At 44.4% G+C, this 123934-nt stretch overlaps 5 protein-coding genes and 1 non-coding gene across 8 annotated transcripts in view; 4 read left to right on the top strand and 2 right to left on the bottom strand.

Moving 5' to 3' along the window:
- The first annotated feature begins 8366 nt into the window (after positions 1-8366).
- Positions 8367-65722, top strand: MYOM3 (myomesin 3). 2 transcript variants are annotated; one of them, XM_054999779.1, is made up of 37 exons: positions 8367-8493; positions 18193-18324; positions 20627-20701; positions 21838-21997; positions 23910-24067; positions 25633-25728; positions 27925-28013; positions 31183-31227; positions 33510-33650; positions 34641-34802; positions 35496-35637; positions 35719-35918; positions 36807-36863; positions 37698-37825; positions 38645-38828; positions 39471-39648; positions 40428-40549; positions 40723-40910; positions 41720-41846; positions 44996-45174; positions 46752-46866; positions 47805-47961; positions 49024-49133; positions 51746-51790; positions 52825-52961; positions 54633-54777; positions 56225-56284; positions 57623-57690; positions 57949-58059; positions 59005-59092; positions 59620-59658; positions 59812-59917; positions 60109-60272; positions 61724-61760; positions 62665-62687; positions 63424-63479; positions 65314-65722. In XM_054999779.1, exons 1-37 carry the CDS (start codon positions 8438-8440, stop codon positions 65587-65589), a joined length of 4356 nt encoding a protein of 1451 aa, XP_054855754.1. In that variant the 5' UTR covers positions 8367-8437; the 3' UTR covers positions 65590-65722. The 2 variants fall into 2 exon arrangements, with proteins under 2 accessions (XP_054855754.1, XP_054855755.1); XM_054999780.1 differs by having other exon boundaries at positions 8410-8497.
- TRNAT-AGU (transfer RNA threonine (anticodon AGU)) lies at positions 62270-62346 on the bottom strand. Its single transcript has one exon. It is a non-coding gene; the product is annotated as a tRNA-Thr (tRNA).
- Positions 65723-71831: 6109 nt separating the features above from the next.
- Positions 71832-77560, top strand: LOC129342868 (fatty acid-binding protein, liver-like). The gene is made up of 5 exons (XM_054998817.1): positions 71832-71935; positions 72045-72169; positions 73816-73988; positions 75090-75179; positions 77441-77560. The coding sequence occupies exons 1-5, from the start codon at positions 71847-71849 to the stop codon at positions 77489-77491; spliced, it is 528 nt and encodes a 175-aa protein (XP_054854792.1). The 5' UTR covers positions 71832-71846; the 3' UTR covers positions 77492-77560.
- A 3768-nt stretch (positions 77561-81328) lies between these two features.
- Positions 81329-91226, top strand: SRSF10 (serine and arginine rich splicing factor 10). Its single transcript, XM_054999284.1, has 6 exons — positions 81329-81496; positions 85971-86077; positions 87629-87730; positions 88748-88910; positions 89182-89235; positions 89365-91226. The coding sequence occupies exons 1-6, from the start codon at positions 81432-81434 to the stop codon at positions 89660-89662; spliced, it is 789 nt and encodes a 262-aa protein (XP_054855259.1). The 5' UTR covers positions 81329-81431; the 3' UTR covers positions 89663-91226.
- Positions 91227-93048: 1822 nt separating this feature from the next.
- On the bottom strand, positions 93049-98777 carry PNRC2 (proline rich nuclear receptor coactivator 2). The gene is made up of 3 exons (XM_054999503.1): positions 98682-98777; positions 96310-96518; positions 93049-95485 (listed from the first exon to the last, which is right to left on the bottom strand). Exon 3 carries the CDS (start codon positions 95465-95467, stop codon positions 95054-95056), a length of 414 nt encoding a protein of 137 aa, XP_054855478.1. The 5' UTR covers positions 95468-95485; positions 96310-96518; positions 98682-98777; the 3' UTR covers positions 93049-95053.
- A 20480-nt stretch (positions 98778-119257) lies between these two features.
- CNR2 (cannabinoid receptor 2) overlaps positions 119258-123934 on the top strand; it is a 15000-nt gene continuing 10323 nt past the window's right edge. For both annotated transcript variants that reach the window (XM_054999108.1, XM_054999107.1), the window contains exon 1: positions 119258-119565. The gene's annotated coding sequence lies outside the window, so the exon portion shown is untranslated. The remainder of the gene's footprint in view (positions 119566-123934) is intronic.

The raw sequence follows: 123934 nt of genomic DNA, 5'->3' as shown, positions 1-123934 counted from the left end.
TGGCCAGAAAGAAGTCCTTGGATAGAACTGCCAGGTCTCCTGAGGCTCAGATCTGTAGGAAAAACGACTGGGAGCTGTGCCTACCTGATGGATCAGGGGAGGCCACCTGGTGGGGTGGGGCAGGAGATGGCGCCTGGTACACACAACAGACATAGGGGGAGGGGGAGCCAATAGCAATGATGATCATCTCAATGAAAGGTGTAAATTGTCATTGTGGACTTCTTTATCTACAGCCAAAGAAAAAATCCTGGAGGATGGAGACTCTCCTGGAGTTGTAGAAAAGAGTAAGAGTCCAGTAGCACCTATAAGACTAACAAAATTTGTGGTAGGTTATGAGCTCATACCCTACCACAAATTTTGTTAGTTTTATAGGTGCTACTGGGCTGTTGTTCTTTTCTACTGCTACAGACAGACTAACACGGCTACCCATCTTGATCTATCTCCTGGAGATGTTCACTTGTCCTTTCCTCTGTAAAAGTGATCCCCAGCATGCTGCCCATGGTTCTCATTGTGCCCCCCATGTTCCTTGCTGTCCCTTTCTTCACAAAATGTGTCACTCTCAAAGTTCAGAGCCAATCCTGACTTTCCTTCACCTCAGGAGGAGCAGGAGGTGGTTCAAAAGAGCCCAGGAGGTTTCACCTCTGACTCTGCAGGAGGAGCACCCATTCAGAAACAGCTGCCTTCATCACAGGAGGGTGCCTGGCAGTGATTCACAACATTTTGTGATTTGCCTCAGCCCTCATGGGAGCCACACACCCTGACATCACCTATCCTGGCTGTTTTGGATTCAATCCTGGCCGTTCAGGGCTGAAATTGGGCCCAAAATGGCAAAAGGGGGCTGAAAATGGTCAAAAAGGGGCCCAAAACAGTCAGGATCAGGCTGCTGCTGATTAGGAGAGTGATCCACCACCTGTCAAAGGCGCGATCTGGGCTGTGTTGGCCCCAATCCAGGCCAAAACGGGCCCAAAATGGCCAAGAGTCAGGTGGGTGGGGCCACCTGTCGTGACCTCTTTGGGGAACTGCCAGAACTGCGTTCCTGTGTGTTCCCCCTCAAAATGAGCCCTGCCCCACTAAGGTCTCTCCCTTACCCAAACCCCACACTCCCCATGGTCCACCCCCAAATATCCAGGAATTTCCCAACCTGGAGCTGGCAACTATGCCTGCTACTCATTTTCAAAATTTCCAAAGTATCTTCGTGTTCATCAGTAATTAGGGGATAGAGCTCTACAATTTGGGATTTTTCAGGGAAACAGAGCCAAAGAAAGTACACATTAAAAGCACAAATTCATTGCATGCATCTCCTCTCACGCATCTCAATATATGATGGTAAAGTTGAAGTGATGAAATTTACATTTGAGAGACTTTCCCTTATCTTTATCAGCATTCGGGAGATGTTGATTTGACAATTTTCCCTATGATCACATGACAAAGCTTAGAGGCTGCTGTAAAAAATCTTTTAGTTCTTCATTTAAACTTGTTTTTAAGCCACTCCTTATTCTGGTATCCTTTATATGGCGGTGGTGGAAGAGAGATCCCTCAAGTCAGAGCTGACTTATATGACAACCCCTGGTAAGGTTTTTATGGCAAGACTAACAGAGGTGGTTTGCCATTGCCTGGCTCAGGAACCCTGGTCTTTGTTGGAGGTCTCCCATCCAATTACTAACCAAGGTCAACCCTGTTTAGCTTCTGAGATTTGATAAGATCAGGCTCACCTGGGCTATCAAGGTTAGGAAATTCTTTTTATGAGGACCCAGAAATATCACATGGTGTCAGAAGTGAATGATGTGTAGTAGAGTACATTTAACTGAGGGCTATTTCCTTACTATACATTTAGATGCAGGAGCTGAAAAAACCACATCCAAAGAAAGCAAGTAAGCAGGAACCTCAAATATGAATATATTATAAGCATTGTCAAGCCTGAAGCTGTCAGGCAATATCTGCTGTGTGGAGGGGGAGCTTCAAAGAATGTTTGAACTCTGCATAGCAGCTATAGGAGCAGAGGGGGGAGAGTGATAAAATCAAATCTTCCATAGATGTTGCCGGAGAGCAGGTTCTGAGAATTTATGACAATTGGGGTTTTTGAAGAATGTAACAATCTATATATTTAAAGACTGACTCATCAATGCCCAGCCCAAACCCCTGGACCTAGAAACGTGAAATTTGGGGAGAACGTTCCTTTTATGATGTAGGGGCTCACTAAGAAGGGATTTTAAGACATTTGCCCCCTAAGGGGGTGAAAAGGGGTCAAATGTGTTTTCCCATAGGGATACAGCTTCCCTGTGTGGCTGGGAGGCTGCTCATCCCCCCCCAACTGCCAACTCAGCCACTCTGCCCTGAGGTCATTTGCATATATGGCCTTGATTGGCCATCAGCCCAACATTCTAAACTGCAGGCAGGACACATGCAGTACTCTCAGGACACATTCAATGACGTCCCAGTCATTGAACGTGTCCTGAGGTAAAAAATACACCTCCCCTCTAGGGTTGCCAATCTCCCTGTGGGGCTGGGCTTTCCTGTGTGGCTGGCAGGCTGATGGGTCAGCTGTGGAACTGTGTTCTGAGGTAAAAATTACATCAAGGAAACTGCAGACAGTTGAAGAAAGACAGTACAAGACTCCTGAAAAGGGATTTTATATAAAAATGTTCATGGGGAGATGGTGCATGCTCTTTCTAGGGGCCATTTCAATGTGAACCTCTCACATGAACCTGCCGAAGGGCCCACCACACCATCCCTCCCTCAGTCCAACTTCACCTCACACCTCTTGCAGCCATCATCTCTTACTGCCCCCAAGAAGCCTCCTGGCCGACATTGTGCAAGGAGGAAGCAACTTAAGAGATGCAGCAAAGAAATATGCGCATCGTACTCCTGCGGTGCACTGAGCAGCAGTGGCCAAGTACTAGCAAGTCTCGAGTCCAAGGGAAGGTGACCATCCCTGCAGGCCTGGGCACAGCAGTGCCGACCCTAGCAGACCTAACAGCCATGATATACCCTGATATCGCCACTATTAGGGAGTAGTCCATGGACGGGATGTGCAAGTGTGCCATTCTGACCCCCCAAAACGACAAGGCTGCCATCATTAATGAAACACAACTCCCTCGAAGGGGCTGAAATGGAGTACCGATCTGTGGACTCAGTGGTGCAATGGATGATGCAGCCCACTACCCTATGGAGTTCCTCAACATGCTCAACCCTCCTGGCTTCGAAGCCCACCAGCTTCTCTGCAAAGTGGGGGCTCCAAAGTGGGGCATCAAGCTAGTATGAAACTAAAAATTAAAAAGGACAAGTCTGAAGAATAAAAACTGTGTGCCTAAGAGGAATGAAACTTTTGAAAGAAATATGTTTTTATATGTATGTGAAAAGTAGGGCCGATTCCAGATGGCTAACGTTCACGCGGAACGTCACACCTCGTTGCGGGAAAAATGCGAAATATTGCGTTTCCTTGCGCAACTTTTGCGCGACGTCGTGCAAAACTCGCGTGAGGAAACGCGATATTTTGCATTTTCCCCGCAACAAGGCGCGATGTTCTGCGTGAACTTTAGCCATCTGGAATCAGCCCAGATCAGAATGTTACAGAATTAAGAAAGTTTAAGAAAAAGTGTGGCTTTGGTGACTGGAAACAGTCTCTGATAAGTAGGCTTATTAAAGATTAGGCCTGGAGTTATCCTGAATCAGTTCCCCTTTAGGAAATGGCAACTTTGAAGGGCAGGTTTTATTGCATCACATCTGTGCTGAGTTTCCTCCCCTTCCTCTGTCCTTTCCAGGTACCACCCCCATTTCTCTAGGAATTTTCCAAGCTGGAGTTGGCAACACCTGGGCCGTTTCCCCAGTTGTGTGAGAAGACGCTGTTATTGTGTGAAATCGCGCAAGATGCAATAACAGCATCTTCTTTTGAGATTTCGCTGTTTTCCGGAACAAGGTAAGCCATGTGGAAACGGCCCTGTTGATGTGGAATAGCGTGGTCTGTGATATCAGAGATAAGATCCTCAGAGAACAATTGCTACCTGAGGGAGATTTATCCCTAGTGAAAGTTCTTCAGATCTTCAGGGCTTCAAAGATTATGAAGGCACAGGCCAACAATCTGAATTCAGCTGAAGATGTTGTCCATGGCCTTAATTTAAAGGAGCTAAATGCAAAAAAGTCATCTTCAAAATAGAATTACCTACCTTACATATCATTCAGTATTACTCTGCCCCAAGGGTCCACAGTTCATTGGTTGCTGCTATGGGTGGTGGGCAGGCAAAAACGAAGCACTATCTACTGTAATTAAAAGTTATCAATATTTTCAGGAAGGAGACGTGGCTTGAGGATATTGTGCAGCAGGTACATTAAAGTGATGTAACTTATAAAATAATTTTAATAATGGATAGCCCAGAAAAGCCTGATCTCATCAGGGCCAAATCCACACGCACTCACTATCTGCTTATCTTGCGCAGTCATGGCAGTTGGGTTCATTCCGCTACCATGCTGTGCATCATCACATTCACCCTCCCAGTGCGTCTTCGTGGCGCAATCAGTTCTCCGCACGCCACTGAGTAAAGTGTTATAGTGGGCGGTTCCCTCCTCTGTCGTCAGCGTTGACGCCGCATGTCATTTCCCTTTTTTTTAAAAAAAAAGTTAATTTTGCGCTATACCGATATTCCAACTTTTAAGAAATGGCAAGGTCCCCTCCCCCTTAACTTTGATTGGCCCATTTTTTGCTCATCACAGACCACGTTCTAACAATTGGCTGGTGACATACGCATGCTCCAGGAGCCGTTTCTCTTCCCGCGTAAACTGCTGCTCACTAAAGTAAGTTTTGTGGTATACCGACCTTTCTTTATTGTGCAAATGCGCTATGAAAACCCTTTTTTTTAAAAAAAAAAAAAGGGCCCAGCAAAAACAGATTTCTGCCATTATCACGTGGTATGGAAAGGAGGAGCAATTGTGGCACAGTGATGGCGGGGAACACACAAAATGGGAGTGTGTGAGTATCTGCTTGAACTGCGCCGCAGTTGCGAAAAAGGCGCGGAAACAAAAAGAAAGTGTGGATTCGGCCCAGATCTTGGAAAATAAGCAGGGTCAACCTTGATTAGTAACTGGGGAAAAAATAAGACCAGGGCTGCTATACAGAGGCAGGCAATAGCAAACCACCTCTGTTGGGGTGGAAATATATATTACTAAGTACCTAGGGATGCTCAAGTGAACTTCGTTTCACGTGTCCCCCCTCCAACTTCTCATGCACTCGCTTGCACAGTCACATTTCAATTTGCTCCATGTAAATACACTCATGTGTTCAATATCAGTTCCTCCTCAACTGCTAAAAGTATCCCAGGCTGTTTGTAATTGCAAAACTTCCAGTTTTCCCCCACCCTACATTCATTTATTGAAATGCAAATTTTGACACTTTCTCACCCCTTAAAGAAATGCAGAGGAGCCTAAAGTACTTGCTCTAGTGTCCATCCCTGAGAGTTCTCGCAGCAAAAACAGAGCTAAACTGGAGCTCTGCCCTCCCCTCAGCATTCACAGTCCCTTGCAAATGCAATCACACAAAGGAAGCTCCAGTGAAAGCGGCACACACATGTGCCTAGCAAGAGACATCTTGTACGTGAATTGAGGATCACACAAAATCCTGCACTGGAGCATCTCCAGGTAATTCACAATGTATTTCCATTCTTAGTCTCTTGCCTTGAAAACCCCTGCAGAGGTCACCTTAAGTTGGCTACAACTTGACTGCACTCTCCAGCACCACCATAAAAGTTGCTAAAAGCCTGAGTTCTTGCCAATCCATGGCATTTATCAGCCAAGATACTGGAAGACAGGAGCAGGAATGAAGCTTGTGGATCAGCTTGATGAGATACTGCTTGCAGTTCTCCTATAAAAAATGTTTTTGTTTTGTTTAAATAGAAGCTAAAAATTCTGCAGACGTTTGAGTTCTAGGGCTGCCAACCTCTGCCTCGGACCTGTGGGAGTTATCCCAGAATTACAACTGATTTCCAGACTACGAAGTTCAGTTCCCCAGAAGAAAATGGCTGCTTCGAAGGCTGGACTTCTGCACTTCAGAAACTTCTGCGTCATGCTGGGAATGCCATCATTCCTAGTGCAATGCAGAATGCAGAAAGGTTCTGGAGCGTGTGCATGTGGCGTGCATGAGAGAGTCATAAGTATTCCCACCCCTCCATGCCCTCTCCATCCCCCAGGTTGAGCCTCAGGGACCTGGCAACCCTAGCTGCACTCTGGAGCATCACATCCTCTCTGAACTCCTTTCCATCCCCAAATTCCACCACCCCAAAAACTGCTCTCAATTCTCCAGGAACTTCCCAAAGCAGAGCTGGCAATCCTATGAAGTCTCTCCTGGAGCACTGGTTCTCCAAAGCTCATCCACAGCTTGCCTTGATTATGACCCCTGGATGAAAGAAAAAGAACTTTTCAATCGTTGGCGGATGTGGTCTGCGAGATCCAAGTTATAAAAAATCTCCTATGGGCCATAAAATATGCCCACTTAATACTTAATTTTGTGCTGGGAAGTTACAATATGGTTTCCTCTGATAAAGTTGCTAAAAGATTTCATACAATGACTTCTATAATCCATTGAGCCGCACCCTAAGAAAGGAATGTTTACATCACTGAAATTCCTTTCACAAGGGCAATCAAAGTAAAACCACGTGGCCTTTGCTCCAGTTTTCTCCCTTCCATGTTGTGATAAACATCCTCATGCCTTCTCTTTTATCATATCCAGCAAGTCGGTGTCCCAGTTTAAAGGTCATTTCTTGCTTTTTGCTCAGGTTCCACCAATGGTTTCTGTAGTTTTTCATCCTCGGTGGCCTGAAAATGGAATAAAACAGTGAGACGCCTTAAATAAATAACTGGGAGGGACTGGTCAGAAAGAGCCCAGCCTGTCCTAGTCTTACTAAGGCAAAGTTTTGACAATCCTATGTTGAGAGAGGAACTAAAGTGGCTTACCTCGCTCTCCCTGAGGGTGTGTTTGCTGTCCAAAATGCAGACAACACTCAATGGTATCTGCAGAAACTTTCATCAGTCAAGTGAGCACATCCAACCATCTGTTGATCTGCTCCTTCCAAGGAACGCCAGGACTTTGGACGGGGCACACTGCTCTGCCAGGGGCTACGTTCCAAGCTCTTGATGTGGAATGCTTTTCTGAGCAATTGCCTGGAGATCCCATATCAGCAACATGCCAGATGATGCCACTTGCCCAGTTATTGAAGCCTGGATTGTTAAAAGGAAACCCAAGATCCTGACTCATTGGTCCATGCAAAAAAAAGGAGGAGATTCTCTGTGGATGCTGATAGAAGATGCAGAAAATTCATTACTTCTGCTAGTCCTGTTCTATATCTCCATGTATTGTTAGAGGACGCAGGTTCCGAGTCCTTATAATACATAATAATGGCTTTTTAACCACACATACACCCATTTCTGCTAAACCAAACAGGGGAATGTGATACAAAACCCTCCCTGCACAATCAGATAGCTTCTGTTTAACTACTTGCTCTTCTTCCCACGCATACTCTTCAGCAGTAAAGCTTGAAATGGGGAAGTGGAAATTAACTTGCGAACACACTGTTAGGTAGTGTGATGTACTATTTAGTGTCAGATTAGGATCTCAGAGAAGTGGATTCAAATCTTCACTCTGCTGTGGAAGGTTGCTGGTTGGGGAATTCCTGGAGATTAGAGGTGAAGCCTGCGAGGGTTTGAAGAGGGGAAGTATCTCAGTGGGGTATAATGCCATAGATTCTACGCTCCAAAACAGCCATTTTCTCCAGGGGAACAAATCTTTGTAGCTTGGAGATCAGCTGGAATTCTGGGAGATCACTGGACCCCGACTGAAGGTTGGGAACCCTATGCACTGGCATAAATCTGTGGTTTGCACTTGGATTCCTCTATCATTTCCCTTTCTGTAAAGCATCTCTAAGGTCTTTAGTCGCATAAAAATCTTTGTCTGCTGCTGCCTTCGCATACTGGTTATTCTAGGATCCCACTTACCTACCCCTCCAATAGACCTTCACTTAAACATTTCATTTTCTTTTTTAAAGAGCTATATTTATTTCCATTCTAAGCCACATTTAGCTCTGGAGCCTGAGGTTGCAGAACTGATTGACAGGCATTTGAACCCACGAAGAGGAAAAATTAGATTTTGGGAATCCCAAACGGGGCAGCCACTATTGCCAGTTTGACAATGGCATTCATCCTCTTGACCCAGAGAAGTTTACCCAGGCAGAGCGCTGTTTAAGGACCATAAATCCTTCATGGTTGCTCCATTGTCATTGAAATGACATGAGATAATGCTATATTTAAGGCTGCTGGGTGGGCAGATTACCCCTGGAAACATTCCTGTTGGGACAGTCATTCGTGATGCCATCAAGCAAGGGGAAAGGCATCTCTCCTTTGTCCTTTATCTGTCTTTAGGACTGGCATCTTCACCAATGTGATCTGATTTTTCTGTATGCGGGGTAGACATTTACAAGTCAACACAAGTGTTCAGAAGATCAGTAAAAGAAGGTAGGTGAGTAGATTCCCCCCCCCCCCAAAGCTGTCTCTTGCTTTAAAGATTACTTATGCATTTTTTTCAGTGTATCTTGCATGAAAGAGTGGGAATATATTTTTCTCATCCTTACACGTTGAAAATGTCTGCTGTATTTTAAATTTGATTTTTCATTTATTATGGAAGATAAATACAGTTCATCCCTGTCCTTGAACTGAAAAGAATGCCTCATTCATTTATTTGTTTTTAAAAGTAGGAGCAGGATATTGTTTTTTGTTTTTGTTTAAGCTTAAAAGTCTTAGTGTCAGACTATAGGTCATTCCACTATTTACATTTAGGTAGGGTTCATCAAACCAGGACCTGAAGTTAATTCAAGTATAGTTTCCTATGAAATCTGAATGCCGGTTGGGGTAATCCTGGCTTCTTCTCTGGTCATGCCCTACCAAACAGAGAGAAAGAAATGAAAACAGTATTTGTCAAGGCAAATCAGGGTCAGTCAGTGAGACAAATCCTTCCTTTCACAGGCTAACCAAAATTAAAATAAACATTGTTCTGTGTTACGTTGGAACTAGGAAAGCCAGGCCTTCAACTGTTATCCCCAGGAGCGTTTGGGGAGGGTTGATACAAGGAAATGATGTCTGGTGACATGTGACATCTGCCCGGAAATCTGGATGTGACATCAGCACATCAGGTGATGCATTGCCGAAAACTCCATGGCACTTATGGAGTTTTCAGGGACACCCAAAATATCACCCAACGTGACATCACAAGTGAATCACACGTAGCCAGGCATAATTTCTGGCCCCAAGACTTTCTCCTGCTACTCCAAGGAGCAAGGGCGGGAAGGAAAGGAAAGCTGACTGGCAGGAGGCTTCCTGCTGCAACCATTCCTAGTGAGAACCGAGGAAGGGGGAGACCATAAATGTTACACTGAATTTGGTGGGACGTAAACACTGTATGGAATAGAACCAGGAGAGTGCTACAACATTCAAGAGGTTTTGAACCAGAGATTCTGGGTGAAGCGCTCCAGCTTGTTTACTTTGTGTGGCATTGTGGCAAGGGAACACAAGTAGAAGGAACTGCTGGTTTGATCTGATCTGTGCTGTCCTAGGAAACTTGGCCCTGGAGCAAGCCAAGCTGAATGGCCTATGCTGTACTATAGGGCAGTGCCACAGAGCCACCCACCAGTGCCAACTATGGGTGCTGCACAGGAGGAGGAATATTAGGGAGCTGACACATCTAGGGTGGTGTGGGTCTGTCAGGAAAGGGTGCAAACATACTTACAATGTATATGGTTTAACACTCCGGTTTAAGTTGTAAGTCAGTGCAGGCCTGATTTCGGCCTGCTCTGGGAAAGAATGTCTGGTTCTGCTTAATTACCTGCACCTGCAGTTTCTCTTCTCCAGGCAACTGACCTTGGGACACGGCTGAGAGTGGTCACTCATTACCCATCCTCCCTAATATTCTCAGGCTAGTAATGTTAATTAGTAAAGTGTGCCCTGATTGGCTGAGAGGTCTTGAAAAACATGGCTGCTTTCAGCCCGAAAAGATCTCCGTTCACCATTTTCCATCTGTGTGCAAGAGGAGAGACCTTTGTTTCCATGCCCGAGGCTTCCAGCATTATGGGAACAGTGTGGCATGAACTGGGCTTTCTGGACTTACGGTGAGAACCTCTGCCAATGAGAGAAGCAAAAGAGTTAGTATATGTTAGTTGGTCAGTCAGAACAGGTTAGTTATTTGTTTATGCTTGCCTATGCTTGTTTGGAGTGTTACCTGCCTTGCATTCACTCCCTGAATCTGTCTTTGGTCTTCACAGGGCCATGAGTAAATTGCTCTGTATGTTAAATGATGCCACTGATAGCTTGACAGCTATAGCTGATGTTAATGGCAGCCCAGAATAGATCAGGTGACACCAAAGAGCCAATAGGATCCCTTCTGTCCATATAAAGCTACTGACTTTAGCCAGATTCCTCAGTGTAAGACTGGGCCCTCAGCTTGTGTCTCAAGGGCAGGTTTAGCTGTGCATAGACTACTGTCTGCCCCCAGCCCTGACAGCTGAATCAACATAGCCTGCTGTAAGCTTTTATAGCTCTCTCCACTTGAACAAACAAAAATTAGTAGATGTTTCCCTTGAAACTTCACTTATTTCTTTGAATTCCTCTGTTTAAAAATTGTTTAATTCTGAATTTAAGAAAAAACTTGCATTCTTTATTGAGGCTTCTGAGCTTTTCATATGCCACAGGGATGAAATGTTGCCCTTCCCTGAGGTTTGCTGATGTGAGAATGATAGGAGCATATGTGTTGTTAAGTCTTGAGTATTTTTTGTATGCTGCAACTGTTTTGCCCATGGGCTATTTTAAAATGTGTCACTCGCATTTCAAGCATCCACTGCTTATTAAAAGTATTAGCCTCAGCCAGTCTAATTAAAATAGAAAATATGTCTTCTGAACTTTCCGCTCTTTTATGATTCAAGCATGCCATAAAACTAGAAACCAAATAAAAATATCCTTTAGGTCATGGAGTCGATGGGGTTTCACGGAGTTTGGAAGATGAATTGACTAAAAAGCATTTGAGAGGCCTGATTGTTTCTGAGAGATTCATCCAGATTGGGTGACCAAGGATTGGTATTTAACCAAAAGGTTTGAGCTGCTTTTTCAGGGACTCCATGGCTGATTCCTCACGGCTTACCTGAAGCCGGGACATTACGAAACATGCCGGGAAAAATGCGGAAGATCGCGTTGTCACACAAAACTCACACGAGAAAACGCGATCTTCCGTGTTTTTTCCAGCATGTTCTGCAACGTCCCAGCTTCAGGTAAGCCGTGCGGAATTAGGAGAAAGAGTTAAATCTTAGTATGGGAAATGAGAAAAGAAGCCTTCTTCCCCATTCGGAAGTTTAAACTTTACCCTTTACCCACTGTGTTCTTCCAGTTTCAGTGTTTTCAGAGTCGGAAAGAGTGCCTGAGAGTTAGATACAAGTACAAGTAAAATAAAATGGGACAGAGACTAGCAGACCCGCATGAGAGGAGATCACAGAGCAGAAATAAGAGTTTTGGAAAATGTGTGTGTCACCTCTCCAAAGACCTGCTTGAGGTGGCTCAGAGACTAAAAACAATACAATAAAACCATTAAACACAATTTAGCAAGCAAGAGACATAAAAACAGCATCAATGAATACTCAGTACCCTAAAATGGTATCCATAAAAAAGTTCTCTGACTAGAAGTGGACCATAAACACTGTTTTAAAAGATGGAAACTCCTCAGGTAAAAGCCTGGATAAAAAGAATTGTTTTGGCCTGGAGCTGAAGGATAGTAAGGCTGTTTCCAGATGTCATTAAAGGGACAGCCTACTCACCAAACGCTGCCCACCTTTCCCCTTCATTCCACACATCTCCAATTTTAAAACGGTAGCAGGCTGTTTGGCTTCCATTTTGTCCGCACCTTTTTGGGGACCACAGGAAAGTGTGTTCTCAGAAAACGTGCCAAAAAAACGGAAGCCAAACAGCCTGCTATTGTTTTGAAATCGGATACATATGGAGGTTGAAGGGGGAAAGTTGGCGGCGTTTGATGAGTTGGCTGTCTCTTTAAGGACGTGTGGAAATGGCCAAGGGTAGGTATCAGGCAGGTCTTGAGGGGAGGGCATTGCAAACATGAGACACTTCCACTGAAACATAAGAGACAAGCATAGAGATGTTTCTATCAGTACCTAGAATTTTCTTCAACATTGTTTCAGGACAGAGCCAACTTGGTATAGTGGTTAAAGTGTCAGGCTAGGATCTGGAATGTGCACTTTGCCATGTGTTGTATCCTTAATGATAGCTTTAGGAATAAGGAGGCAGCATTATTTCCAACAGAGGCACACTTTTAATCAGTCCCATTCCTTCTCTCTCTCTAGCTGCAGTTACAACAGCTTTCTTCCTCCTTGCATTGATATCCTTCCTCCCGTCTGTGCTCTTATCTCTGCCCACACCAAATCCTGGTGCAGTCTCAAAAACTGGCCGAGGTTAAAGGAACACAGTTGTCAAAACACCACATCATGGAAGTTCACCTTGTGCTAGTCACACGTGAGCTTTCTCTCAGCCTAATCTACCTACAGGGCCAGCGCGCCCATTGAGGCCAGGTAGGTGGTTGCCTCAGGGCGTGGGGCACCAGAGGAGGAGCTGGGGGCGGGAACGCACGCCACGGAGCTGCAGCCTCCCAGGCCTCCCATTCCGCGCTGCCACTGCCGCCAGCACACGCCCCCAGCTGGGCACAGCAGCCGCAGGCAGGCGTCTGGGGCGGTGCAGGGCAACCGAGCGGGAGAGCTGGAAGGCCACCCATGTGCCATCCCAGCCGCCCGCCGCAGCAATCAGGCCGGCTCGTGTGCACACCTGTGATGACGTCACATGTGATGTCATCATGCAGGCTGGTGTGTGTGTGTGTGTGCGTGCGTGAGCCCAGTCGGCCGGCCACAGGCACTGGAAACCCTAGCACCACTCCTGCCTACCTAACAGGTAGAGTTGCCAACTCCAGGTTGAGAAATTCCTGGAAATTTGGGGGTGGGGTTTGGAAGAGGCAAGGTTTGGGGAGGGAACAGAGCTCACCAGAGTATAATGCCATACCATCCACCCTTCAAAACAACCATTTTCTCCATGGGAATTAATCTCAATTGTCTGGAGATTGGTTGTAATTCTAGGAGATTTTCAGGCTCCACCCAGAGGTTGGCAACGCTCCTCAGGGTTCTTGTGAGGGGAAAAATGGAGGAAATGAGATGGATATACAACACCCTGGACTCCTTAGAGAAAGGGCTGGATAAAAAAAGGCCTAAAATAATGAAAGGCCGTTTTCACATGCACCCATAAGATCACATGAAACTCGTGGAACGAAGCATCTTCCTAGTGCGATTTCCCGGCACGATCCCCTTTAATGGCGTGCTGATGTCAGAAATCTCACCATTAAACGGGGTCGTGCTGGGAAATCGCGCTAGGAAGACACTTCATTCTGTGAGCTTCACACAATCTTCCAGAGACTTTGGCCGTGTGGAAACGGCCAAAGCCATTTTTTCAAGGAATATATAACAACAAATGAGAGCCAGTTTGGTTAGTGGTTAAGAGCGTGGGACTCTAATCTGGAGAACCAGGTTTGATTCCCCACTCCTCCACTTGAAGCCAGCTGGGTGACCTTGGGCTAGTCACAGCTCTCTCTGAGCTCTCTCAGCCCCACCCACCTCACAGGGTGTTTTGTTGTGGGGATAATAATGTCATACTTGTAAACCACTCTGAGTGGGCATTAAGTTGTCCTGAAGAGTGGTATATAAATCGAACATTGTTGTTTGTTGTTGTTATTATTATTAAATAACTATAGAAGGATCTGTAAAAGAGGAAGAGGGGCTGCTGTTGTGAAGCAGGTTCCGCAAATTCTTGAAGGAGGGTGGGAGAGGAATACCCTTTGGGAATGGCCTCCTATTTCACCACTCGGCCTTCCCCAGCCAAAGGAAACTTTCTCCAATTTAAGAGATTCTTCTGCCAGAGGAACAGTCTCTGCTGTCAGAGGAAGGCTCCCGAGGCTGGCAGAAAGCTTCAGCTTTTACACACTGGAGTGTTAGGATCAGGGCTTTTTTTCTGGGAAAAGGGGTGGTGGAACTCAGTGGGTTGCCCTCAGAGAAAATGGTCACATGGCTGGTGGCCCCGCCCCCTGATCTCCAGACAGAGGGGAGTTTAGATTGCCCTCCATGCCGCTGAGCGGCACGGAGGGCAATCTAAACTCCCTTCTGTCTGGAGATCAGAGGGCGGGGCCACCAGCCATGTGACCATTTTCAAGAGGTTCCGGAACTCCGTTCCCCCGCGTTCCCCTGAAAAAAAGCCCTGGTTATGATACAAGTAGGGCTGACCATTCAGGACTGGAAAATTCTTGGAGATTTGGAGGTTGACAGTAGAGAGGGAAGACAATTCAGCAGAGTTGTGATACCATAATGTCCATGCTCCAAAGCTGACATTTTCTCCAGGGCAACTGATCTCTGTCCTCTGGACATCAGCTGAATTCCAGGAGAGTGCCAGACGTCATGTAGAGACTGGCAACCTACAGGCCAATCTCTAAGCTGGAAGTGTCTAAAAAGAGCCTGTCGCTGTTCCCTAAAGAAGAGTGAATAGTAGTGTTTGGCAGCCAATGACTCAAAATGGATGCTAGCCAACAGTTGCTGCCTTCTTTTGCCTTGCCTCCCTTTCTCCACATTTCTGACAATGACTGGCTTCACTCGGCTTGCACAGGTATTTTGGCTGCATGCAGTCAAATTGGGAGAGTGCCACAAAAGGCTATCTTTGATCAAATAAGGACGATTGTTGTTATTAACTTCTCATTACTGGATTATTTTAAAAATACACAGACATAGTATTTGTGTGCCCATAATGGTTTAGGAGATGCCGCTGCACTTCTTGGTCTGCCCAACCTTTCAACTTCAGGGCAAGTTGCCTGTTGAAAAACTAGCATCATGCATAAAATCAGACAAAGATTCTTATAAAAGTCCACCCAACTTTCCCACCAATTAAAAGCTTAACCCTGCTCTGGAAAAAGGAGCTTTAAAAAAAACCCTCAAAGATACTTGGGCAGCAGATGGACACAGATAAAAACAAGGGCAGGCGAGAGAGGGCAAAACTGGTTCAAGGCATTTTGTAGCTCCAGGCAAGCTAGGGTTGCCAGCCTCTAGGTATGACCTGGAGATCTTGTGGAATTACAACTGATTTCTGGAGATCGGTTCCTCTGGAGAAAATGGCTGCTTTCAAGGGTGGACTGTATGGCATTATACCCTTTTTGTGACCTAGAGACTCTCACTCCTGTTCCTAAAGGCTGTACCAAGCCTCTCAAGACCCCTACGAGCCTCTAAGAGCTCTGATCCCGGATTTATGAAGCTCCCCGGTTTCCTGGGTTCATTTGAGTGTGTTTACCTCTTAGGCAAATAATACAGGACACAGGCAGGTAAAATATATTATTGGAATCTATTCAAGAAAGAACACAGGAGTGTATGCAAAGCAGGAATCGCTCTTAAAAGGAATTTAGGCAAGGCATAAAAACAAATAAAGTCTCGCTGTTCTAAATAACTTCTGACTGACTAACATACTGCAGGCTAACTGTCTAAGGCATTCTCTGACTCAGTTCCAAGGCTGGTTAAACTTACCTAAGGCTTACCCAAGAGTCCACACGTGGTAGAGTTCCCAGCCTCCAAGTGGCAGCTGGAGATCTCCTGGAATTACAAATGATCTCCAGGCATCAGAAACACGTTCCCCTGGATAAAATGGCTGCTCTGAAGGGTGATCTCTATGGCATTATACCCCACTGAAACCCCTCCCCTCTCCAAACCCCACCCTCTCCAGGCTCCACCCCCCACATCTCCAGGAATTTCCCAACCTGGACCTGGCAACCCTCACCCATGCCAACTAACTCTAGGCATCCTGGTAGAGTGGCATGGAACTGAGAAGCTCTCTCACATAGCAGATGGTCAGCAATGGCTGAAAAGTAAAGGTTGAAGAGTCTGCCTAAAGACAGCAAGGTTTCTTGAGATCTAGGGGACCCTTGGCCCACCAGCTCGAACCAATCAGGGCTCAATTGGCAGTACGGCTTGTGAAAATCTAGGGACTGCAGCTAGGGCTGAGCAGTTCAACACCAGGCTCCAGCCTGCTTAAGGCTACTTTCTCACAGGAACAAACCAAACCCCAGGTGCATCAATTAACAGAGCTGGGGATTTTCCAGTAAACAGGCCTAGTGAAAAGTTTGCAGGCACAGAAGCCTTAACCAAAGTTTCAAATCCTAGCATTCGGTATGAGCTGGTAGAAGGCCTGGTCCTTACAACCCTCCCCAGGCTCCACTCTCGAATCTCCAGGAATTTCCCAACCCAGAACTGGCAAACCTAAGACATACCCATCACATCTTAGAATCATACTGATGCTGGTTGGGTCCAAACCAAGTTCCTGTGTCATTGCCACAGAGGCTTGTCTTGAATTTGGTTGATGGCCGCACAGGCCCAGCAGAAGATGCCAGCCTGTGTCCACTGATGGCTGGGAGAGAGCTGAGCCCCCATGGCTCCCTAAGCAGTAACTTTTGTGCTGTGGCCAGAGAATCAGCCCAATGCGAGGGGAAAGGACCACTTTTGAGCAAGCTGTTCTTCCCCCCACTTTTGCTCTTGTATGGATTCATGTACCTGTAGGATTGCCAGCTCTGGCCTGGGAAATTCCTTGAGATTTGGGGATGATAGGGTTGCCAACTCTGGGTTGGGAAATTCCTGGAGCCTGGGGAGGGCATGATTTGAGGAGGGGAGGGACCTCAGCAGGGTATAATGCCATAGAGTCCACCCTCCAAAGCAGCCATTTTCTCTAAGGGATCTGATCTCTGTAGTCTGGAGACTGAGAGGTTCCCCCTCCCCAAATACTTATCGGATCCAAAGGTTGTTTCCTCTATTTCTTACTCTTTGAAATCTGCTCCAGATAGCTGGAGGGAGGGCGGGGAGATGACTTTAGGACTGACATGAGCCACCTCTTAATCAAGATGGCGTGTAGGCAGGAGTGAAGTGGGTAGTGAAAATGGCACCGGAACAAGCCAAGCTAAGTGCCCCCTCAGCTCAGCAGTGGAAAAAATGGGTATTCACTTGCCCATTGCTTCCTTCTGAAACCTGGCAGCAGAGCAGGAAAAGACAGTTGGTGAGCTGACAACTATTACCATTGCTGATGAAGGGTCTGAGCCACGTGCCCCCGCAAGGCTCTGGCAGGATTGCTAGAGCTTGGTGTGTTTCTTCCTTGCCTCCAGCAGCCCTCTAGGGCAGTGGCACTCAGGAAAATTTCCCTATAAGTCAAATGGCCAGTCCACCCCTGCACATAGCCCTGCTCTGAGGTGATGGGTTTTGCTCTATGATTGACAAAAGGATTAGCTGGTCAGTGCTGTGCAAATTTTGCTAAAGCAGGAATCTTTATGTGCTTCTGTAGTATGTGCTTCTGTAGTAAGTTCAGTGGTGAAATTACGGTCATCTAGATGTTCAGGCTATCCTGTGGAACAGCCTGCCCGAGGAGGTCAGGAGAGCCCCCACTCTCCTGGCTTTCTGCAATCGATGCAAAACTGAATTATTCAAAAAGCCTTTTGTATTGTAGGGAGGGGTCTCAGATCCTCCGCTAATGAGTTAGGGACCATAGACTTCAGCACTATGTCGCCTTACATCCTATCAGTTGCTTTAAATATGCGCGCCTATGTCAGCCCTAGAATTGCTTATGTTCTGTTTCAGCATTTCTTCAACTCTGTATTGGAGTCTTCCTAATGTTATGTCTTTGTAAACTTGGCCGTTTCCACACTTCTTACCAGCCATGGACAACAGTGTTTTCCTGGCACGATTTTGCACGAGAACTGGAGTTATGATGGGAAATCGCGCCAGGAAGATGCTGTCATTATGGGAGCTTTGCACAATGTTCCGCAGCTGGTAAGAAGTGTGAAAATGGCCCTTGTGTTTATTTACCCTATGGTATTGTTTATAAAATTGTCTTTGATACTGACTGTACTAATCTCATACTGCGTAATCCGCCTTGAGTCTCGGTGAGAAAGGCGGACCATAAATGACAAAAATAAATAAAGAGGAGGGGGATGCTCAGGTAGTCTATCTGAATATGATTGTGTATGTGCCATTGTAACTGGGTAAACCTCTTATCTTGTGCTGTCTGTCTTGGTTGGATTTATTGAATGCATCATGCTGCTATTCCCTGCAGGGAAAATTCCCCTGAATCTCCCGTCATGGAAACACGAACCTTGTTCCACCATAGGGAGGAGGAGCAAAAGGAAGAGAGGCATCGAACTTTGCAAATGACATCTGCCACAAGGAAGACCAAATTCAGGAGCAGGTGAGCCAAGTGCGGAGGAGGACAGAACAACACACCCAAGAGTCAGAACAAAAACAGAGTGAGGAGTCTTAAGACATCTTAAAAACTCATTGTTTTATTGAAGCAAAAACATGTACTAGTGTTGTCAACCTCCAGGTGGTGGCTGTGGAGATCTCCCAGGATTACAACTGATTTACAGGCTAGAAAGATCAGTCCCCCTGGAAAAAATGACTACTTTGGTGGGTAGAATTTATGGCATTAAACCATGCTGAGGTTTCCCTCCTCCCCAAGCCCCACCCTCCCCAGGCTCCACCCCCCAAATCTCCAGGAATCTCCAGTGCATTAAACCCTCATGGCTTTCTTCAGCTGACAGGAGGCTCCTCGCCAGTCAGCTGAAGCAAGTGTGGGGGTTTAAAAATTAAAGTGCCCCTTTCCCTGCAGCTTGCAAGCCACATGGAAAGGGCCGCTTTAACTTTTAAACTTGCACATACCCTTCCAAATCCGCCTTCCAAAATGGCCATTTCCTTCTGGAGAACTGATCTCTGCAAGATGCATTGGGTGAAGCCGGCAGTGGGGCGTTTGAAACTGAAAGCGCTTCTTCTTCTGCCACTCATGAGTGGCAGTAGAAGGAGGGCTTTCAAATGACCCCGCACACCAGCTTCACCCAATGCATTGGATGTGTTTCTCCCTCATTTCCCTCTTGAGAGTTCCACCACCTCTTTTCCCAGAAAAAGAGCCCTGGTTGCAGTACTCCACTGACACATCTACACTGCCAAGTATCAGACAGTAGAAAAAAGCTCATACCCTATCACAAATTCTGTTAGTCTTCTAGGTGGCAGATACTCGCCCTGGGTGAGCTATTTTCTACAATTTCAGCACTGCTATTCATCATCAGTCTTATTTGATTTGGGCAGATTTGCCTACCCATCAGCTGAAAATATTATAATGGAGAAAAAAAAGATTCCTCCAATGTACTTTATTGTAATGGGTTCCATAACGTGTTTTCCTTGCAAGGAAAAAAGTGGGGTATTAATATTTTGAACAAATGAAACAGGAGGGTTTTCTGTCATGCTTTGGTGCTAATGGAGGCCTTCTTGCTCTAGGGGAAACTGCACTGTTAGCAGATCTGCAGGATCCAGCCCAATGCCATGCTGAGGGTTTTCTTCAGCTGTTAGTGAAAAATGTAAACAAACTAGAGTTGCCACCTCTGGGTTGGGAAATTCCTGGAGATTTGGTGGTGGAGCCTGGACATAGCAGGTTTTGGGGAGGAACCTCAGTGGGGTATAATGCTGTAGAGTCCACCCTCCAAAGCAGCCATTTTCTCCAAGGGGCTCTCTATCACCTGGAGATCAGTTGTAATTCCAGGAGATCTCCAGCCACCAGCTGGAGGCTGGCAATCCTAAAACAAACAAACAAAATCTATCATGAGAAAAACTCTCTGAAAGATTTAATACAACTCCTCTCAGTTCTTCAAGTACATCCATTTCTTAATGACATCTGGAAAAGAGTATTTCTTCTGAGGGGAAAAAATGTTTAATCTTTCTGGGATAGGCCTGAAATTTCTGGAAGGGCAAAGACCTAATTTCTCCTGTCCTCATGGCCTTGATCTTTATCATTTAATGAGCGCTGGTGTGCTGTTTTGGAGAGCACCTCCTTATTTCAGCCAATTAGTCACAAACCTGGAGAAAGCTATCCCACCATAAGACAAATGGGTTCCTTTCATCTAATGCTTCATGGGAATTCACTGATGTTATGGTATATGGTCAGGGATATGCATCCCCTAGACGTGCATTTGTGTGAATTCAGACAAAATCTCTCCAGTATAGCCTGAACATAAGGGAGAAGAGCTTCCTTCTGCCACTACTCATGCCTAGATGCTGCTTACTTAGGTTTGTACACTTCATTATGTGCCCAATCTGGGCAATGAACAGCATAGGCAGATACAAGGGGAGCTGTTTGACAAAGGGACAAGACTCCTGGTGCAAGTTTGGAGGTACTAAAGGCCTTGAAGATTTATGAGAGTTTATTTTAGGGGAAATAATTAGGGCACTCACACATAAGTTAACTCATTTATTTCTTTTATTTTACCTCATTTATACCTTTCTCCACAGTGGAGACCCAAATTGTTCTCCTTATCTCCATTTTAGCCTCACAACAATGAGGCAGGTTAGGCTGGGAGTGTGTGGCCGTGCCAGTATCACCCCAGTGAGCTTCCACGTCAGAGTGGGAGGATTCAAACCTGGGGCTCCTAGATCCTAGTCTAATGCTCTAACCACTCCCAATTTTGCAACATATTTATTTGGTTATGTTTGCTTGTTTGCAGCGAGGAAGAAGAGGGCTTCACACTTTCCGATCTCTCCATTGCATCTGCTCTTGCCTTGACGTCAGAAGTATCATGGTATGTCCTAGCTTGCTAAATACAAGTTTTCCAAAAATCCAAAGCAAAATTTAACAATCCTAAGTGTGTTTACTCCAAAACATTGTTTCACAGAGTTTAATTAATGATACATATTCTCAGTCAAGCAGGCATAGGGCTGCAACCTGCATTAAACTATTTGACTTAATTACTCAACCATCTTTGTCAGTTTGTACACAACTGCCAAGTCTGTGTGTGCATCAGTGTATGTGAAAAGTGACTCATGGCCACAAATTTGCATACTTTTTTGCCATAATTAGTTATCTATGTGAATTTTCTGGTGGTAAATCCGGAAGCATGACCCAACAAGAATCATAGATTCATCCCATAAAATGTAAGCACATAATGTTAACATCTGCATATATAGTCTTCAATGAGATTGCTTGTACAGAAAACCAATGAATACAAATCCAAAGAAGAGACCCCTCCCCCGTACCCGACACCCACAAATTTCTATGAGACTGGGTGAAGAACTGGACTATGGCCATGCATGACTCTAGTTAATATTCTTTTATTGGGACTTCCAATTGATGTAAAGCCACATGGCTATGAGTGGCGCAAAGAGTGTAGATATGCACCCATGCAAATGCATTTGTAACTGAGGTCTTGCCTTCGGCAGGCTTTATCTAAGGAAACACCTCAAAGGTAAAAAGGAACAAACTTATAGTTGATGGCCAAGCATGAGCCCAAGAGCCTGACGGGTAATGCCAGAGAACTGGTGCAGACAGACCCAGCTTGCGTCCTCTGTGTTGACATGCAAAAGCAGCCGAAGGCCTAGGAGGTTATCTAGGGTGCCAGAATTGAGTGGTACTAAAAGAGTTAGAGGGCCACAGAAACCCCCAGGAGTCCTGAGTGCAGAGCAAAGAGGGGGAGACACCATTATTCCTTCTATATAGGTCTACCCTGCCTACTCACTATGTTCAATGGGATTTACTTACAGGCAAGCACACTTGGGATTGCATCTCTTGGAATGAGCCAGTTGGCATTTCACTATGTTTGTGTATATCCGTTGAATGGGTTGGGGGCAAAGTTATAGTTTGCCGAGGGTGCATAAAAACCTTGGGACAACCCTACTGATGTGTAAGCAGGGAACTGTGTTTGATGCTTATTGTCTACAGGGAATCCAAGATAAGGCAGGAGGCTGCCATTCTGGAGATAGAAAAGAGGGGCCAGAAGAGGGTCCGGTTTGGGAATGAGATGGAGAAGTTGGAGAAAGACGTCATTCGAAACTGCCGGTTCTTGCGGGTGAGGGCAGACAAGAAGGCCCTTCGGAGGAAGGTGAGAGGAGGAGTTCCTGGGCGTTAAAATGGATTGTTTGGATTACTGATCGAACAACAGGAGCCATGACTCAGGGACAGAGCACTGGCTTCGCATGCAGAAGGTCCCAGGTTCTGACATCCTGGAGAGCTGCTTCTGGTCAGAGTAGGCAATGCTGACCTTGTTAGACCCACGGCCTGACTCAACAGGAAGCAGCAGCATCTGTTCAGTGTTGGCTTTTCAATTCATGCAGCAATGAAAACGAGGTAAAATCCTGCGGACAGAGTGGCTGGAGTTGGAAAGCTACTGTCAGCAAACCATTATAGAATTCCAGCTGCAGTTCTTCGCCTTATTTTCCAATTAGTTTTGAGCCAGTCTAGATGCTTCCATAAATTGCTCCACAAGGGGCCCCAGGGCCACAACTGCATGGAGGAAGTAATTCTGACTTAATGCACGCGTGGGTATAACGGCTGCTTCCTGCTTGTGATTCTTGTCTGTGCAGGAGCAGGGGAAAGACGCATGTTCCTCCATGTAGCTGCATCCCCAGGGCTGCTGAGGCTGATTTGCTTAAAGTGATTGACAGATGCCTGAACTGCCCCTTTGATTACTGGCAAAGGATTATGGGAGTTTTGGCAAAACATGAATGTGTTTTTCTTATCTGCTGATCAGCAACACTTACCTAAGTCCACACAGGCAAGAGTCAGTGGTATATACCTGTTAGGAAGTGGCCCCTTTTGGCTGCTTTAAGCCTCAGAAATGAACAAAGAACAGGCACCAGTCTTTTTCCTTATCTGAGCTTTTCAGACAAGGATATAGGGAAGTGTTAAACCCCTCCTTTCTCCAGCACTGAAGTCCTGATTTTTGCATCTAAAAATTCATACCTGGGGATCCTGTCAAGGATCCTTAGCATGTCATGAAGTTTGGCTCTAAAATTTGTCAAGGGGTCACAAGTGAGCTGGAAAAAAGATTGCAAGACACAAAATTTTGTGTTGGATCCAAAAGAGAATTTCCACAGACAGAAAGGGGGGATTTTCACTGATTCCCTCTTCCTGCAACAGACCTCCAACAAAGTTTCTGGGCAAGTTCCGGGACAAGAAACACGCACCCCATGAATGGATTTCCCTTCTGTCTGCAGAAATCCTCTGTGGAATCCAAGTTGATTTCATAAAACATGGAAATGTTTCTTCATTTGCAAACAATGTGAACACTTCAAGTTGCCTTACACTGGGCCAGTCCTTTTGTTCTATCAAGGGCAGTATTGTCTCCTGTGGCTGGCAGAAATTCCTCAGGGTCTTAGGCAGAGGTCTCTCTCATCACTTCTAACCTGATTCTTTTAAGCAAGTAGATTTTCTCCCTCTGCGCTACAGTCCCTCTTTTGTGTATCAATGAAGGTAGCCAGGCCTTAAGAAAAACTGATATTCTCTTTGACTCATCAATGAATACGGGCTGCCAGTTTAAAAACAATTAGCAAATACCCATCAACTCCTGGGCCAATTCCAGGTGACTAACCTTAAGGCGCTTCATGCCGCCCTCTTCCGGATCGCGACGGGGAAAATGCGAAATAGCGCGTTTCCTCGCGCAAGTTTTGCAGAGTGATGCAGAAAGACGGTAATATGTATGTACAACACAATAAATGAAAACAGCTACACAGCAAAGAAATGTTACATCCCCCTCTGTAATCCCTAAAATAGGATCCATAGTCCATGCAGACCGAAAATCAGAAAAAAATGTCCTCATGCAAGCAGCAAGGGCCATTGGTTACTTTAAGCACCCGAGGCTGCTCCATGAGCTACCTTCAAAGGCCACAGAGAACAAAATATGTAGCCAGCTTATTTTGCAGAAGGGTGTTAGACCTGCCTGTTCTGTTCCAGCAGATGTATTTATAGAACAGAAAGATAAAAGGTTTTAAAACTGACTGTGGTCCTTGTCCTAGGCGGAAGCAAAGGCCCAGCGTGAAAAGGAGGTCATGGAACTGCTATCTTGCCGAGCGCCCATGTTCTGGATCCCGCTCCGAGCTCATGCCGTCTGGGAACACATGAGCGTCAAACTGGAGTGTACAGTTCTGGCCTCTCCACTTCCAGAAGTGACCTGGTAAGTGGGCAGTGTTGCCAATTCTGGAATCTCTGCATAGTTGACCTCAGGAGGCCAGATTAACAGAATCAAGTAATAATTTTTTCCCCTAGGACAGTAACGTTTCAGGCTGCAAGTGAGAAGGTGGGATGTTTGAATTAGTCTGGCTGATAACTATTCCAAGAGCGCAGAAAAAGCACAGGCTTCGCGGCAGCATCCTACCTGTGTGTAGGTTTGCTCATTTTAGGGGTGTGGGCATTGAACCATAGAACACCCACCACCGAAGTCAGTGGCCATTTCCACACTACTCACCTTCAATCGGAATGCCGTGGAACGTTGCGAAAAAAACATGGAAGATAGCGTTTTCTTGTGTGAGTTTTGCGTGACATCGTGCAAAACTCACGCGAGAAAACGCTATCTTCTGCGGGGTTTTTGCAACATTCCGTGGCGTTCCGATTGAAGGTGAGTAGTGTGGAAACAGCCAGTATGTGACACTGAAAGTTAGCTGTTTCTTTCTGCTGGAACACTTAAACAAACCGAAAATTGTATGTTCTAAGTGTTTACCTATAAAGGTAACAGGGCTATAGTATAACAGAATAATCAAGGAAGACGCTTTATAATGGGAAATACCACTGTGTATTGGACGTATTATCAGTTTGCTGCTCAATACTCTGTTACGTTTTGGTTTCTACTCATGAAATACCATTTTCTTTCATTATATCCACACTCTGTTATCATGCATTAATATGCCATGTTTGTTCAGATTTTGGTAATCCTAGGCCTAGTACTTTGCTCATTAAATATGTCTCCTCGTATTGATTGTACCCACCCACACTGTGCATATTAGATGCCTCTTCATATGGAATGTTAACCAACTTACCCTGTGTAATCTACTTGGAGTCTCAGTGAAAAAGGCAGACTATAAATATAGTAAGTTAATAAAGAAATAAAAGATTTTTGTTGTTTCCTGTTAACACAAAGATAAGTTTAAGATAAGATAACAATAACCTAGGTAGGCAAAACTGAACCTTTAAAATAATTACATCAACTGGAACTGCCCTGAATTCCACCTCTGTACCCCCACCCCCCACCCCAACAAGCAATGCAAGACATTTTGCCACCCCAGATGTCTGAGGTAAACTATTTGAGCACAGACACTTCCGTGACTTTCAACTGGGTCTTTCATGGGGTGCCGTTCTCAGACCAAGCATTGGCAATCTTGAAAATATCACAGATATCACCATTATGGTTGCTCATACATTCAAGCTGGCCCAACAGCACCTTCCATACTGCAGAATTTGCCTCTTGGGTGAAATTCATGGTATAAGATCCAATAGGGCAGAATGGTTAAATTTTGAATAATGCGATCTAGGTTTAAATCCCTGTTCAGTCACAACTCTCATTGACTGAATTTAAGTCATTCACTAGCCTAATCTACTTTACATGATGATAATGAGAAAAAATGGAGAGAGGAGAACCATTTATTCCTCCCATCACTTTTTGAAGGAATGACAGAATAGAATGAAATAAGCATTGTGCTAATATTTACGCTCTGTTCATTTCTCTCTTCCTATACTGCTTCCAAGGTATAAAAATGGAGTTCGTATTGACCCCCGTCTAGCTCCTGCAGGGAAATACAGAGCGAAGAATGAGTTTGGAATGCTCACACTGGACATTAGCAGGTAATGTATTTGCTAAACAGCTGGGGAAGTCTAACATTGTAACCTGTCCTTCAAATGCAATTGGAGACATTCAAACTTTTTGGATTTGGTGCACTAAGAAAGTACCTTAGCTATCATCTCTCTGCTTACATGAGGAAGATTTTCAAAAGGACTTCATGAGCAGACTCTGTACTGGGTCAGCCCATTAATCTACCAATGACAGTCTTTTCTGCCTGGTGGCAGGTTTTAAGGTCTGGGGTAGAGCTTTTTCCTGGTCCTTTTTAACTAGAGATGCTGGGGATTGAACCTTCTGCATACAAAACTAATGCTTCACCACTCAGCCACAGCCCCTCTCATTCCTACCTGTCCCACATGGTTGTGGGACAGGTAAAGGTGGCGCATCAATCAGGCAATATAGAATGAACAATGCAGACAGGAAGGGCCTTTATTCGTAGTCTCCCCCTGCATCATGGACCACTGTTGCTTCCTTTTGGCTGTTACTATTTGTTGGCAGAGTACCTATGAGGCAGTCAGGATGCTGAACAACAAAACAACAAGATTAAGAACAACAAAAGCTTTATTTATGGAACTAACAAACTGGACAGGGAAGAGAAGAAATAAGCCTTGCTAGGTGAAAGAGTTGGTAGAGAGTTCTGAGAAGAAAAGCTCCAAGACTGATGTTCTGCAGGACAGGAAAAAACCCTTTATTAGAAAGAAGACACAGTCCTGTCCCAGTAGGGTTTGCAGCCCCATGTAGGATCTTCTCCTGAGTCGTTGCCTTGATGAATGTTTGCAGAATTCCTTACCTGACCTATGAATATCTGCAGCCAGAATCCATTTGAATACAATTAAGGAACAAGACTGAATGCAACACACCCTCTTTTTGTTTTTATTTGTAACTATAACTGCAGCTCCTCTTTGTCCTAAGATGTCCCTCTGGGTATATTTATGGTTAGGGAATGATGGGCCCCAAAGTCTGGATGGCAGTTTGTAGCCCAGTGATCTCGAGGGTGCCCATGGACACTTCCACCAGCGTGGCTATGGGTCCCCCCCTTGTTCTTCCCTATGGCAGAAAGCCAGTCATGGCTTTCCTTATATTGGAGCAGGAGGCACTTCAGAAGAGCCCAGGAGACAATGCCTGTGCATCTGCAGGGAGCACCCATTTGGGAAACTGCTGTCTCCATCATTAGGAAGACGCTTGGCTTGGAACCCCCCAACATTTTGTGGAACATTCCAAGGTTGTGTGATTGGCCCTACCTAGAGTTGCCAGCTCTAGGTTGGGAAATGTCTGAGGATTTAGGGGCAGTGACTGGATAGGGCAGAGTTTGGGGTGGGGAGGGACCTTGATCGTGTATAGTGCAAGAGTCCTCCCTCCAAAGTGGCCATTTTCTCCAGGGGAACTGAGCTCTGTTTTCTGGTTATAATTCTGGGAGACCTCCAGGCCTCACCTGAACATTGGCAACCTTAGCCCAATTGCATCTTCCTGGTTGCCATCCTCCAGGTGGGGTCTGGGGATTGTCCAGAATTACACTTGATCTCCGAATGACACAGATCAGTTCCCCTGGAGAAAATGTTTGCTTTGGGCAGCGGACTCTAGGGCATTGTACCCCACAGAGGTCCCTCCCCTCCCTAAACCTTGGTCTCCCCAGGCTCCACCCCAAAATCTCCAGGAATTTCCCACTCAGATTTGACAACCTTGCTCCGGGGGTGTAAGAGACAGAATTGGCAGGAGAGGTGTACATAGTCAGGAGGGCAAGAAAGCAGGGCTTTTTTTCAGCTGGAATGTGGTGGAACAGAGTTCCGGCACCTCTTGAAAATGGTCACATGGCTGGTGGCACCACCCCCTGATCTCCAGACAGAGGGGAGTTTAGATTGCCCTCTGCGCTGTGGTGTGGAGGGCAATCTAAACTCCCCTCTGTCTGGAGATCAGGGGGCGGGGCCATCAGCCATGTGACCTTTTTCACCGAGGGCTATTTAAACTTTTAAAAACTCCCTCCTTGTTCCAGCTGACCCAAAATGACATCATTGTGCAGTCCTGAGTTCCACCACTGAGTTCCACCACCACTTTTCCCAGAAAAAAAGCCCTGCAAGAAAGGATGTACTTTGTGCATTGACTTGAAATACCTGTTTAATTTTTAGCAATAAGGAAGGTCTTAATTCAGTCTACAGATGCAGAAGGAGTCTCTTGAGGCCACCTTAATGTCCTTCTTTCCCCAGATGCTCCTTGGACGATTCTGCTGAATACAGTGTGGTTGTGAAAAATCCATATGGCGAGGCCTACTCCTTCGCAACAGTTCTTGTCAGGAGTAAGTCTGGGGATTCTCTTTTCTTCCTAAAACGCTTTCCTGGGACATTTTGTTACAGATTCTTTATTGCAAAATTTTCATATGGAAACATAAAGAAATTCCCCCTAATAAAAATGAAATTGGAAATGGGTTTCCCCAAGGGCCAAATCACATCAGCCTGTCGTTATAGTAACGCCTCATGGTGACAAAGGAAATCTGTAATATGAACCAACAGCAAGGTGATTATCACCTTGTTTACCAGGCCCATGTTCGTTCTGCCCCCTTCATTCTTCTGCGGATCCTGATAATCCCCTGAGGTTTCCCCTTGAATTTTGTTTTTTTTTTTATTTTTTTTATTTTTCATAACTACAAAACACTACACCAGACTATCACAAGGAAAGGGAAGAGGGAAGGGACAAAGGGGAGTGGAAAAAGAAAAAGGGGGGGGAATGAACTACAAACACTAAACACTACACTTCAATGTTTCCCTTCATACTGTCATAATACAAAAATAGCTCCATAGAATAATGATGGAGTGGTTAATCATACAGAGAATAAACATTTCAAATTCTGATTAAACTTTCCTCCCCCTTCTGGGTCCCGGACGCAATTCTCTCTGTGCAACTGCTGTTGCAATGCTCTCCTCTTCCCCCCCCCCCTCCGGCTCCTCCTTTTCTTCGTTCTTGGTGCAGCAGAATTCTGGGTTTTTATTCTCAAAATCCTTTAGTTGATCTTCTGATAATATCTTATAGGCCTGATCTTTATATCTGAACCATATTCCTTCCGGGAATAACCATTTGTACTTTATTCCATGGTCCCTCAGAAGAGCTGCAAACTTTTTATATTTAAAACGCCGTTTCCGGACTAGAAATGGAACGTCCTTCAAAATCTTGACTTTCAAACCCATAAAGTCCAAATCCGCATTGTATGAGTTATATAGGATGGTGTCCCGAATCTTTTTAGTTGAAAAGTCAATAATGATCTCACGAGGCAACTGTCGCTTTGTTGCATATTTTGAAGAAGCCCGACGGACCTCCAAAATGGCGCTTTTAACCTCTTCTTTAGTCGTCCTCGCGGGTGTCGCCAGTAGTTCCGAGACCAAATCCCACAGATCCTCATTTTCCTCCTCTTTCACGTTTTGGAGACGCAAAATTGACTGCGTTCGTTCCACTTGTAGCCCGATCAGTTGGTTCTCCACCAACTTCAACTCCTTTTTTGTAGCCTTCACAAGTGACGCACTTTCCAGAGCAGACTTTTCTGCCCCCCCCGCTGCTGCCTTAATGGTTTTCACCTCGCTTTCAATTAAGCCCACCCTTTGATCAGTTTCGTTCAGCTTGTCAACAAAGGGTTTTATAGCTTCCACCACCGCCCTGCGCACCAATTCTTCGAGCGACTCCCCTTTCTGCAAGGTGGCCGAGATTGACTTACCGAGAGCGGGACTTTGCTTCTTTGCTGCCATTTGGGGGGGGGCGCCAACAAAATTCTGGAACTCCACGAAGGGGAAGAGCGAGTCTTCTTCAGATCAACCTCTCCTTCACAAACGCTTGTAGAACAGAAGGGATTCGCTTGTTTACAGGCTTCCGCCTGTTTCTTTTACTTGCCGTTTCTCGTTGCCCGGCGGCACTCGAGGCGCCGCGCACATCTGCCGGCCTCCATAGGGACAAACGGGCAATTCCCTCCCCGCATTGATTTCGGGGAGTTCTTCCCGCTGCGTCCCGGACCCTGGCTCCCTCCCTGGGAGTCCTGGGGGCTAATCCTTGCAGATCAGCCGCCCGGTCAGGGTGCCCGGTCGTTTCCTCCCGGACCAGCCGAGAGGAGCGTCCGGCATGGCTGAGAAAACGAAACCGACTTCCCCCCTTGAATTTTGTTATTGAATAAAAAACAGGACCTGACAGAGCCTGAAGCATGTTAGAAATCTGACCACATGACACACTTGGGCCGATTCCAGACGGCCCTCTGCAATCCAAAACGTTGCGCGTTGTCGCGCGTCATCACGCGGGAAAACGCGAAATATCGCGTTTTCTCACGCGAGTTTTGCGTGAGGTCGCACAAAACTCGCGTGAGAAAACGCGATATTTCGCGTTTTCCGCGCGATGACGCGCGACAACGCGCAACGTTTCGGATTGCAGAGGGCCATCTGGAATCGGCCCTGAACTCATGCCACATAATTCCTCTCTGCTTGCTCAGCTACTCTCTCTTGAACCATTTGTTTCCTTATCCGCTTAAGGATTGAGAGAGACTCCATTTTGTGTAACAGGGAAGGACAACAGAGAACAGTGTCATCAGAGAACCATTTTTTGTATTTTGCTGAACATGGTTAACTTCCTAGTAGAGCTGATTTCCACATTATGGAGTACACAGATTGGGTCTGGGTTCCCCACCCTTTGTTCTGTGTAACAATCACAATTTAAGATAGGTACCCGTGTTAGCCTGTCTGTAGCAGCGGAAAACAGCAAGAGTCCAGTAGCACTTATAAAACTAACAAAACTTGTATTAAGGTATGAGGTGAGTCTCAGCTGTATCTGAAGAAGCAAGCTGTGACTCATGAAAGCTCATACCCTACCACAAATTTTGTTAAGTCTTATTCAGTCACAATTTAGTCCCTCAATTTGCACATGCTGTTCCCTTTAGTCCTCCACAAGGAAAAGCACTAGAGACTTACTTTTTAAAATGAAAGCTAGGAATTCAGAGAACCTGATAGATACATTGTTATCACAATGTACCTACCTTTATAATAATGTGTCAATTCCTTATTTTTTAAAAACCCTGAAAAGCCCCCTGGTGGGGGAGAGTAGTCACTACATGAGACTGGGGCAGGGAAAATGCAGGACGATCTGTCAGGTGGAAGCCTCGTTGCTGCTGCGCTAAATCTGCAGCTGCAGCAGCAATGAAGAAACCAGACAAGCCCATCCCCATGTGGGAAACACCCCTGTGGTGAGCAGATCTGTGATTCATCCTTATGAGTGTTTCCATGGTAAATGTGGAGCGTATCTTCAGACATTGTTGATATCACTGGTGTCATCGTGTCCTTTTTTGCTTGGTCAAAGGCATGCCAATATTGTTTCCATTTCATCATATTCTTGGATTCACCAGCCAGCTATATTTTGTTATACGTCTCCTGAGATTACTATAAAAATGCAAAAAAACCCCCTGAGATACAATTGAGTATATATCTGATTCTGTTTTGTAGAATATTATGGGAAGGTATCAGGATTTGACTCGGAGATATATAAAAGTAAGTACTCGCTTGTGTGGTTTTCTGTTTATTTCATTGCACTTTGCATTTGAATTTATATAATGCTGCTGTGGCCTATCAGCTTGCATATTTTGAGAGTATGTCCCAAGCATGAGCAAGAAGCAGGTCTGTTCTGCAACTGAAAGAAAGGGAGAGAGACTCTTGCAAAGAAACTCAAAGCAGTATGCTTCTGATTACCAAAAGCTGGAGACTAGCCACAGAGGATGGCAGCCTCCAACATACCCTTCCTAGGAACATCTTGAGAACATTCTGGTCTACATATGAACCCTTGCACCAGTTCAACTGCTTTCAGCAGACAGTAGGGCCTTGTTCCAAGGCTGTCCTTCCCAGAAAAGTTCCTGGTGTGCCTCTGCCCTGGGGGGTCTCTACTGGGCCAGGAACAAGATGAATCAAATGGCTTCTACAATGCCCAGACCGGAACTATGGTGACAATTGCAAATGGGTGTAAGCTTGCCCACTGGCAGTGAGGCAAATTGAACCCATTGACCTCTGCAGTGCTGGCAGCACCAGAAGAGTCATTCAGCTTGGATCTGGAGTATGTCAACAGTGTCCACTGGGCATGCCTATAGCCATTGTCGGAGGAGGATAGGTCTGTCCCATCTTCTGCCCGCACTGCAGAAGTCACTTGACTCATCTTCTTCCAGGGCTGTTTTAACATTCCAGTTCGCCCCTGCCTCTCTCTGCCAACAAACAGGCCACAGAGGCTGAGGCCTTCCCCTGATGCTGCCTCTTGGCACTAGTATTCAAAGGTCTGGATGCCTCTGAAAGTGGTGGTTCCCTTGAGTCACCATGGCTAATTGCCACTGACAGACCTCTCCTCTGTGCATCTGTCTAGGAGGAATGAATGCTTTGAACCCCCATTAGATCTGCTCGCCACCCGTTTTAATTAGCTAAGCAAAGACTGCTGCTATCTGGAAATTATTTATTATATTTTATATTATAATGGACTGAGATTTTATAATGTTTTTAAAGGCACTCCCTCCTCTGGATGGATGGATTCTCCATTCTAATCACCCACTGAGTAAAGGATTTCCGTTTGTCTGTCCAGGCTCTACTGCCCATCAATTTCATTGGATGGCCAAGTTCTACTATTTGGGGAATAGGAGAAAAGTTTTCTCTGTCCACTTTGTCTACCCCAAGCATAATTTTATAAACCTCCATCATGTCTCCCCCTTAAGTCATTTCTTTTCTAAACTGAAAAATCCCAGGGTCTTCTCCTTTTTTTCCTAACAAAGGTGTTCCAACCCCAATCATTTTGGTTGCCCTCTTCTGTACTTTTTTGAGATACGGTGACCAGAGCTGCACACATAATTCCAAACAAGGCCACATCATAGATCTATATAAGGGCATTATTATACTGACCATTTTCTTTTCAATCCCTTTCCTAATAATCTCCAGCACACTGTTTGCCTTTTTCACTGCTTCTGCACTGGGTCGGCACTTTCATTGAGCTAGCCGCTATGACCCCCAAGGCCTCTCTGCAAATTCAAATCCCATTAGCATATATTTGAAGTTGGGATGTTTTGTTCCAATGTGCATCACCTTACACTTGCCTACATTGAACTGCCGCATTGTTGCCCAGTCATCTAATTTGTGGAGAGCCTCCTGGAGCTCTTCGCAGTCAGCCTTGATTTCCACCATCCTGAATAATTCTGTATCATCTGCATATCTGGCCACTACACTGCTCACTACCAGTTCCAGATCATTCATGAACAAATTAAATAGCACCAGCCCCAATATTGATCCTTGTGGGACTCCCCAGCTTGCTTCCCTTCATTGCATGAACTGTCCATTTATTCCTACTCTTTTCTTCATTTTTAATGTTTACTCTGTAAGCAGACCTTCCCTCTTCTCCTATGACTGCTAAGCTTATTCAGGAGTCTTTGCTAAGATACCTCTTCAAAAGCCTTTTGAAAGTCCAAGTATAGTCTCTACTGGTTCACTGTAGTTTTCATGCTCATTCGCTTTCTCAAAGAATTCCAAAGGATTGGTGAGACAGGACTTCCCTTTGCGGAAGCCATGCTGATTTTCCCTTCGTGGGCTTTGTTTCTCTGTGCGCCTAATAAAGGAACAAAGCCTGCTGCTCTCACATAAATGTTCACTGATCTAATTCTGCCTATCTATGGAACTCTAGTTACTAATGTTATTATTCTTTTGTTTATTGTTAACTAGCTGTTTTATTCATGTTCATGAGTTACTGCTGTCATTATTATTACTCCAGTTATAATTGTGTCCTTACCCAACTTCGTCCTGCTTCTCAGGAACACTGATGCGCCAGGATGCAGACTTTGCCAGCACCTTGAAGCCTGTCTTCACCCGAGAGAAGGAACCCTTCACGCTTTTCTGTTCATTCACTTCTGACTTGCAGGAACATCAACGAGACATCCGTTGGTTCAGAGATGGTTTGTATCTGTACCAAAAAAAAAATTGAACAGTACCACCCCTTAGCATTTATTAAGTGCAGGCTTTGCACAGAGGGTGCCCTTCCAGAGATATGATTGCTCTTTGGTCTTCTTCTACTTGTCCAGGATACACACATGGTTATTATTTCTGTTGCATAATTGCTGCTACCAATTCAGTGTTCTAGGTTTTCAGAACCTAGAACCCCAAGGGCGATGTAAATTTTTTAAAACTCCCCCCTTGTTCCAGCTGACCCAAAGTGACATCATTGGTCCTGGGAGCATGCGCACACTTTGCACGTGTGCATGTGGTACCAGGGCCACCACCTCCCACCAAGAGTTGCCCCCTGTGCTGGCAATCCACTAAGTTCCACCACCTCTTTCCCCAGAAAAAAAGCCCTGCTTCCCCCTGATGCGCCCATTTGCAGAGCTGGTTATTTTTCATGGAGGTGAATTCAGCATACTTCTTCCTCATATACAAACATGCACATGCACGCATACCCGGTTAAAATCCAATCCGAGGAAAGCTGACTTCTCTGTTTTGATTATTGGTTACACTCCCAGAGTCTTAACAAATACAACTAGCGCCCATGAACTGAAGTTTGTACTGATGGTATCAGGGCACTGATTGAATAGCACCTGTGTCATCCCTGGTAAAGAACAACATACTTACTACCTACCATGTGTATTTTAAAAACTATTTAATATTTTGGTAAAAGGTAAAGACTTCTCCTTTTGAGCAGATAAATGTTCATGTAGTCAGTTAAGAAGGACAAAAAAATTCAAAGCTATCAGTTCACATAGCAATACACTATCCTTTTAAGATCTTGCTTGTTCTTTTAGAAGTACCCCTCAAAGGTGAATGGGGAAACCAAAGACTGAAAATGGTCCAACATTCAAAATTTCAAATCCGTAACTTGTGCCCAAATTAGAGCTCAAGAGAGAAGCTGCCATCTGGACAAGCCACATAAAACCTTTCCTTTTATGCTTCAGGCGAGTTGCTGAAAGATTCAGATCGCCAACAAATAAAATGTGGGGATCGGGATGCTTCTCTAACGGTATCTGGCGCTTACAAAGAGGACGAGGGATTTTATAGCATCTGTATCCCAACACAATACGGAGACAGCGAGCAAAGAGCTTATGTGTTTGTCAGGGGTAAGAAATGACTTGTTTGCTTGCTTGCTTTGACTTGATATTTGCTCTGTCCTAAAGGAGCAATACTCTACAATCATAAAACTCTATTACCCTACTTAAAACACCCTCAGCCTGTTCTGTCCATGGACAGCAAACATAAAAGCATTGAGCAGCAGTGTAATACTTCAGGCGTCTTTCAACATTATGTACATATGTGCCTTCAAGTTGCAAATGACTTATGCGCCTTCAAGTTGCAACCAACTTATAGTGACCCCAGCAAAAGGCTTTCAAAGCTAGAAAGAAGCAGAGGTAGTTTGCCATTGCCTTCCTCTGCAGAGACTTTCTTGGTGGTCCCTTAGCCAATACCAACCCTACTTAGCTCAGCTGACATATGACTGTAGGGAGTATGTTAAAGCCCCCGCATGCCTATGGAGAAAGGAATCGTGTTTTGCCCTTCTGAAACAGAGGCTGGCAATGTCAAGCTAGTCAAACCTTAGAAATGATAGCTAATATATCCAGTTGCTTCACAGTGCTGTGTAGCAACAAGAACATCACCCGCTCAGAGCACATGGGCATGGATACAAAATCTGAAATCTTTTTTCTGTGCCTTGTTTAAATATTTCATAGGGCTTCCAGTAAAATTGTTTTGAGGGCTGAAGTTGCCCTTTGTCTAGATAAAACATAATAAAAACGGCTTTTGTGTTATCGGTTTAGATGCTGCAGCTGTGACAGCCGGAGCTCCTGGGTCACCCCTCAACGTCCAGTGCCACGATGTCAATAAAAACAGCCTCGTTCTTTCCTGGGTAACCCCCAGTGATAATGGCGGAAGTCCTGTCCTTGGCTATTATATTGAGAGGTTTGTAGTTGGAAATCACAGAGCCATTACGACTTGTCTTTCCAGGTCATGCGGCATCAAAGCTGCTTTTTCTTTTCCCAGATGTGAGGTGGGCACAGACGAGTGGGTGCTGTGCAATGACAAGCCCGTGAAAATCTGTAGGTCCCCTGTTGTGGGCCTCACTGAAGGAAAGACTTACCAGTTTCGAGTGAAGGCTGTCAACCGTGCAGGCATCAGTAACCCCTCAAAGGCCAGCGACCCAGTGACTATGGTAGACCCCAATGAGAGCAAAAGAGTGATGAGTATGTCATTTCTTTGAAATTACTTCGCCTTTGTAAAACTTCCAAGTTGCCGCAGAGACTGTAAAAATTCATTGGTGAAACCAAATAATTACATTATTGTAAACATTCAGTTAGGTGTAGTCCTAGCCAACGGGCACCAGGGGCAGCTCCCTCGGGCCTTGTGCTGGAAGGGTCCTCGGCTGCCTCCACATCCCAACCCAGGGGTGGTGGAGAGCAGGTTCCTAACTTCCTACCATTGCTACTTTCACCTGACCTGTCCGGGGCTTGGGCAACCCACTTATGGCAGCAGTCACTCATGCCTGGGCCCTTTTCACACTGCTTACCTGCTCCCTGAACGTTGTGAAATATTGTGCAAAAAACGATGTCGTGCAAAACTCTCACAAGAAGATGCTGTCTTCCGCGGGTTTTGCGCAATATTTTGCAACGTTCCGGGAGCAGGTAAGCAGTGTGAAAAGGGCCCTGTTCTGTCCAGGACATGAGCAGTTGGATGAGCAGTGACGGCTTTTACCTACTCTTTCCAGGGCTTGGGCAATCAGCTTCTGACGATGGCTCCTGCCTGCCTTGCACGGGGCAATACTGCCCCTTGCTTGGCCCCAGAATGGAAGGCGGGGACAGTGATTCTGGGACCCCATCCTGGACTTTAGCCCAGGACCCCACAATCACTCTTGCTCTCAGAAACTCCCTCCTTTCAATATATCAGATCAGCACTGAGTATGCTTAGGAATGTGTGGAATCTTGCCTAGAAATCCTTTGGGCCAAAGGACTTCCAGCGTCTCTTCTTGATATACGAGCAGCATCCTGGGCATCCTCACCTGTTCCTTCAACTGATGAATTTTATTTTTTGCAGATTCCCACCTTTTCAATCTCATTTCTCTCTCTTCTACCCAGATATCCCTTATGATGATGGGATGAGAACAATTACAGTTACCAAAGACGAGCTGGAACGTAAGTTCAGCCACGGCAATTCTTCCTCTGCTCTGCCCGAGTCCCTTCATTTTAGATATAGGAGAACACTTTTTCATGTGCCAAATGGAAATTCTAAAGGGGCATTTCTACTTTAAAAAGGGTTGGATGAGCATATGTGGGTCTTGATTTCTCTGTACTTTACAGCTCTGCACCTAATAAATCCTTGCTGCATGTGTAAACTTTCTCCTTGGAAAAGCAGAGCACGGTCTATTGCATTTTTATTGTAACTTTCTTGAAAGGAGCTCAGGATAATATACATGGTTTCCTTTCCCCCATTTTATCCTCACAACAGCCCTGTGAAGTAGGCTGAGAAGAAAGAGTGGCAGGCCCAAGATCACCCACCAAGCTTCCATAGCAGAGTGGGGATCTCATGCTAGGTCACCCCGATTCTAATTGGACAGGCCAGCCATGACACCAGTCGAGCTCTTGACTTGATGATTTGTCTACATACAAAGCACCCCCTGCTTCTGCAGTAACTCGCCAAAGCAGACGTGCAGGTGTGACTCAGCATGAATCTCAAGGCTGTTTCTCATGGTGGGAGCCATGTTAGTTTGTTATAGCAAAATGAACCAAAAGTCCAGTGGCACCTTAAAGACTCAACATTTATTTCAATATGAGCTTTCATGAGTCACAGCTCATATCGTATCTGAAATGAGCAACTGACTCTCAAAAGCTCATATTGAAAGAGATGTTGTGAGTCTCTAAGGTGCCATTGGATTTTTGCTTTATTTTGCTTTTCAGTTATTCCTTGTAGTCAATCCTTCTTGATTCCAAATTGGTCTCCCGTTACTCAAATGATTTTTTCCCCTACAGCTGAAGTCAAAATCCCTTTACCACCCACCAATGTCCATGCCAGCGAGGTCAGGGAAGATTATATTGTCCTCTCTTGGGATGAGCCAGATCCCAGAGGCAAGGAACCCCTGAGTTACTATGTAGAAAAGGTAAGGCAATGATTGAATTGGCTCTGTTAATCCAAACGGTGTACATTGGCTTTGAACTAAAGATGAGCCCGAGTGAGCTCATCTATGCTATGGCAAGATCAAGAATGCACCCTGGTATAGCCATGGTCCCTGGACATTTGCAAGAGTAGAAATGTGCCATTAATGTACACTGCTTGCCTCCTGTTGTTGCAATTGTTGTTGCAATTTTGTCTCAAGATCCAGCTGGATGTGATGCAGGGAGTTCGATGAACAGAGCTCCCTGAGTTATTTTTGTTTATTCTTTAAAAGCCTTGCTTCCTTCATCAGTACACGTGTGGCCCCCCAATGGGGCAAATGTCAGCCCTTTCACCCCTGAGGCTGCTGGACTGGCAGTCTTAGGGCTGAAGTAATCTTACTCACAGGGCTTTTTTTCAGCAGGAACGCAGTGGAACGGAGTTGCGGCTCCTCTTAAAAATGGTCACATGGCCGGTGGTTCCGCCCCCTGATCTCCAGACAGAGGGGAGTTTAGATTGCCCTCCGCGCCACTTGGCGGCACGGATAGCAATCTAAACTCCCCTCTGCCTGAAGATTAGGGGGTGGGGCCACCAGCCATATGACCATTTTCGCCGAGGGCAATTTTAACTTTAAAAAACTCCCTCTCTTGTTCCAGCTGACCCAAAGTGACGTCATTGTGCAGTCTTGAGTTCTACCACTGAGTTCCACCACCTCTATTCCCAGAAAAAAAGCCCTGCTTACTCATAATAGTTGGCATTATGGAGGTCTTGGTGGTAAATGTGGTGGCCGTCCACATCCGACAGACCACTCTTTCTGTCCTCTCAGTCAGTAGCAGGCACCGACAGCTGGCAAATGGCGAACTTGGACATCCCAGTGAATTCTACAACATTTGCTCTCTTTGATCTCGACAAAGGGAAGTCGTACTGTTTCCGAGTGCGATCTGTGAACAAGTACGGCGTGAGTGAGCCTTCCATGCCCAGTGAGCCCATCTCATTAGGGGAAAAAATAGGTAATTTGTTGTGGATTTTTAATGGCGTTAACAAGTAAAACTGGTTTATTTTGCCTTGCCAATTGGGAGGCACGGGGTCTTTGCGTGAAGTTTTAGAAGTGTCTTTCTCAGCTCATCCACAAATATCTAAGTCCTCTGCAGCTGACATGGCCATTCTAAATGACATGAGAAGTATGGAATGACTTTCAGTTCAAACACAGTCCGTCAAAAAAGCTTTAGACTATTTGGGGCTTTCTCGATTACTCATTTGCTGCTTCTTAGAGCCAAGCCACAAGTGATGCCTGACATAGGTTGGACATTTGTCAGCTTCCCTCAAGTTTTGATGGGAAATGTAGGCATCCTGTGTCAGGCGTCACTTGTAGCTTGGCTCTTAGAGTGCTTTTCCAGACTGTTGCTGCTGAAGCAGAGCTTTGCACCAGTCTTGGGAATATATGACACTCCCCAAAAGAAGGTCCTTTCCTTTGCTTGGGAAGACAAAACTCCTGGAACTGGCCAAACTCCCCGTCTTCATTCTCTCTGTTAGCACATTTGGTGCTTTTGTTTTTATAGTGCCCTATGCTTATTGGCAACACAACAGGCCCTCAACTTGGAAGGAACTATAAAATGCTGTTCTTACAACACCCTGTTCTTTCTTTCTCATAGCTCCTCTGCCACCTCCATCTCAGGTTCTGACCTTCAGAGACACCAACACATCTGTCGTCGTTCAATGGAGCAAGCCAAAGGAGGGCCAGGAACAACCCCTTGGCTATTATGTGTATTGCCGGGAGGTTGGGACAGAGGAGTGGGAAACTGTGAACAACAAGCCCCTCCAGTGTCACAAGTGAGTTAATTCAGCAATCTTGTCCTCCTCCTTCAATTTTGCTCTCTACATCTGTAGGAGAGCAGGAGTGTGCAGGAGTCCGTTTTGAGGAGCTGGGCTGCACTAGCCCTGTGATTACGAAACATGCTCAAGGGAAGGGTATTTAAAAATATATATATTGCCTTTTCATTTCCAGAAATCCATTCTGGAAAATGTGATGTTACAGTCCTTATAATAACTCAGTAGGCATGTCTGCATCACAGATTGGTTGAATAGTCATCCCCTTTCCCCATGGAATCCTGGGAACTGTAGTTTTATGACGGATCTCTCATAAAGAACAACCTCAGCAACCTCCAGAAGCTGAAATCTCCAGGGTTGTTTGAGAAAATCCATGACATGCCCTTAAGGCCAGAAGCGTTTTCTTCACCTGAAATGGCCCTGGGGAACTGGTGTTTGCCTTATTGGAGAAATGGAAAATGTACATATGGAATACATATGGAGCCCACAGTGGGGCAGATAGTGGCTTCCTGGGACATACAGTACAAGGGGGAAATGTCTTAAGTTCCCTCTCTCCAAGTGCCTTGCTCCTGTTCCAAACTGGATCCATATGTGCTTGGAACGCATGGAAGCCCAGAAGGCTTCTCTCAAACTGACAACAGCAGATCCCCCAGGGAAAAGAGCATGTATACATACTCCCTGAGAGCTGTAAGTACATTTACTTTCTGCATCTGCAGTATAATCAGAAGGTGCTAAAAATAACACTAGGAGCGGGAGCTTTTCAGTTGTTTATTTGTGTTTAGGTTCACCGTTCCGGGGCTCAAAACTGGCAAAGAGTACGTCTTCTGTGTGAAATCCGTCAATGAAGCAGGTGTGGGGGACAGCTCTCCAGAATCTGACACCATCCTTGTCAGACAAGCCATTTGTAAGTATCTTGTGGTGGTACCAGCCCCTTTCCTCCCCAGAGAACCATAACAAGAGAGAGAGAGAGAGAGAGAGAGAGAGAGAGAGAGAGAGAGAGAGAGAGAGAGAGAGACTCAATTGCTGACTCAATTCCAACCTAACCTTGTGCTTAAATTACCATTCTTTCACATGCAGCTTGCCCGTCACCTCCGCGTGGTTTTGCCCTGCTGAACTGCGGGAAGGATAACATGACCATTGGTTGGAAGCCTCCCAAACGCAAAGGAGGCACAACAATTCTGGGCTACTTTCTGGACCAGCACAATGTTTCGGAGATTGACTGGCACGAGATCAACCTTAAGCCCATCGCTCAGCGGGTATACACGGTATGGACATTTGTTACAGGTGATGCTGAATTTCTCATCCCTGCTGTTTCAGCCCAAAGGTCTCCATTTCAATATCTCTTCTTTGGTGTGTGTTTGTGTGCACATGCTCATACCTGCTTATAAGATGAACCAATCTATAATCCAACACTGAAAAGCTAAGAATCAAAACTATAGACAAAAATTATATAAAAAGAAATTAAACAGGGAAACTTGATGATGTATCGCTGTATTTAAAATCAGTAATTATCATATTTCTGTGACTTAACCCTATAGCAATATGTCAGTTACCAATTTTTTTAAAGCTCAAAACGCCCTCCAGTGGTGTGGAGGGGTATTACAGCTGTAGGGGGGGCAGGGAGAGTGTAGGGAAAACTACCATGTGGGGTTCTCTGTTGCCAGTGTAAATACCTCTGCATTTGCCGTGGCATCACTGCCATGTGGATGGATGTTTGCATTTTGACTCTCAGAAAGAGTCCAGGAGTCTGAGGTAGGAAGCAGCCAGTCAATTTCCACACTTTTCTTTCACTCATATCAAAAGGACATCAATCCTTTGCAGCAATGCTAGTTATTCTGTGGTGACTAGTCAGCTTTCACCACATTGCATCTTGCAGAGCAGAACACGTTTCTGAGAATGGGTATCTCTGCTTTTTCACTGCCATCCTAAGTGGAGTTACAACCTTCAAAAGGCTTAGAAGGGTGTAACTCTTATTAGAAGTGAAGTCAGCGATCTTAGAAGATTGTAACCCCACTTTGGATTGTTCTATTAGATGAGCATTTGGAAATACTGTATCTCTCTTTTCATTTTTTAGGTCACAAACCTGGATCAAGGTCATTTCTATGAATTCCGTGGTTATGCGATGAATGTGGTTGGCGTTGGGAAGGTATCGGAACCCAGTGACCTTTTCAAGTGCGAGGAGTGGACAATGCCAGAGCCTGGTAAATATCTCATGGACAGATAAGGCCTTGCATGGCCAGTTAAAAGTCAGTGGCCTCTGGCACTAAGAGCTTTTTTGGCTCAGTGATAAATGCTGTTCTTACATGAAGGGATATTCCTAGTACCAAAGAACGTATTTTGCAAGGGAGACAATCTCTGCCAAATGAAAAGGGTGCAGAGCAAGTGGGTTTAGGATCCAAGCCTAGGCACTTAATGCCTAGGATGACCGTTGGCAAAGGGGCAGCACTTTTGTTCCAGCAGTAGAAGGAAGAATCTTACCTGCTCACTAATGCCTTGAAACAGAAGAGGGGAAGATGATCTAGCATGGTAAAATAAGGAAAATCTGCGCAACAGATCAACAGTCCCGGACAAGATCCCAGTGTTACTCAAATGAGGGGTCTCCTTGTGAGTTGGGGAAATTAGCATTCAAGAAGATGCAGCAAGATGAGTAACTAGGGCTCTCCATCAATGTATACCAGGATACTCCCTTAGAGAGCTCTCAAATGAACAGGTGGGTATACAATGAGAAAGAATTCTTTATTAAAAGAGCAGTAGAAGGCAGACACACAGAAAACACACACAGCCTACTCACAGAACTAACTAAGAAAAACAGGGAGGAAAATGGGAGAGAGAAATTGGGATCGGGTGATATTTACCAGTCTTGGGGAGAAGGAGGAGAGGATCCGCAGAGGAGCAGCAAAGCGACTGGCACTTCATGGCAAGGAGGAGACTCAAACGAACTTGAGAGTGTGTGGACAGGTACCAAGAGAGAGACACGCATTGAGCATGTGACTGGGCAATCCAGTTGTAGGATGAAGTACCCTGGAGCAAGACTGGTGTCTTGCCTCCAAAACAATGGCTTGATTGCTTGTCCAGAGGTAGGGCAATAAGTTGGGAAAGGTGTGATATGATTATCTTGGGCAGGGCTATAGATAAAAATATTGCTTGATGACCCAATGACTACTAGATAGGGAGGCTATCAGATGCTTCAAATAGCCTTAATTAGGTAAGTGAGAGAGGAAAGGTGTTGATGGGATTAGGCAGGGAGGTGTCTCAGGAAGCCTCGTCTCTGCTGCTATTCAGGGCGTGGAAGCTGCTTAGTCAGTCAGTCCCCTATGACTCATGTCTTGGTAACTTCCCAGTCTCCAGGCCACCTGGCATCTATGCTGCCTCCTTAGGCAGTGTTTAGAACTGCTGTCAAGGGGGCTATGGTATTCTGTATCAATAAACTGCCCTTCTAGTATGAGGTAGGGTCTGACTGCTAAGAGTGGTGGGCCCTGGGCAAAGTAGAAATTAAAGGGGACCTTTGCTTACCTTTTGTGAAATAGAAGCAATTGGAAACATGGCCTAGTTGAGGGGCAGGAATCTCCCCTGCCCTACAGTTCTTTATTTATGAACCTGCCTCTCTCCCAGATATCTGGGACCCAAGACAGGTACTATTACTTCAACACCATGGGGAAATTTCTAGAATTATAACACCAAAGAAGATTAAAAAGTCATTTTCCTATGTCTGCTGGAGGCTGGATAGTCAGCTCAACAGTTGAGTGGGAACACAAACCTGACCAGCATTTATAGGGAGGGGCTCAGTGGAAAGGCTCAGTGGAAGAGCTTTTGCTTCACATGCAGACAGTTCAAGTTCAATCCCCAGCATCTCCAGTTAAAAGGAAGTAAGTGATGTGAAAGACCTCTACCTGAGACCGTGGAGAGTTTCCACCACTCTGAGTAAAAAATACTGACCTCGATGGGCCAAGGGTCCAATTCAGTATGTCAGCTTCATGTGTGTTCATGCGTGTGCTCAAGATTCTACTAACCACCACTGCACCATGTTATTCCAAATTATTTATCATATGTATATATCAGTTACGTTTGGGAAAGCAGAATGTCCATCCCATCTTCTCTTTCAAAAGGGTGAAGGGCTTGATGGAGAGCTGGGTGTGGCGAGATGTTTGCACTTTCGGATTATAAGAAACATTACCCGGATCAGCTGTCCGTAAAAGGACAGGCACGAAGGGAGCCAATCTCCAATCTCTCATCACTCATTTTCATTGTGGTGTGTTGGCTAGAGATTAGCACAAACCAAAATACGAACCAAAATTAAGCACGAACTAAGCTGGTTTGTGGTTCGTGAACCGCAGTTCGTCAGATCCCATTTCTGACAAACCACCACAAACTTTAGGCTGGTTCATTTGGTTCGTTTTTTGGTCCGTGACTGCAGACAGCCTGGTGCCAATCAATCAGTTTCCTAGGCAACAGGGGATGGACTTCCTGCAGACCTTCTGCTGACCCGGAAGTGACCTTATGCTGGCCCGGAAGTGATGGTTTTCTGACCTGGATGTGCCGTTTTCACAAACCAAATGAACCGGTTCACGAACCAGGGGCATGTTCGTGAAAGTTCGTGGTTCGTGAAATTTGACGAACTACAAACTGCATGGTTCAGTTTTTTTCTGGTTCGTGCCCATCTCTAGTCTTGGCCATCCTCTCAACCACCATTCCATCTCAGATGTAAGCCTCCAAGCCGTGGGCCCTCTGCTTCCCAAAGCAAGCTTGTCCTGTCCAGCTGGAGAGAGATTGTGGTACCTCCATTGCCATCTGTGGGTTATCTACCGAGACCCAGCCATCATGCTGCCAACTGCATTCCCTCATTTAGCTTCACCAGCAGGTACTCAAGTAATGCTGCTGTCAGAGTGCTCCATTACTACGAGCTTGGCAGCGGGCTCCTGACAGTGGTGGGCCCTGGGAAACCTCTCTCTTGTCCTCTGGATAAAGCTGCTTTGATCCCAAGGAGCCTGCGTGGCCCAGAGGGAGCCATAGAGTGGTGAGTGCCTTGCAATCTTTCTCACTATATCCCAGACGCAAATACTTTGACTCGCTCCACACGAGGTTTTGTTCCCCACATGGGACACAGGAGGCCCCTGCATTTTTCTGGAGCATCCCTAGCATGACTTGTAAGGTTTGGGGGCTTTCTCTTTTAAATTGTATCAGACAAGACAGAGTAAAATGACCCGTTTGGGGTAGGCCCCCCCCAAGGCATTCCCATATCTAGCAAAACGGGGTGGTGGTGATCTTTGGGGGATGGGGGACAGAAATCAAAATGCAGATCCAGCCTTTTAAGTTGTGCAGTTTCTTCTTCACCCTCCTCTCCTTCAAACAGGCCCTCCCTATGACGTGAGGTGCACCGAAGTGAGGGACACATCTCTGATGCTTCACTGGGAGCCCCCTTTGTACACCGGAGCAGGCCCTGTCACTGGCTACTTTGTGGATGCCTGTGAGGAAGGATCTGACACATGGGAGCAACTGAACAAGCAGCCGATATCCGACACATACATGAAGGTCTCTGTTGCATTTTCTGTCTCTTTGAATTCGGAGTGCCCCTGTGGTGTTCCAGCGCTAAAGCAGGGATTGCTTCCACACATAATTCTTGCTCCGCTCTGCCTGCCCAGCTGCAGTGGTTTTTCTGGGGGATTATACACAGCATCACTGTCTGATTACCCTCCCACCCCTTTTTTCTGGATTTTTCCCAGGTCCACAGTGACTTTCCCCAGAAGTACTTTGATATGATCTTTCCTGAAAAATCAAACCCAGAGCAGGTTTGGATAAAATGTGGACAGAAAGGGGTGGGTTTCTGCACCTCCTTTCGCACATCTGGCTCCACATCCAGTGCCACTTCTACCCTCATCCTCCATTTCCCCAACCACCAGTGAGCTTTTTGATAGGCTTTTAAAATTATCAGTAGTAAGTATATCACTATAGTGTCAAAATGCATGTAAGAATGAGAAATTGCCCCATATGAAAGCAACACTGAACCAATTAACTTATGACTTACCATGCCAAATACAGGTCTTCAGCTCTCTGCGGTGCTCCACAGTAAAGCTTGTTAAATCTCTTGTCTGGGATTGCAACGGTGTGCATATGCATGCATGTGCATGCCGGCACACACACAGGAAGAAAAGAGTTGTCAAAATCTAACTAGCAGCAGGGGCTACTCAGTTGTGGCACCCCAAGTCTGGAAAGCCCTTTTGCCTGGTGCAAGGTTTGTTATCCTTCCTGTGTTAAGTGAAGATCTCTTTATGGGAAGAGACTGTGGCTTGGTGATATGCCCCAAGTCCCAGCTTCAATACCTGGCATCTCCAGTTTAAAGTAATAGATAATAGTCCCAACTAGCAAGATCACATCAGGGGCTAGAAGCTAAGCAGAGTCAGCCCAAGTTTGTACTTGGACGGGAGACTACCAGGAAAGTCCAGGGTTTCTATGCAGAAGCAGGCAATGGCAATCCACATCTGCTCATTCCTTGCCATGGAAAACCCCTTGTTGTGACTCCACGGCATTTTATTAATAATAGGTGATGTGAAAGAACTCCACTTGAGACAAGATTGACCTTGACATTCCAGTGCTTTGACTACGTACAAGGCAGCTTCATCTGTGTTCATTTATTTTCCCAGGCTTTAGGTCATGTTCTGTTTCCAGCTCCCTCATATTTCAAATCCTGTTTTTAAATCTGGTTTGGTCCTGGTTTTATTTCTGCTGCCTCAGTTCCCTAGTTTCAGTGGATATATGACTGCTGTTTTAATGTGACGTGTTGTTTCTAGTTGATCTCATTGTTGGCAAGCTGCTGAAGTTTTATTTTGCTATTGTTTTATGGATGGAGAGTGGGATTTTAAGTGCAGTTAGAATATTTCATTGCTTTTTTATGATTTGCTAGTCTTCTCTGGAACCATGCTGGTTAAGGGATGAGACAGAAACTTTGAAATTAAGTGAGCAAATAATGTTCACTTTCGATATTTCCTCTGCCATATTTTATCAACTATCTCACATACTTTCAACCCTTTGTACCAGCTTTCCCAGTGAGATCTATCAACTATCCTGTTAACCTCCTTTAGCATCCTTGCTATTATATTTTCTGCCAACAGCTATCTGATCTGGAGACTGGAAAGTGCTTCATATTCCGAGTGCGGGCACAGAACAAGGCCGGGGTTGGTCCGCCTTCCCTCCCATCAGATCCTGTGGTTGTAAAAACCAAACCAGGTATTATCTTCCTACCCTGCTCCCTGTCTCTTTGTTTCTAGACTTTTCCACACGGCAACACTTTACTGTAGAAGCCCCATTGTTGGCGTGGCTGCCAGTGGAGCACGGAAGTAACTGGGCTTCCAGATTGTTTCCCCACATATTCCCTGTCCCAATTTCCTCCTAGTACAACCAAGGCTCTTTTTCAAGTTTTTTTTTAACCAGAGACAGACATAGAGTAGGGGTCCCCAACATAGCGCCCATGGACACCACGGTGACCGCTGACACCTTTCATGGATCCTTCCAAGAATTTTTAGGAAACAGGTGGGACCAGGCAGTGCTTTTGCCCTACAGGGCTTCTGATTGGCCACTGGAGATCCGGCTGAGCAGATTTTTTTCTTTAAATGTTGCTCTGGAAACTGCTGCTATGGCAGCGCAATGATCTTTACTCCGTGACTGAGGGTAAACTTTGTATATGCAAGAAAATATTTTCAATCAATATGCTCACTTTGAAAGGCATCCAGTTAAACACAGCTTCTGCCTGAGGTACTATTAGAGTTACTCTCTGATATTTTGTGGCTGGCACCACCTCCCACAGCATCCATTTTCTGGTTGCTTCCATCACTCTGTTTCAGAATTTCAAAGGTACCTGCAGACTCAAAAAAAGTCTCTTACCATACTTAATGAAGTGAGGAGGTCTTTCAGATATCAAAAAACAGGGATGAAAATAAATGTCTTCTTCATTTAGCAAAAGAACCCTCTTTTTTGCATCAGTGGTTCTGGGTTCAAGTCTCCACTCAGACATGAAGCTTACTGGGTGACCTTAATCACACACTCTCTCAGTCTAACTTACCTCACAGGGCTGCTGTGAGTATAAAATGGAGGAAGGGAGAAAAAGTATGCCACTCTGAGTCCCTTCAAGGAAGAGTGGGATAAAATTATGACAATCAATTTTGCAGGCACCAAAGAAATTGAAGTTGGAGTAGACGAGGAAGGATTCATCTACCTAGCCTTCGAAGCGCCTGAAGTAGTCGACACCTCAGAATTTATCTGGTCCAAGGATTACGAAGGGCCTCCAAAACCTGACAGAGTCGAAATTGTCGACAAAGATGATAAGTAAGCCTTTGGTGTGAAGCTAGAGTTGCCATCTTTTTTGCTGCCTCTGAACTGGCTCCTTTAACAGCATAGCCCTTTAACATTGACTAATGTCAATGTTACATTATGTAAAGAAAAAAGATTGCACCATTTTACGTGATCGAAATGGAAGATGGTGTCTGTGCATGGATAACTTCCCAGAAAAGATTCCATCAAGTGTAAAGAACATAGACAAAGATCGCCTGCATTCTCAGATTCCAGAAACTGCAGCAATTCATTGGATGTATCCACGTGGCCACAGTGAAAGAGAATTAGAATAGGCATGGGATGAGAATCTTTATGGCAACTGATATGGAAAGGGTTTGCAAGGAGAAAGGTCTTTTCACATTTGCACACAATGTATATTCTGATGAGATGACATACTTCTTAGACATACTATAATATCATTGTATTACATACCATCAAGGAATCCTGGGAATTGTAGTTGAATGAATTTGCTGCACACTATTTAGTGGATTCCCTACCCCCCACATCCGCCAAACTACAGTTCCCAGGATTCCTTGAGGAGAAGGAATTATATGCTCTGTCTCTTCCCTGCACTGCATAAAATACAAGTTGTGGCCAATCCAAGTTCTGCATCAGGGAAAACTGAACTCCACAACATGTATGAATTATAAACACTGAGCATATTTGCATAATTTCTTGTTCTGCATAAATGATCCAACACTGGTTGCTAGTTTGTATAATTTATTTTGGTTTTGACAGACCTGGAGAGAAATAAAGACAGTAGAAACTCTACTCCACCCCCCCCCCATTCTACCCCCAGCCACTGAAAATATTCAGGTGCCTCTTTAGCGTCTTTAACTAAGCACTGCCTGCTTACATTCAGGTCATAAGAACTGGACACTTGCTTTGAAAATGAAACCTAATGTTCTCAAGAAGCTGCATTCTGCAACTACTCCAACATTCTGCGTTTTTTCCTGAGCCATCCCTTGGTAGATTCAGGAGAATGCAGGATATAAATCATTTAAATATTCTGTTGTCTGTACTGTAAACATGCCTTCTGCTTTCTGCTTTTTAAAGATCTAAGCTCATCCTGAAGTATGGCACTGAAAGAGATCTGGGAACATACTCAGTAGAAGTAACTGACACCGATGAAGACATTTCTGCCAGTCACGTTTTGACTGAGGAAGGTAAAGATTCGTATTTACGGTAACCTTACTGATTCTTCCATGTTTGCAGGATCAGACATGAAGTCCTCCCAAATTACTGGGTCTGAAACTGTGGTTTGCACAAGTACTCTTCTCCTTCCCTTGCGCTAACCTGATGGTCAAGCACTTGGCTTAGCTGAAGCTCCTGGTATCCTATACTTGGTCCCATTCTTGGTTTGTGATCTGTTAGGGCCTTCTTTGTCACATGGAAAACAAATCTTGCTGTCCAGTGAATGGTTTTTTTTCTCTCCACATGGATATCTCCCAAACAAAATTCAGGAAAGTCTCCTTCACACAGTTACTTTGGTTTCAAAACAACGTTGTTGTTGTTCCACTTTTCTCAGATTCAAAGGAGATTACACAGTGCAAGTGAAAATACAATATAATCAACAGCTAGGACCAGGGCTTTCTTTCAGGGGGAACGCGAGGGAATGGAGTTCCGGAACCTCTTGAAAATGGTCACATGGCTGGTGGCCCCGCCCCCTGATCTCCAGAAAGAGGGGGGTTTAGATTGCCCTCCGCGCCGCTGAGCGGCGCGGAGGGCAATCTCAACTCCCCTCTGTCTGGAGATCAGGGGGCGGGGCCACCAGCCATGTTACCATTTTCTTTGAGGGCAACCCACTGAGTTCCACCACCTCTTTTCCCAGAAAAAAAGCCCTGGCTAGGACATTCACTGAGCAAAGTACAATTCAGGGAAACAGATACAATAGGATATGATATTTAAAAAAATTGAAAACAAGCATAAAGCCAAAGCACAGAGATAAAATCTTTCTAAACAAAGCATAACTAATTTATGTGGCATGTTTAGCAATGCTGAAAAGTCTCAGTAGATTCATGTCTACATCAGCAGACAGTACTCGACAGAGAAATGTATAGTCCCTGTCCCTACCAATGCATCTCTCAGAGCTACTTCTTATGAGTCATGACACAGGCCTATCAATCTTGGTAGAAATCCCTACTGAACAATTCAGAGCCAAGCTACAAGTGATGCCTGACACAGGTTGGACACTTGTCAGCTTCCCTCAAGTTTTGATGGGAAATGTAGGCATCCTGGTCTTGCAGCTGTAATGGAGAGCCAAGCTGTAAAACCAGGACGCCTACATTTCCCATCAAAACTTGAGGGAAGCTGACAAGTGTCCAACCTGTGTAAGGCATCACTTGTAGCTTGGCTCTCAGTCTCACATACTTTGTGGAAAGCCAGGAGAGTGGAAACTTTCCTGACCTCCTCAGACAAACCATGCCATAAGGTGGAGTCACCATCTCTTAGGCAGTCCTGCACAAATGGAGACCACCAGATATGCGTGGCTGTCAATCAGAGGCTCAGTGTCCAATTTTTGCTGCCTTTCCATAGACTGCAAGTTAGAATAATTACTTCAGTTTAGTTAGAATGTTTTATTTATTGGCTACTTCCCTTTCTGAATGAACCTGAACTGACTTGCAACAATGGAAATACAAACAAAATTCTGTAAAAGAAAGAACACAGTTTACATATACCAACAAACAAGACTCTTGGGCCAGTTCTGAATCAATGGGCCAGCTTATCCAGCGCTACAGGGCACAAGCTGCAGGCTAAGAGCAAAGGGTCACAACCCCCAAAGTTTATACCTGATAGAAGGAGCAAGCAAAAACACAGCTCAAATGTAGCTGGCTGCAGCATGCCTCCCAGTTTGCCCTCCCTGTTCACAGAACCTCTGGCCTCTGCTCACAACGACTTTTATACCTGAGACCACAAAAATCCAGGGTGACTATCAAACACCTGACAAATAGGGCTGGTGCAAGATATTTTGCTGTCCCGCTTGAGCAGCATCTCAGGGGGTTGCCTCATGCCTGGCCCTTAGCAGCATGGCTTCCAGAGGCAACAATGTGCATAAATCACAAGAAACTGCATGTTTCTGCTAGCTCAAGCCTTGGAGACAGATTGACAATCTCACCTCATTGCTTTGCCTCAAACAACCGCTTGAGCCAAGAAGCAGCCCCACTGAAACACCACAACATATGGAGCCAAGCTACAAGTGATGAATTACACTTGCCTGGCAAGTGAACAAACTCACGTGTATTCCTCCCTGTTCACTTGTCATTCACTTGTGCAAGTGTATTCCTCCCTGTTCACTTGCCATTCACTTGCTCAAGTGAACGGCAAGTGAACAGGGAGGGATACACGTGAGTCTGTTCACTTGCCAGGCAAGTGTAATTCTTCACTTGTAGCTTGTTAGTTGCAGGTGGCTTGGTGGATCGCAAGTGTCACAAGTCTGTTCTGAGTCAATGGATTTGAGTGGGGGAGAGGTCAGCACAGGGTCATTACCCCACACGCTGTATACACCATGAAAATATATTGTGCTCCTGTTTCGTAGACAAAAACTAATTCACAAAAGTGGAGTCCAAAACTTTGGCCACTTCATGATTCTATTGTAAAGTTTCTTTACTTCAGCACTGAAGCAGAAAAAGAACACATAAGCTGGATGGGCTCCCCCTCCACCCCCCCCCCTCGGGCTGAGTTTTATACATTGCACAAACTTGTGGGAGAATTGAAAATCCATGTGGGCATCCTTGCATCTTTGAGCAGAAGTCCTGATCCTGTTGTTTGAATTTTCCAGAACTGGACAAGCTGCGGAAGATCAGCCATGAGATCCGAAACCCCTGTGAGTTATTCCTGTTAGAATTATCAGTGTGTTTTACTGCCTTTCCACAATAAATAGAGGCTGAGGGGGGTTACAAGTACATTTTTAAAAAAAGAACTGTAACAGAAATGCGATTGTGCCAAGGACCGTGGGGGGCTGACTCATTCCTCATATTTCTAATTGCTTACTGATGGTTAGAGATGGACAGTTGACAGTTCCAGAACTAGCTGATGCAGTTTCCTAAATGAACACTAGAGGTGTAGTGTTGATAATGCACAGTGTGCCCTTGCATCAAAGTTCAGCAGATGTTGACACCAGCTCCTCCTAAAGAGGTGGACACCAGTTTCACCAGCTCCTTCTAAAGAGGTGGACACCACCACTAGAAGAGGTGGACACCTGCTCTTCCTTCTAAGGAACTACACATCCCAAATTCTTTGGCTACTGAACCAAAATTTTATCTATTTATTTACTTCTTTTATACCCCACCTTTGTCCTTAGTGGGGACCCAAAAGCAGTTTACGTTGTTCTCCTCTCCTTCCTTTTATCTTCATAACGATAACCCTGTGAGGTAGGTTAGGCTGAGTGTGTGTGACTGGCCCAGGGTCACTCAGTGAGCTTCCATGGCAGCATGAGAGTTGGAACATGATCCTAGTCTGACATTCTAACCACTGCAGTAGCCAAGCAAGAAGGCCTGAACATTGCCGCTGGTTAGCAAGGAGGAGTTTGGAAAGAACAGGGGTAGAGCCTCCATGGCATAAAGACTGCAGAACTGGTGTTTCTTTGAAAGACTGGCTAGGCATCCACCCGTTCCCCCGTTTGTCAGCTTGTATGTTTGCAGATCAGCAGCGCTTGTCATAAAACTGTCATGACCATCCAGTATCGCTTCCTTGTGAGGCCACAAGTCTTCCAGCAGTTACCCATACTGCTTGAGGAAGCAAGAGAACTGTGCAAATCATCACAGTAATTACCATCAGTATCTCATTCCTGCTAAATATTTGCAGTTCAGCCCTGCAATTTCAATGACTTGTCATCACATCTTCCTCTATTCTTTTCAGTGATTGAGCTGATATCTGGATGGAACATCGAGGTTCTGGAGAAAGGGGAAGTGCGGCTCTGGCTGGAGGTCGAGAAGCTCTCCCCGGAGGCAGAGTTGCACCTGATCTTCAATGGAAAGGAGCTTTTGAGCACTCCAGTTAGTTATGTCTCATTTGAGTTGGTCACAGGTCAGGTTGAGATGCCAAATAAATAAATAAATAGAGGCAGTTGACAGCACCATCCAAAGCAGGCTTATACTCTTTTAAATCCTGGATTTCACCAGACTTTGGAATGAACTACACATTACATTTAACACTTGATTCCAACAGGGGCTGGCAGCAGGATGCCAGCGGTGAGTTCCTCAGGGGAGTTCAATTTTAAAAATTTGAGGGGGCCTGATTTGGGTTGGGACTGTGGCATGGAGGGAGAGAGGGACCTCCAGCCTTCCCCGCCCTGTTTTCCTGACCCAAAATAGCCCTGGGTACTTTATTTGCCCCAAGGGAAGCCGCATGTTCAAGGATTTGGTGCCCTCCCTCCCTGCTGATTCAAATCAGGCCTCTGCAGCTCATTAGGGTTGAGTTCTTGCAGGGAATTGGCAGCTGCCATATGGCTGCAAGTCCCTGAGGCGATTGTGTGTAGTTTGGGCCTTAGAAGGGTATAACTTTACCTAGGATGGCACTGAGACACTCATTAGGAAAATGAAGGTCCCCTCCAGGCTAGGGCTGCCAACTCTGAATTGGGAAATTTCTAAAGATTGGGGGGGGAAGCACGGGAAGGATGGAGTTTGGGGAGGGAACTCAACAGAGTATAATGCCATGGACTCCACCTTCCAAAGGAGCCATTTTCTCCATGAGAAATGATCTCTGTCATCTGGAGATTGGGAGAACTCTAGGCTCCACCTGGAGACGGGCAACCCTTCTCAGAACTGGCCCTTCTCAGCATGGCTCCCAGAGGCAATGGTGGGCATAAACCAGAAGAAACCCCGTGCTACTGCCAGCTCAATCCCCAGTGGTGACTTGGCACCCTTGCCTTGTTGTGGTTCCCCAAGCAGCGGCTTGAGTTGCTTGGGACAAGAACCAGCCATGCCAAAATACCACAACATATGGCTAGCTGCATGTGGCTGGGTGCCACAAATCCGTACCACAGTACTACAAATCTGTTCTAAGTCAATGGATTTGAGAGGCAAAGACATCTGCGCAGGGAAATTACTCCACACGCTGTGTGTGCCTCCTAGCTGTCCTTCATTTTACTTTCAGAACATCTACAAGGCTTTTTTTTAAAAAATGGAAGGCTGTTGGAATAGACAAGTGCTATTCATTGTGTTTTGTAGCTCTGATTTTTTTAAAAGTACAATTTTATTGTATTGGCTGTTTTAAACTCTTTTTAAAATACGACGTTTTCCTGGCTGCAAACCATCTTGAGGGCTTGCCTGGCTCAAACGACATGGTTGAAAACTGAGAGGGAAAATACACTGCAGACAAACAGTTTTAACCACCAGTCCCTTTCCACAGGGAACCTGGGAATTACAAACCTTCCTAGGATGGGAGCTGTGTATTGTGGAGCCCTAGTCCAGGCAGCCTTTTGTTGCGCTTCAGCTCTTGAAGGCCACCCTCTCCCAATGAAGTGCAATGGCAAAACTATATAACTATAGTATAATGTCGTTTTGCCCCAGAACCCTCTTGAGTATGTGAATGTCTGTGTAAGGAAGATGCTGCAGGAAAAAAGCATCCTTCAAAATATAGCTTTGGGATGCAAAAGATGTTGAGGTTTCCTTACCAAACTGCATCTCCTTTGCTGATAACTTACTTTGCTTGTTTTCTTACCTTAGGGCCACAAGATCAATTTTGACCGAGCAAAAGGCCTTGTGGAACTAATCATTGAGGACTTCTGCGAAGACGACAAGGGGACATACACTGCCCAGCTGAAGGATGGCAAAGCTACAAACCAGTTTACGCTGGCTCTGGTTGGGGATGGTATGTAGGGAACCCGGAGGACTTGAATCAATGCAGGTGGAAGAAAGGGCTAAACTACATTTTCCTTGCATTCTCCCCAGGTTTGCCATGAGAACTTTTGATCAGATATGCAATGGGAGTTTCATGCTTGGAACTCAGTTCCTAGGAGCTCAGCAGCCCAATAAGGATAGGACTGATTTTTCCAACTGGAAAGCTGGAATTGCCCAGTTGGGGAAATCTACTTGTTGCCATCAGTACATGTAAGTTCTTCTAACAGGACAAATAGTGGCTCCCTGGGGCCATTTCAGGTCAGGAAAACAGCATGGTGGCGGTATCTTAAGCCCCTTCTAGGTGTGCACCACAGTCCTGATCCAAATTGGGCTCCCATGCTCCTGTGCCAACCACAGATGTGCAGCTCACATCTGACTGAAAGGCCTTGTGGCAGCCCCCAGGAGGACGTCAGGACAATGTAACAAGTTTATGGAGTTAAGAAGGCAAAATATCTGAGTAACATAGAAGGGAAGACAACAGCACACGGAGCAGAAAAAACAGGGAAATAACTCCCTGCAAGAGAAAAGCAGCTTGGGGGAAGGCAGAAGCCCCCCCCCACCCCATGACATTCCAATCACATTTGGTTCTCCTTCTTTTTCAAAGAAGTCATTCTTGGCAGCTGCTGTTGGGGCAAGAGGACGTCAGAGAGAAGGCTAGGGTTAGAACCTTTCTCCCTCTTGTGATCATTTTCTACATGCAGTGGAGTTTTCAAATGGGAGAGCATTTAAACATGTAATTCCCCTCCAGCATTGGCTTGTGGCCTTACATGGTGCACACCAGAAAGAGATCTTGCCTGGATTCCCTGGAGGCAAATATTTACTAATTTTATTTATTTTAATTTATAGCCTGCCTTTATTGCTGAGATGGAAGTTGGAGGACTCACTGTAAAACAATGCAGTCAAGTAATATGAGACATCCAACAAACAATGCAATAGGACAAGAATTACAAAAATTAGAAACAATGGCGGGTGGGAAGGAGTATCAGACACAGAATGGAATTATAAAAGTAGAAAACAAAGTAGTTAGGGTTGCCAACTCTGGACTGGCAAATTCCTGGAGATTTGGGGGTGAAACAAGGGAAGGTGGGATTTGGTGAGGGGGAAGGGATGTCAGCAGGGTACAATGCCAGAGAATCCACCCTCCAAAGCAGCTGTTTTCTCCATGGGAACTGGTCTCTGTAGCCTGGAGATCAACTGTAATTCTGGGAGATCTCCAGGCCCTACGCGGAGGGTAGCAAACCTAAGTGGAGCAAAATAATACATTTAATAAAACCCTGTTCCCCTTATAAAAGCCTCCCCTCCTGCCCTTGACACACAGTTAGCCTCCCATCTGAGGTCCTCCCTGGAAATAGACCACTATGTTTGGTGAAACTTGTCCAGTTATGTTGTGCACACTGATCCAGTGTTTGTTCTTCCAGATTTTGATAAGCTTAAAGCAGAGGCTGATGCCAAGAAGAGGGAATGGAAGAGAAAGCATGGTAAGATAATCTCAAGGCCAGAGGCTCTGTCTGACCTGCATTAGCTAGGCTCATGGCCAAAGTGATCATAAAACATCTGATGGAAGGATGGAGGAAGGGAATCAAAGTTGTGACACAGGTTTTTTGTTAAAATTGGGGGCAAGGTGGAAAGTGGGGACTTTTGAAAAGAAAAGGCTTTTAAAAGAGCAACGTGCTTAATAGATGGTCCTAAAGCTGGCTTACAAGCACTTTGCAGAATTTGAAACAATGGCATTCATTTGGCAGCATGCTCCCTTTGAGTAAGTGAGCCATGAACCTGTCACAGCTTCACTGATGGTCCTCAGCTGATAGGATAACCAAGGTCCATACCTTTAATATGTCAGGCAGGTGTAAGAAAAGTTTCATCTACTGAAATCCCCAGTTCTACACAACAATCAACCAGGGCCTCCTTTGTATTGGGCTACCCTTTCTGATGCTTTCTGATCCATGATTATTGCAGAGCAGTATTAATCTATTGTAGATAAATAAAGCAGAAGTCCAGTGTTGCCTCAAAGACTAACAACATTTATTCCAGCGTGAGTTTTCATGAATCAGAGCTGAGCTGTGACTCACAAAAATTCAAGCTGGAATCAATGTTGTTAGTCTTTAAAGCAACACTGGATGTCTGTTTTACTTTTCTGATCCATGCACCCACAACAGGACTGTTTCAGTTTTGCCATGTGCACTCAACTCTGCTTAGGCAACAAGCTCTGGCCGTGTTTTCGATGTGGCTATGACAGACCACGAGGCGACAGATCATAACAACTTTCAGGCTGTGTTGAGCCATGATCTCAGCCCTTTCCCAAGAGACTGTGGAGTATTCACAAGACTTTGGCATAAGTCTCCTTTTTCTCACACTTCTATGCCAGTTTGGAGCATACCCTATCTTCTGGATCCAGGACTGAGGACCCACTTGTCTCTGACCTACCTTTGGAGAGAAGCCAAAGTAGAATGGCAGGGTGGTAGACAAACTCTTAGGACATTATTTAAGCCATGTTGAGCACACGCAGGGGATGGGAATGACTGTGGCTTAATGATAGAGCATCCCTCAGTTTGCACTCAGAAGGTCCCAGGTTCAGGCCCGGCCTTGCAGGTCCAGTTTCAAACAGAATCAGGTAGAAGGTGATGTGAAAGACCTCCACTTGAGAACCTGGAGAGCCACTGCCAGTCCAAGTAGACAAGAATGGCCTTGATAGACCAAGGATCGGTCTATCCCAGGCTGCTTCATGAGATGCTGGCTATAATTTGCCACCAAGTGGCTCTGTTACAAGCGAAGCCACAGATGGATGATCAGGATTGGGTCTTCTCACCCCTGCACAGGTCCCCATTTTATTGAACAGCTGCAATGGAAGGTGACGGAGGAATGCGAAGTCCTGCTGACTTGCAAGGTAAATCTCAGGGTTTTAGAAAAACTGGAGTGTTTATAAGAATGAAAACGAAAATGAAGACGAATAATACTGGCAGCTAATAAGCCATATTATAATATTTTGCAAACCAAACATGTCTTGTCCATGGCTTCTACGTTATGGTAATGGGGCTAGGAACAGGTGCTGTCCTACATGAGAAGGGAACAGAGCAGTTGCTTTACTTCCCCATTGTCTGCCTTCTGCTAAATTCTCTTCCTCTTCTTTGTTTGCTTTCCAAAGGCAGCAAACATGAAGAAAGAGACCACCTTCAAGTGGTTCATGGATAACAAAGCCCGCTCAGATGGCCAGTATGAACCAAAGACAGGTGCCGGGATCCTTAATATTAAGAAGGTAATGAATGTCTGTAAGTTTTCTTACCTTGAGTCGGACCATGGGCCTCTCTCTAGCTCAGTACAGTATACTCAGATGTAGATGTAATAAGAACTTGAAGAAGGGAAGAGAAGGGCCCAAGTGGTGGATGCAGGGAAAGTAAATGTTAAATGGACATTGACAGACTGATCTGTTTCATGTGGCATTCTCTCATTGACCCTCCTTCCTATTTACGTTTGTTTAATTCTTCTCTTTAATTGTTTTTATAATATGTGTTTTCAAAAGATTGTTTTAATGGTTTGGGTTGTTTGCTGCCTTGGGGACCCTGAGGTGGGTGGAAAGGGGGTGTAAAAATGTTATTAATAAAATGATTAATTAATTAAGTGGGGGGGGGAGACCAAAGGGAGTACAATGAGATTGGTAGGACAGATTCTCAGTAGCTCATTGTGCATAAAGTGCTGTCAAGTTGCAGCTGACTACAACCAGGGCCGTTTCCACACGGCTTACCTTGTTCCGGAAAACAGCGAAATCTCGTGCAAAATCTTGCAAGAAGATGCTGTTATCATGTCTTCTTGCACGATAACAGCGTCTTCTCACATGATTTCATGCGATAACAGCATCTTCTCGTGCGATTTCGTGCGAGATTTCGCTGTTTTCCAGAACAAGGTAAGCTGTGTGGAAACGGCCCCTGTAGAGTTTTCAAGGCAAGAGGTGAACAGAGATGGTTTGCCATTGCCTGCTTCTGCATAACACGCCTGGTCCTCTTGGGTGTCTCCCATCCAAGTACTAACCAGGTCCCACCCTGCTTAGTTTCCGAGAGCTGATGAAATAGAGCTAGCCAGAGCCGTTCAAGTGAGGGCTGGTAGCCCATTATCATCTAGCAATACTGTAATTTCCTTCTGGCCAGTTGGCACATTACTGAATGTTATTGTTTTCTTTATTTATTGGTGAAATGTTTTTGGCTAGATTACCAAAGCAGACAAGGGAATATACAAGGCTGTGGTTTCTGATGATCGCGGGCAAGATACCACTCAACTTGACCTTACGAAGGAAGGTAATTAGACCGATTCTCTCATTACAAAGTCCTCATGGCTGCCAGATGTGTTTCTGTCAAATGTTTGTTGGGAATTCTCTGCTGGGAACATGATTCCCAGGCATGCAAGGGCTCAATTCAGATCAAGACCATAGTGTGTGGGTAGAAGAGGCACCCACTTCATTGTTCCTAGCCTGAAATAGCCTCAAGGGAGCTGCAGTTTGCCCCATTGGGGTAACTTACGTGCAGCCATCAGTACAAATTAAGTTTCCCAAACAGGCCTTGCTTTTGTTGAGCAACACTTCCCTTGGATCAGTCACTCTCTCTTGATGTAACCTACCTTGCAGGGTTGTAGGGAGGATAAAAAGGGAGAGGACAGGACCGTGTTCCCAGAGCTCCTTAGTGGAAGGGCAGGATAAAAAAGTACATTTAATTAAAGGTTGTTTTTACATTAAATTAACTAATCAAGTAACTACATGTTGAGACGCTGGTTGTTTGCCACTGGTGTGCATGTATTACTAAAAGTTTTTTATCATTGTCTTTTCTAGCATTTGATGACATCCTGAAGGAACTTGCCAGAATCAGTGGTAAGTCATTTTTATTTTCTAAGTCTGGTATCAATAATATGGTATACAAATGCAAGTAGATGTGATCTTCTCTCTATAAAACACACACACACACAAACCCAGGAGGCCCCATCATCTTTCTCAAGTTCATTTCTTTTCAAATCCTCCATTCAGTTCTTGCTGCATCCCCGTTGAAAGTCCAGCCAACTGTAGAAGGCATCAAGATCTATAGTGAAGTGAAGTACTACACAGATGCTATGAAAGCCACCTGGTATCACAAGTATGTTTTCCAGTGTATTTTTAAGGTTCTTGATATGTGTGAACTGTCAGTGTGTGCATAGCAGTAGGTGACACAAAAAGTTTTTCTTCAGGGTGCATCCACATGTTTGTAAATTCACTGGTGAGCCCGCCATGGAAGTGTACATATCACCAGTTGTGCAATAGTAATGTAATATAATTTTGCATTTTCAGTGATAAACGGCTGGAAAGTGGAGACCGACGGAAAACAGGAACAACTATGGACCAGATCTGGGTACATATCCTGGATCCCAAGGAGTCTGATAAAGGAAAATATACCCTGGAGTTGTTTGATGGACAAGAGTCACGTAAACTGTCGACTGACCTCTCTGGGAAAGGTAAGTAGCAGACAGAAGTAGGTGGCTTCTCATTCAGAGATGACTCCTGTTCCAGCTCCAGTGAGAGAGAGAACTTTCTTTTGTGTTCAGAAAATGGCCACCGCATCTCCTCAGTACAGCATGTGAATAGGTGCTACACACGTACCAGCTTCCCTAGCGAGAGAAACCATTGTGGGATAATCCTACATGTTATTACGTTTAAATTGTATGCATATTATAACTGCCAATTTTCTTACACTGGACTGATAAGCAAATTAACCCAACAGGGGCCGTTTCCCCACGGTCTAAAAATAGCGCACTACTCATGGAAGGCTGCTGGCTTCCTCGCGCGATTTTCCTTCTGTGAGTATCTCGCTATTTTTAGACCGTGAGGAAACGGCCAGTGTCCACGTAGGGAAAGGATAGGGTGGGGCCATGTCAAAAGAGGTGAAATGGAAAACATTATGGAAGCAGCTAAAGAGGCCAGTGGGCCTGCTAAACAATGTCCTTCTCCCTCATGCCTCAAAAATTGCCACCTGTGATTTCGCCCAGTGGCCAAGCTCCAGTAACCCCTCACAGACCCTGAGGGAGAATTCACCTTAATTGACAATGCCACACCAAATGTGGCTTGGTCCAGATCTGAGTTCAGCAAAACTTGAAGTGAAAAATGTGACTTTTTAAGAATGTCACGTATTTTTGGAATTCAGACCTGAGGGAATGTCATATTTGCTGTGGTGAAACCTTATAAAATGATGCTACAGGAATCTGAAGAGTGGAACAAACTGCGCTTCACAATACAAATGATTTCAAAATGGCTGTGCCCTAGGTTTCAACTTCCTTTGGCTAGCCTTCCCTAGAACTAGTTTCCTCCCTACATAACACATTGTTCACAGAACACTTTACAGGGTACTTCCAAAAGACTGATGAAATCTCAGTCTAGGTCAGTCGACAGTCTTGGTGTTGGTGCTGAATTTGCTTCAGACCCACCCCCACCCCCCACCCCATTTATTTCAGCTTATTCAAGGTTCACTTTGTAAAATTTCTGTAAATTGTAAACCTTAGTCTCCCTTTTGTGGGGCTGAACTGGGCATGTGCAGCCCTCTGATGGGGCAAATAATGCCCCTTGAAGCCCCATCTACCCTGCACCTTTCCCCCCTGCAGTGTAGTTCCAATCAGAATCAGGGCCCTTGCATCGCTGTCAAAGTGAGTTCTCACAGGGAAATTGAGCTCTCTTGGTTCCTAATTTAGGTGGCCATTGGGATAACAGAAAATCTGTTTAAACTGACTGTCTGTCTCTGTTGCCTGTTTTTCTATCTGCCTTCAACTTCAATTTTTAAAAAAATGTTAATAGAGGGAAATGGAGTCTGTAAACTTTCTTGGAGATGAGTGAAGATACTGTTTATAAGATGCTGTTATTAACCATGAGGAAGTCATGGTTAATTCGGTGCAAAATCTCTCTTCCTTTTTCATAGCTTTCGACGACGCGCTTGCTGAACATCAAAGGCTGAAGTAAGTTTTCTGCTCCCACGTGCTTTCTTTTTTAACTCAATTCAGATTCCCACTTGCCATTTGACCGGAGCACTAAGCAGTGCCAGAAAGTGCTTCTTTGGACTTTACCATCTGACCTTTCTGACCATGTTCTAACCATCTGGGAATGTTCAATAAGCGCTGTGGGTGGTGCTGCTTATTGGCACAATTTGCATCCAGAGACAAGAAACAGTTATGGTAGAAGAGCGGTTTCTGGGGTTACATTGGCCCGGCCTCCTGAGAGTTCCAAGCAGTCATATTGGTGCAGCAGGCTTTTCATAGGGCGCAGACTTTTTGGAAGGAAGTAGCCGAGGGAAGCACATGTAGCTTTGCAGAGTGGTGTGATGGTTCAAGAGTGTTGAACTAGGAACTGACAGATCCTGGTTCAAATCCCCACTCCGCTATGAAGCTCGTTGTGTGATCTTGGTCCAGTGGTTCTTCAGGGTGCCAGGCAGAGGCCATTCAAACCACCTCCTACCTGAGCCTTTTAACTGGGATGCCAGGGATTGAACCTGGGACCTTCTGCATACTAAGCAGATGCTCTACCACTGAGCCACAGCCCTTCCCATGCAGCCGACTTCACAGGATTGTTGGGATGATAAAAGGGGAAGGGAGAAGTATCTATACTGCCCTGAGATCCTTGCAGGAAGAGTGGGATCAACATGCACTAGACCCACAGATTCTGAGAGATCCCCTTAAGATCACTCAAGAAATTGCAGGCACCACAAAGAGCAACTGAGGAAATAGCATGAAGTTGTTGTGTTTGTTAAATGGGATTGCCCGTGGCAGAGGAGGACAGAGATTCAGAACGGCAGCTTTGGCAGTGGCTATGAGATTTGCATTTAAACAATAAAAACTTATAATTTTTTTAATGTTTCATTTTCAGGCAAGCTGCTGTTGTAGAAGAGCGTGAGTATATGAAAGTGCACATCTTTTGGTCCCAGCCCAGGCTCATTTTCATTTACATATATCTCATAGTGATGGGTGCCCTACCTAGCAGATCAAAAAATCTACAAAGGCAGGGCACCAACCATTACAGTAGAGGCTTTTGCACAACTAGGAAAACTCTTAGGCTGGCAGAAAAAAAAATTTTTAATGGGGAAGGGAGCAAAAAGGTAAAGGACAATTTCTGTGTATGCACTGATATCACAACAACAAAGTGGTGCCAAATATTGTCTGACTGCCCACATGGAATAAGGAGATGAGAAAAGTGGGAATCAGAGAAGGAAGCAGGGAAGGAGGGGTGCAAAGGGGGAGAGAAGGAGAGCCAGGAGGGGAGGAAAAGCAGCGCCCTGCAAGGGAGCAAAAAGAAGCAGAGATGGATTGGGAGGAGGGAAAAACAAAATGTGGGCAGGGGGGATGAAAGTTGTTAAAGATGGGGAGAAGAGCAGAAGCCGGAGCAAGTGCAGGGCAGAAAGAGGAGTGAGGTTGGGAAAAGCAGGAGTTGGCAACGCGGAAGGAGAATGGGCAGGGCACAAATTGGGTGGCTGGGAGGGGAATGGGATTTCTACTCCCCGAGGAGTCCTTAGGGGTCCCTGCCCCCCTTTTGTATGTATATGTGAACTAATCAATGAATTTGTTTTGGAGCCAAAATGCAAAATAAAGCCAGAAATAACAACACTTGCGCTACCTCTCCTTCCACTAGACCGAGCCAAAGTTGTTCGGGGCCTTCCAGATGTGGCTACCATCATGGAGTCTAAGGTAAAAGTCCTATCACAGGCAGGGTATTTTTCTAGTACAGAGAGGGGTGGGGTGCAGACCTCTTCTGGGAATACAGAAGTCTTAAACGTTTACAGAGCTGCAGATCAAAGTATTTCCCTTTTCCTCTCCTGTGCCCATTGCCCCTTAGTGAAAACAAGATCTAAATGTCTCTTTTGTATTTAATGTTTCTGTTATACATACGAGAGACAGAACAACAATGAAGTAAGAGGTGGACAAGAAGAATTACATATACTTATTTAACTAATTCTAGGCAGTTGCCATATATTTTATTATAGAGATCCAATTCCCCCCCCCCACTCTTTCATTGACAAGAAATTCACCAGGAGAGAGATCGTAGTGAGATTTATGACCTCCCTTACCTGGTCCTGCAGATGGAATTGCCCCTTAGAAGCCAAAGGCAGGGTTTCCAGCAGAGGCTGTGGGGGTGGCATTTGCAGAGGAGAATTGATGGTCAGGAGGGTCCTTAACCACTGGGATGTACCCTACGGCTCTGCTTAGTATAGACCTGGGATGGATGAGAGGCAGATGGGGCTTGACAGGATGGAGACTGACTGCCTCGGAGGAAACAGCAAGAAAGCCTCATCGAGCCGGATGGGTTGGCTTTGCAGCTAGGAGGGAAAACATGGCATCTCTTATATATGTTAGCACTTCTCGATGAGCCTGGCGGACTTTTGAACTCCAGAACTGAGGGTCCAGATTAGTTAATGCCCTTTTAATACATCTAGGAAAAGTTGTCCCTCATGTATGTGAGAGTGTGTGGGTCTGTGAGTGAGAGAGAGACCATGCGTGTGGCTGCGAGGAACTGCGTGTGAAGCTGTGCAAAGAGAAGGACCAGCAACCACTCTATGTATACATCCGTCTGCAAACCTCTGACAAGGGCGGGGGAGGCGTCAGATGCTCAGGATCTGAAAGTCTCAACTAACTTAATAACATTTTCCATGTTTCTTTTCTTAGTCTGCATTCCTGTCCTATCACTGTATTTACTCTAGAATTGTGTATTGCAGGGATAAAGTTGATTTAATTAAAACACCCCTGGGTTGCTGAACCTCTGGGCAGCAGCTAAGCTTACAAACCTTGAGGTGGGGCCTGGAGATCTCCTAGAATGATGACTGATCTCCAGATGACAGAGATTAGTTTCCCTGGAGCAAATGGCTGCTTTTCAGGGTGGTATCTATGGTATTATCCCCTGCTGAGGTGCCTCCCCTTCCCAAACCCTGCCCTGTTCAGGAGCCACCCCCCAAATTCCCAGGAATTTCCCCTCTTGGAGCTGGCAATCCTAGGCACATCTAGGAGCAGGGAAGTCACAGGGACAAATCCAGAGGTGGTGGTGGTGGCAGGCCTATCCAGAGGACTATCCTACCAAGGGAGTTGGAGAGTAAAGGGAATGGCTTGTGTCCCAGCTTCTGAGCAGGCTTGCATTTCCCACATTTCCTGTATTTGCCTTGAGAGCCATTTGCCAGAGGGGGACATGCGGTCATCCTCCTGGTGTACTGGGTCAGAACCATCACAGGACTCTTCCTCCAGCTCAAGACTTCATGGGCCAAAGGGTGGCCCAACCCACACTTAGCCATGCAGAGTTGTAGGATACACCCTCCTGCCCTGTATCTTTACTTTGCTCTTTGGTAGACCATGTCTTCACACATCTTTTTTCCCCAATCACATCAAAAGAGGGGATGGAGAGAGTTAGGAGAGGACAGTGAAAGATAAAACCAGAACAAGATTGCAACCTACACAGGTTTTTACTCATCTGCATCAGTTTTTCTTCTGTCAAGCTTGAGTGCCAACAGCTAACATTCATCTCTTTTGAAAACAGACTCTCTGTTTGACGTGCATCATATCCGGAGATCCTTACCCAGAAATCACGTGGTATAAAAATGAGAAGGTGATCACCTTCAAAGATCGGTACAAGATGGAAGTGAAAGGCACGGTTATCACAATCACCATAGAGAACGTCAGCAGTGAGGACACAGGGAAGTTCAGTATCCATGTCAAGAACAAATGGGGTTCTGAAACAGGCCGGGTGACAGTCAGTGTGTACAAACATGGGGAAGAGCCAGCAGAACTCAGAGATGAACAGCCCTTAATTTGAGCCTGTGCCAAGCCTGGTTTCTTTTTCTTCTTCTTTTCCCCTTGTATCAAGAATCTGTATTTTGCCATTTGTAGTTCAAGCTGTATTTTTAGGATGTGTGCTAAATAAACACATATATTTGATGAGAATGTAACAGCAATGGCAAAATGTGAGTTTACCTACTAGTGGAATGTAATTTTTTTTCTGCTTTAAATTCATTTTGCAGTTTGGTAAGTATGGGTGCCAATATTGGTTAAAAAAAATAAGATGGGGTATCAGTGCTCCAGCTCAATGAAGTATTTGTGGGACAGGGCTTTTTTTCTGGGAAAAGAGGTGGTGGAACTCAGTGGGTTGCCCTCGGAGAAAATGGTCACATGGCTGGTGGCCCCGCCCCCTGATCTCCAGACAGAGGGGAGTGTAGATTGCCCTCCGCGCCGCATGGTGCAGAGGGCCATCTAAACTCCCCTCTGTCTGGAGATCAGGGGGCGGGGCCACCAGCCATGTGACCATTTTCAAGAGGTTCCGGAACTCCGTTGCCCCGCGTTCCATCTGAAAAAAAGCCCTGTTTAGACATAAACATGGAAGTGCCTCTTGCCTTTTAGGGTTTTTTACTGTAATTGCAAGCACAAGAATGTAATCAGTATTTTGTTTAAATGAAAACTGAAAATTCTCAGAGCCCCAAAATAGTTGCTTGAGTTTTGTGCCCCAAAATAGCTGCGGTCATTATGTACTCTACTGGGCTCCTCTCTCAGTGTGTGGCAAAGCCTGGTTAGCTAATGCCATAGACCCTTTGGCATATCAGCTTAAATTTTAGCTCCCCAAGGTCAGCATAGGTGACAAGAGGTAACCTGAGCCACATTGCTTCAGAACCAATGAACTTTTCCAGCGCTGCAAGCGGGAATAGGGGTGGAATATGCCCTTTTGGAATGGAATACTTTAGTTGCAGTTCACAGAACTTCTTACTAAGAACGCAATAGATAATTTTGCTACAGCAGCAGAAGTAGCAACTCTGTTGGGAAGATACAAACAATGAAACATTTGGATAAAATTAACAAGAGTGCAAAAAAAAAAAAGCAACATAACTTGTCCACAGAAGAAACTCTGTAAGAAAGAGCAGTATTAAAGAGCGGTGGAGGGGGTACGAAACTGCCCTCACTATGTTCAGTGCAAATGTCTCTCTGTCCCATTTTTATCCCCTTTTTCGTCCCAGGAGCTTGGGGCAGAGCACATAGGTTGTCCTTCCCACCAGTTTTATACTCAGTCCACCCCTGAGAGGTGTATTAGGTGGAGAAATAGTGACTGGCCTACCCAGTTTCATGACTCAACACAGATAGTAAACATATCCTTGTCTATTTGCAGGGCTGGCATGCTCTAAACACCCTTTTCAATATGCCATAATATGATTCACTTTCAAGCAGGGAAAAATCAGCGGTTGGGGGTGTCTATTGGCAGGTGCCTGCGGATTTACTGACAAGCCTCTTCCATTCCTAAAGGACCTTTGCAACTTTTTAAAAAACTTAAAAACAAAATAAGATGCAGGATATAGATAGTTATAAACACACACATGCGCAGGCGCATGCACACACACACACACACACAAACTGTTTAAAAACTGTTTTAAGAAACAGACTGTCCACCTGAAACATGACGCAAGATTAACATCGAAAACAGAGTTTGATTTACTGGTATGTGTATATATTTGAGGCAAGTTGCAAATATGTGGGTGATAATTTTGGGAGGCAGCTGTGAGTCATGTTAGAGAACCTGGTTTGCATACAGATGGCCCCGGGTCTCTGGCACATCCTGTTAAAGTGGTGTTAGGAGGAGGCTGAGCTGCTTCTACACTAGGGTGATTTTCGGGGGTAGTCTGGTTGCTGATGCGACCCTGTGTGAAATGGCCCTTGCAGTGGCAATTCCACACAGCCCAAAGGCATTTCTAGCTGTGGTTTCCCTTTCACACCTGACGCATGCTGAAGCTCCCTACATATTTATGTGACCTTCAGGATCCTCCACCCATCCTGTTTTACAGTTTTTCTCACAGAAGGTAATGATACATAGAATTAACACAATATGATTTTAGAAAACTTTTAAAAAAGAAGTATTCTCAGAAAAATCTCCAACAATCCCCTCTCCCCCACCTCCCAAAGGGAGGCTGAGCTATGGGTAATTCTCTTCTGTTTTTCAAAAAAGCACAAGCATGAAAAATGCTGGATAGGAATAACACAATGCCTTTGCAACTTAAAAAAGTTTTTAAGACGACTTGGATGATTCCCACCCAGCCCCTGGCCGTCGTCACACGGGCATCTCTTCCGTTAAATTTACAGCATATAGCGTCCTACCTGTTATCGGCACAGTAACGTTTCTTTGGGTCACCTAACGGCTCTTCGCGCCACCAGCTGTCCACACCGAAGCACTCTGTTCTGTTCTCTCTAACCGCACAGAAGCAGCTCCTCCCCCCCTTTTTTTTATTATTCTGGCATTTAATTCCGCTATAACGGATTAACAGCATATAAACATTACGACCCTTTTGTTTTTCCAACTTTGAAATTATATAAATAGCCCTTTGCCCACAGAAAACTCCCTGTCTGACGTGATCCCCATCGCTGAAGACTCTGCCATGGCAATTGAGTCATTTTTACTTCAGCAGAAAGTTTGCATTGTGTTATGTCGTTATGGCGTTATAAGGACATAATAAAATAAAAAAAAGGGGAGTCGCAGGAAGAAATGGATTCTGGGATTGAAGGGAGGGCATAGGACGTTGCGAGGCGAAATACATCGATGTGAGGCATTCACACTGAGGCGCAAAATATCGCAACTATCAAGCAAAAAATAGCAATGAGGAAATCGCTTCAAGGTGGGTTTTTGCCGGGAAATAGCACCATTTAAGCGCCTTTTTAGCGCTAAATAAAAGCCCGTGTGACGACGGCCCCTGTCTAAAAGGCAGAGGGTTCCCTTCTGTTATGTTAATTTCTGCAGGGGACTGGCCCCTTGAAGTCCTCAAAACATGAAAGAGTAACTGACTAATGCTTGGCCAATTATGCTGTTTCCTCTTCAGACACAAGAAAGTGCTCCTGCCTCTAGCATGGAAACATGGGGTGGGGGGCCTGCAACTTTAAAACGCACAAATGGAGGGCAATGTCATGTGGAAACATGAAAAAAATGCACAAGTTGGGTGGTTGAAACGTGAAAAATCCTTGGTGTGGAAGCAGCACTTGGAGAGTTGCTACCAGTCCAAGAAAACTGAGCTTGATTGGCATGCCATAAGGTTTCTTGAGCAAGATTTGGACCAAATAGCACCGTAAAGACCAACTAGATTTACAAGCTATGAGCTTTTGAGAGTTAAGGCTCCCTTCTTCAGCTACGAGTGGGAAAATGTAGGTTTTTTGCTTTTGCTTTTCTCCATCCCAAGGGGAGATGTGAATCCCTGTAAGAAAAGTTCCAACGTTTTTATCAGAAATGGCCTGATTTGTCTTCTTCCATGTTTGAGAAAAGCAAGGCACAAATCTGAATTCACAATTGATGGGAGAGGCATGCCGTTGGTTATGGGGGTGGGAGGGAAAGGTATTCATTAAATCCGCAATTCCTTGTACTCTATGTAGGGCTAGAAATGTTGATCAAGAAAGGTCAGACCCGGTAGGGCACAGACTGTGCTTGAATGAAGTAACAGGGCAAACAAGGTGTGTAGATTTTGTCAAAGTAACCACTGTGCTCAGTCCTCAAAGGATGATTCATCACTATGCTACGGCCATGTGCCACAGATATCTGAGTATAACAGAAAAGTTACCAGCCCTGGCTATTCTCCAGAATCCTCCCCCTCTCCTCCTACTGAATAGATGGTCAGTGATTTGAGCCCTGACATGGCTAGTGTGCAAGCATTCCTTCTGTTCTTCCACCTAATAATTCTGGCTTTCCCACAGCCATCTATCTAGTCACCTGTGATGAGTAAAAATCACTTCTGGGGAACCAGACAGCAGAGCTTCTGTATCCTATTTCCCATACTCACACCCTGGGATATGTTGTCTTTAAAAGAATAATACGTGCGGGAGGGAATGAGGGAAGCATGTCAAACTTGTAGTGGACTATTAACTTTTTGGGATTTACTTGCAAGGTTGTAATAAATGACAGCCAATGACCCACGCCCAAAGCATTGATTTGACTGGGCTGTGGTGTAATGCAGCATGAGAGCACCAGAAGTGACCTTTAGGTGCTAAATGCAGGTCATCATTCCTTCCCCCTAGGGTTGCCAACCTCCAGGTGGGGGCTGAAGTTCTCCCAGAATGACAAATGGTCTCCAGACTACAGAGATCAGTTCCCCAGGGGGAAATGGCTGTGTTGGAGGGTGGAATCTATGCAATTTTGCCCCACCAAGATCCACCCCCCATATCTTTAGGAATTTCCTAACTCAGAGTTGGCAACCCTATACAGTTCCATCGTCCATAAGCAGCTCTTTCTGCTTTCCTTAGAGATCTGCAAATAGAAATCTGTTTCCACTCATGGATCACCTTTGCTGGTTTGTAAATTCAGTGATTTTGGACAATTGTATTATCTGCAGTAAGAAATTGCTTTTCCCGTCATCTAGTGGAACACAGGTGTACACAAGAGTCACAAATTTCATGGCCATCACGCTTGTGGAACGTATAATTTCCCTTTCATCTTCTGGCAAAGAAAGCCTTGACTTGCATTTTTTCCAAGTCTAGCCACTGCTAAGTTTTACAGTCAAGATACTAGTGAACATTATATCATGATAAAGAAATCTGGGTTCTGTTTTCAGCCCTTATGCAAGTTGTGAGCTCTCTGTGCCCATTTTCCATCTGCAAAACGACCCTTCCAATGTTTTAGGTAAAAGGTAAAGGTAGTCCCCTGTGCAAGCACCAAGTCATTACTGACCCATGGGGGGGGACATCGCATCACGATGTTTTCTGGGCAGACTTTTTACGGGGTGGTTTGCCATTGCCTTCCCCAGTCATCTACACTTTACCCCCCAGGAACCTGGGTACTCATTTTACTGACCTCAGAAGGATGCAAGGCTGAGTCAACCTTGAGCCAGCTACCTGAACCTGGCTTCCGCCAGGATTGAACTCAGGTTGTAAGCAGAGCTTGGACTGCAGTACAGCAACTTACCACTCTGCGCCATCTAATATTTCAGGATACTTATTTTGAATCTCAGCTAGCTGGCAGTTATACTAGTTTATACTGAATGAATCTTGAATTTTTAAGGCATTTTGTATTACCCAAAATTTTCATGTTATCTTGCTGTGGCTATTTTTTTCATTTATTTATTCACTTCATTTATAGACCACCTTTCTTACTGAGACCGAAGGTGAATTACCATCAGTCAGCAAAACAATCATCCAATAAAAATGCAGTAAGACTGGGATTTCAGACCTGAAAATCGGGGCAAGGGGTGGGGCGCAGGAATGCCAAAGTATGCCATACCATAACGCAGCGGAACAAAGGTAGAAGACAATGCAGAAAAGGAGGATGATACATACTAAGCTTACCAGACACCCAGTGGGAGCGGGGGATCGGCTGCTCCCACCCTCCACCTTACCACTCATCTGGACAGCAGGGGGGAGTGGGGAAAGGTGCAAGAACGGGCCTCCCAAGTGCACTCCCAGGGTGGCACAACAACGTCACTTCCCAGGAATGATGTCATTGCACCGCTCTGAGAGTGCTCCGATGCTTTGCAGTGGGCTAATTTGGGCCCCAAACGGGCCAAATTGGGCCTGTTTGGGGCCCAAAATGGCCCGCTGTGAATTGTGCGTGCGCTCCTGCACCTGTGCAATGACATCACCTGGAACTGCCATCACTGGAAGTGACGTCATGCGCAGGCACAGGATGAGGAACTCCGAGAAGGTGAGTGCTGGGTACCCGCCCTCCTGCTGGGAGGGTAAGGAAACCTGGCAACCCTAATGCATACGGCAAACATCGCAGTAGACCACAATCCTATCCCTTATAAAAGCAACCTCCTGAGCTGTTCTATTCTACTACAGTTCTAATCCTTTGATAAAAATGCCTTCCTGAACATTGTTTTGTGCCTTCTGCAGAATGATAGAAGTGTGGGGGACTTCCTGACCTCTTTAGGCAGGTCATTTCTCAAGAAGGGAGCCACCACAGTGAATGCACGAACGGGCAGTTGCCAATTTCACCCCTGTGCAGGGTGGTATAATTTCAACAATATTTCATTTTATTTATTCATAAACAGGAATGAGAGAGCCGCACACAAACATGCTGGTGCAAAAGCAGCCACAAATACTTGGAGGCTTTCTGCCTTCGTTATGGTTAACCTTGATGTTAGCGATGAGCAGACTGGAGAAAAGGAGTCCGGCCTTCTTCACAATACAATGAACGGGAGGTTATGGCCACGGTGAACAAATTTAGAATTAATTATTGATAGTTCACGGCTTAATCATTTGTAACTGACCCTAGGCAGGGTATGGGATTCCTTCTTCATAAATAGCATCCATTCCCTCCAGCGAATCCACTGCCCGGTTCCTAGCAGCACAGCCAGTCCCATCGATTCACGTTTCCAAAATGGCATTCAACGGCACGTGGCAGGTGTATGTCCAAGAGAACTATGAAGCGTTCCTGAGAGCTATTGGTAAGCATCTCATGAGTTTTGTCACAATGGGCCTTAGACTGGGGCCACTGAACATAGGTGTTAGAAACTAAACTCTGAGAGGAAGTTTAACCCCGAGGAAAAATTTTAACAACTCAGATTTTAACAAGGCATCCCCTGAAAATTAAGAAACAGCAAATTACCAAAAGCAAAGACCAAAAAAACAGAGACTGTCCTTGGTAAATAGGGTCACTTTGACTGCATGAAACCCTTAACTGCCCTTGCTGGGTGATTTCATACTCTCAGCCTAACCTACCTCACAGGATTGTTGTGAGAAAATGGAGGAGAGGGGGTGATGTACGTGGCTTTTTGTCCTCATGGCTTTGCAGCCCGTGGCACTGGGAATATTATCTAACAAAATACTACTCTGGCTGTTGTGGGTTTTCCGGGCTGCATTGCCGTGGTCTTGGCATTGTAGTTCCTGACGGTTCGCCAGCAGCTGTGGCTGGCATCTTCAGAGGTGTAGCACCAAAAGACAGATCTCTCAGTGTCACAGTGTGGAAAAGATGTAGGTCATTTGTATCTACTCAGGAGGGGTGGGGTTGAGCTGAGTCATCCTGCAAGAGTTTCCCAGGGTGTGGAATGCTAATGGCGGGAGGCTTCACTGTATCCTGAGGAGGTTCTTTTGCATATGGATTGGTACTTGATGTGCTAATCTTCTATGCAGGGCTATTGTCGGGGATAGAATGTTTTGTTAGCCTGGTGTTTTTCAGAACTGGAAACCATGCTCTGTTCATTCTTAAGGTTTCTTCTTTCCTGTTGAAGTTTTGCTTATGCTTGTGAATTTCAATGGCTTCCCTGTGCAGTCTGACAAAGTAGTTGGAAGTGTTGTCCAGTATTTTGGTGTCCTGGAATAAGATACTGTGCCCTGTTTGAGTTAGGCTATGTTCAGCCACTGCTGATTTTTCAGGTTGTCCAAGTCTGCAGTGTCTTTCATGTTCTTTTATGTTCTTTTATTCTTGTCATCCAGACAAGAATAAAAGAACATGAAAGACACTGCAGACTTGGACAACCTGAAAAATCAGCAGTGGCTGAACATAGCCTAACTCAAACAGGGCACAGTATCTTATTCCAGGACACCAAAATACTGGACAACACTTCCAACTACTTTGTCAGACTGCACAGGGAAGCCATTGAAATTCACAAGCATAAGCAAAACTTCAACAGGAAAGAAGAAACCTTAAGAATGAACAGAGCATGGTTTCCAGTTCTGAAAAACACCAGGCTAACAAAACATTCTATCCCCGACAATAGCCCTGCATAGAAGATTAGCACATCAAGTACCAATCCATATGCAAAAGAACCTCCTCAGGATACAGTGAAGCCTCCCGCCATTAGCATTCCACACCCTGGGAAACTCTTACAGGATGACTCAGCTCAACCCCACCCCTCCTGAGTAGATACAAATGACCTACATCTTTTCCACACTGTGACACTGAGAGATCTGTCTTTTGGTGCTACACCTCTGAAGATGCCAGTCACAGCTGCTGGCGAAACGTCAGGAACTACAATGCCAAGACCACGGCATACAGCCCGGAAAACCCACAACAGCCATCGTTCTCCGGCCGTGAAAGCCTTCGACAATACAAAATACTACTCTGTCCGCCCCTCCTTTTTTTCCTTTTCAGCCTTACCAGAAGATATCATCAAAACCGCTAAAGACATTAAGCCAATAATTGAAATCCAGCAAACCGGAAACAACTTTGTTGTCACATCCAAAACCCCCAACAAATCTGTGACAAATACATTCACACTTGGGAAAGAAACAGAAATGTCCACAATGGATAACAAAAAAGTGAAGGTAACTCCTGACTTGCAGATTACTGGCAGCCACAAGACCTTAGTTCAGTGTTCAAGTATACCTGTGTTATTAACTGATGGGAAGGATTCTGGTTTCTATTCAAAGGCTTCTGGAAATGATGGGGTGGATCCTACTAGCTTGTCTGCTTAATCTCACCCAGTTCTTTCCTTAGTACATATCCAACATGGCTGTCAGCAGCTAGCTTCTTTCTTCTTCACTAGCAGAAAAGCTGGGCTGATTCCAGACGGCCCTCCCCATGCCGAAACGTCGCGCATCGTCGCGCGGAAAACATGAAATATCGCGTTTTCCACGTGACGACACACGACGTTTCGGCATGGGGAGGGCCGTCTGGAATCGGCCCTGGTCAGATCCAACCCTAAAGAACTGCAGTTCCCAAATCTGAATGGCATTCCCTAGCACTCTTGATTTTGACATGGTGTACCACTCACTGCCATGTTTCTGTGCCACTTTGGCCCATTCTTCCTCCATTCCCTAGTGAATTGTGGCCTGTGGGTCAAATCACCCATTTTCACTGCCACCCTGAATGGCACCCAAATCTTCCACCAGAGGTAACTTTCTCTCACCTGGCTTTCGAGAATCACAGTTCTCTTCTTCAGATGCTATGATTCTTGAAAGCTTATGCTACAGTAAAGTTGGTTAGTCTTAAAGGTGCTACTGGACCCTTTTCTATTTTTGCTACTACAGACTAACACAGCTAACTCCTCTGGATCTATACCACCTGACTTTGTGGTAGAATTGTCTCTGCCTCAGAATTCTTTGAAGGGTTGCTAGGGCCAGACCCAGAAAAAAAAACAGAAGACTGTTTGGGAACAGGGGCGGGAGGGGGGCATTGCTGTTCTCTACCCTGAAGATCTTCAGACTACAATCTGGAGCTGGTAACTTTGTTTTTATTTGTGCTGTTTCCAAGAGTCTACAGCCTCTATGCCCATTGCAGTATATTCTGTTTGATGGGTCAAGATTGTACCTGTAACATTTCACTTGGCCCGCTGGGTGAGTTCACAGTGATGCAACTCTGGTCGTTTGCTCTGTCATACCCTGCTGTCTTTGTTCGAAAACTCTTTTCCCTCTCAATTTTTACAGTGCACAGTAAACTTGGTAGATGGAAAACTAATATCCAAAACAGACAAATTCACCCACGAGCAAGAAATACAAGGCAATGAAATGGTGGAGGTGAGTAAATACTGACAGCATAGGATGGGTGGGAAAGAGTCGGGAGAAGAAGAAAAAAGTCTCGACAGAGAGAGGGTCAGTCTGGCACCTCCATGTTCTTTGTCCCAGAAGTCTCCATCTCCAACATGTGAGGAACACATTAGGAATGCAATCATTTATTTTGAACTTTGTATCCCTTTCTAGCTTGTAGGGGAAAGACGCTCTGCACTTACATAGAGGGAAACTACAAAGGACAACTTCCCCGGGTTTTAAAATTGTGTCTGTGAGAGGGGATTTATTTCAGAATACTCTGCTTGCCAATTCAAACCCCGCTTCAACCAATAACCTCACACAGAATTAAGACACCAAAACAGTGATTTATAAAGAATTTTTTTATTGTTTATAAATAGCCCAGGTGCATATTGTCTCTCTCTGGATCATATGTATAAAGACCAGTTACATCAGGGGATCTTATATACCCCTAGTGCTAGTGTTTACAGAACAATTGCTATTTGTTTACAGAATAAAAGATCAAGAAGGTTAATACAAACATCCCTTCCGAATTCCATTTCCCAGGATACATGGCACCCAACAAGCCTGATTGACAGGCCAGTAAGATCTCACTGTAATGTAAACACCTCGATGCTGAAGTCATACTTTTGTTATGGGTTCGAAATGCTTCTGGGAAGTAACAAATTAAAGGTTAAAATCTTAGTTGCGAAGTGAAAACAATGAAAAATGTTTATAGTTGAAAGGAACTCTCTCGCCTCACTGCAAGATTGTGCTGACTTGTAGTTTAGTATCTACAGATAAGGAGAAAGAATCTGCCCACCGAGGCAAATTTACCTATTGTATGGCAGATCAGCTTCAATAATGCTCACATAGGATTTCAGGGGTCCTCAGAAAAATCCCTTAACAGTCTACTAACACCATTTTAAATTGCTTTCTAATTTAACACAGAGCTGAGAGCCCCCTCCTCTACAGAACAGGTGCACAGCAGGGCAGCCCAGGTCGTGCGGGCTTACTTTCCTCCTGCTCTCACCTCCTTTCACAGGAGGAAGACAGCAGACTGGTTGGTGAGCCCCACTTCTGTCTCCCTGCTGTTAACTACACTCCCCAAATGTGTTCAGGGCAAAAGAGAGTACCAGGCTGTTCGTTGTGCCTGGGGATGTGATTTGGCAATCCTCACTGCATACAAAAATGAACAAAATTTGTATTATGAGCTGCCTTGTATTTATTTTTTTTTTAAAGCAGGGTCGAAGTGTTCCTCAGGAATACTGCAGTGATTCATAAGCACATAACTATCCTGGAGGGGTGGGGAATGCCTTGTGAAAGCATCCAAATGAAAACACAGATTCTGCCCAGCTTATAGATCATGCACAGAGTCCTGTGAACACTGACAGCAAGAGATTCAGGGAACTTTCCAAACTGGAAGGAGTCTGGAAGGGAAGGTGGGGGTGGGCGGGCTCGATGCCTCCAGTTCCTTGTGCCTGCTGAAGCCCAGTGCTTGTGCCCTGCCCTCTCTCTTCTGGGCCCCTTTGCAAAGAAGTGCCACTGAAGCTGAGGGCCAAGCTACAAGTGACGAATTACACTTGAATGGCAAGTGAACAGACTCACATGTATTCCTCCCTGTTCACTTGCCATCCACTTGTGCTCCACTTGACCAAGGCAAAATGCCTTGAATCGGCTCTGATTCCTAGACTACGCCTCGGGAGGAACAAGGAAAGCTTCTGCCCTCTTGAATACGAATGCATGGTGTTCAAGACTGCAGCCGTGAGCAGTTGGATGTCCTATTGAAAAGAGTGGGAGATTTGAGTAAATATTAATAGGATCACACTGCATCCCTGTGGTGGTTTGCAGATACATGATCTTCATGGGAATTTCTACTAATGTTAATAAGTTGGAGGGAGTGTTCAGATGGGAAAAAATCCCCCCCTCTCCAAATGTTTCTGTTCCTCCCCCCTCCCCCTGGCTGCCACATCTGTAATCCAAGCCTAGCGTTCCATCCACTAAACATTCTTTCTCTCTCCAGTACTCTGTTGTACAATAGACAGCTCGCATTTAAAAAAGAAAGAAAAAGAAAAAACATTTACCTGGGATTTTTTTGTGGTCGAATTCCATGATTCGATGAAGTCTGGGACCACCCAGTAATCAGTTCACTGGGTTTGATGATTCTGCCAGTCCCTAATGCCCCTCACGATTTTCATTGTGTTGTGGACTGATGTGTTTCATGTTGGTTAAACAAGAAAACTAACAGCACTGTTCAAACTTATCCTCCACAGAGAATAACGGCAGGTTCTGCAACGTTTGTCAGGAAAAGCAGGAAGATCTAAAAATGCAAATAAGACTTTGGTTTGCAATAGACATTTTTATATTTGGGAAATAAAATATACTTTCCATCACCCATAATGTTTTGTTTTATGTATGTGACTGCAGTGCTCAATAAAATGAAAAGGGGGGCGGCAGAATTTTTCTGGGACATTGAGGCCAGTTTGGGCAGTGCTCATCCATTCAGCGGACGGATAATTATTACTCTTTCATTTGGATCTTGTCTTTAACTCGCCTCTCTTTGCAGCATCTCTCCCCCCACTCCACTCCCCTCACCTTCTTTCTGTTGATAGTATAAATACATTCACTTTCGGGTGTACACTTCATGCTCTGAATCACAACAACATCTGCTGGAATAAATTTTGTTAGTCTTTAAAGTGCTGCTGGACTCCTGTTTTACTTTGCTATCATGTACAGCCTAACCAACCCATCTGAGAGAACTTTGGGAATCGTAGATCATTAAAGAGCTGAGAAATCTGTGCTATTTTATGTATTATTGAATGTATTTTATGTATTAGACTGTTTCTTTCACATTGGTTTTAATCCACCTTGAGCCTCAGTGAGAAAGGCAGACTATAATTGAAGTAAATGATAGATATCCCCAGTTTGATAATCCCCAGAGACACAGGTTTCAAAGACTGAGAAATATGGAGATGGCCAGAAACAAAATGTCTGATCATTAATCCTTGAAACAACCCTGAAAGGTGTTGGAATAGGTGACTCAGCCTGTCTTTGGACACGGGAGGGTGCTGCACGTCTCTTTGAATGTAATGTATAAATCTAGCAATCTGCCACTCTCTTGTCTAAGGTGGGAACGCCTACTGACTCCTCCTCTCCTGCCTCTGTGCCTCTTGGGAAATTTCACACCTTCCCTCATGGTCTTCCAAAGAGAAAAGATGTAAAGCCACCATGCTCCTTATGGAGCCCTTCTTTTTGTCCACAGACCCACTTCCAGCCTCGCTGCCTAGTTTCAGGCCGTGGCATTAGACTAAGGAATGTAACTCTTTAGATTAGGATCTTTCCCTTCTTATTACCAGAAGATATTACTATGGAAGAAATCTGCTACAATAAAATGTAAGTTCTATCTTTCTATGAATTTTGTCTGAGGATTAATTAATGCACGTTTGTAAGGGTTTAAACACTTCTGACTAAATTGCTCTGTGTTACTCTGCTAAGTTACTAAACTAAACCAAACTAAATATATAAATATATAATCCCAACAAAAGGCGGGACAGTGTGAATAATCCCATTTTGGTTTGCCAAACACCACCCAGTTTTTTCATTTCTTTGAATGAGGCACTTATACATCAAAGATTATCCTCTTAAACTGATGCAAACCTACACCCGTTTGTTCACCGCATGACTGTTGCATTCCTATTTTGTCTTGAGGAAAAAAAGAAATGTCCAAAACTATAATAATATATACAATAAAGCAATTACAATGGAAGATGGCCTAATAATTAAACTGGCCACAACACTGCGCACCAGAGAAAAGCATAGCTCTGGGCTGCAGAGGGATCTGCCTCCACAAGGAACAAGGCCAGCATTTTCCTCAATAGTGTGTATTCATTATCATGCGGGCTGCAAAGATTATTAATAGGATCGATCTATGCTTGCTAGGAGCCTGGTAGCAGGCAAACTGCCGGGAGTTTGCCACTCTGCACACCGATCACCTGCAGCAGGAAGTGGCAAGCCATCCAGGAACTGCCTGCCACTGACAACCTGGGCAAACAGGTGACATGCATGCTCCCAGCTGGCACGCAGTGACATCACTTCTGGAAGTGACATCACTGTGCTGCCCACAGGAGTGCTCCAAGCTCCAGTCTACGCTCCCAAGTCTAGTCAACCAAACCGGTGGTGGCCCTACTCCAGAGGAGCCCATACCTGGCCAGTCTGCACGGAGCAAGACAGGTCCCTATTTTATCTTCACAACAACCTTGTGTGGTAGGTTTGGCTGACCACGGCTGGCTCAAGCTGATCCAGTGGGCTTCTGGAAGAGTGGAGATTTGAATCTTGGACCTAATCTGACACTCGCACCATTACACCATACTGGCTAGTTGAATCAGGAACAGAATACAAGCATCTGTGATGATATTAAGAGTGACATTTTTGAAATCAGCTCTGGAGGACATTTTATTTATTATGTGGCACACTTTTCTTCCCCCTTTACTCCAACTAGGGACTCAAAGGCCTACACAGTTGAGAGAATAAAGCTGCACCCAGCAATTCAGTGTGCTAGGGTTGCCATCTCTGGACTGGGAAATTCCTGGAGATGTAGGGATGGATCTTGGGGAGTGTGTAGTTTGGGAGGGAGAGGGTCAGCAAGGTATAACACCACGGAGTCCACCCTGCAGTGCAGCCATTTTGTCCAGTGGAACTGATGTTTTGTCTACAGCTTAGCTGTAATTCCAGATCTCCAGGCCTAGAGTTACAAGCTCCCTCTTTCCCAGCCTCTGCCCTTACCACCTCTCACCTGGCTGGCAGCAGGGAAAGTTGCAGAAATGGGCTAAGAAACCCCAGGAGTGCACTCCCAAACACTCCAGAACGCTTATTGGTCACACTGGGAATGACGTCATTCCCAGCACAGCAGCATTCTGAAGGTGCTCCTGTCACGCCCTGCCCCCGCAACCCCTCAGTTCCCCGCTTTGAGCTCTGGAGGAGCATGGCAATAGGGTTGCCAGGTCCCCTGACCCTCCCTGTGGGCGGGGGGAGCACTTATCTTCCTGAGGTCTCTGCACACACTCTGCGTGTGCTCCTGGTGCCGTGCAATGACGTCACTTCCAGGAGTGACATCATCAAGCAGGCTCGGGAAGTGCTCCCAAGCTTCACACTTGTCTGATTTGAGCCCCCAAATGGACCAAATTGGCCTGGCACAAAGCCAGGGAGCACTCCTGGGGCCTACGCAATGACGTCACCTTGTTCAGCCCCCACCTGGATGATGGCAATCCTGGGATTAGCACCTCTGGGCACATGCAAAGCACATTCACCCACTAGTAGAGGCAGATTTATGGAGGATAGTTTATCAAAGGCTACTAGCTATGGTAACTATAGGGAAACCATTTCCAGAAGCAATCAATCTCTGAATGCCAGTGGGCCATATCAGGTGGAAGGCCTTGTCTATGCCATTTATTCCCCATTCAGGGAAACTGGTTGGCCACTGTGTGAAGCAGGATGTTGCACTAGCTGCATCCCTGGTTGGCACCAGCATGGCTTTTATGTTTACATGCGTCTGAGAAACATCCTCCTGTTCAACCAAGAGACCAGAACGGATTGCGAGTCGTTCTCCAATGGCGACTTCCTCACAGGCAGAATATTCGACATGCCACCCGCGCGCTCAAGGAGGGAAAAACGAGAGCCTCGACTACTCGAGGAAAAGAGCTGAATGCGCATGCGCTATACAATCCGTCTGACAAAAGCCTGAGAGGCCATTCCGCCGGCTTGCATGGGACGCGGAGGGGGGAAGGGTTAGAAACTTTTGCGCTTGCGCGTATACAACATAACACGAGCGGTCTGATAACCGGCAGCAAAGCATAAGCCGAAGAAACTCTTCCACTCACAAGGCCGGCAGCGACGCGCGCGCATTCCTCTCTCCCTCCCGCCTAACGTAACTTTACGGCGGCCAGCGAACAATGCGCAAGCGCCTCCCTTCCCACTCCCCTATTGTGTGCGAAGGACGTCTTACCACCCCTCCCCCCCCAAAGCAGCCAAGTCTCGCGAGATTTCTCAAAGGTGGCTGTTGGTCTTGCGCTTTTGAACGTCGCCCCCCCCAAGCTGCCAAGTCTCGCGAGACGTCTCCAAGAGGACGATTGACGCCAAAACAGCCAAGTCTCGCGAGACGCCTGCACAAGGCGGTTGGGCTCGAGGCGCTTCTTCTTCCCTCCCCCGTAGGAAGGACAGCTTTCCTGTCCGCCAGCCAACATCGAGTCGGCCACCTACGCGAGCGCCATGTCTCGCTACTTGCGGCCTCCCAATACCTCGCTCTTCGTCCGGAACGTGGCCGACGACACCAGGTGTGTGTAAGTGTGGAGGGGGGGCGCCGCGCGGGACGTGAGGGAACGATGGAAGGAGGGGGTGGACGGGCCATCCTCGTGGCTCCGGCCTGCATGGCGCCCGACTTGGCTTGAGCGAGCAGCAATCGAGGGAAGGCCGGGGCGGTGCTGCCTTTGCAGGCTATGCCGGGCTCACCAAGCCCAGTTTCCCCGACGATCGAATATAGTTGGTGGCACGGGAGGCCTTCCCGCCATTTATGCCCAATCCCCCCACGTTGTCCGTCGTCTACGGACAGCGTGAGTGGAGGCAGCGAGATAATTAAGAACGTGTTTTATGTGTCTTGCTGGCGCTAGGAGGTCGTCTTAAAAATCTGCTTCCCTCTTTATTTCGTGATATCTGGCCTGATCCTGATAAGAGTTCTGAGGAACACCAAAGCTTGCACGCTTATTTTATTTATTCAGTCGCATCATTCTTCTCCATTCGTCCTCATAGCAATTTACTGTTAGGTAGCTTAGGCTGATAGTGTGTAAAAGGTCACCCAGCAAGCTTCCGTGGCAGAGTGGGGATATAAACCTGGGCCTCACAGATTCTGGTCCATCGCTGTGACCTCTACATGATGATGGCTGTGTAATAAAAAAATATTGCATGGATTGTGTTTGCTGGACCAGAGCAGTGCTGTTTTACCCAGTGGCTAACCGTTACCCTGGAATGCTAACACATAGGCTTAAGATGCCAAGGCCTTGATGTTGCCTCCAAAAAGCATCAGAGGCTGACTGTCTCTGGATGTGGAGGTTCCTGTGATCCTGGATATATGCACCAATTTGCCTCATTCCCTTTTAAAGTCATCTAGGCTAGTGGCCGTCACAGTTTCCAGTGGTAGTGAATTCCACAATTTAATTAACAAGGTAAATAGAATGGATCAATGATGGGTAGCCACGCTAGTTTATAACAGCAAAATAAAACTGGCCTAGTGGCACAATAAATACTTAAAATGTATTGTAACAAGCATGCAAGAGTCAGAGCTTACTTCATCAGACATGTGAAGTGTCGCTTTATTAGGCAGGTACATTTAAACAAAAAGAGGCAAGGAACAGAAGGGTGGGGAAGATGTTAGAAAGAGAGGCCAGTTTGAGATCTAATCAAAATGATAACCCATCCATTCAAAGTGAAGACCACTCCCAGTTGCTAATCTGATTTGTCAGATTGTCAGTTGTTGAGGGTGAGCCTTAGTCATTAGAATCCTGTGTCAGAATTAATTTAAAGCCCATCAACGAATAAAACTAGCCTTGATAAAGGCATGCCTGAAGATCATGGCTTAGTTAGAGTCATCGTTCTTTACACGAAGAACAATCTTTTCACTCTTTTAATTTATATGCCCGCTTATTTTTTCATCTCTAACTGAGCATTTCTTTTATCTCCCCCACCCCTTTCATTTCAAGTTTCTCTTTTCTCTCAGTTTTGAATTTATCCCTAACAAAATGTCAGAACTCCCTGGGGATATCCTATCTGTCTCCTTTGATTGTTGACTTATTCCAGTGGGAGAAAACTTTTCAGTTCTGTTTGGCATACCCCCAGTGACTGTTAGTGAACTCCTCCCTGGTTTTAGTATTTCATCTGTTTATATGTTACTGAATTATTGTTTATATAATTTATTTTAAGTCTTTAATGTGAAAATGTTTAATGCCATCTCGGTGGCACTGTTTGGGTGGAAAGGCAGCCTAGAAATTTTAAAAATAAATAAATGTTGCATTCTCCATTTTAAATATGTATCACTCTTAGATAATATATATTACTAATATCACTCCCTATCTTCATTTCCATTCTGTTCACTTCTATTGCTCTGCATTGTTATCCTGTTTTTCCCTCTTCTTACAGTCTCTTTATTTTGCCTGATCTATTTATGCAGTTGTGTTGGGAGCTTTATTTTTATTAATTTTACAAAATTTATATCCTGTTTTTCTGCCCTCAACTAACAAACTAAAATGTACATAATAAAACTACATTATAAAACCATTACAACCACCATCCCAAGACATCATTAAAACCAAAGCTAAAATACATATAAAAACATTTTTTAAAAAACAGTTAAAACATTGCTCGGGAAAGTGGGTGCATGGTGGCAACGGTCTTGAGGTGGAACTCACTTCTAAACTTACTGTACTTTTTGGGACCCACTTGCAAAGCAAGTTCATGCCACCAGCCCCCAAGTATAAAAACTGGAAATCTCAAATCAGTTAACAATCTTATATTTTTCATGTTTGGTATCTGTAAATATATGCTTCTTCACTGATCAACAGGCTGCATTATGCAGCAACTTTATACATTATTCAGAGGTAAATCCAGATGTGCATCACTTCCTTTCCAATAGCTCATCCTGTTCCCTATCTTCCCTCCTGGCAACCCCCTTGCCAGAGTCGTGACTGAGTCTCAACCCACACATTCACAACCAGTGCTTTAAAGAGTTACTTGAGATCTAATAGAACATTTTTCTTCCTCCTCCAGTTTCTTCCTTAACTTTTTTCCACCTTAATACTTAAGGTTTTTACAAAACACACTTCTCTATCAGCAGTTGTGGTAGAAGCCAGATCTTTTCCTGCTGTGTGTGTTTACTGAGAGCTATGTCATATATTTTCCTACTCAAATATGAAAATGTTTTACTGTATTTGAAATGCCCATATGTTTGGGGTCTGCCTGATTGCTTGTACAGAAAACACTAAGGTGTTTTCTCGTAGAGACTGGCTTGTGAGATATCCTTGTTGCCGGTTGCTTTACCAATACAGTGCTGTAACAGTGATGATTCCCGCTCCCCCGCCTTGCCACCAGCCCGATGGGCGCTGAAGTGCCCCGTCCAGCTCCTCTTCCTTGTCCTGCCTTGTTACCGGCCCGACAGGTGCAGAAGTGCCCCGGCTGGCCAGCTCCTCTCCCCCGCCTTGCCACCGGCCCAATGGGTGCTGAAGCACCCTGGCTGGCTGCCTCCTCTCCCCCGCCTTACTACTGGCCCAGTGGGCGCGAAAGAGCCCCCACCAGCCAGCTCCTCTTCCCCTCCTGACTTATTCCCTGAGGGACTAGATCTACCTTCCCCTTTCTTGGATGCTTGGCTGGTAGACCTGGCCTCTGGACCCACAGAGGCCAGGTATGCCTGCCATGGCTCTGCTGGGTACACCTGGCCTTTGTATTCCTAGAGGCCAGGTCTACCACCCATAGCATTGCCAGGCAGCTGCAGGGCCATTGCCCCTTGCCGGTAGCGCTCCCTGCCTCTGCAGCCAGCTGCAAGGTGCAGGAGCACGCCAGGTCTCTTGATGCTCCCCTCCCATAGTGCTTCTCGCTCTGCAGCTGGCTGCGGAGACGAATCCGAGAAGCACTTCAAGGCCCTTCCTGCCCCTGGCAGCACTTCCAGCTTCTGGAGCTGCCCGATGCGGGCCATGGAGGCAGCAAAGAGGCCAAGCGTGGCAGCACTGCTCTCCCAAGGCCCCGCAGCAGGGCCCTGCTAAATCAGTTTTCTAGGGCCCGTTGTATTTTTTTCTCACAACAGGCTCTGTTTCTAGTGTGCCATAATGGTGTGGGGAAGCAAAGAAAAAAAACCCAATGTCTCCTCAGCAAAGATAGAAGCCATATATATTATGAGTGACATCAAAGGAAATTGCAACATATGAATCAGTCTGAATTGCTCATTTGTTAAGGTTTGAATAGTCTTTAATTAAAGGTCCTTTGTTCAGATTTAATAACCTTTGTTAATGCATGATTGATACATGAGTTATTAATCAGGAAACCAGTAAATTTGGGAGGTGAACTGAGAAATAGCAGTAGTGGTCATTAAATGTCATGAACTTAAATTTGTGGGATTTGTTTCATTCAGTTACTTCACATAAGGCCCTTCCAACTTTCCACTTTTTGTTGCAGTAACTACTACTTATGTTTCTTTGATTTGAAGTGAGGATGAGACTCTCTTATCCCCCCTTAATACACTGAGGATACGTAGTCATTGCTTATAGAAAGCAGTTAATTTTCCCTTATTCACCTTTTTAAAAAAAATAATATTTAAAGCAGCAGCTTGGAGCATACTTTCCCTTGAGTTGCATCTGGTTTTACTTTTTCTAATGAATCAGCTTCTCTGTAAATTCTAAAAGGCAATGTTCTTATATTTTGAACTTGGTGTTAAAAAATTGGTCCCCAAGAAACAGTACATATTAAAGAATTATAGCAATACATAGAAGCTGAACTTTTGAGCCCGAGTTCAGTCAATTTAAAGAGCTAAAGGTCAAGATGAAGTTGAATGGTGGCCTTACTCTTGATACTAAACTTTTATGACAAATGAGTTCCACTGACTTAAGCTTCCAGATAGTATTTCGCAGGGACTCGGGCTGCTACGAAACAGGTCTGACATTAGATAGTATCTTATCAATATTGATTCAATATATACAACTAGACTTTTGTCTCTGAATTTAATGTAATATAAGTAGGGGAGACATACAAATGTTAAGCGTTCTGTTTCAGGTCTGAAGATTTGCGTCGTGAATTTGGTCGTTACGGACCTATCGTCGATGTGTATGTTCCTCTGGATTTCTACACTCGTCGGCCAAGAGGTTTTGCTTATGTTCAATATCCTTTCTTCAGATGGCTGATTAGTGAGGGGTGTTGAAGTATGAAATTCACATTTGTGTATGAGGTAACAAACCTAAAATGAAAAAGCTGTTTACTGTGTTGTATGTAATGTGTCTTATTGTGGTGTGCTGCATTTTCCCAAAGATTAATACTTTACAAACTGCCGTATTTTTCTCAAAATCTAAGCCACATTTAGCAAAACATGCTTGTTTGTTGCAAGTTTCATATTCAGACTTTAGCTTTTAATATAAATGGCATTTGCTGCTGCTTCGGATGTCTCTTTGCATCTTCATATAACTGGCATTGATAAACTTGTTCTTAAGCTTAGCAAAATGTGGCTGATATTTATTGTTTAACTTCATGGAAACTGAAATAATTTGATCAAAAGCAGATGTGTATAAAAATGAGGTGAAAAGTCTTGCTCTGATTATTGTCCCCTAATTTACTGTCCTCTGTTGTTGCCTCAGAGTGTAAAGCTGTACAGTAATGGCGACCCCAAAGAGAAAGCATGAAAGAACATTTAGAGTAGAGTTCAAGAATTAAGGCAAGTAGACAAGCCAAAGACCTCTTAAGGATCAGGCTTGAAGAGAAGGGAAAGTTTGGGAAAAGAAAAGATAAAGAAAAGCTGGAAGAAGGACAAGCCATAATGGGAGACAAAGCTTCGCTTTATCTACAAATGGGGGAAAAGGTTGTTTTTCAAAGTATAAAGATAAAGCCATCTATCATTTTTGACCAAGCATCTCATGACAAGTCCTTCTGATGAGCACTTAAAGAGTTAAAGGTCAAGATGAAGTTGAATGGTGGCCAAGATTAAAGGAGCCATACCTGATGTATCCTACAGAATAAGAGCTATCCTCTTGCTTGTGTAAGTGGTAAACCAATCAATTTGTCTGGTGTAGTCTAGCAATGGGCCCTGTAATTCTTGCTTAATATTAGTTGTGTCTTTTGAAACTATGGTTCTGAGTGGAATGCATTTATTTTTGAGCATATCTGCAGAGGGATTGAATTTAGCTTCTGCTTAGAAGCTGGTAAATAGACATCTAGAGACAATTAAACTGTTCAGGTCACAGAGAAATATAGAATAAGGGAATATGATGTCACATCTGACCCAAGCTTAATTTTTTAGCATATGCCTTTATGGGTATGGGTATAGCTTTACACTAGTATAACTTTTAACCTAATAGTGGACAAGTCTAGGAAACATCCATTTTAGTGCTAGTTTTACTGGGAACGTGCAACATTTTAAATGTATCAGTGGGAGTCTTAAGGGGTACACAAATTTTCAAAAAGAGAAATCAGACCTCTTTGATAAACCAGTGCATATAGTAGGAATATGGCATTACAAATAATATTTTTAGTTGAATTTTGCCTTTTGTCTAAAAGTATGTAATAGGTATATAGTTAATGTCAGCTAATTTTTGTTATGCCATAGAACATGCCAAAAATGAGTTGGTAAAACAAGGGTGTTTGGTGACATGGGAAAGCCAAAGCTTGCTAACTGTGTGGCTGTAAATACTTCAAATTCCCAAGTACCTTAACATCTAGCACATTTGAAGATGTCCGTGATGCTGAAGATGCCCTTCATAATTTGGATCGGAAGTGGATATGTGGCCGTCAGATAGAAATACAGTTTGCTCAAGGAGATCGGAAAAGTAAGAGCATTGTGTTCACAATTGATTTAATCCTTTCTTAGAGAATTGGGGCTTGAGATTTAATACTTGAAGTTATGAGTAGTGTGGCTTCTCACACAACCCCAAATGTGGTATGTACTGCAGAGCTTTATATTTTTGCCAACATTCATAAAGCAGCCTTGTAACCTCTGTGGTTAGAAGTGTCTAAAAAGAAAACAGTAGTCTGAGGCACGGCTTCTGTCCCCTGCACAAGGATTCCTGTAATTCTCCCATAGTTGCTAGTTGCTGTTCACGACTAATTGGATCTTGACCCTAGATGGCTAAATCAAATCTGTTTCCATTCTTCTCCCAGTTCCTAAAATTATGAGGGAGAATAGACAATTCAAATCTTTTACCTTTTTCAGTCTCCTGATGGAAACCAAGGCTTTGGAAACCCTGGCAATATTGTTATCGCTTAGCAATATCTACAGTTCAGAATTAGCTGCAATGACTGGGCATGCACTAACAGTGTACTGAGTTTTTAGGTGCTCAGTCACCTGAAGTTTCCGGCAATTTCCCAAACTTTGAAAAATATTAGTGTAAAACTTACCAGTTAAATGTGAAACTTGCCAGTCCTGAAGGGGTCTACTAATGAGACTATTGAAGGGGAACAAGACTGTATCTCCCACCATAACCGACGCGCTTATTGAGAACTTGATCTTTTGTTATGCTCACTTCATGGTCCACCAAACTGGCTTGAGTTGAGGTCTGAAATGATCATGCACAGTAAGGCAACAAAGTTGATCCACTGGGTTTTTTGCATCTTATTTCAACAGATGTTTTTGTGGTGGGATTATGTGTGTGAATTTTTATATATGTGAGCTGTACAGTTGTATTTTAATTGGTTTTGTTTTATAGCTGTCTTGGGTTCTGAGTAGGAAATGCAATTATAAATATGTTAACTATGGGAAGAAATTGGTTTTACAAAAACAAATTGAAAATGTAGTGTCAAATATTAATTGCTAAATATTAAGAATCAATGTTCAATTCTTTCTGAAGCACCAAACCAAATGAAAGCCAAGGAAGGAAGAAATGTGTACAGCTCTTCTCGTTACGATGACTATGACAGATACAGGCGTTCTAGAAGCCGCAGCTATGAAAGAAGGCGTTCAAGAAGCCGATCCTTCGACTACAACTATCGCCGATCTTATAGTCCTAGAAAGTAAGTGTTGTTCTTGGCTTGACCTATGCTGCCATGTAAAGGAGAAGAGAGATCATGTGGCCTGTTTGACGCCTCTAAGTATCCAGTCTCATTTGTAATTACATGCATGGAAGTTTTTTATGCCTTGCATGCACCATCCAAGCAAACATTGTCTGCAAAAAGTCTGTGCCATTGAAGAGAAAAAAGTGCATCTCAAGAAACCTCGTAATAGGTGCGTGTGTTATTCTAAAAGTATATGCCACTGTTTACTTTTTCTGATGTACCTTTTTAGCAGTAGACCTGCTGGAAGACGTCGCCGTAGCAGAAGTCGTTCAGATAATGATAGGTAAAGATTCTTTTATATAACCAATTCAAAATTGGATTGGTGTGCCTAGGATAAGCCATTTTAATGTGAGATACGCAACTCCTAGCAACTTGTCCATATTCAAATCTGTTATCTTCCTCTTTCTGATAGGTTCAAACACCGTAACCGATCTTTTTCAAGGTCAAAGTCCAATTCAAGATCGCGATCTAAGTCACCACCCAAAAAAGAAATGAAGGCTAAATCACGTTCTAGGTCTGCGTCTCGTACTAAATCTAGAGGCACTTCTAAAACGGATTCTAAGGCACACTATAAGTCCAGCTCGAGATATGAAAAAGAACCGAGGAAAAAAGAACCAGCTAGATCCAAATCTCAGTCAAGATCTCATTCTAGATCTAGATCAAAATCCAGATCCCGGTCATGGGCTAGTCCCAAGTCCAGTGGCCACTAACAGTGTACCTTGTTTTTTAGGCATGTAAAACCCAATTACACAGTTGAGTTATAATGTTGCAGCATTGCTTAAAATATCTTTGTCAGTTTTCCCTGTAGCAGGCAACTATTAAAATTAAATCACAAATTGAGAACCTTATACAAGAGTCCACTTTGTTAAATGTCATGGGCAGCTACTTGAAGTTGTTGTGGTGTCTATGTATATTTTTGTAATACACTTGCATTTTTATGCTTCAAATATTGATGGTACCTTGATTATGACCATAGTTTACAGCATTGTCCTAACAATTTCATCCAAAAAGGAAATGTTCGTTCTAACTGTTCCAAGAACATATAGTTATTTAAATTGCCCAGAAATTCCTGCTGAATAAGTGGAAAATTGGGCAGCTAGGATGAAACACTGACTGCTGAAAATATAAACTGGTCATCTCAGTTTCTAGATCAAAAAGGGAAGATAGTTTGTATTCTCCATGATATTAAGATGGCTGGTTCCTAGAGCAAGTGGAAAGATGGTGTTGAAGTGTTGGTAGTATAACAGAGTGGGCAGAGATGTGGAGAGCTTATTGTGAGTCTTGTCAAGATTTTAGGAGTCTCCTGATATTTCAACCCCTACAAGTGGATGGTGGTGTTCCACTCAATAATTAGGTAAATGTGTTTACACTTAGATGCAGTATAGAATATCAAGTTATTGTGAGCGGTTGCCCAAATTGCTTAGGGTTTCTTGCTGTATAGACACAATTAAAACATCTGATTAGTATGTGTGGTATATCAGAACTAAAATTTTTTGCCGATGACTTCATTTAGGTAGCTTTTTGTCCATTGGTACCAATTTCCAGCCAGGCCTGTAATCCTAATTGGCAGCTTAAGTTTTTACCTCCTTTGAGTGGCAAGTCTCAATTTGTTCCATTTGCTTTTAGTTTGTTGTATCTAAACTGAAATTGAAAAAAATTGCCATGGTCTAATCTCAAGTATTCCCCGGAGAGGGCATGATCTTGTATTATGAACGTAGCTTTTCTATTGAAATGTGTAAAAAGCCAGCCTCTGACAGCCAGTGGCCATTGTCTTCTGTTGAGGACAAATTAATGTTGATAAAGAATGCTGTTTTCAAATTCAACAGGGCCTTTCTGATCAGAAGCTAGCTTTTTGAAATACTGGCGGTAGAACATGTTTAAAGGGTGACTCTAAAACCTTTGTATATTTGATAGTATTTCTAACTTTGGTTATTGTTGATGTTCATGTTCTGCTATGCAATCATTTATATCCACGTTCCTTTTAATTTTGTAGACTTCTCCCTGATGTATAGTTTGAAACAACACGGTGTATTGTTAAAAACTGTAGCATTAGAATGCAGCTCTGGACAGAGGAAAGTTGTGGAAATAAACTTTGTATTTCCTTTCTTATAGAGGCTTCTTAAAAGGTATTTTTATATGTTCTTTTTAACAAATGTTGTGTATGACTTTAAAACATTGATGTTTTGATCAAAATATAGACCCAGCTTATTCTCTTGCTTGCTGTAAATCTAGCAAACACGCTGTAATAAAAAAAGAAATACTGATCTTCTAGAATTGTTGCAGTCTTTAAAATTTTAATTGTAGAGATTTGACTAAAGGGAAGAAATTTCAACGAAGAAAGTAACTTGCTCTGCGTATTTTGAACAGAGATACCAGCTTTCGTGTTCATTATGGCTTGATACGATTTAATCAAATTTTTTGACAGTTCAAACATTTTATAAGCATAATTTTAGTTTAAAGCAGGAACAGAACATTGTGCTAAGGGCAGGAACAGTTGCCTCATACACTCCAGTCCCTTCTAAACATTTTTATAAAGCAGCATACCATGTCCCATGAAAGATTGTCTTCCCCCATAGTAAATACAACTGTCTCGTTGGTGGTTTTGACTTTGGCACACATTTTGCTTTTTATACATTGTTTAAGCATGTAGCATTCTGTTCCTTTGTATAGCAAGTGCTTTCCTGCCTGGCTGTAATTAGAGGTGTCTCAGCCTCTGGGATTATGACAAAAATGACCTTATAGCACATCATCAAGTGTCTGAAGTAGCCCGGATAAGGTGGCAGTGCTCCTGTCAGCATTGGTGCAGTGTTGTCTGCATAATTCTGGAAGGCTCGAATGTTGCGTGTTGTAGCAAGTGTGAAAAGCTAGGCCATTAAATTTTATCGGAGAAGTCAGCAGCTTCTGCAGTGCGTTGTGAAATAGGGACTGCATACACCCATCACAGTATTGTACATGTTTGCCCTGGCACCCAGTATGGCACTCAGGAGGTATTACACAATATTTGCCATGGCACCCTAACAGCTGCCATGGCAAACATTGGGGTCTTATAGTATCAATTCCAATAAATATGAGACCAAATGCTTCCTAGCTGTAGCCTGCCTTGTACTCCTGTCAAAAGTTGTGTAGTCTTCATAATGTTCTAAGGATTTGAGCAGTGAGCTGTTTAAATTTCTGCTGCAGCTTGCTGGATGAACGTAAGGTGTCCAACTTAAGCCTATTTTACAAGATCCAGCAAAAGCAGCCAAGTCCCTGGGGAACTTTTTCTTGTTAGAGACTGAAGCTGGCTGTAGTGGCTCCTGGTTTTAATAATCCCTTAAAATGGATATGGATGTTCCCGCTGGTGGTGAACTGGGGCAGATGGTGGCAGAGCTGATCCTACCATTGCTAATAGCAAAGCCCTCAAGCCATTTTAGTTAATGAGGGGCATGGTTGAATACTAAGAGCTAGCTTTGTGGAACTTTCTGCCTAATTTAGCAGGCATAGTAAATGTTCAGCAGTGTTGGGATTTTAATGAGTCTTTTCTGTGGTTAAACTGGTCAGACTATGAACATAGTATTTGAATACTTTTTCAAGCTTCAGTAGAAAATGCCTGTAGTGTTATGCCTAAAGTACCATAAAAGTTTTAAAGGGTTTGCAAAAAGTTCAGTCAGGTATCTCATGGCACTTGCCAAGACGCACTTTCATATAGCTCTTGGGTAGTATTAAGTTTTCTAGGAACCACTACTGGGGAGGAGCCTTTAGTTTATCCTTTCTCTGTGGTGTGTCAAGAGTAGCAATTCGTAGAATCTGGACAATTAAATAGCTGTATGAACCCATAACTGGGGTGGGGGTCAAAGGGGTTAATAGAGGATGAGGAAGAACTACATTTACCAGCACACAGCTAATTACATGCTACACAGGGGTTGTGTGGGTGTGAGTGAGGGGGACGGGGTTGGACTGCCAAGGTCCAGGAGTATTTGCTTTATGAAATTACCCACAGCTATGACAATTCATATATATATACTTTTAGTTATAGCCATGACCACCTCTACTCCCCCCAGAAGTCCTACGCAAACCCAATGAGAAGCAATTGTTAAATAAGACAAACTTATGGGAGGAAAGGGTAGGGATTTTTATTGAATTTTGTTTCCAATTCATACTCAAGTAATACATTCACAATTTAGAACACATTAAAATTACATTGGGCTACAGCAATGATTTAAGTTTCAAGGATAAATTTGGGACACAAGACATAATAAATTTTGGTGCAATATCCAATATTAAGTCTTTAGGAAAATGGTATATTTTATTGTTTCCAAGATTTTGAATGTATAAGTAGTTTAATACACTAGTTTATAGCCAAGTACCTCTGAAGCTGTATGTTCTTCAGAAAGTGGCATGTTCTCCGTTGTCTAACTTTAGACAATTACTACTAAACATTTAGGCAGGTAACATGAAATCAAGTGGTACGTACAAAATCTAAGATTTCATTAAAAACCTAATCATTATACATGCTCGTTGCCAACAAATTTCCAATCTGAGAAAAGTTTCTCAAGCTTTGCTATGGAAGTAGCTCTTCAAACTGGTTAACCTGTATTTTTGCCAAGAATTTCAAGCGTTAAGTTCAAACATAGCTCCAGACCAAATTATTTTATCTTGCTCTATAAGGCAGGAATCTAAAATAAGATTAGACTTCAATGATGGGATACTGCCAGGCCTGTATCTTAAGAGAATTGTATTAGAAGAAATTTTAGAACATGCATAACTGCGACAGTCTTGACTAGTAACTTAATACATTCAAAATGGAAGCAATGCTTTTACTAACTGCAATGCAACAGTTGTGTGCTTCAGTACTGCATCCTAATCCTAAACCACACTTGTCCGTCAAGTGTTTTTTAGAATCACAGCCTAAAGGTGCAATTCAGCTTCATTAAAATTAATGAATTGCACTATTAGTTAACAAAAACTGGATTTTACTCAGTGTTAAAAGTTTGTTTTACCTTCTGAAGTCAGCGCTTCGTTTTGCACCATGTTGACTTTAAAACTCACAAAGCCAAGCATGGGTACATACACCCTCTATGTTGTTCAAGTGCAAGGGGCACAGATATGTGCTTTTCAGGTTTTTTAAACAATTTTTTTAAAAAAATCATGCCATGAGCTCAGCATGGTCTTTTTTAACATTCAGCAGTTTTGTACTAAAAATACTTTTATTCTGGCAGGAAAGCCCAGCATAAATTTACATATGCTACAAAGTTTTACATTTATTTACATGGCTCTTTCTTCCACACATAAAAGATGTTTTTACACTTGGGAACCTTAATTGAACAAGTTCATCTAACTTGAGACTGGCCTCAACAGTTCTATTTCAGCAAGAGATACAAAACATACAGAACGTATTTAAAATACAGCTCAGTGAAATACAGTGCGAAGGAGAACACTTGAAAGCATTTGGCAGTCACCAGGCAATGCAAAAATGCTTTTGAGTTGGCACACTTATAGGGTGCTTGTGTTTGCGCAAAAAGCAAGAGATCAAATGCATGCTTAAGTTTTTACTACACAAGTGCTGTACAAAATTCATTTCCCCTAGGTAAACGTTTAGATTTTGGTCACAGGGCTTTATCTGCCTGCCCAAATCACTTTTTCATATGGAAGTTAGTCATCTGAAATGATTCTTAAAACTGAAAAATACATAATGGTAGTTTCAATTTTAGATATGTGATTTTTGTTAAAAAAAAAAGTGAGTTTCGTTAGAAAATTATTGGTTTTACTCCAATGCCTACAGTTATTTTGTAGTGGAAATTTGGTCAACTTGCATTAATTTTACTTTCTCTGAAAAGGGAACAGTGCTTAAGAACACAATTAAAAGTTAGGTGGTTTAAAAAGCAAGCACTGAAGCCTGTGGCTGCCTATCAGTTATACCATGGCATTAATAACATAGAATAGATACAGTGCACAGAGCCCATAAAAGGAAGACCCCCCCCCCGACACACACATAAAAAAAATTACACACAGCTAATCTGAATTTCTAAAATGTGCCTGGCTTTGCATTCTGGAATCCCAAAGCAGACCCTAACATTGCTGACTTTGAAACTATAAAATGTAGTTTCCCTCAAATTTACATTTCAAGCCTGAACTTTAAGCAAGGTCTTCAGCTGAAAAGTCAGGATTTCTTTATCAGCAGGGTTCAGTGAAACAGTGACCCAGTGACTTGGTGGCTTAGGAAGAACACTTGGAGAAGGAGGCTCGCTGAATTTTGCTCCAGCATAATTTTGGTTGGTTTGAGGCATGAAGAGTGCAGTGGATAAAACTGGATTCCAATTCTGGCTATTTTGGAAATGCATTGTGTTCTTTCCTCCAGTCTGCATGGCCTGCCACGCTGCAGATGATGGACTACATCCATGTCCCCTTTCTTTCTTGTGGATTTTCTTCATCTGTGAATTCTGATCTTTGCTCTTTTTCCTGTTTAGCTGCTGGTGATTCTTGTTAGCGTTTCTGGGCTGGGTAGATGGAATATTAAATCTTTCTCCACCTCCCATCTTCAATTTAAGTGTCACCTACTCAAGGAAAAAGGATGGGGGGGGGGAGAAAATGCAACTGTCAATAGAAGATACAAAGTATACCACACACTTCTGTAGAGAGAATGTTACTTTCATAAAAGTAACAAAACTCAGATTTACAATAAATGTGTGTACATATGTAAGGTTTTGGTATTAATACGTTAAACTTAATATGCAATACAGAATGTTTTTGCAAACACATTCTACAAGCAACACCCCAACCAAATAATTTACTATGCCAACGAGCGCTGCGGCTGTAGCTGCTCAGAGAGAACTGCGTCCGAGGCCCAGAGGGGGGAAAAAGAAAAAGATTTAATTTGAATTGTAATTTGTATTTTGTAAGATCAACCATTCCACCATTACTTTATTAAGCTATTTTTTTAATTATGGCAGTATGAAGGGAAAGCATTGAAGTGTAGTGTTTAGTGTTTGTAAGTTGCCTTCCCCTTTTTTCCACCCCCCTTCCCCCTCTTCTTATTCTCCCTTCTTTCCCTTCCCTTGTACTATTGTAGTTTTTTGTAGTTTATTGTTTTAGATGTTAAAAAGAATAAAAATATATATATTAAAAAACAAAAACAAATAATTTACTACGCAATAAAACACCCAAATATCGAGTCATTAGACAGAACTCTTTAATACTAGCTTAACTTTCATGATTTTCCACAAGAATACCTTTGTAAGGGTATAGTACATTTTGACACATGAACTCACAATCCTTCACCAAATATTCAGGAAGCCATGACAAATGGTCTTAAAGGTCAGCTCTGAATTGAGGTTTCAGAGGACTCTTAAGGTTGCATTATAGTTATTAACCCCTTTACCTTTCAGTTTTCTTTTCAGTGTCCACAGTCTCCACCTCCTGCCCTCTTTCTTGCTGCCAAACCTGAAAGAATAGATGCTGACTCCTGTTGGACCTCTTCCTTTGGTTGGGAATGATAGTTCTCATGGGCCGATTTGCTGTTTTCAGCCACGAAGCCGAGCCCAACATCGGATTCTCGGCACACGGGCTTCAAGGGTAGAAGTCCCAGCTCTGAAAAGAGTGCCAAATAGAGTTCCTTGTCAGAAAGTGCTAGTTTGGATAGGACAAATTGGTATTTACATAAGAGGAGTCCTACTTGACCAGTATCAGGTACAGCCACATAGTTACCCACCAGACTCTCCTGGAAGGCCTGAGCATGGGAAGGTCAAGACCTCACAGCTGATGAGCCCCCAGGCATGGTACTCTTGCCTCTCAATGCAAAGGTTTGCTTTGTATATCTTCACTTTAAAATACTTGGATGCATTAATTTTTCACTCTTAGATGTGTACACTACTAGCTGCATTCACATTCAAATTCATGTTAACTATTCCACTGTTAATTTTCAATTCCAGGAACACGTTAGTCTCTAAAGATTTAACGATTTTGTGTATTAGTTTGTTTGATCATTCCATAGTGCTAGTGTTTTTCCTTTAATGACAGCTCTGTCCCTATGAAACAGCTCATTTAAAATACTTCAAGAGCTGCAAACATCACTGTTTGTAGTTTTACATACTTAAACATATTGCTCAAACTTAATTTAATGCTCTTTATTTAAGAGAAGTCCAGTAGCCAACAAGCCCACATACATTTTTAACATTTATATCAACTTAGCAGTCTGTTATCCCTGAACTTACTGGTTCAACTGTAGAAAACATAAGTCATTAATTTAACTTCCAAAAGATTAACAAGTACCAGACGCCCTCAAGAACTTTAGAAACAGTAAGAAAGCACTAACATTTTTGTTTTGGGTTTCTTTTATTGAATAAAATTGATGCTTTGAAGAATATGAGGAGGAACCATCCCCCCAAATAAAATAAGCTTACTATATGTAACGCTTTGTTCTTGTACTTGCAACAAAGTATGTGGCAGTGTCCTGCTTTGAAAAAGTGGACTATACCCCCAACACAGTCAAGTCGGATCAGTGGCACAACTTGGCCAGAGATTTCAATGTGTTTGCTAGTCTACACAGGACCATTCTATTACCTATAATACTATCGTAATAAATACAAGAGGATGAGTGGAAGAGTGAGTGGAAGAGAGAAAAGCCAGTCGAGTTGGGGAGGGGAGGTGTTTCTACTACGTGGACAAATGGGGCTGGTGTCCTCTTCCTCTCACAAGATTTTCTTTACTACAACACAACACCAGGCTCTCCTCCCTAGCACATAATTGTTTCACTTAAGTCTCCCCACAAACAAAAAGACAACGCTCGTGAGTCTCACTGTCCTGCAAACACATCATTTTCCACAACTCTCCAAAGAATGAGGTCACACACAAACATCAGCAACCAGCAGCGGCAAAATGCCTTTGATTCCCCCCACCCCCGCTGCGCCCCTTTCTCTCTCTGGCGCACATCAAGCCACACAGCTTTCCTTGTAGCCATTTATTCTACCCCCCAGAGGGAAAACTAGCCCCGAGTTAATGCAGGATTCTTGAGCCACCGCTTATACTGCCCCCTCCGATCGTCGACAGACATGAACGTACCAAAGATAATTGCCAACTCCTGGAGGGAGGGTTAGAACAAGAACTAATGTCTAACCCAGAAAAATACTTTAATTCTTCCTCTAATTAAAAATTCGGGCAAGCAATCTACTTTTCCTGCCTTTATTTTGTCGTCAAGGTCCGTTGGAAGCCCTGCTCCGAACCCACACAACCGTCTCCCTTTCCTCCAGCCCCCCCTCCACAGATTCCTTCAACACCGACCCCACGCCCCTTATTGTTCACCCAGGTTCTCCCCCTCCCTCGCCCATGTATCAGTCGTTTGTTATTGAGGCCGTCAGCCCCATTCGCGCACGTAGAAGAGGCAAGAGACAACACCCCCACCCCCAACTCGACTGGCTTTTCTCACTCTTCCGATCCCCCCCTCCCCGAGCACGTTTACTTGGGAGTAAGCCCCCCAAAGCCGTACGCCCACCTAAACACACCCAGCGACTTACAGAACAAGGCGCTCTCACAGGAGCTTCCCCATCATATCAGCCGCTCAATTCCTTCCTCCCTTTATCATCAACCTCCCCCCCTCCCCCGAGGTGCTGCGAAGACCCTACCTATTGTTTTTAAAAGGGGGAACACAACATGGCGGCAGGCCTCTCCTTCCCCCACCTCCTCCCTTCTCAGAACTCTCCCTCACCCCCCAAAGTTCCCCTAGACAGACCCCCACCCCCTTACGCCTCCTCACACCTCAGAGCGCAGCCTAGCCCTCTCCTCTCGCAGCTGCCGCTTTCGCCCTCCTTGCAGATAGTAGAGCACACAAAATGGCGGACAATTTACCGAGCTGAAGGAGGGGAGGAAAAGGGCAAGAAAGCCCCGCCTGCTCTCGAGCAATCTGGCCAACGAGAGCGCGGTGCATCCGAACAGTTAGCCAATAGGAACAGCGTCCGCCTGTTGCCAAGGTGGGGAGGGAGGGATCGTTGGGAGGAAGCAGGAAAAAAAGGCCTTGGGTTGTTGTTTCGTTTTGAACTCTCTACAGAAAGCAGTGCATGTCGGGAAAATGGGGGGGGGGTCCACTGCTTAGAGGATGAGGCGACCGTAACGGAAGAAAGAAATTTTTTTTTACTTGTTTATGTTTTTACTTGTGTATTGTTAGCATGTCTTCTGCTTAGAATGCTGTGTTTTTCTTATTCTTTATGTTTATTGTTTATAGTTTTTATGTTATTATTTATAGTTTAAATAAAGAACATTCTACTCAAGAAAGAAAGACGTTTGGAGGCCTGTGAGATTCCCATCCCTACGTCTCTCTCTGCTGTTTTGACCAAATTCAAAAGCTTGGCTTTCTGTCAAGTCATGTATCTTGAGCTTAAGAACATAAGAGCAACCACGATGGTTTAGACCAGTGGCAGTGGTCCATTTCATAGAGTGGCCCACCATTTGCCATGGGCAGCCAACAAACAGAGCACAGAGGTCAGGCATCCCCTCCTTATGTCCTCTCCTAAAGAGATTTAGTGCATCTGGACAGGAAGGTTTCACTTTTTAGTCACCATGCCTAGTTGCCATTGATGGATGGACCTTTCCTCCAAGGGTGCTGCCTTGGCTTTAGTGTAATCTACATTGCCAGGCAACCGGCAGGAGGTGACAGGGGTTGGAAACTTACTATGGCATGTATGTCTGTTTTCTCTGCATGAAGATGTCCCTTCCAAAGCGACGTAGAAGTGACAGCATCACAACGTGGCTGATTCTTTAACAACTGGCCAAAACATGTGGGGTTTTGGCCAATTGTTAAGGAATTGGCCTCTGTGCAATGCTGTCACTTCCAGGTTGAACTGAAAATGATGTCATCGCGCGGGGACAATAAGTGCACACACACCCTTTCAGTCATCTGCCTCCTCCTACCAATCAGCTGGTGATCAGTGGGCAGAGACAGCAATTGGCAGAAGATTGCAAAAGGTAAACCGGCACTGGGCAAGACTAGATCTCTCCAAAAACATCACAGCAAAGCAGGTTTGGGGAAGATTGAAGGAAATGGGAAAACCTGGGGGGGCGGGGAAACAGATACTATGATGCTGTGCGGGGAGCAGGGTAAAAACGTGTCCCAATGGCATCCAAGCAGGACCAAACAACCCATGAGTAAGTGACCAAGATTCATTTGGCAGGTTCATTGTCCCACTTCTCATAAAATTCATAGCTCTCCTGTACAGTTTCACTGCCTACCCTATCAATATACTCTCAGACACTCAAACATCCCAGGAAGGCATCTATATCCTGTTCTCCCCAGTAGGTTCCCTGTGTCTCTGCTTTTTAGGAAGACAAAGGTTCCACTTGGAGAAGCCTTGCCCAAAGCAAATCAACCCTTGTAATTATTTCATCTGAAAAAGATATCAGAGATGTTGACCATTGGGGATAGGTAACAGAGGCCACATCCAAATGCAAAGATAAAGTGATTTGGCTTTTTAACAAAATCTGAGCTTCCACTGTTAAAAATGTAAGATTCCAGCCCTCAAAGGTGTGGCAGATACACATTCTTCCCTTTTAAACATCTCCAACAAAAGATGCAGTAGCCCCAAAACTATCCAATTCCAAAGGTACTGAAGGATGAAGCGAGAAAATAGTGAGTCAGCATTTTTAAAGGACAGTTATTAGAAACTAGGCTGACAACTTCTGCCTTACCACAGGGAAATTATAGGCTGCCTTTACTAGCGCTTCTGTTATTTTCTGCTGAGTGCAAACAGTTCCTTTGCTACCAACAAAAAATATGCCCTACGGTCAGTGAAAACTCCGTAAACCATGATATATGCTGACAGCCAAGACAACTTCTCTTGCCGCTGAGAAAAAAATGATTATCAGATGGGCTAAACTGCCAAGTAGATCCTGTCTTCCAAACATTCCCTCATCCCCATTCATAAATTTTCATAATTGCATTGAGCTGGATCACAGAACCATGAGCAGAAAGAAAATAGTTGCTAGTTCCGCAAACATTTGCTCAAGAACTCACACAGTGCTTTAATGCACTGATTCTCAACCTTTCATATTTTACATCTCACCTCTATCGAAGAACTGGATCCCACTGTGATAGAAAACCCATGTTTCCCAAGGTGGATGCAGAAGCACAATCAATAACCCCTGGCACTTGCTGGTGGGCAGAGGGATAGGAGGATTAGGAGAAACACCAAGTGTCCAAGGTTACTCCTAGAATACCAAAAGGTCACAGATTTTATTTATTTTATTTATTTATGTTATTTATATTCCACCTTTCTCACTGAGACTCAAGGCAGATTACATAGTGTGAGATTAGTACAATTAGTGGCAAGGACAAGGGCAGGCATTTCCATACAGTGTCAAGAACATTTCCATAAACAATGTCATAGGGTAAATGAATACAGTTTCAAGAACATTTCCATAAATCCCTGGCAAGCAGAGGCAGCAGGTGGACAGGGGATAGAGGAAGAGTGAATTCTTTGTAAATGTTATGAAAATCTTGTGTCTTACCTAGATTACTCTAGCATCCCATCAGTGGTACACATACCACTGGCTGAGAACCACTATTTTAATGGGTAGATTCTACAGGAGTTCATATGCTTCTGCTTGTACAGAACCTCTTGTGTCAAGTAGTGGTGCATATTCCAAGTTTGTTCTACTTTCCTTGCACAATATTCCAGCACAAGGGGAGCAGACATTACCTTCTGCATACAGAGGAACCCCTTTGCATCCATTTTTTCTTTCAAATCATAGCTTTTAGAATAAGGAGATACATGAAGTTGTGCAGACCAGGCATTACCTAAACTTACAGGATCATTCTTTTACCAATGGTCACATCTGCAGGCGTGTTTGGGCCCCACTCCCAAACAATGTACCCTCTAACATTTCACAGATGAAAATAGGCACACGCTAGTAACACCCCAGTTCTTATATGAAGGATCATCAGGGCCCCACTTCCAGCCTCTCACCATCACATGTGACAGAAGGCTCCGTTCCACCACCTACATACTATATGGATTACACCCACAGTTTCCTGTTTTCCGCTAATTTAAAAGCCAGGGGCTTTTAATTTAAAAATTCTCGGGACTCCAGTTACTTTTCTACAAATGTCAGAAATGCCCACTCTTCACCATGTAGCAGTGAAACCTTGGATTCTGAAGGCGTAAATCCATAATTTTTCTATTACTTTGGTGGTCCACTTGTGCCTCCAGAGATTTTTGCTGCCGGATTTAGCTCCAGGGCCCCATTAGCTGCTGGCTTGTGAGGGTTGGGGCAGACTGGGGGAAGGGGTTTGGTATTAGCCCTAGACATAGAGACCTAAAAGAAATTTCTCCGAACAAGTTTACCCCTCCTTTCTTCTCAGGATAGCAAGAGTATCTTCCAAAGGAACCCAGAGGGACATCAGCTTTGTCCCTTGACAGTTAATAGGATTCTATTTTGTCTTTGTAGGCAGACACCTTAACCAGGGCTCAAAGTAAATAATTAGAATGGAGTATCTATTATTGCTTTCCACTTTTTGATAAATCCAGTTTTGGTATAAATTCATACTGCAGAAAAAAACATAATGGCTCGCCAATAGATGACCAACAGTTCAAAATATATCTCGGCTGGCAGTTGCACTGTGTAAAATAGTAGCCTGTCTGTGCTGTCTTAGAGCTCCTGTATTGACTCTTGTGTATCCATTCCACTCACGTTTGAACTTCTAGATACTTGGCAAGAAGGAGCTGAACCTTATAGAATGGCAATTCTTATTGACTCAGTTTAACCACGTGTTAATGATGTGTTCCCTAAAGGCCAAAAGTGGGAACAAAATAAGAGACAGCAATTTATTAGAGATGAGGACCAGAAAACAGGAACCGTCCCTGGTAAACAGAGACAGCTGGACAGTATAAGAATCAACAATAGTTGACTTCCACAGTGAGCGTTTTGATAACATCTTCACTCTCAGGGCTTTTTTTCTGGGAAAAGAGGTGGTGGAACTCAGTGGGTTGCCCTCAGAGAAAACAGTCACATGGCTGGTGGCCCCGCCCCCTGATCTCCAGACAGAGGGGAGTTTAGATAGCCCTCCGTGCTGCTGGAGTGGCACGGAAGGCAATCTGAACTCCCCTCTGTCTGGTGATCAGGGGGTGGGGCCACCAGCCATGTGACCATTTTCAAGAGGTTCCGGAACTCTGTTCCACTGTGTTCCAGCTGAAACAAAGCCCTGCTTGCTCTCAAAGTGGCAAGAGTTTACTCCAGCATGTAATTTCCATATTGCCCTCCCTCTCGAGAGGGAGACTTTACTTCTAGAGCTTATTTGGACTATTTGAGAGCATGCATATGTGTTACATTTATGAGCATTAAATGCTTCAGACAAAAAGCTGAGAATTCTGCAGCTCAGCAGTTTTCAAACCGTTTCTGTGCAGCTTTCTCAAGCTGAATCTAAAGAAAAGCAAGAAGTTCTGGCAAGTTGCATACTTTGTTCACTGAGCAAATGAGTGCTTTTGCTGACATAAATCTGCCAAGGATCTTTATTTATTATACAAAAAAACCCTTGAGAGTATAGCCCATATGCTGTGAGTCCAGAGGAAGAAATAATTACAGTCCCAGAAGTAAAAAATAATAATAGCTCTAATGACAAAGTCATTTATCAGTTTTTGTTCCCGTGGTAAATGATACACCACAGCAACAAAGTGTTTAAAAATCCACCCAGGGGAGGGTGGAGAAAAAATAAAACAGAAATTCTGTGACCCAATTATTACAAGTAATTTTGGTTTAAAAAATAACTATACTAATTAGGCACAACTTTTATTGAACTTGAATTCTTTTTTAATTTGCATTTTCTTGCTGGATGATGGGGGAGCCCTTATAACTTTATGAATAAGAAGCAGATTCTCTGCTCTGCACCTTCTCTGCTCTTACACCAGTCCTGCTTGGAGGAGAAAGTAAGAGCCAAACTAGACGTGACATTTTGCCACAAGTTGGGTTTGGGTTCCCCTGATTTGACTTTGATGCACTTTCAGTCAAATGGCAGCTACCAGGAAATTCCCATGCACTGCAAGGGCCCAGTTTAGATTGGGGCTGTGGTGTGCACGAGCTTCAGCCTCCCCCACTTTGCCCCCCCCATTCCACACCCTTGCTCTGCATCACCTCCTTGCAGTGCTTGGAAACTTAAGGTTTCTCTGCGCAAGACATCTTACATGGGGTCGCTCAAGCGTAGGGAGACTCAATGTTAGTTGAAAAGCATAATTTAAAAAGACAGAGCTAGCGGAGATCACCCCTCAGAGGATTTGTTAATTTCATCTTCACCTCCCCAAAGGGGAGGTGAAATTGTGGGAGCCTTTGGAGAGGCAAAGATGAAATTAAGGAACCCTCTGAGGAGCAATCTCTGCTGGCTCTGTCTTTTTAAACTATGGCTCTTGGCTAACATTACATCTCCCTACACTTGAGTGTCCCTGTGTAAGATGTCTTCTGTAGAGAGTTCCCAGCAGCTGCTTTCTGACTGTAAGAGTGCTACTCGAGGACAGCAGACAGCTACTTGCCCACAGGCTCCATGTCCCATATTTAAAGTCCCTTCTTTATCAGGGAAACGCCTGATTTTCTGGTTCTGATTTTCTAGTTCTTGTCCCAGGTAAATCACTGCTCCTATACTGTCTCCTTTATTTTGCCTTTTGGGGACATCTTATTACAAAAATTGTTAGTGTAAATTGCTAGAACTGTCATTCTTCAGCTCCTTCCCTAGACTCTCTCAAAGTTAAATCTCTGTGGGTGAGTCGTGAATACATCTTTTTTCTAGGGCAAGCCTTTAAATCAGGACAGGGCAGTCTATTTCAGAGAGTGAATACAGCATACTGTTGGCAGAAAAGTGCCTTCAGCCAGTACCACTATCTGGGCTGAACTTTGGAGCCATAGGTGGTCTGAGCCACAGGGCATCTGGGCAGGCTTCTGACTGCTCATAGCCCTTTCCCTGCTGACAGAAGGGAAAGAACATACAGAGCAGGCTCCCACCTCCATGTCTGCCTGCCCCATCCAATGCTTGGACAGCTGGCTTGGGAGTGGCAATGCCTGTCTTGGTGGAATTTGTGTGAGCCCTTCCTCCTGGCCGCAAGCTCAAGGTTCACCTCTTGCTTAGGCCTGGGGTGATTCTGGCCTCAAAAGGGAGGAGGGCAGTGAGGGTGCAGTGATTCTCAGCTCCTGTCCAGGAGCTTTGCCTTGTAGAGATCAGTTCCCCTGAAGAAAATGGCTGCTTTGGAGGGTGGCTGTGGACTCTATGGCATTATACCCTGCTTGATGTCCCTCCCCTCCCCAAACCCTGCCTCCCTAGACTGGACCCCCAAACCTCCAGGAATTTCCAAACCCAGAGTTGGCAACCCTAGTCTAGGGTTGCCAGTCCCCAGGTGGAGCCTAGAGATCTCCTGGAATTACAATTGATCTCCAGACTATGGAGATCAGTTACCCTGAAGAAAGTGGCTGCTTTCGAGGGTGGTCTTTATGGCATACCCACCTCCTGAGGCCCCTACCCAAACTCCACCAGACTTCACCACTGTGTTGTCTTACGTACCACCTGTTGTCTTAAAAATATGCTCCTATGAGCTACTTGTGCTTCATATGGTCTAACGTCAGTCCTAGAATTGCTTATGCTCAGTTTCAGCATTTCTTCAACTCTGTATTGGAGTCTTGCTAATGTTATGTCTTTGTAAACTTGTGTTTCCATTGTTTATGGAAATGTCCTTGAAATTGACTGTACTAATCTCTCACTGTGTAATCCACCTTGAGTCTCAGTGAGAACAGCGGACTATAAATGACATAAATAAAAATAATAGTCTTATCTGCAAATCTCCAGCGGTTTCTCAACCTAGAGTGGGCCCTCCTTGCCAAGTAGTGTGACTGTCTCAAGCTCACCAGTTTTTGTGCTATTTTGCTAACACTAGGGCTGTCAAACAAAGCACTAGCTGGAAGCTGGGGGATCTTCCTTCTGTCTTTGCAATGCTGCCTTTTGGGACTTTAAACAATATTCCATTCCCCCAACTGATTAATTAGAAAGCAGCTAAAAAAACCAATTAAAAATAAAAAAGACAAAATACACTGCAGAACTGCATAGTAGTAGAACTTTTGTCACAGACCTTCAGCTAAGCATGTCTATTTGAATATATTTAAAAGAGAATTCAAGTATAAGCTCCCTAATACAGGCTCAGAAAACAGCTTATTCTTCAAATACCTCAGATCTACAAAAAGAAGAAACAAACCAGAAACTCTTAAGAAAACAGTAAAGAGTCCAGTAGCACCTTTAAGACTAACCAACTTTACTGTAGCATTAGCTTTTGAGAGCCACAGCTCTCTTCATCAGATGCATCTGGTTAGATGCATCTGATGCTACTGGACACTTTACTATTTTGCTACTACAGACTAACACCCGCTAACTTCTCTGGATCTTAAGAAAACAGAAGTTCTTAAAAACAAAAGGCTGTTTTAAATAAGAAATGTTAAGAGTCTCATGCAAGAGGGGATTCCCTGAGAGCTTAAATGCTCCAAACCATTATGTGAAAGGTTTCATTTCATTTCAAAGGGTGTTGGTTTTCTTTTACAGTCATCTTAACTCAGCAGCAATTTCCAGGACTAGAGGGGCATTTTTAACCAATATCCCTCCCCCTGAAAATCAGCCCCTCAAAACTGTTATTGCACCTGGTAGGGAAAATTCATAGGCATCTATACTTTTTCTGATTTTTATGCATCCCTATGGAAGAGGAGAAATGGCATTGTCTCCTCCTGGAAATGGCAGCCCCGGGGTCTAGAGTGTGAAAAGAAAACACGTCATTTAAAATGATCCTGGAACTGGGTGTCGTAACAGCCTTAAGCTTCCAAAAGCATTCACCCAGAAAGTACCAACTTGTTCTATGCAAAACAAGTCAACACTTGCATAGGAAAACATCAGGAGTTAGAAGATCTTCTGTTTGGAGGTGGAGAGAAAATGATATCTAAGTTGTATAAATTATTACTGAAATGGTATACAGAAGATGAAATAGTTAAGACTCAGATGGTGAAATGGGCGATAATTGTTAACAGAGAAATTACAATGGAGACCTGGGAATATATGTGGAAAAATACACTGAAAATATCAACAAGTGTCAACTTAAAGGAAAATTGTTATAAAATGTTATATAGATGGTACTAGACACCGAGGAAAATAGCCAATATGAGTAAAGATATGTCAAACAAATGTTGGCAATGTAAACAACACGAAGGTTCTTTTTATCATATGTGGTGGACGTGTGAGAAAGCTAAATCTTTTTGGGCTAAGATATATGAGAAAATGTTGTTAATCCTGAAAGGCAATTTGACTAAAAGTCCGGAGATGTTACTGTTAGGATTAAATATGGAAAAGATCAATGTAAGAGATAGAACATTGCTATTTTATATGATAGTGGCAGCAAGAATGTTATATGGACAATACTGGATACAAAATGGATACAAAAACTGTTGTACATGGCAGAGATGGACAAAATGACGAGGAAATTGAGAGAGCAAAACTTAGAAGAATTTCAAGAAGACTGGCAGAAATTGAAAGATTATCTAGAAAATAAATTGGATGTAAGAGGACAATTGCTGATTTTTGATAATTGTTCAAAAAGATAGATATGTAGAGTCTTTACCTTTGATGATAGGGATGAGAAGTAAAACTAGAGTTAATGATAAGAAATAAAATGGTTCTAGCGCTGTTGGAAGTCGATATAAGAAAGGGGAGGGGGTGGGGACATATAACAACTATTTAAGGGAATGAAAAAATTGGAATGTATTAATGTATATATATGTTGACCTACCCAATAAAAAAATGTTATAAAAAAAAAGAAAAGAAAACATCAGGAGGAACTTCTGCCTTTGGGTGATGCAGGGAATGTGGCTGGTTAATTTACCTCAGCCCGGTGACTCAGAGTTTGGCCACTGTCTCAGGCTAGTTTCATGGGAGGAACATGGCTAGAGGCCATCAGATGACTCAGAAACCAGTGGGAGAGCAAGAAGCAATTCAAAGAAAGCCACAGCCAGCCCAACCCTTAAGAAGGGTAAGGGGGGATTGCCTCCGGTGGCAGATTTCAGAGTACTGTTAGAAGGCAGTTAATTGCCAGTCATTTAATCTCTTATTAAAGTTTTCACATGGGGGAGGATTAACTGGACTTTCTGCTTCAGATATCCACAGGTCTTGGGGCTGTTCAAGCTTTATGGCATGATCTCATAAGTGCACACCTGTTTGTTTCCCATCCAGACCTCTTCTGTAAGTCTCTTGAGCAAGGTCATTCTGCAACCTCCTCAAACAACTTAAGTTGTGTATATACTACAGCCTGTACTGCACTTACTACTGCTGGCTTAGCTGGGGGAGGCGTCATCATCAACAGAGCTTCTTGAGGGTAACACACCAACTTGCTTGATCAAAATGTGCAGGCTTGAACACGTTATTGCAACTTGCCTGACATTCCACATGGAACACTTGGGAAGGCCCAAAATGTAGAGGCTTGTTCTCTTGTAATGTAGTAACCCCCCCCCCACACACACACATTAAGTCCTCTTTGAGCACACCCTCTTTATCATGGACAATCTGTATTTTGTGGGATCTGCCCCTGCTAAGTCACTGTCCTAGTTTTTGCTTTCAGGAAATATGTTGTTAAAAGTTTTCTAACAGCAAAGTCTAAGCAGAGTTACAGCTTCTAAACCAGTTGAAGTCAAAGGTCTTAGAAGAGTGTGACCCTGTTTATAATGGCAGTGTCTGTCTCATTAATTAATATTCTTGTATGGGTCCATCTACACATTACAGTCCTTGTGTTTGCTGAAGAGTAACACAAGGCTTTGTATTACACATGCAATGGGAATGTTGTGCCTCCCAGACACAAACCAGCTTTTTTGGGTTGTTGTTTGAAACCACAGAAAGTATGGAGAAGTTGCTGTCGCTCCCCAAACCGCCCCATGGAGTTGGCTCCATTGTGAACCTTACATATCACACTAGGAACATGAATTTTTCTAGAGTGCTAACAGCAGTCCCATGGGGAGGGTTGCCCGGTCCCTATACCCTCCTGGCAGGGGGGGTGGGAGCCAGCACTTACTGGGATGTGACTCCTTGCAAAAGCATGCGTGCTCCCAGCAAGACACAATAATGTCACTTCCAGGAACTGACGTCATTGCGCCAGCAGTGCGCATGCTCCCACGCTTTGCGCGTGGTCAGTTCAGCTTGTTTGGGGTCAGAATTGGCCCCTGTGAAGTGTGGGAGCATGCCCTCCTCCAACGCAATGATGTTACTCAAGGAACTGACATTGTCGTACCTCGCCAGAAGCACGTCCCTGGCACACTTCCCTGGGTTGCCTGCCAGCAGCAGGTGATTACCAGGTGGCTTGCCACCTCTCGCCGATTGCCAAGCAGCAGGGCAAACTCTCCGGAGATTGCCTACCACCAGTGGGCAACTGGGAACTCTATCCATAGGGCAGTTTGACGATGTGAAAACAGTGGGGTGGGGGAGGCTTCAGGTTGCCATCTCATGGTTGAAAACTGGGATTTTGGGAGCGGTGGGACCTCCATGGGATATAATGCCGTATAGTCCACCCTCTAAAGCAGCCATTTTCTCCAAGGAAAGTGATCTCTCTAGTCTGGAGATAAGTTGTAATTCTGAGAGATCTCCAGGCACCACCTGGAGGCTGGGAACCTGATCCCTATGTGCTGTGGTCACAAACAGAGCCCATGTGCTTTTGGGAAGTGTAAAACTCCTATTACCCCTTTGATACAAAGTCATTGTTTTGCTCCCCAAGAAACTTGAGGACTTTGTGATGTGTCAATGGAGCCTGAGTTCTGCTTCTTCTGCCAAGGTTTCTAGAAGCTGAATCTCTGATGGGGGGAGTGAATGCATCTTGCCTCTAATGCACACACAGATAAACTGTCACATACAAACAATAAGGCACCCTGCAGAGCCACAGCCCCTTTATTTACTTTATAAAGTACTTTATTTATTTACTTTATTTATTCACTTTACTAGCAACAGAGACTGTTGTGTGGAAAAATACAACTGGATCTAGAAAACTGATTCGGCAGGCCCTGTCTGTGGGGCCTTGGGAGGGCCACACCACCATGTTGGGCCTCTCCACTGCCTCAGTGACTGCTGTGGGGCCTTTGGAGGGCCAAACTGCCACGCTGGGCCTCCCTGCCACCTCTGTGGCCCCTCAGAGGCCTGGTGCAGGGGGCAGGGAGGCCTGGCATGGTGGTGCAGCCCTCCCAAAGTCCTGCAGCAGCTGTGCCACTGTGCTAGGTCTTCCCGTCGCCGTGGTGGCCTCCTTGGGGTGTCTGAGGCAAGCCGGGTAGCTGACGACTCACTTTTTATTCCCACGGAGGGGCATGCGAGTGCACCTGTGCAGGGATAAAAAGGGGGTCGTCACCAATATGGCTTGCCTTTTATATAGTAGGATAAAGTAAATAAACGCATGTTTTTTAAAAACATCCTTGACAGATTTTAAACAAACCTGTCCTCAAGTTGATGTCACCATGCACTTTTATAACGTCATTTGATCTTCATTCTAACTGTCCTAGAAACAGATGGGCTACAGGAGAGACTGAACTGGCTATTTACGATGCAGTAGTCACACATCATTCTTTTAAATGTCTCCTCTCCTAGTTGGAGATGCTGATGCTGAAGCAGAGAAGAGACCGAAGCAACTGAGGGGCAGGGCAGGAGGAAAGTAATTAGCAGGTTGGTACAATTAGTCCATACACGTGTTATTGGTCCTTAACATGCAACAAAATTGCCCTTTATTTGTGCTTGTTATGGTAGGAAGGAGAGTTTCCCAGCAAGGAAAGTCACATTTTCCCCCTTCCTACTGTAATGGTGCCGCAGCTGACTTAACATGGGTGCCTCTCTGGAATTATCTTCTGAGAATGTCATTTTGCTCAGTCAAAGATCATAAGGGCTCGCTAAAAAAACCACAGCCGCCTAGTTCCAGTTTGGTGTAGTGGTTAAGAGCGGGGACTCTAATCTGGAGAGCCGGGTTTGATTCCCCACTCCTCCACCTGAAGCCAGCTGGGTGACCTTGGGCTAGTCACAGTTCTCTGGAGCTCTCTCAGCCCCACCTACCTCACTGGGTGTTTTGTTGTGGGGATAACAACAACATACTTTGTAAACTGCTCTGAGTGGGCATTAAGTTGCCCTGAAAGTATATAAATCGAATGTTGTTGTTGTTATATATGTTCACTTTGTACCACTCTCCACCTCCACCCCCCACAAGCTTGTTCAAATGTCTAGGAAGGTCTTTTTAGTGGGCTGAATGAAAAAATAATAGTATTGGAAGCAAATCAGCAAAGGGGTTTGGATGACGGTCCTGTGGTCTTCAAACTTTCCGTTACTTTTTTCTCCAAGGAGCTGAAGGCAGCATACAGCCTGTGAAGCAGGTTAGCTAAAGGTATTCCCGTGAGCATCACTGCTGGACAGGGGTTTGACCTTGTTCTTCCCAGCCCGAGATTCCACAATGGCCTTGCCCATTGTTAGCTCCTGTGGCTTGCAGAGGATTCTGGAGCACGCATGCATAGGAACTTGGCCAGTCTTACTGGGTTCCACCCAGGGCTTTTTTTCAGCTGGAATGCAGTGGGACGGAGTTCCGTAACCTCTTGAAAATGGTCACATGGCTGGTGTCCCCGCCCCCTGATCTCCAGACAGAGGGGAGTTTAGATTGCCCTCAGTGCCACTGGCGTGGAGGGCAATCTAAACTCCCCTCTGTCTGGAGATCAGGGGGCGGGGACACCAGCCATGTGACCATTTTCTCCAAGGGTGATTTATACTTTTAAAAACCCCCTTTGTTCCAGCTGACCCAAAGTGACATAATTGGTCCTGGGAGCATACATGCATTGTGCGTGTGCACATGTGGTACCGGGGCACCACCGCCCACCAAGAGTTGCCCCCTGTGCTGGCAACCCACTGAGTTCCACCACCTCTTTTCCCAGAAAAAAAAACCCCTGGTTCTACCATTGCCCCACATGAACTGAAAAGTGAATCCTTCCTTCCTTCCTCCAATGAGCCTTTTATTTTAAAGTATTTTTATGCCATCCATGTTCCACTGATCAGTAACTGAAAACATTCAGTGTGAAGTAAGATAAACTCATACTAATCCCCCCCCTCCTCAAAACACTCAAGACTTGTGGGTTCATTTATCTGAAGAGAGAGATTAAATCGAAATTATTCGACTCAAACCAGAGAGCTTTCAAAATGTATTCTTATCCCTACCTGAAGCACAGCTTGCAAATCCTTGGGTCAGCGGAATCATCTACCACCTCTGATCTTTAGTGGGTGCTGTGGTACCGAGTTCTCACCACAGGATGCAGGCAGGTTCCTGTTCTTGTTCGCATAAAAAATTCTCCGAAATAACTGGAAATTCACTCTTCAGATGTATGGGCAAATGCACGACAAAGTGCACTACAAAGACTCTCCCCCAACTAAGTTCCCCAATGCAGATAATCATTAAGTGCCATCAAGTCACAATGTATTTATGGCAGGATGAGCAGAGGTGGTTTGCCATCTCCCTCCTCTGCACAGCAACCTTGGTCGTCTTTGGTGGTTTCCCGTCCCATCACTAACCACACAGCCAGCTTGGGTTAGTTTCTAACCTCTAATGAGAGCAGGCTAGTCTGGACTATTGAAGCTATTACACAATACAGCTAGGCATATGAAGTAGATCTCTGACCCAGTCCTATAGTGGCTGCCTGCTGTCTTTCGAGAGCTAGTGTAGCATAGTGGTTAGAGGGATGGAATAGGACCTGAGGGACATAGCTTCAGATCTCCATTATGACATGAAGCTCGCTGGGTGACCCTGGGCCAGTCACACTCTGTTGGCTTAGCTTACTTCACAGAGTTGTTGTGAAGATAAAATGGGGAACAAAGGGAACACTTATCTGGCAGAAGACAAAGAATCCGGTTTGACCCTGCTGAAGAATATCAATCTGGAGATACCCAGAGACCCAGAGACTATATCTCTTAAAAGGAAAAGATCTCAGCCTCCTACCCCCCAAAAGGGTAGTAAAATTCCAATCAGGCATACTTAATAGTCATTTTCCTCATTGTATCCTGTTTATAATTCTAACTTTTCTGCATATAAGCCTCTGTATATATTCTAACAAATACAGTGTTCTAGTTGACTAATTAAGGTTCGGGGGTGGGAAAAGTTATGTCATTATGTTATTTCAGGTTCAGCTCCAGGAAGTATTACAGCTCTTCTACCTTGGTAAGTGATACCAAGTACCTGAGTGGGGTATATACCCACAAGGTACAGAAAGCTGTTTAAATAACATGATCAAGTGATTTAAGCTTAACTGTAATTCTTTTTTCGTTTAGTGCATAACACTTGATTAGTGACTTTAGCAATTTGTATTTCTCTTTGTAGGGGTAGTGGGAGGTTAGGGAGGGAAGGTTTGTTAAGGATGGAGGGAGGGGTGGGCAATTTCAGCAGGAGGGAGGGTAGACGACTGTTTATGTAAACGTTAAGCCATGTTGGTGACATTTTCCAAATTATTATTTTTCATAGCTTTAACTATAATTGCCTTTAGATGTAGAATCCTTGTGATAATGTAACGCTAAAAATCTTTGTACAATATTTTATTTTGCTATTGAATATCTTCCCTTTTGTTGTTATTGAAAAAGTTAAAAAATAAAATAAAAGATAAAATGGGGAAAAGGAGAGCTCTATGGAGGGAAGGTGGAAGGAAAATGTATTAGATAGCTAGATGGTCACCATCAAGTCAGTCTAAGTACTGAAACACATGCAATGATCATAAATTTCTACCAGTCTGTAAAAGACGGATTAACTGCAGCTGCAGTTCAGGGAGATGGGGAAAGCGAGATTTCACCCTTCATCCCATTGCTGGGGTTCACTAATCAGGAACCTTTTTTTGGTTTTGCTCACTCTTTAATGAAAACAATTGTAAAGTGCATCCTTTCCCCCCTTTAAATGATAACAGGAGTCTGAGGAACCAGGTTTAAGTTAACAAAAACAGAGGGAGGTAGTGAAGGACTGCATGGCATGGCATGGCATGGCATGGCATGGCATGGCATGGCATGGCATGGCATCGCATCACATCCTCTCTTTTCTCCCCCCCCCCTCCTGCATGTATGCCATTCATCTTTTACAGACAGGTGATCATTGTCACATCTGTTTTGGCTCAGGGATAATGGACCTCATTATTTAATTCCTTGGCTATTAGCTGAACAAGCAGGTGGAAGGCTAAGTGTTCAGTGCTGAAGACAACGGGTATTTTATAGCTCAAATTCTTGTGCTTTAGTAATTCTTTCAGCTGTTAGTAAGCCTCTCAAGGCTTTCTGTGCCTAGTAATTTGTCCTATGTGAGTGCAACTGACATTAAGGAATAGTCTTCTTCCTTGCCACCCTCCCTTTGGAGGCTGTGATCCTCTGCATACTTATATAGGAGAAGCCCCATTAAAATGAGTAAGGCTTAAAGGTAGTCCCTTGTGCAAGCACCAAGTCATTACTGACCCATGGTAGACTTGGTAGACTTTTTACGGGGTGGTTTGCCATTGCCTTCCCCAGTCATCTACACTTTACCCCCAGGAACCTGGGTACTTATTTTACTGATCTTGGAAGCATGGAAGGCCAAGTCAACCTTGAGCCGGCTACCTGAACCCAGCTTCCACTGGGATCAAACTCAGGTCGAGAGCAGAGCTTGGGCTGCACTGCAGAGCAAGGCTTATATCTGAGCAAAGCATACCAAAGATCAGGTTGCATATGCTCAAATATAGGCTCCAGCCCCTCCCCACCGTCTATTAAGGAGAGTCCCTATCTTTGAGTCTATTTTCCCTGGGAAATCATTGGCCCTGTTTTTTGTTTGGGGGCGGGAGAAGATGACTTGTTAAAACTTGAAGAGCATAAGTTACTGGTGCTGCCATTCTCCAGAGTTTAGTTCTGTCTCCAGGGCATCTAAAAGCAAAATCTCTGAAGGGAGCGGTGGTGGATTCAACACACACGTCCATGTAAATCCATGAATCCTAGCCATGGCCTGTCCTTTCATCTCTTCAAGGGGTTAGGAACATTTTGAATGCTGTTTAACTTAATGAAGGACAAATTGTAATGTACCTTTTATCACAAGAACAATTGCCCTCTAATTTTGTAAATTTCATTGGAAATGAAACAGCATGTAGTAATGGTATGGAAGCTCCTATGCTCTCTTGCTTCCATAAAAGGTGCACAGTGGAATTGTTTCAATGCACTTTTAGAGGAAATAATGAATATCTCTGGTAGTGACAATATTGCAGCTTTAACCATGCATTTTAATTTATGGGTTTAACTATGGTTTAGTTGTGTGAGTTTATATTTTGTAAGCTGCCTTGGGTATTGGAGAAAGGCAGGATGCATTTTTAATTCATTAATAATGGGGGGCACAGGCAGTAAGAAACAGGGATGCTACAAGCATGTGCCTGTTTTTTATCTGTGAAATGTTGGCACTCTGGAGTAAAAATGACAGGGTCTAGGTTGCCCTCCTTATTAGGGTTTCTTTTTCTAGCAGTGCTCCTTTGCTTTTATCAGCAAGTGGAAATGTAGAAAGTGAAGTTCTCCCTGGTGTGATGGGAAAACCACACCCACTGTAATTCTGCCTGTCCTACAGCTTTGAAAAAGCAGAGGAGCAAATCGAGCAAGATCCCAGAAAGGATAACTGTATTGGATTGGATCTATTTCACTAACAGAAGTGCTTATTTTTGTTTTTTCTTTTCCTGTGGGAATGGACCTTCCTCTGAGCATCTTTATGTTGGAGGAAAGCGCCTCCAGTCGTGCAATGGGTCAGTGGGATCCAACCCACTGAATCTAGAGCAGAGCTGCAGCAGTTTAAGTGCATGTACACCCCTGGCTTAAGTTCTTGCCTTCCTCCACCTCTCCTCCATGGATCGTCAGAGATTATAAAGTGCTCCAGCAGGAAAATCTCTTGCTCCTCCTCAGGGATCATTGTTATACCTTACTGTGTATTCCTAGACCAGCTTGGATCCTAACCTACTTATCTTGCTAAATCATTGTTTGGACACAGACCCAAGACTTTGTTTCCCTACTGTTGCATATTGTGTCCTCGATCTTGTAGTTCTTCGGGTGGAAGCCCGAAAAATGAAGGTGAAGGCTGCATTCTACAGTAACAGTCATCATTGGCAGCTGCTGGAAACAAGTTGCCAGCCTCCAAGTGGTGGCTGGAGATCTCCCAGAATTACAGTTCATTTCCAGATGACAGAGATCAATTCCCCTGGAGGAAATGGCTGCTTTGGAGGGTGGACTCTATGGCATACCCTGTTGAGGTCCCTCCCCAAACCCCGCCCTCTCCAGGCTCCCCTCCCCCCCAAATCTCCAGGAATTTCACAACCTGGAGCTGGCAACTCTAGGTCCCTTTGCCTTCCCCAGCTCTTGTTTGTTCAGGGAAAGAGACAAGCCCTGGACTCGCCCCCGACTTAAGGTTGCTCTTTCAAAGGGAGTGCAATCCGATCCAGAACAGGCAGTGCCCCTGTTCCCAAATAGTTCCCAGCACAGACAAGGCAGCAGTTTGCAGTCTCTCTGAATGTGACTCCAAGGTATTTAAAAGAATTACATTGTTTGACGGAATTGCTCAGGATACTCCAGGAAGAAATATTTGCTCTTTTCCTAAAGACCATTACTTTGGTTTTGTCAAAGTTGATGGTAAGAGCTTCTTCTTTACAACAAACCTCTAGTTGATGTAATAGCCTCCTGGCTAGACTTGGTTTTGTCAAGGTTGGTAAGCGCTTCTTCTTTACAATAACCCCCTAGTTGATGTAATAGCCTCCTGGCTAGACTTGAAGTAGTTCAGAATCAATTCCTAAGGTGTATTCTAGCACTCCCCAAGGGGTCCCCAGCTGCTCTGATGAGAGCAGAAACTGGCATTCCTTAAGGCTCGGGCCAATATAACAATTCTTAGATACTGGGAAAGAGTCAAAAACTCGAGATCCAATAGTCACCAATCCTTCAACTTGTTATCTAAAGATCTGCAACATCTCACATTCCTGAATACCATTCTTGCAAGATACTCCATTCTGGACGATCTTTTAGGAACATCAACTGAAAACTTCCAGCTTAGAAACTGGAAATATGACTTTGATGCCCAACTAGATCACTCCTTCATCTTAAAATCAAAAGCAGCCCCATGGTTTAAACTAATTAAACTGGACCATATTAAACCCCCTACCTAGTTAACATCCCCAACTTCATACTCAGAGTATCCCTCACTTCCTTGCGGTTCCAATCAATGCCAAGGACACTTTTGGAGGGTCGCTTCAATTAAATACCAAGGGACCAGTACCTATGCATCTGTGGCTCCTGGGGACTTACCTCACTATATTCTTTTCTGCCCACTCTACTCTAGTCCGAGGGCCAAATTTTTGGCAGGAATTTTATCCGGACTAAGGTCATTCCCAGTGAGGAAGAAAATCGCATTTCTGTTATCTGATGCAGACACATATGTGTCCTACAGAGTTTCATTATTTACCCCTGCTGCAAAGAACATATGCTCCAAGGTGGCAAAGCGAAGGGAGTTTACCTAGACAATTTTGTTTTATTACTCTTATTGTACTGGGTTTGTAGCTATATATTAAAACTGGTTCCCGTCTCTATATTCTATTCTTTGTGTATTTGCTGATTTATAGTTTGTACACAATTTGTATCCCTCACTGTTGAGGGTAATGTAAATTTGTAACAGCCAAAGGCTGTATACAATAAACTGAACTCGGTCAAGGCAGCAGTGATTATGCATTTCCTTCCATGCAGGGACCCTTCATTCTAATTTTATGGGCTGGCTGCTGGTTTTACAGGGGCCCAATATATTGAAGAGACCTTCTCCCAGCTGACCCATTGCACCTTTCAAGGGTGCCCTCTTAGGCCTAGTTTTGGCAGGCCTGTGTGCTGTACCCCTTAAGTCTGCTGGTCACATGATTGAACAGTTCTCCATAAAAAGAAATTCTGGCATGTAGAGAACGGGTATTGCATGGAGAAGCCCTCTAGCCTAGTCCAACATAACTGTATTGATTTTATCGTGTAATAAATATTTATAACGTGTTTCCAAGTCTGTTCAAAGCAGCTAACAAACAGTGGGTTAAAAATTACAATAAAACAGCAAAGATCAATGATCCAACATGGCATAGCCCCAGTGAAGATAACATAGCTCTCTCTTTAAAATTCTCACCCAAGTACCTGTCGAACAAGAACTGTTTTAGGCACTACTCAGAATGACAGATAGGAAGAGGAAATGCTGAGCCTCCTCCAACCAGGATCATGTCCTCCAGCCAACACCATCTGCCAAGCTAAGAGCAGAACCACAAGTGACAAAAGGCACAGATTGGACACTTGTCAGCTTCCCTCAAGTTTTGATGGGAAATGTAGGCAGCTTGGCGGAATGTTGGACAAGTGACAGTTGAAAAGTCCATTGGACAGCAGTCAGAGAGCGAAGCTGCGAGATTAGGATGCCTACATTTCCCATCAAAACCTGAGGGAAGCTGACAAGTGTCCAACCTGTGCCTTTTGTCACTTGTGGTTCTAAATGGGCTTGTACAGGAAGTCACGCAAGCAGGGAATTTTTGTTGGGTCTGATTTTCTATCACATAAACCCCCATCTGTAGAATAAACTGGTACAGCCTAGATACAGGTTCATCGCCTTACTGTCACCCAGTTAGGATGTGAACCATATGCAGAGGGGCATTTTCAGAGGCAGTCTCCTTTCCCTGGGTGGTTGGCAGAGACTGAGCTCCTTTTGTAGAGACTGGCAGATGCCATGTGTTAATGTAGGCAATGACCTGTTGTATAGATTTTCAGCTGATCAAGTGTACATTTTCTGAAGCACTGTCACTCGCCATGCCCAAGATCTTAAGACAAAATGGAATTAAATAAATAATTTAGGACACAATCAACCAGAGAGGCCCCCTGTACAAGCCTCGTAGAAATGAGAGAGAACTGAACAAGATCATAACTTCAATGTACAGGAGAATTTCTTGGGGAATTGTGCCAGTCATCCATAGCATAGCATCAGGCTGAGCCCCTGAGTACAGTGCTGAGGGGCTGACTGAGCAGGTGTTTATGGGGCTTCCTCATTAGCCGACGAGAGAGTCAGTGACCCGCTTTCCTGTCTGACTCCACAAGCGCATGATGGCAGTTAAACCACATTACCAGGGTCTCAGCAAAGACACACACAAAACCGCGGGAAAGGAAGAAAGAGGGCATATTTCTTAGCTGACAGGTTCCTGCACGAGTCAGAGAGACTAAGAAGCTGAAACCGACTTCCCTGTTCTGCCTTTGCAAGATTCAGCCCTGCCATTCTTATGCAGCCAGGAGGAAAGTCCAGAAAGCAAGGCTCACCAGTGCAGCATCCCAGGAGGCAGAGAACTGGAAAGAAGAGCCCCAGAATGTGAGTTCCGAGAGAAGATGAAGACCGGAGCATTTCTGTCGAAAGGATGAACCTGGAACAGCTACCACCCAATAAGGAACGGTAGCCCTGGTAGAGCCAATGAGGACAAGAAGCATATTATACAGTGCCAAGTTTCAAAAGGGCACCACGAGGACCCCCCCAGTGGCAAGGAGAGCAGCTTTGAAAGCATTCTGGTCCTGTCAAAAAATCAGCAAGGAGATTTGATCTGGCTTCTATCTCAAACAACCAGTTCCCCTGGAGAACAGGTATCTTAAGTATAATTTATTTTTACTTAAAGTGATTATTGATGCAGAAAGAAAATTTATGGGCCAGCAACTGGATTTGCAATTATGACTTCTTTCCTTGTCAGATTTTAGATTGTAAGCATCTTGGGGCAGGGCCCCTCCATTTTGTTTACCAATCTGTTTAATGCCTTGGTGCTATAAAAATATATGATTATGGTAAGGATGTATTATTTATTCGTTTGCATAGAACTTGAAACCAGCTGAGTGCTTCACACAGAAATTGCCAAGGATTCTCTGAGAGGTGGTGGTGATGATGGGGGAACCATGGAGAGCCAAGCCAGTGTTTACAGTGCCATCCCAATCCGAATTGGCACCTTTCTAAGGCTATTGAAGTCCATGGACTTAGAACTGTGTAACTCTATTTAAGATTGTACAGTCAATTTCTTAGACACTGAGGCTCAGACCTTTCTGGAAGATCTGTCTGTCTGTCTGATCTAGCTGCCTGCCTGCAGCTCGTTAATTCCATGTGCTCCAGCACTGAAAGCACTTTCCTGTCTCGTATTTAACTTACTTAGGCAGATCTTTCCCTCTTCCAAAGATCTCAGCTTTTGTGAATCCCAAAAGCAAGACTTCTTAATAGGGAGCCCTGCCATAGAAGAAGATGCAGTGCCTATCATTTTAAACAGGGGAGGGGGCGAAGAGGGAGATTCAGCAAGTGAAGATTGTCATGCTAGGGTGGGAAAAGTTGCATTGGCCAAAATTCCCTCTTCTATGCAGCTATCAGAGGCAGAAGCCCTCTCTTCCTTTGCGGTAGGTCACACTACTTTTGTATCCACTTATAAACCTTCTCTTTTATAACTTATTTTGTTCTTTTCTCCATGTCATTGTTTATCCATTAGGGACCCTCACTTTTCCTATTCAAGTCTGTGAAACGTTGGCAGTTTTAAGATGTGGTTTTGCTGTGTCACTTGAAGGGGTTTGTTGCATTGAAGTCTCAGACCCAAGACAGCACAAATCTAAGCACCAGAAGCATTCTGTAGCCCAGCATCCACCCCAACATTCGACTCCGGGATGTTTATTCTAAGGACATCAGAGCATAAGAAGAGCCCTGCTGTATCATGCCAGTGGTCTATCTTGTCCAAGCATCCTGTCTCACCCAGTGGCCAACCAGTTACTCTGGAGGGCCAACAACAGGGTATAGAGGCCTTCCCCAATGTTGCCTCTTGGCACTGGTATTCAGAGGCTGACTGCCTGTGAATGTGGAGTTTCCCTTCAGTCACCATAGCTAGTAGCCATAGACCTATTCTCTATGAAGCTGTCTAATCCGCTTTTAAAGCCATCTGTGCCTGTGCATCCTCTGGCAGCGATTTGCACATTTTAATCACTCGTTGACTGAAAAAGTATTTCCTTTTGTCTTTCCCGAGTCTACTGCCCATCAACTTCATTCATTGCATAGCCAAGCTCTAGCATTTTGGGAAAGGGGGAAAAAGTTGTCTCTGTCCACCCTCTCTGTCCTGTGCATAATTTTATAAACCTCAGTCATGTCCCTCTTAGGGTCAAGCTACAAGTGATGAATGACACTTGAATGGCAAGGGAACAGACTCACGTGTATTCCTCCCTGTTCACTTGCGCTCCACTTGCATTCCACTTGATCACGTAGAGCAGAACCACAAGTGACAAAAGGCACAGATTGGACACTTGTCTGCTTCCCTCAAGTTTTGATGGGAAATGTAGGCATCCTGGTCTCGCAGCTTCGCTCTCTGACTGCTGTCCAATGGACTTTTCAACTGTCACTTGTCCAACATTCCGCCAAGCTGCCTACATTTCCCATCAAAACTTGAGGGAAGCAGATTAAGTGTCCAATCTGTGCCTTTTGTCACTTGTGGTTCTGCTGGTAGTGGAGTGAGCGCAAGTGAACAGAGAGGAATACACGTGAGTCTGTTCCCTTGCCGTTCAAGTGTCATTTGTCACTTGTAGCTTGGCCCTTAGTCTTTTCTACACTCAAAAGTCCCCAGAGTCTTCAGCCTTTCCTCCTGTGCCCCACCCCCCTAATCATCTTGGTTGCCCTCGCCTGTACTTTTTCCAGCTCTGCAATGCCCTTTCTCACCAGAACTGCACACAGCATTCCAAATGACTAGATCTGTACAGGGGCATTATAATATTGGCTGTCTTAATTTTCAATCCCTTTCCTAATAATCCTGTGGCACATGAGATTGACGTCTTAAAATGTATTCTAACATGCAGTTGGATACATTGTGTGCAGTGGGGGGAAAGCTGTATAGTGGTATCTGAGTTCTTCTTTGGGACTTAATAAGACTTTGAAAGAAACAGATGTGAGGAACAACAGTAAAAGATGTAGAACATGAAGATGAATACTAAGCAGGTGTCTTGGGGTACCAATGAGATTGACAAAATTGCATTCCAACTTTTGGGGACTAGAAAGAACCCACTTCTGCTGATGGACACTGTCTCATTTGTCTCCCTCTCGCCCTCCTTCCTGTCTTCTGCCCCCTTTCCTTCTATCCTCCTCTTTTGTTTGGAAAAGAATGCTGGTGCTGCATGCTTGCTAACTGGGGGCAGAGATGGCACTGCACAGGCTAAACTCATCTGTAACTGCAGGCAACTGCTTTGATCATCAGGTACAGGTCGCACTTCCACCATTTCAAACACTTCTCCAAAGCTTGCAGTTGTCTCTTGAAGTAAAATTTCACTTCGTACCATAATTCTAAAGTTCACGTGGGTAGCGTAATTCTAAAAAGCTCAGAGCTTGGCAGGGTGGGGGTGGGGGTGATGCACAGTCCCTGCACACCTGTTGAACAGAGGCATGCCCAGCTTGCTTGGCCGCAGCATCAGTGGATGTGTGCCCCCCTCATGGTGGGCGCTGATGCCTGGCTAAAACAGTGTTTCCCAACCAGGATGCTGCAGAATCAGGCATCATCAGGGGTTCCACAAGAAATTATGCAATAAATAAATCAAAATTTCAAAATACTGTGAAGGATTTCAAATATACAAGCTGAAATATCACACTGAACGTAAACCTCATGTTGACATTGGATGTGAACTTTATTTTAATGTTTAAGTAAGCTTTATTTTGATTTGATACTTTGATATTTGGGGGGGAGATTAAATAAGAGAAAAAAAACAGGGAAGTGCTTCCCTTTTTCTTCTTATAAGTGGACATCATGTATATATAGCAGCTCTTTACAAACCAGCAGTAATTGCATTGTACTCCCTGCCATCAACTTTTTCTGGCCTGTAAAGGTTTGCATCGGTTGGGGTTCCTTGGGGTTTGAAAAAATAAATTAGGGGTTCCTCCATGGATAAAAGATTGGGAAACACTGGGCTACAAGATGGTCTGTCAAGATGATGATCTACAAGATGATGGTCTTTGATCTGGCTGGTAGTTGTAGGAGTGTTGAGGGACAGCATGAGGACCTAATTGCACATTACAGTTTCCCTGCACTCTCCTTGGGTCATTTGATCAGACATGCACTGAAAGTTTAAGTCCAGTATTTGGAACTCAATTTGCAGGCTCACAGGGGCCAAATTCAGATTGGGACCACAGGATTTGGGAAGAGGGAGATGAACCCCCAATCCTGCCCCATGCCATTTCCCCAACCTGAAACACCCCCAGAATGCTGCTATTTTCCCATTGGGGAAATGCAATATATACTGCAAGTTAAGTTTTCCCAACAGGGCAAATTGCAGTTCCCTGGGACTTTCGGTTCAGGAAAATGATGTGGGGTCGGGAAGGTTTTAAAGCCCCTCTCCCACATGCCATATTCATGGTACAAATCCAACCCCTTGTTCCTTAGAACTGAATTCCAGGGAACTCCCAAACCTTGTCAGTTGACTGGGGCTGGACCTGGGAAAAAAATAACATGTAGTTAGTATAAAGGGCCGATTCTCTTACCAAACCACCAAAATAAGCTGCTGAATCTCTGTCAGCACTACTAGCAGTGTGGGAGAAAGCAATAGGCATGATTTAGTCCTGTCATTTCCTCCAGGAACCACAAAACCCCCAGCCAGATCTCAAGCCAGACCTTGAGACTAAGAGCCAAAACTAAAAGTGACGTCTTACACAGGTTGGACACTAGTTGGCTTCCCTCAAGTTTTGATGGGAAATGTAGGCATCCTGATCTTGCAGCTGTAATGGAGAGCCAAGCTGTAAAACCAGGATGCCTACATTTCCCATCAAAACTTGAGGGAAGCCAACTAGTGTCCAACCTTTGTAAGACGTCACTTGTAAGTGCATTGCTGAAGCTGCACTTGCGCATAACATGTCTGGCCAAGCACATCCCTCGTATTCCCCCCACATGCACTGTGCTTGCTGAACTCTTTCAGGAAAGACAAAGTACTTCTTAACATACTGCATTAATAATCTTTGGAA

Source organism: Eublepharis macularius, chromosome 15, assembly GCF_028583425.1.
Source record: "Eublepharis macularius isolate TG4126 chromosome 15, MPM_Emac_v1.0, whole genome shotgun sequence".
Classification (NCBI taxonomy): Eukaryota; Metazoa; Chordata; class Lepidosauria; order Squamata; family Eublepharidae; genus Eublepharis; species Eublepharis macularius.
The sequence above is the reverse complement of the archived record's forward strand: the minus strand, read 5'-3'. Positions and strand labels throughout refer to the sequence as shown.

Excerpts from the sequence above, each read along its gene's own strand:
- SRSF10 (XM_054999284.1), top strand. The coding sequence starts at position 81,432 with ATGTCTCGCTACTTGCGGCCTCCCAATACCTCGCTCTTCGTCCGGAAC. Across the intron at positions 86,078-87,628 it reads AGGTTTTGCTTATGTTCAAT|TTGAAGATGTCCGTGATGCT; the intron begins ATCCTTTCTTCA and ends CATCTAGCACAT. Across the intron at positions 87,731-88,747 it reads TGCTCAAGGAGATCGGAAAA|CACCAAACCAAATGAAAGCC; the intron begins GTAAGAGCATTG and ends TTCTTTCTGAAG.
- LOC129342868 (XM_054998817.1), top strand. The coding sequence starts at position 71,847 with ATGGTTAACCTTGATGTTAGCGATGAGCAGACTGGAGAAAAGGAGTCC. Across the intron at positions 72,170-73,815 it reads AGCGTTCCTGAGAGCTATTG|CCTTACCAGAAGATATCATC; the intron begins GTAAGCATCTCA and ends TTTCCTTTTCAG. Across the intron at positions 73,989-75,089 it reads TGGATAACAAAAAAGTGAAG|TGCACAGTAAACTTGGTAGA; the intron begins GTAACTCCTGAC and ends CAATTTTTACAG.
- MYOM3 (XM_054999779.1), top strand. The coding sequence starts at position 8,438 with ATGCGGGGTAGACATTTACAAGTCAACACAAGTGTTCAGAAGATCAGT. Across the intron at positions 8,494-18,192 it reads CAGAAGATCAGTAAAAGAAG|GGAAAATTCCCCTGAATCTC; the intron begins GTAGGTGAGTAG and ends TATTCCCTGCAG. Across the intron at positions 35,919-36,806 it reads TGAGAGCAAAAGAGTGATGA|ATATCCCTTATGATGATGGG; the intron begins GTATGTCATTTC and ends TCTTCTACCCAG.
- PNRC2 (XM_054999503.1), bottom strand. The coding sequence starts at position 95,467 with ATGGGAGGTGGAGAAAGATTTAATATTCCATCTACCCAGCCCAGAAAC.